We start from the raw sequence: 127,022 nt of genomic DNA, 5'->3' as shown, positions 1-127,022 counted from the left end.
CATCTCATTTAATTCCCTATATTTAAATCTTACATTTTTTTAAATAAAAAAAAAGATATACCAAAAAGATAAAACATTACAAAAAACAAGAGTTTAACCAAGTAGATAGGGTTGTAAATGATACTTGAAATTTCACAACTCAATCCAATTATCACATATTTGGATGATATATTTATGTAATCTCATTTGGATTTTGCAATCTGTGTTCGATTGATAATAAAAAAATAAAAATATATAAAAACAAAAAATAAAATATACATAAGATTTATAAAAAAATGAATGTGTTATTACTATCATTATCATCATATAGAATTGCCATGTGCTTGTGCACACTTACTAGTAATTAATAAAAGATTGGTCTCTAAATAAATGGCAATTTGCCAAACTTCTCATCTATAAGAAGTACCTAGCATTAATCCAACATCTAGACAACTAAGGCACATCTTCCCATGCATGGAAATTAGTCAACAATTAATGAGAAAAATAGTGGATTAAAATCAATTTATCCATGAAAGATAATAAGAATCAATCAAATTAAAACTAAAAAAATCGTAAATCAAGTGAAGAGGAAGATTAAATCAAGAAAATCTATAAATAGGATTTCCATCAAGAGGGAGGGGACCTTTGATTAGAAATTTAGTGAAATAATAAAGCTTTTAGAGAGATGAAGTACATTCACCATCTTTTTAGAAATGTTTACTATACTCTTGGAGTTTATGTAAAATCCTTCTTTTTTTATCAAACTAATAGAATGGCCTATGCAATGCACAAGGTATTGAACATTTGAAATGTTAAAGGTTGACCAACAAAACCTATAGATAAGCGCATGTTTGCAATGATTAAGGAGATTAAACATTGAGATTTTTTTGGCAAACTAAACATGGAGGTATGAAGTTTTAAATCATAAAAGTTGTAGAAAAGTTGCATGCATGTGAGGTGAAATGTATTTTCTAATACAAAAAAAAATAAAAATTTAAAAATTAAATAGAATTAAAATCAAGCTTTAATGTCCTTTCTAATCCAAATTAAAATGTCTGTGCAACATTGAAAGAATGACAATGATGGTAATGTTTGACTATAGTTCAAGTCTTCAAAAAATTATGCAATACAATGCAAAAAAAAAAAAAAAAAAACTAAGATTTGATTTTCATAACTTGAATATAATGGCACATGCAAATGCATTAGATTGGAACAATAATGTACCAAATCAATGATATGAACAACATTACCTATAGAGATGAATCACCCCAATGAAACAAAGAATTGATGGAGAGGGCACTCGTAACCAATCAACCACTCTTTTAGTAACATCTTCGATGACATAATGACTTAAACCATTAAAGCATTGGCTCTGATGCTATCTAAACTTACGACAACCATGTTATTCTGAGAAGCAATGAAATTGTAAAATCAAAACACAATAAATTAGACTATAAAATAAGAAACAAATATACAAGATTACACCGTTCAATTGAAAAGCCTACACTGACAACATTAACATGGAATCATGCAAACCAAAAAGTGGGTGTATAACTACTTCTTTCTCGTTGTCTCAAACCCCACAAAACCCAATTCTATAAAATAAAGAAAAGCTAAATAAATTAAAAGTTTATCTTGAATAAATTAACTAACGTGAAATTTAAGAGGTGAAGAGACAATAAATTTAACTTGTTCCAAACTGAATGTTTTTACCTTCATGAGCAGTCCCAGGTAGGTTAGTGTTGACAGATTTGCTAATGAACACATAGAGGAACAAAGATCTAAATCACATGCAAAATAAGAAAAATTATTATCCAATTAGCTTTGCTTAACTATAAAGAAATAAGAGGAAGAAGATGTCTATAAGACTTACAGAGAGGTAGCAACTAAAATAAAACAAAAAAACAAATCAAACCATAGCAACTAAAAGACAAAGTATAGTGTTAAGTCTTACCAATAGGAAATAGGAATAGTAGACAACTGAAGATATAACCCAAAATATACTTGAACCATAAGTAATATGTATAATTGTTAATTAGCTCCATATTTTAGTCACAAATAATTGGGTAGATATAATCCTTATTTTCATCTCACTTGTACAATTATACAGTATTGAGTATATTATTCATTGAAGATTCATAGTGATGTTTAACTAAATAGCTATACCATAAATTAGGTTAAGGCATGGATAAATTAAGAATAATAATGTTTGTCCCTTCAATTAATATAGAGGCTACTCAAATAAAGTTTGTTGGTATATTAAATTTTAAGAACATGAAACAATTTTTAATTGTTGCAAGAACTTGCAACTAAGTTTGATGAATTGCATAAGATAGGCAATGATGGTTATGTATTTTTCTCAAATATAATATTCACCTAACAAGTGTGCTGCCACCTTAGTCTAAAAAAGGGAAGAAAATGGAACTGAGGTATAAATTTTACCTAATAACATCGATAATTTTTATTCAAAAGATAATATCATAGCAATAAGCAATATTCACATTACAAGGGCGCCACTGATAAACATCACTAATATCCTCCCAAAGTAATTGCTTGACTTCCACAGGAGGATTGTTCCAAAAAATAGAATTATGATCCTCATAAGCTATACTAGCTAGATAGTCAGCACACCTATTAGCTTCTCGATAACAATGAGTTAAAAAAACATTTGGACATTGGCTTAACAGATTGATAGTGCTCTGGAATAGGATTTCATTCTTCCAATTTGGATATTTTGGAGATTGTAAGGCTGATATAGTGGACTTAGAATTTGACTCAATAATGAGGGGAAACCATCCTTTGTGCAAGGCAATTGAAACAACTATACTGCCCAAAGCTCAGTTGTTTTAATTCAAAATCGTAATAACTCCAATATTGATGCAAAATCCTCCATTTGATACTTCTCCAAATCCCTGAACAGTCTTACTGCAGTAGCCAATCATGTGCTTCTTTTGACTGAACCATAAGACTTGTGTTGGGAAAGGGTTCCATTTGATACTTCTCCAAATCTTGGAATCAATCGAAACAACTGGATTAGCGGCAAGGAAATATCTATATAATATATGGATAGCCAAATCGATTCAACAGTTGTATTTATTTGTTGGAAAATCTTTTCATTCCTAGATTTCCATATTATCCACAAAGTGTGACACGATAATGATAAGTTTCTTTTGTCTAGAATTTTTAACAAATGACTTACCCATTGTATGAAGTCCTGTTCAGCACTTGGATTAATATCCAAATATGTCCACAGACATCATAGTTTGTAAATAAATGCTTTAAATCCTCAAGTTCCTGATTACATATTTAACAAACAGGATTTTGATTGATATTTTTGTGATAAAGTTGAGCGGATGTTGAAAGTTTGCCTTGAATTAGCAACCACATAAAAAAATGTTCAATCCTATGAGAACAAGCTAGTTTCCAAATGTAACAGTTGATTTAACTGTTACATTTCCATCCTTAGTCGACCAGCCCCCAAACCCACTTGTCTTATTCTATGACACTTTCCTGATCTAGTTTCTTAAGAGGGATTGCTCTAATCATATGGACAATTCTAGTGGATATAGAAGAGATTCAACTTCAGTGAGATTTCATATTCCATTATCAATTCACTACATTATTGATTTATACGGCCCTATGGTTAGGAAATATTGAACAATTGACAAAAATTGTAAATTAAAATATAAAATTTTCTTAAATTCCCCCCCCCCAAAAAAAAAAAAGAAAAACACTACCTATCTCAAGTAAGATGCACCAAGGTTTAGTTGTGCCACAAGAGGGGGAAGCCACCCCCTCTCTAGAATTTAACGAAATATTAAAAGTGGATTTATCTTGAGAATTAATGATTAATCATGGGATTGAGGCGAACCTCTACTGTCATAACTGCTGGTTGGGGTTTGATTTCCATCTAGAGTATGGAGATGGTGATTTCAATGATGCCTGAATAGACAAATATAATTGTGGGTGTACCATCCATCATCAAGCGTTAATCCTCCACTTGGTAGTTGAATGAAATGAGGACCTGAATGTAAAACAAAGGTTAGCTATTACTATCGCCAAAAAAAAAAAAAAGCTTTCAGCATTGGTTTCTTGGGTTTACTAAACCAACAATCCCAAAAGGTGAAGAGTGAAAGGGGAACTTGCCAAACAAAAATACAACAGTCCTCCTCATCACCATTTCTAAGTTCCAATGCATCTATTTGGTTCTACATGTCTATTCTCTTTAAAAAAATAAAGCTGTAAAAATAACTTTTTTATATTATTAGCAAAAGGAAGAAAATAAATGATGGAGACCTTTTCTATGTGTATAGTCAGTAATGGCTTCTTGTGCTTATTGAACCAAATAGTTGAATGAGGCTGCAAAATAAGAACACTTGTGCACTTGCATTCATTTTGTAAAAACAGGTGTACAAAAGAAACTGACCCTTTTTTACTGTCATAGGTTGGAACAAAAAAAAATGAAGGGATATAATTGAAACTAAAAAGGAATAATTCTAATTTTTATATATGGTTAGTTAATTATTGATAGTAAGGATGATCATGGGCCAGGTCGAGCCAGGTTTCTATAGGGTATCAATAGTACTAAGGCCTGATGGGGCTGGGCCATATGAATTAAAATTAAAATTTTAATTGAACTTTATGTTCATAGTTACAAAAAAATATATTTAAAAAGTTAGTGAATATAATAATATTATATTATATATATATATAATTTTTGGGTCGGGTTAGGTCAACTAAGCCTAGGGATTGCTTAGCCCTGACTTGGGCCACATTGTATGTTGACTTGTTCATAGGCCGGGCTTGGGATTAGCTTTTGCCAAAATTTGAATGGAACCTGAACCCGTAAGTCAAGCCCAAAGTCCGGCCCATAAACAGGTCTAATTGCGTGCAAACTTGATACAGATTTAGGTCAGGTTGAGCTTGACAGAAACATGGTTACCCAGGCCTTAAAATTTGCAAGTAAGGCGGGATGATCATCCATAGTTGATAGAACCCATCCCTCTAAAGCTTATAAAAGAATAAAAAAAGTAAACAAAAAAATGAGTATCATGATATCGATGCACATTGAAAGCCAACTATGGGTGTGAAGTATGTTGATATTTTAATCATTGCCAATGGATAATTTGAGTTAATTACTTAAAGTGCCCATGAACTATCTAGCAATTACTTGAAGTTTGAAACCCTACTTAATAAAGTACCACTAAACTTTCGAAAATTCATTTTCCATGACGTTTTGTGTTAAATCATTTTTCCCTTCACCACTCTGAAATTTTCAAAATATGCCTCCATTTGCCACCCAACGGAAGATCCTCCCAAGCCAAGACCATGTAGTTTCCTTCATTTTGATCTCCTCATTTAATGGAAATGAAGGACACCTTTTTCCAAGCCAAGACCATGAAGTTTCCTTCATTTTGATCTCCTCATTTAATGGAAATGAAGGACACCTTGCCCTATATATCAAACCCTCCCACTCCTTTCAAAATTATAGAAAAATAAAGGGAAAATTGTCAAACCATCCCCAGAAGTTTTTGGTTGTTGCTGAAACCTCTCCTAAAGTTTGGTAATTACAATCATCCTGAACTTTCTAACACAATAGCAAATAAATCCCTTTTGTTAGAATCCTCTAAAAAGAGGCAATAAAATATCCAAAATACCCATGCGGTTGCATTTCTAGCCCAAACCCTTCCAACCTCTTTTTCTGAATTTGATTTATTTTTCAAATTTGCCTTTGAGATCAATTGCTCAAAGGTAAAGCTTCAAATTTAAATTCTCTGTTGTTTTTCAAATTTTCAAATTTAAATTGTTTTTCAAATATGCATGAATACAATCAATTGTTTTTCTGTAGAAACCAACCTCAATGGTAATTTCATGGGTATTTTGGACATTTTTATACCTCTTGTTAGAGGATTCTAACTAAAGAGGTCTACTTGTAACTGTGTTAGAAAGTTTAGGGGAGATGATTGCAATTACTATATCTTAGGAGAGGTTTTAGCAATGATCAGAGATTTCAGGGGAGGTTTCAGCAATTTACCCAAAAATAAAAGACAAAATCTCCTCTACTTATCCTTAATGCTATGTTTGGTTTGAAGGAAAAGGTAGGGAAAGGAAAGGAAAGGTTTCATGGCCTAAAACAACCCAAACACGGAGACACAAAAACAAAATTTCTAATTTACAACAAAAATCAAAGGAAAATTCTTCTCCTCCCTCTAACTTACATGCTGCACAGGCAATTTTAGAGAAATCCACCTTATTGCCCAAAAATACACCAATGGGTTTCTATGCTTCTATAGAAGTCGCGTTTGTCTTAAAAGAGGTTTCAGACAAAGAAAGAAAGGTGGTTACTTTTAGGAATGACAACAAGGCAGATTTGGGGCGGGGATCATATTCTCCGTCCCTGACCCCAATTCTGAAATTAATCCCCATCCCTGTCCCTGATCCCCACCAGGGATAAAAGTTGTTATCCATCCCTAATCCTCGATGGGAACGAATTCCCTATGGGGACTCGAATCCCCAAAATGTTTTTAGTTAACAGTATTTTTTGAAAAATAAATTACTTAAAATAAATAAAAATTTTAAAATATAAATATTGTTTTAAATATATTTTGATATATACAAATAATATAAATAATACCATATATATAATATATTTAATATAAATAATATTTAACATATATATAATCGGGGTCGGGGTAGGGCGGGGACCTCAATCACCACTCTGACCCCAACCCCAATCAGGATCCCTATTAATTCCCATTCTCGTTCTCGCCCCACCAAAACAATCCCCATCCAAGGGGTCGGGGCTTAGGGAAAATTGCCATCCCTATTCGTCGGATATTGCAGTCGAACCATTTCATTGTGACCTTTAAAATGGGTTTCTTGGGAAATTTTAGGGACAACCTTTTGCAATGGTAAAGTTGGTAAGGGCAAAATTGCGTTTTTTCAAAAATTAAAATTGTCACCTGATGTCACATGTAAATGTAATGTAGTAGATGACTAATGGAAGGGTGGTATATGTCATTTTTTTTATAGTTTAGGAGTGTCGTTTTGAATTTTAGGGGTACTTTAAGTAATTGTTAGATAGTACAAGGGCGCTTTGAATTCAGATAATCAAATGCTATTTAAAGGTTATTTGACACACATGTGAAAGTTTGAAGGGAGTAATCAATCGAGGGCTGGCTGTTGGTGTGTTAATCAGTTTGCTCCGTTGATGCGGAATGAATCCCCCAACCTGCATTTTGGGGGAAAAGGGGTAAGGGGGAAGTTATTAATAGTGCATGGCACCGAATACCAAAAAAAGAAGTTTGAAGAGAGTAATATTTCTTTTCAGAGGGTTGTAAAGTGAAACATTGATCATAGTTTAGGGGTTCTTTTAGAATTTACCCTCTTTTGTTAGATGCCTTTAATATTTTCAAGAATAAGAATGACAACAAAGTGGAGTTCACATCTCCGCCCCACAAGGTGCCACCTCACAACGCCCCACAGCACATCCCCACCATGTATTGGGAACATCTCCCAATAATAGTACTAGAACCAATGATGTCATCATCAGGAGATTTTCCCAATACATGGTGGGGATGTGCTGTGGGGCAGCCCCTTTTGGGCCGGATATGTAAATTCAACAAAGTGGGGCAGGGATGGGAACCATTCCCATCCCTATCCCTACCAATGGGGAGAGATTTATCCATCCTTTTTTATTTCTACTTCATTTCAAATTTTTAATAAAATAGTTACAATTTACAATCTTATCAAAATAGTTATTCAACTATATTTTTAAAGATACTAGTAAATGTGTATGTGCATTTGCACGTGGCAGTGCCTTCGATGAAAGCAAATTTGTTTTGTTTCATACTTTTATGCATTTTCTGTGCTTATTTGTCTTATCTATCTATTGATGATAAAATGTGGGGGCTATAGGTGTTATTTTTCTTTTTTATCCCCACGACACTCTTGTTGTAAAGACTCTTTAGTAGACCTTTTCTTATATGGTTATAAGTGGGTAGTTTCTGAAGTGAGAGTAAAGGACATATATGCCCTCTTTATGCCTGTTGTATGCTTAGACAAATGGGGTAGAAAACGTCTAGTGAAAATTCTAGAAAGAAGGGGCATTCGCTTTTTTATAAGTAGTATAGATTAACATGAATTCATTAACTAATTCAAAAAACACAAATACTCATTATATCCCAAGCTTTGGGTCACAAGACCTTAAACTGGTTTCTCTAGTGATGAGGGGAGATTCAGCCCTCCAGTGACATTGCGACACGTGGCACTTCCAAATCGTTGTATAAAACCTCGATGCCACATAGGCAATCACATGCCCTTATCAAGAATGTTGGGTTCACCTCGGGTGCACCTTGCGCACTTTAGGAGAGCACCCGACACCACCTCATCTAGGGCCGACCTGGTGCACCTCATTCTAGACTAGGCCAGAGACTTCGATATGAGGGGTGATCTCCCATTGAAGTCTTAGCGACCTAACTAAGGTCTAGGTAGTGACCTGTGTGCGTGCGACTTATCCTCTCTAATTCCTTCGGGATCACATCGCCTAAGTGAACTGACTTCCATACAGCCCGCTTTTGGGAAAAGCCTCATCGTTATCCATTAGAACCACCTCCAAGGATTGTGTGTTGGTAAGTCGCGTTCCCTCGGAGATCTCGAACGTGGTATGGGAGACCCTTGCCTATATAAGGGCACCTCCTTCAACCAAAAAGAGGTATGCACGATTTAGCTCTTAGACTCTCGAGCTCTCTCGCTTTCTTGCATTCTCAACACTCATCACTGACTTAAGCATCAGAGTGCCTACCCCAGGGACTCTGACTCTATTCTATTGCAGCTTGGCCATCCGACCTTGTCGTCGCAACGTCCGAGCTATCCTCCATCAGGGAGCACCAAATCGCGCATATAAGATGGGAGGTGAGAAGTCCTCTCACCATAGAGCTCACATATGCCTTTTCCTACTCTCCTTTCTTGTGCATGTGCATATTTATGAAATCATTAAAAATATAATAAGGCAAAATTAAAATCCTAATAGGTCTTTATTGTCTCTCATAAATTCCATATTTAAACTAATAATACCATTATTCTCTCTCTCTCTCTCTCTCTCACACACACACACACACACACACACGGTCGCACCTTAGTAGTCAATGTTTGTAGCATCTCCCCTCCCCATTAAATCCCTCTTTTTCTCTTAAATCTCTTTTAGTCCCTTTTCATTGTATCTAATAAAGTAAGAATGCTAATAAGATAAATTGGGTTAGGTTAAGGGCCAACCTAAATATGAACCCTAACTTTCCCCCAAACTAATATCAAAACCCAAAATTTTCCACTAATACATGGGGTGAACCAATATTCTTCTTATATAAAAGTCTAAAGAAACCATTTCTCCTTTCTATGAGTTATTAGGTTTTTCTCTATTCTTTTAGGGTCCGACTATGATATGGAAAATCATATGGTATCGAAAATCCCTCACAATGCCACGTTTACAGCTATTACTAGATTTACTATAATAACCGGTAACTAATTATTTTATATTGTAATTAAATTTTAAAATATCCAAAAAACCTAATAAGCTAGTTCCCGAGAACTGTGTCAAAGAAGAACATATCTTGTACAATAATAACTCGATGTCCCACTTCGATCACCATACTAAAAGGAGTAACCACACTAGAAATTTTGAGTAGTGCAACCATCATCTAAAGTTTGAACTGCCAAATTCCATATTTCATCTAAACAAGATACTAGATAAGTTGTGGATGAGGTGGCAGCGTCAAAGAAATTCAAAGCAATCTGCAAAAATGTAATAGTCTTGGTAAGGATTTCATCTACAAAAATGTCAATGGAAATGAAAGAAGAGGAAGGAGGCGGAAGAAAGAAAGAAAGAAAGAGAGCTTTACATTCAGGCCACTATATTTGGGGCAACCATTGCAGGCATTGCAAGTGACCCACAAGACATCACTTCCGATATCAATTTAAACATAGAATTCTTTTGGAGGAGTCCCCAATTTCACTGTTGTAAAATAGAGTTTGGTTCAAAGAAAAAAAATGTGTCAAAACCATTACAATAAATCTCCACCCTGTAGAGTTTTAAAGAGATCAAAAGCCAAAGAAGATAAACAAATAAAGAAAAGGAGCCAACATCTACGAAATCCCATCTATAAACTACATCGAAAGAGAAAGAACAGTATAGACCCACATAGTTGTCAATTTGCAAATTAAAGAACCTCAAAATATCAAGAATCATCACATCTAGAACCTATTAAACAAAGAAAAGGAAACAGTAAAAAAGCAAAGAATATCAAAAGCCCATCAATATAAATTATAAAATAACGAGTAGGTAAAAGAAGATAAACAAATTCCATCCAAGAACAGAAACTAATTCAAGAAACAAAACCCGAAAGCTAAACACCATCCTCAATTGAATCCAAAGCTTAAAATCAACCACGGACAAAAAAAAAAACAGGAAAAATTACCTGATGGTGTAAGGATTGTAGGAACCCTTGACAGGAAAATCGACGATCCCACCCTACAAGATTTGGTGGTGCCTTAACACTATCACGAGCTCTAAACTCACTCAGCTCAACTCTCTGGTTTATTGGAAAATCTCTTTCGAGCTTCGGCCTCTTCGCAAATCCACAAAACACCACTGTTGGCAAGAAGATGGCACCCAAAACCAAGATAAGAAACCCAACATTTTCGTTTTGATTTGCTTCTCACCCTCTCCCGACAACAACAAAAAAAAACAATGTGATCTTATATTATAAACCCATACAATTCAGAGGCGAAGATCGAGGTGTGTGTCTTTCTGTATCACTGAAAGCGCAAAAAGAGAAGAATAGAGTGTGCATGAGAGAGAAAGCAAGAAACAAACTAGAGACTACCCAAGGTCCTAAGTAGAGAGAATAAAAAGACGTTCCACGAGAGGAGACCTCAACAGCGGCCACCAATAGAGAGAGGAATGGGGGTTGGAATTTGGAGAGAAAGAGAGAAGGGGGGAGGATGACGTTTACATGGGATAACCAGTATTCATCGGCACAGACAAGTCGAATGTTGATTGGTCCATATCATCCTATATGATATGGAAAAGATACTTTTTCTATATCATAGATTTTCCCATTCTTTTATTAATTTAATGTAAATTTATTTCAAGAATTCTTCTAGTTCAATAATAAAAATCACTAACATGAATCTTATCTTCATCATTTCAATTTCTGAAATTGTTTTTTAAATTGGTTATTAATCTCATGTTAAACACATTTTTTTACTATATGAAAAGGAATAAATTTGAAGCTCAATAACCAAAAAAGAAAAAGAAAAATATTTTTCTGCTATTTGATATATAAAAAACTAGAAATATATAAAAACTTTAGTGAATCAATGTTACTTCATTTTTCCCTTAAAACTTTGATGCGCTTCTTATTGCAATATTACCAAATGCTGCCTTATTCATGTACCATAAGCATAAGGTCCAGAACTTCATGTTGCCAAAATAAGTTCGACAATCTATAGTTACCATCTGAAACGCCAAGAACCATGAAAAAAGAAAAAAAAAATTGTGGATAGTAATCAACAGAAGACTGGAGAAAGAAGATCCATAAAATTTGAAAAATAAAAAAGCAATCACCTAATAGTTGAACGATATGGCCAAAGAAATAAGCCAATAATTACGTTTTACACCAAAACCTCACTCTAGCCCTCTGTCCTCTCCACTTGGACTTTCTGAGATTCTGATGAAATCCTGTCTCCAAAGTAGTTGTCATAACAAGGATGATATCGGTAGATGTTTGGGCCACAAGGAGGCTAAAACAAAGAGAAAAACAAATGCATGGTAGTCACAGATTTGGATAATTCAGATCAAGATTTATTAACATTGAAAAAAGAATAAACCACTTGAATATCGCCAGAATAATAAAACTGGGATATTATACCAAAACTCGGCCTCTCTAAATTGAGATACATTATGTAATTCATATAATGTATATAAATTTCAACAATAATTTATCTAGATACATGTTAAGTGGTTTTTTTTTTTCTTTTTGAATTGTTTAACAGGGTCAGTTAATCCTCATGAAGAAATGTATGTTAAACAGGCATTCTCTTACCACAAAATATGAAGGACCGCACAGTTAATCCGCTTAAATGTACAAATTTACAGGCTGTGTCAAACAGGTATTATCGTTGTCACGTAAAGCTCCAAGCTCTTCAATCACCCCAATATGATTCGTTGGCACCATCAACATTTAGTTTGTTGTTGAATAATCAACATTTAATTGGATAGCAAGCAAGGCAACGCTCAACTTGTAACCATTACATCTGTCTCGCAGACTTGAGTCCAGGATCTTGTGCAACTTCTTCGCAAATGCCTGAACCCAGAGTCTAAAACAACTTCAATGCAAATGCTTCAACCATGTCTTGAAGGCCTTTTGCTATTCTGCAACATAATCTGATGGCACTAAAGCTTAAGAACCTTGCAGTTGTACCTTAACTCCTGGTTTGAAGATACTGGATAATTTTCCATGAAGATTTACTGGAGCCCCATCTGGTATTGTCTTCCAGGGTTGACGCTGCATGCCACGAGGTATTCAACTGCACCAAGCCTCTCTATAATCAAACCTAGGAGCTCAGTATGGAGCTAAGATGTTATAATCGACTGAGCAATTGGTTTGACAAAGCTGACTATTTTCTTTGATAAGCAAGGACAAGGAGAACCAAACAGCAGTTAATTACAATCACAAAGATACCTGGTGGCTCATCTTTCTTCTGCTTCTGTCGTCAATCTCTCAGTTCTCACATCTGTTTTCCTATTACTTTTGTTTGGGGTGAAGTTTGTTTCACCCCAGCCCCAGGGACTCCCAAATTTGTAGGACCAAAAAGCTGTGCACAGCTGGGGAAAAGTACATCTTCCTTATACCATTTGCAGCAACTTTATACTTCCACTAGAGTTAGCAGCAACTATCATGTTTGACTTCCCTCTCCAACAGACACTAGAGACAAATTGTCCATTGTCATCTCCAGTCTCTTGGCCGGAAATAGGATCAATGGAACCAAATTTGTGAGCAGTGATTGGCATAGGGAAAGATTTGTAATATGCATAAACCTGAAAGAAAAAAAAAAAAGCCAGAGTTAGAAAACTTTATCCTATTTCTACAAAAAAAAAAAAGAGAAACTACATTTCTTCCTATTCTTCTTTGGCCATCCAAAGGAATATGACATTAGATGTCATCTTAATCCAATCGATAACCGATCATCTAAAATATTTCCAGAGTAGGTTCCATGGCATCTGAATGGGATATGAAATTTGTAGTCTATGAAGATGTTGGGTTGAGGATGTCCTGATACTTGTCTATCAATGAAGCATTCTTTTCCTAGGCCACAGTACTTTGTTCTCTTCTTTTTTAGGTCTTTTTTGATTGTTAGCAGATTAGTGAGATTTTATAAAAAAGTACAGTATGTTATAGCTCACCCCATAAGAGTGAGCCATCTTGTTCATCCTCTCCAGAATACAAGTATGGTCACTTTGTCTATACATTGGATAGGCAAATCTCCAACAGTCCTATTTGCTCCTCTACATCAGCCACAGTTTTTGCAGATCCCCTGACCCATCTGAATGGGGTGGTCAGTCTTCTGGCTAGGATTTTTCCCTCATTAAGAGCATGTGTATACTTCTATGGAGACTCCCCCCCTCCTTTTCATCCACTCAACCATTGGCTGTGAATCCCCTGCCACCTCCAACCAAAGCTTTTCAAAGATAAATAACTACTACATGCAAATAGAATTCCTCTTTCCCATGGGCCTAGATTACACTCGTACTAGGGGCCATTTGTTAACAACTAAAGAAGCTGAACTGAACGACTTGTTGTTATGTCTTTTAGTGAATCTCCTTAATGATTGAAGGTTGATTACTTTACCTTTGAATATTTTATTATATAATTATCGTATCCAGTAAAAGACAAAGTGACAAAGTCATCATTTCAGCAACTTCAGCCATTATTAAACAGCTTTGAACAGTGCTTTGTGTTGTGATTATCATATAATACAATTGGTCCCTAATGGATATACATATCAAGTCACAAGACCATGATGCAAACTTTAAACCATCTGGATGACCTCGATAGTCTCTATCCTGTAGATTGTCAGAACTATTTCAACTATAAGCAAACTTGACTTGTCTGACACCATAAGCATCTTATCAAGTCTTAACATTGGAAGGTCTGGAAAAATATAAGCAGTCAGTACAGGATCAAGTCCTAGATGATTAATCCAAATGCCAGTTTGTATTCAAAGCAAGAGATTAACAACGCAGAACCAATCAAATGAGCTCCATTCTATAGTTCTGACATGCACAGTAAAAACTAAGCTCAATGTTGAAGTCCAAGTATACCTCATTGGTTTCTGAACCACAAGCTATATACCCATCAGAAACTGATAGACCAACAAAGTTCTGAAAAAGCAGAAAGCAAATAGTAAGCAGATAAGCAGCCACGTTTAAGGGTTCTGAAAGCAAGACATATCTAGAACAAAAGAGACCAACCTTCTCATTAGTGTGACCACCAAGGGTTAAGCTGCAAGCATTGGTGGACAACCCACTAAAACTGGTTTTGTTGAGATCCCAGAGCTTTAATGTATTGTCAGTGGATGCAGAAACAAGGGTCTCAGAATCTAGGAATTTTACATAGCTAACAGCTTTCCCATGCCCGGCCAATGTACACCAAGGGATTCTTGTATTCCGAAGATCATAGCAATAAGTCTTATAATCGGCAGAACCAAATGCCAACAAATGGGTGGAGTGAGCAGAGAACTGAACACAACATATGTTGGCCACATTCCTGATTGTGCTGATACTGTTTTTCTGTTCCAAAAACAAGCCTATTAACTTTATTGAACAAAAATGCCTACCAAACAAAAACTTGCACAGAAAAGAGAAGAATTCCTCAATAAATTTCCTGACATTGAAAGAAGCAGATAACGAACAATAGTCATCCATCCATAAATGTACCATGAGTGTGAGACAAACAGTTTGATTCCCCCAACCCCCACCCCCCCCCCCCCCAAAAAAAAAAGAAGACCAAAGAAAGATAATAAAAGGGATGTATCTGATGTCATAATTACAGAAAGCCAGACAGAGTTAATATGACAGCTAATCTTCTGATTTGTAGAACATTCACCATATCTAATCACTTCTTCGTAGACTGCAACAAGAACAGATGGCTTGGATTATTCAATAAGGATGCACCCCAAGTGCCCCCTCACCCACCCACACAGGGAGCATTTTTTGCTCGTTAAGTTGTCAGTGAGAGGGGGAAGTGGCTGCTGTTAAGCTGCTTCTAGTGCAAGTTTAGGCACTATAGCATTGAACTGTGAGGAAAGACCTGTTATGGCAAAACAGTGGCAGAAGTTGATAAACCTTTTCCAGGTATTCATGCATCTCCTTGGAGACCCCTCTTAGGGAAAGCAACATCTGTAGTGACTGAGCTAAGGATCCAGGATGCAATCTGAGCATTATTAATCTTCCAAGTCTGCAGCCCTTTTTTTTTTGACTTATCATAATACCCTTGTTACTGAATTCTCTCAAGCAAGCATGTGAAGATATTCTTGAAAATGGAAGTGCTTCAGGTAAGAGGATGATTGGAGTGGGGTAGGGGGAGCCTTTGTGAACTCCCAGAATCCTAGGGTTGAACATGGCGGACGAGAGAAGGTTCAGAGTAGTAGGAAGGTGGAGGTCTGAGGTGTCGATCGAAGCCAAGACTTTCAAGTTCGAAGAGGAAAGGATCAAAGGTGAGGATGCAATGAAAATCAGAGAGAATAACAGGGTGACTGTGTTGGTGTCAAAGGAGGTCATTGTCTGGATGAAAGGTTTCATAGATGGGGCTATCAACTCTGGCAAGGTGAATGGCTGGAAAAACTCAATGTCAGTTCTAGGTAAGAATTATGTAACTGAATTGAAAAGGAACAGAAAGGGTTGGTTTATCTCTGTGGTGGAGTTTTTTGGAACAAATGGAAAGCAAATGCTATGTGTGCCGGAAGGGAGATTACGGAAAGGGTGGATGGATTTTGTGAAGGTGCTACAGTCTTTCCTTGCAGCCTTAAAAGTTAAGAGAGTGGATGGGGTGAAGAGAACTGGTCAAAAATCCAAAGACCAGGGTCAAAAAGTTCAGGAGGGGGCAGTTTCGATTAGTTCCTCTGGGAGTGTAGAAGTGCAAGGCCTTCCGACTGAAATGGTGGTTGCTTGTGCTTCTATTCATCGTAGATTATTGGTAGGAGCAGGGAAGGATGAGTGGAAGAAAAGAAGGGTGCCAGTGGCTGATAAAGGAGTGACAGATTGGAGGAGGGTCCTGAGTACAGTTGCAGGGGAGATAGGTTTTGGGAGTGAAGCTATACTGTTCCCTTTTGCAGAGACGAAAGCCGTGCTTGATGTAGGCGACCAGGAACTAAGTTTTAAAGCAGTTGTGGTGGATGGAGGTCTGATACAGGTTCAGAACTGGAGCCCAATCTGCAATGAAGTCGAAGTCCAAGATGGGTGTGTCCGGTTGAAGCTTGTAGGCCTTCCATTTCACCTCTGGCGAGACTCTGTTCTTGAGCACATCGTGCAAAGTCTGGGAGGCATCTTGGTGAAAGCTGATAAACGAAATCTGGGTGCCGTGGAGTTACAGGTAGCTGGTGTAAGGCATGAGAACCTGCCGAGGTTCTTTGAAATCTGCTCGGATGAAGCCTGGTGCAAGGTGTGGGTGGCTTCCGAAGTTGAACGGTCGTGGTGGGAAGGTGCTCCTAAGGTAGAAGATGATGAGCTGGCTGGGTGGTGGACACGTGCAAGGCAGAGGTTGGGAGTTGAAAAGGTGGAGCAGATGAAAGATTTTTTTGGGGTTACTGAGCCGGTTGGGGAAAACCAAACGACAAGCAACCTAATTAAGGAAACTAATTCAAATGGGTTTGAATTAAACAAACTAATGGCGGGCTCTTCTTCATATGCTGATGTGGCGAAGAGGCAGAATGGGTTGGGGAGCCGAAAGGTTTGGTCCGAGCTGTTGAAGGTGGCGGGTGGGTCGGGCAGGGCGAAGGTTGAGCCAGGACAGCGTTGGAAGGGCCCACGTGACATCTTAAAAGGTCACACAGGCGGGTCGGGTGGGTGTAACACCGAAAGGAGGCTCCACTTGAAGGACCCACGTGATAACTTAAAATGTCACGTGGGTCGGGGTATGGGGACTCTTCTTGGGGCGCTGATAGACGATGCTAATGGTCTATCATCGTCCCAAGTCGCGAGAAAGGGGGGGGGGAATGCACGTAGCGGCGGAAAATGGAGAAAAAGCGGGATTTGCAGTAGGTTTCCCGACGAAGTCTGGAGGAGCTTAGCCCCCTGCAACGCTCCTTAGAGAGGCCGAATCCAAGATACGCTAGGGAAAGAACTGAAGAGAGGGAAGAGAAGGATGAAGGCTGGGTGCAGTGCAGTGAAGGAGATGAAGATTCGGTGGACTTTTCTGTTGTTGGTACTAGCGTGGGCAGTGTAAACGACGAAGGTAGTTGTGCTGGAGGTGACATGGATGGGTGGAATATTGCAAGCTTATTTCAGGATGAAGACTGCAATCGGGTTAACTCATTCCCAAGATTTCAGAGTGTGCAAGGATTATCATAAGGGGCAAACTGGGAGAACCGGAAGCAGAGCAAGAACACACCATCTAGGGGTGAACCAGGGGTAGAGTGGAAAGATCACCAGGATGACCAAAGGACAAAAGTACTTCCCAACCAACTCAGGGAGATAGAGGGTTACCACCCTCTGGAACAAGAGAGGGAGGCCGGGAGAAGTCCTTTTCTAGCTTGTCCATCAGTCCCAGGTAACCAAGTGATTTCGGTTTGTGCTACTAATGTGTCTCCTGTGTCTTTGGTTCCAGATTCAGTTTCTGTTCCATGTCCTGTAGCCCATGAATATGCAACTGAGCTAGCAGACAGGCTCTCCAAGGAGGGGAGAGGGGAAGGTGCGGGAAGGAAGGTATAGGAGTGAAAAAGTGTGGGAAATCATTGAAAGAGTGTTTAAGGAAGTGGAAGGAAGGTTGATCTGGAGGAGGGAAGGGGAGGAAGGAAGAGGGGAGGGGTTAGTGGAGAGGAGGGAAAGGAATGAGGGTAGTGATGGAGAGGTTTACGGGGAGAGAACAGGGAAGGAGGGAGGTAACAGGAGAGGGAGGATGGATGGAGAGGAAAGAACAGAGGTGGAACCAGAGGAGAGGAAGAAAGGACAAGTGGACAGAGATGGAGGGGATTCTGTAGGAAGGGTAGGGGTGGAAGACTCGGTGAGAGAAGACATGATAGCAGAATTTGTAGGGAAGTTGGGTTGTAGGTTGGAAGATTTGAATGTGTTGAAAGAAAGCTTACAGAAGAGGAAGAAGGAGATCAGAACAAAGAAGAGGAGATTGAGTGAAGTAGGAGATTGAAGAGAGATGTAGAAGGAGACAAGAAGCTCGGGGTAAAAGGAGATAGAAGGAAAGGGGGAAAGTAGTGGGTAGGTGGCAAAGGGTTTAAAAAATAAGCGGAATGAAGATTCTTAGTTGGAATGTGAGGGGAATTGGAGTGCAAGGAAGAGAGCGACAATAAAAGAGGTAATAAGACGGTATGACCCAAACATTGTGCTGTTGCAAGAGTCTAAGAGAATGGAGTTTAATAACAAATGGGCAAGGAGTGTATGGAAAGCCAAGGGGATTAGCTGGGTGGCTGCTCCCTCGTGGGGTGCTTCCGGGGGGGATTGTAACAATGTGGAAGAGGGATGTGGTTGAAGGTTTGGAGGAGTTGATCGGAAAGTCATCGGTTTCCATGAAGTTTAAGCAGCAAGAGGATGATTTTATGTGGGTGCTCACAAATGTTTACGGACCGAATGACTACAAGTAGAGGAAGGAGTTGTGGGAGGAATTGGCTGATGTTAGAGGGTTGTGGGATGGGCCCTAGTGCATGGGTGGGGATTTCAATGTGATCAGATTCTCGGAGGAATCCAATAAGGTTAATCAGAGGGTAACAAAAAGCATGAGGAAGTTTAATAGTTTTGTGGATGCCTTTGAGCTTAAAGAGATTCCCCTAGCCCATAAGACATTTACTTGGTCAAATCTCCAATCTAGACCCATTTGCTCTAATCTGGATAGATTCCTGTTCTCTTTGGATTGGGAAGAACATTGGGGAACCTTGGCTTCTAGAGCTCTCCCAAGGGTGACCTCGGATCACTGGCCCATAGTGTTATGTAAGGAGGAAAGAAGGTGTGGAGGTCCTACCCCCTTTAGATTTGAAAATATGTGGTTACTTCATCCAGGGTTTACTAACAAAGTGAGGGAGTGGTGGTATAAGTGTAACCCACTGGTGGAATGGGAGGGGATGAAATTCCATAAGAAATTACAATTCTTAAAAGCAAAAATCAAAGAGTGGAATTTGGTGGAGTTTGGGAGGGTAGAAGAAAGAAAGGGAGATCTGGTGGATAAGATTGAAAGCCTTGACTCTAAAGAAGAAAGGGGAGAATTTGGAGAGGAAGACAATGATCTCAGGAGAGATTTGAGAAGACAGTTAGAGGACTGCCTGCACAAGGAGGGAATTAGCTAGAGGCAAAAATCTCGGTGTAAATGGTTGCAAGAGGGAGACAGAAACACTAGGTATTTCCACTCTCTAGCAGATGGCAGGAGAAAGAAGAACTTTATATCCAAATTGGCAGTAGATGGAGTTGAGCTAGTACAACAAGAGGAGATTGTCGGGGCTTGTGTGGAGCACTTCAAATCTATTCTAAGAAGGCCTGTGAGTAGAAGGGTGTGGGTAGAAGGATTGGATTGGCCAGTTGTAGGGGTGGAGAACAGGAGAAGGTTGGAAAGAAGCTTCAATTCAGAAGAGATCAAGAAGGCTGTGTTTTTTATGGATAGAACAAAAGCTCCAGGGCCGGATGGGTTCACAATGGCTTTTTATCAGGACTGTTGGGATATCTTGAAAGATGATCTTTTGCGGGTGTTTGAGGAGTTTTTCAGGAGAGGAATTGTCAATCCGGGTGTGAACTCTACATTTATAGCCTTAATTCCAAAAAAGAAAGATGCATCCCACCCAAAGGATTTTAGGCCAATTAGCTTGGTTAATTGCTTGTATAAGATCATTGCAAAAGTGTTGTCTCTGAGGCTAAAGAAGGTATTGCCAGATATCATTGCACACTACCAAGGAGCTTTTGTGAGTGGAAGACAAATTACTGATCATATTTTAATTGCTAATGAGAGTGTGGAGAACTTTAAGAGGGATAAGAAGGGAGTGGTCTGTAAGTTGGACCTGAAAAAGGCTTATGACTTGGTGGACTGGGATTTCTTGAGGAAAGTTTTGACTAAATTTGGGTTTGGGGCTAGATGGTGTAAGTGGATCATGGGTTATGTTCGGAACTGTCATTACTCAGTGCTAGTGAATGGGACAGTCGTAGATTTCTTTCCAGCCAGTAGGGGCATAAGACAAGGATACCCCCTTTCTCCTTTCTTGTTCATTTTAATTGCGGAGGTTTTGGGGAAACTGATTCACAGAGCAGATTCTAGGGGGCTCATTAAAGGCTGGAGAGTTGGGAGGGTGGAAACCCCCCTCACTCACTTACAGTTTACTGATGACACGATTATGTTTTGTGAAGGCGGTAACGTGAGTTTTATTAGGAACTTGAAGTCGGTGATACAACTGTTTGAGCAAATGTCCAACTTGAAGGTTGACCTTGGGAAAAGCTGTGTAGTGGGGGTGAATTTGGAGGAGGGAGAGGTTAGGGAGAGTGTTGAAGTGCTGGGGTGCGAAGTCTCGGGGTGGCCTTTGAACTACTTAGGGTTGCCATTAGGTGATAATCCTATGAGAGAGAGCTTTTCGAACCCGGTGGTGGAAAGGTTTGAAAAAAGACTGGTTTCCTAGAAAAAGAACTCTCTCTCTCTTGGTGGGAGAATTACACTAATTAAAGCCACGCTTGCTAACTTGCCCATCTTTTTCCTGTCGGTGTTTAAAATCCCAGTAAAGGTTGCTAACAGACTAGAGAAGCTAATGAGAGATTCCCTATGGGAGCCGGGAGAGGAGAAGAGGGATCATAGAGTTAGCTGGGAGATAGTGTGTAGGAGTAAGACTTGTGGTGGTTTGGGGCTTGGGAGTATTAGGAGAAGGAATATGACTCTGTTGGGAAAGTGGTTGTGGAGGTTCCCTATAGAGAAGGAGAAGCTATGGGCTAGAATAGTGGCAAGTATACATGGGCTGGAGCACAATGGATGGGACGCTGGAATCAGAGCTACGACCACAAGCAATTCTCCTTGGAAAGCCATTCATGACCTGCTACCAGTTTTCTCCCCTAATATCAGGTATGATTTGAATTCCGGTAATTCCATAAAATTTTGGGAACAAACCTGGGTGGGGAGTGCCCCTCTAAAGGATTAGTTTCCTTCTTTATATGCTCTTTCTGATTTGAAAAATGAGCCAATCTCGTCTTTCACCACCCCGTCCTATTCCACTTCTGGGATTGGGTGGAAATTGGGTCTAAGAAGGGATTTGAGGGACTCAAACTTCGATAGTATTTCGAGCCTTATTGCACTTCTTGATAATGTTGTCTTAAACCCCACTAGGGCGGATTCTAGAATTTGGACACCTAACCCCAATGGCATCTTTTCTTGTGCTTCCTTCTTCAAGTCTTAAGACAGTCCACCAGTCCTACTTTCCCCCCTTTCCCTGTTGATGAGGTTTGGTGCAGAGCAATACCTCCTAGGGTTGGTAGTTTTTGTTGGGAAGCCTATCTGGAAAGAATCAACACTGGTGATCTACTCCAAAAGAAGAGACCCAATACTTGCTTGTCACCTCAGCGGTGTGTTCTTTGTAAAGCGGATGGGGAGACTGGTTTTCACCTACTGGTGTCTTGCCATTTTGTGAGGTCAATTTGCGATTGGGCTTTCTCCCTATTTGGATGTAGCTAGAATCCTCCATCAGACTTGTAGGGCCTTTTTTCCCCTTCTTTTTTCAGGTGGCGGACAAAAAGGAGAAGGACTATGTGGAGAGGACTAAGGGCTGCAGTATGTTGGACACTTTGGGAAGAAAGAAACTCCAGGATATTCTCAGAAGCTGAGAGAGGAGCAGCAGATCTGAGGGCTTTCATACTTATTAGGGCGGTACAGTGGCTGAAATCTTTGGAGCTATTCACAAATTACACTGTGGATGACATGTTGAGAAAGTGGGGTGAAATTGCAAATTGCACACAGACCAAGTCAGTAATGTGTGTGGCTTGGACCCCTCCACCTGGTGGATTCTTGAAATTAAACTTTGATGGGTGTAGTAGGGGAAATCCGGGACAATCGGAGACTGGGGGTGTTTTTAGGGATGAAAATGGGGTCATTTCTGCCATTTTCTCAGGCCCAATTGGAGTGGGTGACTCCCTTAGAACTGAGATCTTTGCAGTTATGGAAAGAGTCCGGAAAGTTAAGGAGTTCAACATCAGGAAACTCATAATTGAAGGTGATTCAGAGGTGATGATAGGGTGGCTAAGTAAAGATCACAATGGCTTATGGAAGTACAACAATGAGAGGAGGAAATTCAAGTGGCTGGTGCGGGAGATGGAAGTCAAGACATGTTGGGTTAAAAGATCGGCTAATTCCCTAGTTGACGGTTTAGCTAAACAAGGGGCAGAAAGGGATTCACTGTTTTGGGCTAAGCTGTAACTTTAGTGTTTTTTTCTTTTTTTCCTTTTCTTGAGGTTCTTTGTTGCTCTTGGAAGATAAGTGTGTTTGTCTTCCTCTTGTAAATCTTCTATTGATGATTTAATGAAAGTGTCATTGATAAAAAAAAAAAAAAAAGTTGTTAGTGAGAGGCAAACAAAAGATCAAAAGTGTATTTGAGTTCCTTTACACACCTCTTCTCATGGGAAAAAAATAAGCCCTAAAGAAACTGCCACATGTGCAAAGCATGGTGAATCTTTGAACGGCTAATATAAGTTGTGAGAACCACCAAAACAGGGTCAGATGCATGACTAATGTAGAGTTTGTAAATAAAAATGTGGCCAATCTAGTGAGACCCCTATCTAAAGGACAGCTGGAGTTGGCCACATTCATGTAGGAAAGCTCCCTACTTGACCCAATCAGTGTACCTTTAAACACACATAAGTGCGCTCGTGTTAATGACATTTTTTGCAAATATCAAAGAACTCTCTTGGTTCTGAAATGATCCTCTTGGATGGATCTGCCAGTTATGCCATAATGTGAACTTCCCTAGACAACCAAGGAATGCATGGCAACTTGTTTTTGGAGACCAAAGGAACCCACAAGGATCCTTTACTTGTGGGATGAATTTCAGGCAAAAACTGTCACATACAAAATAAGACCTTCTTTGTAACTGAAAGGTCGACCGGTAATGTAATTTCGGAAAAACATCAGCACAAGTTGGCTGTGCACGCACACACACACACAGCACAAGTTGGGTGTGATTGAGATGGAATACCAATACACACACATAGGGGGGGGAGGGGGGGTATAAGGTCTGTCTATCCCCGAAACCCAACTTAAAAAGGCATATTGAGTAAAGCCAAAAAAGACAAGGTTGGAAATGAAGTCATACGAAGGAACCCAGGAGTAGCTCCAATAGGTTATAAAATGAGAGGAAGTGGATTGATGTGGTTTGGTTATGTGCATAGAAGACCATATACAACACCTGTTAGAAAAAGTCATCTTTGACAAGATGAAAGAGCAAGATGAGCTAGGGGCAGACCAAAAAGAACTTGGGTGGAAGTAATACGGAATGATTTAAGTGTCCATAATTTAACAATGAATATGGCACTGAACAGAATGGAATGGTGAAACAGGGTTCATGTGGCTGGCCCCATCATTAAATTATGGGTGCTTAAATCATTCTGATTACTTCCACATAATCATTCTGATTATGTAAAATAATATGTTGGATCTTTTTGATGATTTTAAGCAACCTAGGAATTTTCCACATGGCAATTTCTTCTGGGGTCCAAACTCCCCAACCTTTTTTTATAAAAAAAAAACAAGCTCCTTTCTTTATGATATATTTTTTACATTAAAATTCTGAAGGTTGGCTGAAAGAGTGGGTGCAGAATTGATTTGGACTGAGAAGTATGGTTTAAAATATCCATATACTTTGTAATGTTTCCATGACATTTTTCCATTTCCATGGGCACCGTCATGAAGTATTATTGGAATTAGCTTATTCCCTAGTGAAAACTACCAGCACTACGTGGAGTACAAGAGATGGTATTATAACACAAGTTGGCGACAATAATGTAGGCATGTCATATGTGGAGTTGCAGTGTTATTACCCGCCTAATAGAAATGATAACCACTTTAAGGCACCTCAATTTTTTCTAGACATTAAGTTAAATCTTAGTTTTTGATTGTATATTAGATTGTATGGTTATCTATTAGAATCATTTGCACTTTCTATGAGTTTAAATTTTGCTCGAACACACTCTATTATGTTGATTTTGACTCTTAAAGTTTACAAGACAACTTCCCAATGTATTATTTTGTCTATTAACCTTAGTTTATTAGCTTTCTTTGATTTTTGGAACAAGATAATAATTTAAAAAAGGAGTGCTTATGCTTTTTTTATCATTTCATAAAATATTATTCAATATTTTTGCATATTTCACAGTATTTTTATCATGTCTATAATTTTTAAAATATTTCCATACGGAATTTCTGATATGTTTCCTATATTTGGATGACTGATATTTCCAATCTGGACCCCTTTCCAAACAGTCCCCTAGCAATCAGCAGTTAATTCATCCTTGGATTCCTCCAAATAGCAGAAATAGGTGGGGTCATCTAGAGCTTTGGCAAGGAGAAAATTGGCAAGGATTGGGGAAATTTGGCATCTAGAGCTCTCCCTAGGGTAACCTCTGATCATTGGCCCACAGTAATTGGCAAGGAGGAAAGGAGTGGAGGCCCTGTCCCGTTTAGATTTGAAAATATGTGGCTACTTCATCCTGGGTTTACCAAGAGAGTTAGGGAGTGGTGGTATGAATGTAACCCAATGGTGGAATGGGAGGGGATGAAATTCTATAAGAAATTACAATTTTTGAAAGCAAAGATTAAGGAGTGGAATCTTTTAGAGTTTGGGAGGCTAGAAGAAAGTAAGAGAGTTTTGATGGACCAAATCGAGAGCTTGGACTCTAGAGAAGAAGGGGGAGAACTTGGAGAGAGAGACATTGAACTTAGAAGGGACTTGAGAAAGCAGTTAGAGGACTGCCTACATAAAGAGGAAATTTGCTGGAGGCAAAAGTCTAGGTGTAAATGTTTGCAAGAGGGAGATAGGAACACCAGGTATTTCCATTCTTTGGCAGATGGAAGGAGGAGGAATTTTATATCCAAATTGGTAGTAGATGGAGTGGAGCTAACACAACAAGAGGAGATTGCCGGGGCATGTGTTGAACATTTCAAATCCATTCTAAGAAGGCCTATAAGTGGTGGGGTGTGGGTAGAAGGGTTGGATTGGCCAGATGTAGGGATGGACAATAGGAGAAGGCTGGAAAGAAGATTTGAGCTGGAAGAAATCAAGGAGGCTGTGTTTTCTATGGATAGAACAAAAGCCCCAGGGCCGGATGGATTCACAATGGCTTTTTATCAGGATTGCTAGGATATTTTGAAAGATGACCTTTTGCTGGTGTTCGAGGAGTTTCATAGGAGAGTCATTGTTAACCCATGAGTGAACTCCACCTTCATAGCTTTGATTCCCAAAAAGAAAGAGGCCTCCCACCCAAAGGATTTCAGACCAATCAGTTTGGTTAATAGCCTACATAAGATTATTGCAAAGGTGTTATCTTTAAGACTGAAGGAGGTATTACCAGACATCATTGCACAAAATCAAGGAGCCTTTGTGAGTGGAAGACAGATTACAGACCAAATCCTCATTGCTAATGAGAGTGTGGAGAGTTTTAAGAAGGATAAAAAGAAGGGGATGGTGTGTAAGTTGGACTTGGAAAAGGCTTATGACTTGGTGGACTGGGAGTTTTTGAGGAAGGTTATGACTAAATTTGGGTCGGGGCTAGATGGTGTAAATGGATCATGGGTCGTATTTGGAACTGCCATTATTCAGTGCTAGTGAATGGGACAGTGGTAGATTTCTTTCCATCCATTAGAGGTATAAGACAAGGAGACCCCCTTTCTCCCTTCTTGTTGATTTTGATTGCTAATGTTTTGGGGAAGTTGATACACAGGGCAGATTCTAGGGGTCTTATTAGAGGATGGAGGGTTGGAAGGGAGGAAACACCCCTCACCCATCAGTTTGCTGATGACACAATCCTATTCTGTGAAGGAGGTAATGTAGGTTTTATCAGGAACATGAAGTTAGTGATACAACTTTTTGAGCAAATGTCAAATTTGAAAGTGAACTTTGGGAAAAGTTGTGTAGTGGGTGTGAATTTGGAAGAGGGAGAGATTAGAGAGTGTGCGGAACTGCTTGGGTGTGAAGTTTTGGAATGGCCTTTAAATTACCTTGGGTTGCCTCTAGATGATAACCCTAAGAGAGAGAGCTTTTGGAATCCGGTGGTGGAAAGATTTGAAAAGAGACTTGCATCCTAGAAAAAGAATTACCTCTCCCTTGGTGGAAGGATTACATTGATTAAGGCCACGCTAGTAAACTTACCCATCTACTTCATGTCAGTATTTAAAGTCCCATTGAAGGTGTCTAGCAGGTTGGAGAGGGTGATGAGAGACTTCCTTTGGGAGCCGGGAGAGGAGAAGAGGGATCATAGAGTTAGATGGGAGGTGGTGATCAGGAGTAAAAGCTGTGGTGGGTTGGGGCTCGAGAACATTAGAAAAAGAAATATGGCTCTTTTGGGGAAGTGGCTGTGGAGATTTCCTTTGGAGCAGGAGAAGTTGTGGGCTAGGACAGTGGCAAGCATACATGGGTTGGAGCAAAATGGATGGGATGCCAGAATCAGAGCTAGGACCACAAGTTCCTCTCCTTGGAAAGCAATTCATGATCTACTACCAGTTTTCTCCCCTTACATCAGGTATGACTTGAATTCAGGTATGACTTTAAAAGATCAGTTTCCTTCTTTGTATGTTCTTTCGGACCTTAAGAATGAGCCAGTTTCTTCTTTCATCACCCCTTCCTCTTCCAATTCTGGGCCTGGGTGGAACATGGGTCTGAGAAGGGCTGTGAGGGACTCAGACCTAGACAGTAAGTATCTCAAGCCTCCTTGATCTCCTTGATAATGTCTTCTAGACCCCTCAAACATGGACTCTAGAATTTGGACCCCTACCCCAACTGGATTTTTTTCTTGTTACCCCCCCTTTCCTGGTTAAGGAGGTTTGGTGCAGATCAATTCCTCCCATGGGTTGGTAGTTTTTGTTGGGAAGCCTATCTAGAAAGAATTAATACTGGTGATTTGCTCCAAAAAAAGAGACCCAATACTTGCTTGCCTCCTCATTGGTGTGTTCTCTGCAAAGCAGAAGGGGAAACTGGTTTCCACTTACTGGTATCTTGCCAATATGCAAATCTGTTTGGGAGTGGGCCTTTTCTTTCTTTGGGTGTAGTTGGAATCCCCCATCAAACATGCAGAGTCTATTCTCCCCTTCTTTTTTCAGGTGGACAGCGAAAAGAGGAAAGATTATGTGGAAAGGACTAAGGGTTGCAGTATGTTGGTCACTATGGGAAGAAAGAAACTCCAGGATCTTCTCAGAAGTCGAGAGGGGGGTTGATGAACTGAGGGCCATAATTCACATTAGGGCCGTACAGTGGCTGAAATCCTTAGCGCTATTTACAAATTACATAGTGGATGATATGCCGAGGAAGTGGGGAGAAATTGCAAACAGTTCACAGAGCAAATCAGCAATGAGTGTGCCTTGGACCCCCCCCCCACCTGCTGGATTCTTAAAACTGAATTTTGATGGCAGTAGTAGAGGGTACCTTGGACCGTCAGGGATTGGAGGTGTTTTCAGGGATGAGAATGGGGTTATTTCTGCATTATACTCGGGTCCAATTGGAGTGGGGGACTCCCTTAGAGCTGAGATTTATGCAGTTATGGAAGGGATACAGAAAGCTAAGGAGATGAATATCAGAAAAATCATAATTGAAGGGGATTCGGAGGTGGTAATAGGGTGGCTGAATAAAGATAACAGTAGCCTATGGAATTACAATAATGAGAGGAAAAGGTTTAAGTGGCTGGTGAGGGAGATGGAAGTGAAGATGAGGTGGGTTCAAAGATCGGCTAATTTCTTGGCTGATGGATTAGCTAAACAAGGGGTAGAAAGGGACTCAATGTTTTGGGCCAATTTGTAAACCACTGTTTCCATTTCCTCTTCTTTTCTTAAGTTCTCTAGCTGTGTGTGGAAGACAAGTGTGTTTATCTTCTTCTTTGTAATCATCTTTATCCTGAACTAATGAAATTGCTAAGCATTATTGATAAAAAAAAAGGTGGGGTCATCTACCAAGATTGCCAACTTGATCCTAATTCTTTTTAATCCTAGCAAGATTTAGCAAAGATGTATATGTCTGTCTGTGTGTTAGTGTTATGTGTGTGTACGAGAGAGAGATTTATGTGAAATAGCATAAGGGAGATAGTAGATATATGTAAGAAACATGCCTCATTAATGCTCCATAACTTCACTGAACAATCATCACCTCCGCTAGCCAACTTTGTGGGGTCTAATTGAGAGAAGTCAACAGACCAAGCCCTTCTTTGGTGCTCTGTATATTGAGAAAACCCTTGACCAGTGCTTGCATCCCATAGCTGCATGCCATCCAAATAAATGAGGATTAGGAGCCATGCAGGACAAGTGAATAAATAGCAAGAAACAATAATAATAATTAGTCTAATACAACACAGTAAGATTAAGAAATTCATGTGATGGTAAAATCCCTAGCTGATGAGTTTCTTTTTATCAATTGTGGCTGATGAGTTTTAGTGTGGGCATGTTTGATGTTGTAAGAAATGATTTGAGACAATGGGTGACATTGAACTGAGCAGAATGGTGGAACAAGATTCATGAAACCAACCCTATATAGTTGGGGAAAGGCTTTGCTGAGTTGAATTGACAAGAATGGAGGATATTTTCTGGTTCTGCCAACAGTATATAAGCAAGAATGGAGGATATTTCTCAAGAGATGTATAAATCCATATTGTATACCAGTGATTTAAAAGGCGCGCCTGAGGCACACAGGCGAGGCGCATTTATTGCAATAAAATATCTTCTTAAAAGGCAATGGAAGTTGTAAAATCATTATTTTCTATGTGAGAAATAAGAATTTCAGACCCTAACATAGATTTGTTCGGGCTTGCCTCGAGGAGCGTGCTACAAAGGTGACACAGAATCAAGAATGCAATATGTTTTACATCACATTAACTACTTGAAGAAATGCAATTAAGGAAAAAAAAAGAGATTATAGGTTTTACATGCTTGAAAATGCTTTATATGTTTGCTTTTATTTTTGAATGTTCATTTGAATACACTTTACATGTTATGTTTATGTATTTTAATTTTAGATAATAGGTTTTTTAAATAATTTATTTTAAAATTTAAGTTTATATTTTTACTAACATTTTGTTTAATATTTTTTTAATTTTTTGCATTTAAAAAAAAAATTGGCACTTTTTTTGGAATTTTCTGACCTTTTTTATTTTTTAGCTTTTTTTTTGTAATTTTGTACCTTTCTTAAAAAGGCGCATGCCTTACCACCTTGCACCTCAGGCGCAAATTGGCCCTTGTGCTTTTTTTGCGCCTTGCACTTTTAAAACACTGTTGTATACAATATAGAATACTTTAGATGCATGTTTCAATAAGTGCATATGCACGTGGTTGTCCATATATAATAAAGCTGTTCATAAAAAAGAGAACCACATATGCAAATTCTAAAACAAGAGGTATACTTGATCCAATATGTTCTTAAATCTCTAATCACCACCCAGTTGTCATTGGACTTCAACACACCTATAGATTGCTAAAGAACAACAAAACGGGGATTTGAACTAGTTTGATTCTGGCCTAGCATGTATTCCTCATATATAACATAGCTGGATTTAATAGGGTTTGGATACGAGGACATCCTAGACAAGGCATTTCTTTTCCCTAAAGAACTCTTACCACACAAGATATACAAACCTGAACAACACCATCATAATCAGTTGAAGCCAAGTAATTCTTGATATAGTTGTTCCAGCTAACACAACTGAGCTTAGATTTGTTTGACATCTCAATCACTGGGTAATGGATGTCAACAGAGTCACTCAAGAGGGCACTGAATTCAAATATCTTAATTTTCTTTGCAACCCCCGCAGCAGCAAAGTAATCCTCATCCCGATCAAAACTCAAAGAGCAAATCACATTTGCAGAATTAAGAAGATCACCATTTCTTAATGTTCCACGTACTTCAAACTTACTATAGCGAGCATATTTGCATAAACCATCAAAAAAGGTTCCAACACGATCAGTAGGCACCTGGTTCAGTTCATCATTACCATTTTGTTCTGAAAACCATCTATCTCGGTTCTTTAGTAGATCTTTATCAGAGCGTGCAGAGGCATCTGCTTCTGGAGACTGAATTTGGGATCTCATAGCGAAGTAAGCACTTTCAAGCTGGTCAATATTCTTCATCAACCTTGCCTCATTCCTATTTGATACAGGAGGTACTCTGCTATGTGTTTCTGAGCCTTCTTTAAGAAGGAATCCAAATTCCCTCGAACTAGAGAAACTTTTATGCATCTGAAAAGGAATATCAGTTGTTCTTAATAAGTTCCTTTTCTCAACCTCTTCAATATCCGCCTCTAAGCATCCGATATCTTCAAATAACTTGGAGGTCTGCTTCTGCTTTTCTTCCTTCAAAGATAAGAGAAAATGTAGTAACAATTCTGACTCAGCATAATCTTCATCAGTAGTTAATGACACTTCACTTCCAGATGATAAATCTTGAGATTCACAAATCATATCAGATTGTAGAATTTCCCTGTCACATATAGAACAAAATAGAGAGTTAGTACATCTTCCTTAGAATAATTGATCTTGCAATTCAAAATTTTTTACAGCTAGGAAGGTCTCTCATATCACAATTCAGACACTAAAATGATTAAAGCAAACAACTTTTACCTTCCCCTCTTTCCCCCTTTCTTTACAGTGTAGAAGAATGTAATGGATCATATATGTGTGTTCATTAGATTCGCTCTTTTCCTTCAACCTAGAAGTTCTTCTAATTGACCTACCAAATAACAGGTCTTAGATCTTTCTATGCCATGTTCCTTAATCCCTCAATCACAGTTCCATTTTCGTTGATGAACTTTGGGTTATATTTTTTACTTGTCAAAGAACAATATGAAGAGATGAAACATTCTTGTAAAAGAGCAGGAAAAAAAATACTTGTAGCCTTTGGGAGGGCTCTCTCCTCAAAAGTTGTATTTAACTATTCTGGAGAGATCGCATCTCGTGCCTCTCCTTGGGATGCTTGTACTCCTTATCTTTGGTGATTAATAAAATTCATTCAAATCAATTATCAAAAAAAAAAAAGGAAATGCTCTACTAAAAGAAGAAAAACATAGTGCCTATCCTTCATGTGTGCATCCTCTATTTTAATAGTGGAAGAGTATAAATTGTATTCTCTTGCCATTTTGCATCTCAGGAATTGAACTATTTTGTCTCTCTTTGAGGTATCTTAAATGCTACCATCAAATGCTTGTGAGCTGTATTCTTCACAGAGTTTCTTTGTCATGCATGGAGGCAGCAAATGATATGGCATTGTACTAGAGTTGCAATTTTGTTGATCCTAGGGGTAAAAGGAAAGCATGAAGTTTTGAAGGAAAAAAAAGGAAATAATGTAGACTACAGAACTAAAGGCAGCTGTATATTTTGGGGTCCAAAAGGCATGGGAGATAGGGATCAGGAAGTTGTTGGTTGAAGGAGACTCAAAGGTGATCATTAGCTGGCTGAAATATAACGATAAAGTTCCATGGTATTTCAGAAATGAAGTTAAGAAATTTAAAAGATTTTCAAAAGATATGCAGGTGAATGTGCAATGGGTACCTAGATCAGTAATCAACTTAGCTGATTATTTTGCTTAGGGGTCAATATAAGGAATTGTTTTTGGGCTCATCTCTAACTATAAGAATATGGTATTGCTATTGTCCTAAGAGTTTGGGGTAGCCAAGGCTACTCATATTATTGTAATTTTTTTCCTGAATTAATATAAGATTTTTTCTGTTGCTGATAAAAAAATAATGTACACTACATGATAGATTTTATCATGATGGGAGTCATCCATTAGGTGTTGACTAATCAAGACTTTAAGAGAATGACCAGGGATGATTTAATGCAAAACCAGGAAGCAATTGTGTGGAATACTCTCTTAGAAGAAAGCAAAGATTTACAGGATGAATGGATCTGGAACAAGTTAGAAGTAAGGTTTTGATGGAAGCAATTAAGGCAACTCAGTTGCTTCAGGCATTAGAGGAGTGGCTAGAGATGAGTGATGACCGTGCAACCATTCTACTTAATTTTCTAGGGCCAGTTGGAGATGGAAATTCTTTGGAAGCAAAACTTTTGGCTTTTTACAAGGGTTAAAATTAGCTTCAAGAGCTGGCTGAACAGAATTACAAGTAGAAGGGGACTGCAAAGTGATGTCGTGATGATAAATTGGATCGTATCCGGGCAAGATGTGCCATATGTACTAAAGTTTCTTGCTAACAAATGAGAGCTTTAACCTTGTGTAGGGCATTCTGGGATAAAGAGGATAACAAGTTACCGTTTCCAATCAAAAAAAACAAAAACAAAAAAAAGTGCCATATGTAGTAAAGTTTCTTGCTAACAAATGAGAGCTTTAACCTTGTGTAGGGCATTCTGGGATAAAGAAGATAACTGTAACAAAAACATTGTGAGGAAATCAGTGTGGTTGGCAATATTTTGTTCTCTAAGGATCCTCGTACTCATTTCAGTAACTTCATTTTTTATTGGTAACCATTAAAATTGTATTAATTATGGAGTAAAAAAAATAAGCTGATCATGCCAACCATTCCTCAACTTTAGACTATGTTAGAGAATAAAAACCTATTAGAGCCTGTTTGATCAAGTGGTCTAATGTTCCATCCTCATTGCCCCCATTATAATTAATTAAATTCCAGCACAAGGTATGGGAGGGCCTTGCTTGTGCACAATTCAAGCCCAATAGGCTTTCAGGTAAGGCCATAAGGGGCACGTTAGAGAATAAAAACCTATTCAGGGACCTCACCTAATAGCCTAAGCTTAGGTTGAACAATTTCTTGAGAGACTAGTTTCAGCTACCTAACCCCTTGTGGCCTTCACTTACTCATTATGTTCATTTTTCAGACAATTGACCCCAAAACATATGAACCTTGTTTACCCCTTGTTTGGCCATTGCATTGGATACACTGTTTGTTGATCATTTAACTTGGGAGAAAGTGACTCCCAGTTCCCTCACTAAATATCTCATCTCCCTCATAAATCATTGTGTCAGTGTTCCAACTGCCCCTGCCTATTTACGTTTAACCAACCCACTACCACCCTAGAATCCCATTCCACTAATATGTTTCCATAATTTAGTTATCTGTGCATCCTCAGTCCCTGTAATGCCTCAAGTAATTAAGCTCTTGAAGTCTCCCTAGACTATTGGTCTGGCCTCTAGAGTACATGGTTAAGATAATCCCATAACAATCTATGACCAATGTTTTAAAAGTGCAAGGGCGCAAGGGCCAATTTGCGCTCGAGGTGCCTTTTTGAAGCAAGGCGCAAAAATACAAAAAAAAATGCTAAAAAAATCAAAAAAGAAGTCAGAAAATTCAAAAAAAAACCAAAGAATTCAAAAAAAGCAAAAATATCAAAAATATTAAACATAATATTAATAAGAAATTTAAACTTAATTTTTAAAATTAATGGTTTTAAAAAACCTATTATCTAAAAGTAAAATACATAAACATAACATGTAAAGCATATTCAAATGAAAATTAAAAACGAAATTAAACATATAAAACATTTTCAAGCATGTAAAGCCCACAATCTCTTTTTTTTTCTTTAATTGCATTACTTCAAGTAGCTAATGTGATGTAAAACATGTTACATTCCTAATTCTATGAGTCGCCTTTGTGCCATACCCCTCGAGGCAAGCCCAAATAAGTCCATGTTAGGGTCCTAAATTCTTAGTTCTCACACAAAAAATAATGATTTTATAATTTTAATTGCTTTTTAAGAAGATATTTTAGTAGGATGAATGAATGAACAATATTACCAAATAGGGGTTCTTGAAGCTTCGGTGAGCGAGCAAACCGGTCTAGGGGCGGAGCCCCCGGCCTAGCCATTAGGGTGAAAAAAAAGCAAAAAGTGCATGCCTAGGCGCACCAGGCGTGTGCCTTTTGAAAGGGCTGCGCCTAGGACCTGGGCAAAGTGCCTACCCTAAAATGTGCCTCACTTATGCGCCTAGGCGAGCCTGAGGCATGGCTTTTAAATCACTGTCTATGACTCCCCTCTTATGCCTCAAAATCCAGGTTTACCCAGGCTGTTTCACCCATCAAATTTTAATTTGATTTGGTTGGCAACCAGAAAAAAAAGAGTAGCATGGGAAAGGTGATTTCATTATTTTTTTTTCTTCTGGTCAAATCAAAGAAAGAGGTTAATCCTTTTGTCTAAAAAAGTTGAGGTACATGCTTTGCACGAGACTGTCAGCATAAACAGAAAATTAACTAGGAAATTTCACATTGATAAAAGATCCCCACCTACCTCAGAACTGCTTACTTGGAACATCTAAAAAGGAAGCAAAAAACAAGGTCATTCAACCCTAAAAACATCAAATTAACATAGAAGTAACTTCTGGGATCAAACTCTCATATTATACACCTGTAAGTCAGATGCAGAAGTTAGACACTCACTCAGTGTTTTAAAAGCAAAAGACGCAAAAAAGGTGCAAGGCGAGGTGCACAATTTAAAAAAAAAAGGCTAAAAATTAAAAAAAAAAGTCAAAAAAATCCAAAAAATGCAAAAAAATGCAAAAAATTATAAAACATAATATTAATAAAAATATAAACTTAAATTTTAAAATAAATGTTTTAAAAAACCTATTATCTAAAATTAAAATACATAAACATAATATGTAAAGCATATTCAAATGAGAATTTAAAAATGAAATCAAACATATAAAACATTTTCAAGCATATAAAACCCACAATCTCTTTTTTTCTCAATTACATCAAGTAGCTAATGTGACATATTACATGCACACGCCTGGGCTAAGGCGCAAGGCACACTAGGCGTGTGCCTTTTGAATGGGCTGCGCCTAAGACCTGGGCGAGGCGCCTACCCTAAAATGCGCCTCGCCTGTGCACCTAGGCACGCCTTTTAAATCACTACACTCACTGGTGTTTCTATTGACTCAGGATCTGCATATACCCTTCCCCTGCTTTTCTTGGAGGTTACCCAATAAAAACCTAACAACTGTCCTAACCTTGTCCGACATTCCTCCAGCATATGGCCATTCTCACATGCAATATTCTTTTTTTTTTTTATGATATCTGTTTGAAGGGCTACACAACAGCAGGTGGGGGCGGGATTCGATCCCAAGTCTCCGCTACGACCAGCAAGAGACCTTACCAGTTGGCACCTTGCATTATCACATGCAATATTCTCATTTTTCCTGATATTGACTTCCCTGTCATAACCAATTGCCATCACACAAACCACCCATGTCATCAACACCAATGTCAAATTGCCAGCACCTTCTTTTCAAATGTCAGCATCAAAGAATCTTTAATGAAAAAAGCAAATCAAAGGAGGAAGTGATTGAAGCTATAAAAATCAGTTCTGCAAATTGGTTTAAAACCATGGAACTCTTCAGGAATGTCCCTATAAATGGCATTCTAAGAAACTGGACTGAAGTGGTACAAACAGATTTACATAGAGAAAGTGTGAGAATGGATTGGAAACCACCTGCACCAAATAAACTAAAATGATGGGCGTTCTTTGGGTAATCCAGGAAGAGCACGTATGGGGGAGTGTTTGGAAATCATCAAGGAGAAGTTGTGGCACTATTCTCAGGACCAAGCATTGGTGACTCAATTCAGGCTGAAACTTTGGCTCTCCTACAAGGCTTGAAACTGGCTGAAAAGATTGGAGCAACAGAACTGGAAATTGAAGGAGATTCACTCCTGCCATATCTTGGGCAAAGCAAATCAGCTCAGCACCTTGGAAGTTCAGATTTGTCTTCAGAGAAATTGACCCACTTGCAAGGTTTAATTCTAGTTTTGGATGGGTAAAAAGGAAAGCAAATGGATTGGTGGATGTCCTAGCCAAACAAGGAGCAACAGACCGACTTTATTCCAGACTAATTTATAATCTGTTGTAAGCAGGGTCACTACATTAACGAAACCATAGTTGTCAAGGCGTCGCCTAGGCGACAAAAATAACAAGGCGGGCGCCTTTTATAATATCATTTATATTGCTGTATCTTATTAATTTATGTGTTAATACAATTTATTATATGCTATATATATCAATTATACTTTGTTTTAATGTTTTACTATTGAAATTTAAAAGATCAAAGGGTTTTGAGAAGAGAAAAAGAAAGAAAGAAAGAAAGAAAAGAAAGAGGAAAGAAAGAATAGAATAATAAAATTATTTTTTCTATTCTCTCTCTCTCTCTAATTAAATAAAACAGAAACTCCATCATTGTTTTTTTTTCTATTTTACTTTCCATCTTGAATATTTATCATATAAAGTTGATAACCATCTTTAGCTGCTAATTAATATAAAATTTCTCTATTAAATACTTATTATAGTAGTATTATTTTTGAAAATAATGAAATTAATATATGCAAAAGATTTGTATCTTTTAGATGTGATGATTCGCCACATTTTTAGAGGAAATTTAATGTTCTTAATAAAGAGAAATGCTATTTTTTCAATTAACATACATGCTGAATGGTATATAAAACTAGGAAACTAGCCAAAAGTCAGATTTTTATATTATAAAATTTTTATCGCCTAGGCAACTAGGTGACTAGGCGCCCCAGTGTCGCCCAGAATCGCCTAAACGCCTTGAAAACTATGGCTGAAACTTTAAAACTCATGTACTTTAATCAGTAATTAATGAATTAATAAATGTTTTATTTTCTGATAAAAAATAAATGCAAGAGATTGAGCTTCATCACCTAAATGCTCTTTGAACTCATAAGTTGCAGATTCAGGCAAGTAAATGCAGTCTATTATTGCACACTTTTTAGTTGCCATGTTATCTGAAGTCTGGGTAGATGATAGAATAGCATTTCTGATGACATAAAGACTGGTCTCATTGTAATGGTCGTAGCATGGAAGGACTAACTCCTTCTTTAGTCCATTCTTGAAGGATGACATCTAATTTCCACCCCAAACTACATTCCATGCCATGGCCTTTTTTTTAACATGTAGTTTGGGGTGGAAATTGGATGTTGTCCTTCACTTTTAATAATGGACTAAAGGAGTTCCAGATCTGTGGTTACCTTTAAAACATCAAAAAACCTCAGAGGGAGAAGAAGCTTTTAATGGGGATTGTATCAGCCATAGCAACCTCCTTTCAGAAAATCAAAGTCTCCTTTTAATGGGGATCATAGTTTTCCTCTTCTTCTTGATTTCCAGCAGCACCCACAGGTTTTTTCTTCTTGTCATCTTCTTCTATGCTTTTTTTAGAAAAGGTAACGGACGTTTCATTACAATAAAGAAGAGAAAATGAGAAAATGTACATAAAGGGAAGAGAGAGAGAGAGAGACAGACAGACAGACACAGATTACAAAGGAAGAATGCTATCACTATACAAAAATTCCCTGTGGATCCCAGATTTAGTTAAACCATCAGCAACTACATTCAGCTCCTAGGAACCCAAACCATACTTGCAATCATGTTATTTATAATGTCTCTTGTTTCAGAAATGTAATGCACCAATCTCCAAGTACCTTCAGCTCTTCCTTCTATCCACCTAATTGTGTTTGTTGAATCACCTTCAATTGTTAAGTTTGTGATTCCCAAATCTATAGCAGTCCTGATTCCAGTGAGACCCGCTAAGACTTCAGTCTTTTGTGTCAGTTTTCAGCACCAACAAAGTTTTGGGAGAGATGAAAAGATGACCAATATGAAGAAGGAATGTCAGACGAGGTTGGGAGACTTGTTAGGTTTTGATTGGTAACCTGCAAGAGAAGTAGTTGTAGTGGTAGGGAAACAGAAGATCTGAACAAAACCTAAATCTCTTACTCCATCTGTTATTTGCTAGAAGTTTCTGATTACCTAGTTTTAATGTGGTTCCCGCTATTAAGAGACCATCATACATTCTTTTGTTAAAGTAACCTCTTTTTTTTTTCTTTTTTGCTTCATTAGGGCTACATGATGGGGGTAGTCCATCCTCTAGGCCCATACCCCCCCCCAACGGCCCAACCCTAGTGGCTACGAAATTGACCCCAAATCTCCACTACAACTAACCAGAGAACTTCAAACATATATTCACAAAATATTTGGTTAATAGTAACTCCAACATTATTAAACAGTAATGTCTTGACATGCCAGGCACTTTTACAACACTGTTCTAGACTCTACATAGATCACAGTAGTTGCAGAAGAACATAGTAACATAAAGGCAACACACGATACCTTGTTGTTGGCCGGGATGAAGGTTCAGGATGAAGAAGCCAAAGACAGAATCCAGCCTCCTTGGGATATTCTGACAGGAAGATTGGAGGAAGAATCCGGTGGCGAAGATCCAACATTGCTTTTGCATGCACTTCCCGTGATTCAAAATAGCTAAATAACTGATTGTAATGGCCCAAAATTAGTTCCAAAGTTCATACTTTCTACTCAAATTCTAGGAAGAAAAAATTTGATAAATTAGAAACTGACCCGGAGGCTGAACAATTTTTCCCTCCAGGTCGCGGGTCACTGGTTCAGCCGGTGACACATGTACATGTATATGTGTGTGTACAGCATACATAATTATATAAAATATACATAATAATATTAATTATATGCATATATTTAAAATATATAATTATATTCTGCATACAACATATACACTTTTTATTTTAGTTTTAATTTTTATCCTAAAAATTAAGATTTGAGGCCAAAAAAGGCATTTTTGGAAAAAAAATAGTGGGGCAAGGCACCTTCAAATGCATATCGCAAAAGGTTACCCAAAATAAAAACAAAAAAATACCCAAAATGGACAAGTGAATGCAAAGTTATGGCCTCCAGAAGTTAAAAAAAAAAAAATTGAATAAAAACCATCGATTTTATGAAATCAAGATCAGTTCACTGATTCCCTACTTAGAACAGATGGCTGGCCAGTTATGACCGGTTTTTAGAGCCTAACCAAACTGGCTGATGAACTAGTTCACGGTTTTACTGGTCAGATCAGTTGGTCTGGTCCAGTTCTCTAAGCATGGGAAAAAGATAATTTCTACCAAAAAAGCAGAAAAGATCATTAAGTTACAAACTAAAACTGACACCAAAAGTCTATTGAACACGACAGTAAACCTTATCAGTTTTCTTCTGAAAGGGATAACAAACAGGACAGAAGGGTGGAAAGAGCTCACATTGACTGTTATGGAGATCAAAGATATCCCACGACAGCAAATCTTATTGGTTTTCTTCTGACAGGAATGCTTAATACAGGACAAAAAGGAATGAGAAAGTTCAGGTTGCCTCTTGCCTGTCCTTCAGGGACACTCAAATGGCACAAATGTATAAAGAGATTTGCATAAACATATGTAGTAAAGATTTATTTTCCAGGTTTGTTTTAAAAGCAAGAGCCACGACAAAACAACAAGGGATGCATAGATACTGAGACGCAAGGCAAGGCATGTGCACCTGAATGAAGTGAAACACCACTTTTGAGAAAGAAACTCAAAAGATAATATACAGGTATACACAAGTCTAAATTCTGAAAGAGTAAATATTTTAAAAAGCCAAATATGGCAAATAAGGAAGCACAATGATCCAAAAAAAAAGGAAGCACACCCTAAAAAATGAGTGTTGCCTATGAGCCTAGGCACATCTTTTAAAACATGGTTCTGAGTACAGCTATGAATACACAAATTTCAATTTTCTTCTTCTTTTTCCTAAATTTGGCTAAGTAACGCATAGTTTCATCACAATTTTTATGAGTTTATTTTTGTATAATAATATATTAGTTTGCATGACACCAACATAAATTACATGCAATGAAAACCAATAAGTAGAAAATTAACAGCAGAGAAAGGTAATGAGAAATAAACTTCACATGAGACATAAATGCACAGTGAGGTTTGAGAAGACCATATTCACACCTCAAATAGAAGAACTCCAAGGCTGTAGATGTTGGAAGAGAACGTGCACCCCCTGTTACTCTGCTCCTCTGGACTAGTATACCACTTCTCTTCCAACTGAACATTTACAGAAAGTAGCTGCTGTCTAGTTGTAATTGATACACTTGGGCTTCCAGGCATGTTTAGAGTCTTCTGGTCTGTATTTGGGTTATGCCATCGAATGAAATCATACCCAGATTCCTGCATGCATATATTATTCACATCAAGCCCATTTACTGCTTCATGCTTGGAGCCAGATCTAATCGGGAGCCGGTGATGTTGCTGAGCAAATGCCATGTTCTCATCCAACCTTTGATGCTTTATATTTAAACCATTGTATGCATGTAAATCCTGATCCAAGGATCTCTTCCTACAGGAAGGATGTTCTGGATAGGGAATATCTTGATCCTTAACACTCTCTAATGGTTCTTTCTGAACCAGCGAACCAACATACTTGATCCGATTTGGAGACAATAATTTGAAACAAGATGGCCGTATATCTTGCAAGGCAATTCCTTGGGAGTGCAAGTGATCCACCAGCTCCAAAATTTGCCTAAATATATAGAGACTCTCAACTTTATTTATTTTACAGGACCCAGGTTTCAGCCACTCTCTTAAACTTGTTTCATCATGAAACGAATCAAGGCCAGCCCCAGCAGCAATACGTGGGGGTGGATCTCTGGTTTTTGCACTTGAATGATGTGATGGATCAGAAGCTACCCTAGTAACGTAAGCAGCCTTCTCATTAAATTGGCCCATGGCAGCAACACCATCACGAGTTTCTGGACAATTAAATACAACTCCCTTTCCCTTTAAGGTATTCTTGACAAAATATTGAGAAAAGCCAGATGCAGATAGAACCTTTGTCCGAATGCCTCCTGGAAGTAGTCCATCATTCAAGACAGCATTGTCATTACCATTTTGTTTAGAGATCTCATTGCCTTCCTGATTGGATTGCTTATAGGGCAGGTGCTTCTGAGACCAAAATTCTGGGAGAAACATACTACCAAAATCCTCTTCTCCACTTGACATGACTGGTTCCTTGTCTTTGGACACCGTATGTCCATGTGAACTCTCACTTCCCAACCCACCTGCTAACTGATACAGGATTTGCCACTTGCCCTGCCTAACCACTGTTCCTTCCCGATTGTTTGAGCTATCATGTACAGATAAATTTGGGTTCTTGTAATTATTCAATGTTAATTCTTCAACCATTACTCCAGCATCATTAATAGAATGAGGGCTAGCACACATAGGTTCTGATCCAGCTAAAGAGCTTACACATCTGTTTAAGCTCCGACTATGTAAAGCATCTGTAAATCCTTGGGGTGAGCTCTCGGCCCAACCACTCCCCAGAGATATAAACATGGTGGATGGATCCAACATATTGTGGTTGCTTGGTTTCAGAGCATGATCGTTTTCTTTCCTTCTGAGGTGTACACCTTCCACGGCATCATTTGCAGTCACTTCTTCACCTGTTCCTTCCATCCCATACAAAGAGACTTCATTCAATTGCATGTACTATGTTCTCTGCAAAACGGAGAGGTTTAGTCAGAAATTAAAAGAACCATGGACAGGGAAACGTGGGAATAATTGCATCATCTGAAAAGAGAATAAGCAAAAAGGTTAGAAATGGATAACCGTCTGAACGCCACTTCCTCAAAAACTATCTTCAACAAATCAATTAAAATAAATAAATAAGAAAAAATTAATCCTAGACAAAAAAAAGAAGAAAAAAACAACCACACATACAACTTGAAATAAACCCAAATCTTAAAGCAATGTCCAATAAACATAAGAAAATTTTGATTATAATACAATATAAAAGGAAAAGTGCAAGCCCTAAAACTCTCTTCAATAGATGAAATACAAAGCAAGAAAAACGATGATCAATTTTTTTTTATAGTCAAAATTAGTAATAAAAAGAATGACATAAACTAAGTTTCGAGACGCAGAGAAAGGAACATACAAGCTGCAGATCATAACTTGAATTATCAATGAAAAATTGAGTTTTAAGAAAGCCTAATCGTAGCAATTCAAACCTGATTTGAACAAATGATTACTGCTAATCCGTGAACTCAACCCTAAAAAAAAAGAATAGACGAGAACAAAAAAATCCATAAAATAACGCCAAAAACATTCAAACCGAAAACCACGTTAAAGCAAATCTACAACAGCACGAAGGCTCAATTCCCAGCAGAGAGAACCCAAAAGAGCTAGAAAAAAAATAGAACAAATAAAAACCCTAGAAATCCTAAACATGTAAGTAAGGAAAGGGCGAAGAGGCACAAAACTTGCCTGAAATGGAAAATATCTCCTCTTCTCTGTCATTAAGCAAGCTTTCCAGAATCAGAAGCAAAAGCAGAGCGGAGGAAGAATCGAATAAAATAGGACGTCCTATCAGGTCTAGGATTTTAAAAGAAGAAAAACAGAAACTAAGATGACTGGATTTTCTTTTTTCTTTGAAAGGATTTTCTTAAATTTTGCAGATAGAACAATTGCGCCATTTTTTTATTTACATCTACGAAATCCATATATATCATTCACTTCATTTATATTTTATTTTTCTTTTCCTTTTTTTTTTATTTTTACTGCCTTGATTTACTCAGGACCTCAGGCTCTCAGCCAAGCATCCCTCCGCCCACGAGATCATTGAAACCCTGAAGCCTAAAGTTCGGTAAAGAGGAAATTAAAAAAAAACAGATATTTTTATTAAAATTAAATTAAATTTTCCTAATAGCAGCTTTCTATCAAAATTACTGAGTGGGGCGGGAATTAGGAAAGATATACTAATCCAACGGATAATGTACAGGGAGTACGCTCTCATCTCATCACATCCCAGAGTGGAGTCCGGGTGGTGTCGCCACGTAGTCCCCTCGCAATCCAACAGCCACAAATTGAACGTGAAAAAAAAAAATCGACCCATTCGACCGGTTGACGACATCACTCCCTCTCCCTCCCTCCATGATTAGCCGTAGCCGTTGTTGTTCGAGAAATTTGTGTGCTAATCGAAGGTTCCGACCACTCAATGACCCGCCAGTCAAAAGAATGAAATCAAATGATCAAGTGGCCAAGAACCAAAAGATCAAATTCTAATCTGACTGAGGTCGTGGCATAGTGGGCACCTGGGGGAACGTGGGTGTGCGTGTGGACCATACGGTGGGTGGTCGCCACATGTCATCATTGGTTTGAACTTTGACGGATGAGCCCAGAGGGAGAGAGAGGGCACCTGACCGAGACGCTCTCCTCCCCAAAATTCCAAATAACGAAACCCAATCTCAATCTGCACGGTAAAGCTATACGGAGACGGAGAGCTTAACTCAAGGCAATTGCTACGGTAAAAGTGGGAATTGTATTATTTTCCGTACCACCCCCCTCTCTCTCTCTCTAAGTGGAGTGGAACCACGTCGTTGTTGGCGCCTGCAGCGATGCTGGTGATAGGAAGACAGGGATCGCGTGGCCGCATACGTTGCACGCCGGTGCAGGCTCCAGCGTGGCGATTCAAACACGTTACGAAGGATGTGGTCGTGATCATAGCGTGTCCCTTCACGGGGCCACAACCCCTCTCCTTTACAACATCTGGTGCTGGTTCCGCCACATCACCACTATCTTGACCCTACCTGCCCCGCTCTTCTTTTTTTTGAACGTAGGAAGATTGAGTTTTTCACCCTTCCATGTTCCATCATCCCTTTCCCTCTTCTCCCTCGTATTAAGAAAACTGAAATTTATGGGATGTTATGAGTCGGTTTAAGGGAGTTTAGATCATGAATGGTTACAATGGGTTGAAAATCCGTTCTAATAATTCCAACAGATTGGGTTAGAGGAGAATTTGGATTTTGTCCTTCTAAAGTCCAAATTCACTGTCCTCATAGCATTTATAGCCATGTATTGAGAATATTTCCCGTGAATGAAAAAAAATCATACAAGTATAAAGATGTTCCTAGCTAATGCATGGTTGCAAATGACCGGAGGACAGATTTTGTGAGATGAAATCTGTATTCCTTATGAGGACAGTTTGAAAGGAGTACGATGAGGGGTGATTTAGCCCGACCTATTAAATAGCAGACACATGGATGTGATCGGACTATGACTCAGTGTTTCCTGCCACTTCGGGTGTCTCAAGCACCTTGGCAAGGACCGAGGTCCGAGTAGCTCGGGGAGGTCCAACCTACCGAGATGACATGTAGCTCGACTTCTAGAAGCATGCCAGCTGTTTCTAAGCTCTTTGGAATCATGCCGCACGATTGTAGGCCTTATCCTCATCCAGCCTGGATCGGACGAACCCGATAAGCCTTATCGGCTAGCACGATATCCACCTCCCGGCGCTGAACAGACTCCTATCAGCGCAGGGCGAGGATCTCGAGGGTATTTCGTGAGACTCTGGCACCAGCCCTTGTGACCTAGGTATTCTCGATTTACTGCTTACTAGTTCTCATACTCTGAAGCTTTCAGCTCGCACACAATCAATTACTAACTTAAGCATCCAACCGACCACGCTGGATTAATCACCCCAGATTCCCTGATCCTTATGTCTTACAGTTTGACCAACCAACTAAGCAACTATCATCTGAATTACCATCCAATTGGGAGCAACCGGATCGCACACTATCAAAGTATAAATGCAAATTTATAGAGTGCAAAACCTTATGTTTTATATTATTTTGTATGTATTTACTATGTAGATATTTACATTTGGACTCTTTTCAATTCGAGCCTTAGACTGCTGTGTTCGAAAGTGGTGTAAATATTAGAAGCATCGTGGAGTATTGCACCGATTGGTTTAAAAAGGTGATATGAACCGGTGAGGATTATTAACATGTGGGTCATTCAACCTGCATACGTAGATCTCACCTTAGAACTTGCATCGCGTTATGGGCTATTTTTCGGCTTTCTCCCTTTTTCTTGTCTTTTAATGAAAGAAATGATGGGAACTCTATATACTTAAATGGTTGTGGTAAAATAAAGGACCAATAAAGAGATGGATTTTATATGTGGACCCCTCATCACACTTCTAACTCATTAACAAGTGTGTAAAGCTCAATTCTAGATAAACTATGCCTCTACTGTATCTGAACGACGAGAAGTTTTATGAAAACAAAACACGAGGATATAGTGCTCTATAGACCACCTTCACTAACACCATTCCAACAATCCATTACAGTCACACATTGAGAATATCTCTTTACCATTATTGCTCATGGAGAAATTTCATTATGTGCAGCTGTAATGCCCTGTTGGAAGACTTATTGGAAGCATTTAGTAGGCTAAGTTTGGAAGAAACATGATAAGGGGTGATTCGGCCTGAGCTAGTAAACAGTGGACACATGGATGCAACCTGATAGTGACTCAGTATTTCCGATCACCTCAGAAGGCCAGACCCACCTCGGGTGTCTCGGTCACCTCGGCCAGGACCAAGGTCTAAGTAGCTCAGGACGGCCAATCCTATTGAGGTGATACATAGCAAATTTCTAGAAGCATACCAGCTATCTCTGAGCTCTTCGGGATCATGTCGCATGATTGTAGGTCTTATCCTCATTCTGTTCGGATCGGACAAACACGATAAGCCTTATCGGCTAGCATGATATCCATCTCCCAGTGTGGAACAGACTCCTAACAGCGTGGGCCAAGGATCTTGGAGGTGTTTCGTGATACCCACGACAACTCACCTATATAAGGGCACCTACCTCAACGGTACAAGGTACATGCGATTTACTACTTACTAGCACTCTTGCACTTGAGATTACTAGCTCACACAACCAGATACTGACTTAAACATTAGAGCGACCATACTGGGTGAACTACTCTAGGTTCTCTGAGCTTTTCTATCTTATAGTTCTACCGACTAACTAAGCGCCTAACGTCCGAACTACTATCCAACTAGAAGCAACCAGATCGTACACCATTAGAGCATAAATATAAAATACAAGGTTTTGCACTCAACATATTTGTATTTATATTCCTTCCAAACTGAGCATTAATAACAAATCTGATTAGTGCTGACTGAAGTTGTTGATAAAGTCTTTGGCTGGTTGTAGAGAAACATGGGATCGAATTGTATCAGCAGGGTGGGGCGATTATGGGTTTAGGAGACTGGATACCCCATTTGTGTAGGTGTAGCCCATGAATAATAAAGCATGTTTGGCCGCACATGGCTGTGGGGGCCGGTTTAACATGTACTGTTGTATTATTAATAAACAAAGAAGGAAAGAAGAAAAGAGGATTAAGCCAACTAATGGTAGACGTCATTGTTTTTCTTCTTTTGGTGGAGGAAACATCCAAAGGAGCCATGGCTGTTCGTACAAATACTGGTCTACTGACAATGGTGGGTCACCCATCTGGCTGAAAAAGCATAGCGATTACCATACGTGAAGAGACTCCAAACACTGTTTCCCCACAGAGACGGCCGGCCCACTTCAATTTTTAGTCGTTCGAATTTCAGTGATGTAGGTTGTGAGGTCAAGAGCTCTGCCAGCCACGAATTATTGCAACTGCAACGATGGATGTAGGCCCGGTTTGGTCATTCAATCACACATTCTTTACAAAAACGTTGTAGTTTGTGGATTTTTTTTTTCTTTTTTTCTTTGTTTGGTCTCATAACAGTAAATAATGAAGCGAGTTTGTAGATTTGTGGATTGTATTGATGCCACGTAGAACCAAAATTTTATATTTTACTTGAGGCAGCATTTTGAGACAGTACTATTCCATGAGATGTTAGAATTCTTTGGTTTTTATAGGGTATGCAGAAACATTAAGTTGAGTATTTGGCTTCAATTTATTTCAGTCAAAATTTCAAAAAATAAAAGATAAACAATTTTGCTTATATCAGAATAGTTTTGAATAGTTTCTTACTTAAAGGCCCAGTTCCTTTGTCATTATTGGGGTGAGTTCGTCAACCAGTAAATTGACTATGATCTCTACGTTTATTAGCCGTTATATTTGGGTCTCAGTTCACGGGCTGGGCTTTTGGTCAGAAATTTTAGCAAAAAATCCAAGCTTTAGCTTGGCTCATCAAAAAATCCAAGCTTTAGCTTGACTCATCAACAGATCTATTCAATAGGGATGTAAATGGATTGGATTAGATTTGAACTAGGATATATTTAAATTTGATCCGATATTGTTTTTGTCGGATTCGATCCAATCGAATTTGATAAGATTTTATTTGAATTTAAATCTTATTCGTAAGTCAGATCTTCGGATCTGATCTGACTTGTTTTTTTTTTAATTAATAAATTATTAAAAGAAAAATAAAATATACTAATTTAAATAAAGTAAAAAACAAAAAATACAAGTATTTTTTAGTTATTTTCATCATATATATATATATGTTTTTTTATAAAAGATAAATAATATAACAAATTTATAAAAAATATATTTATAAATAAATAAATAAATAATATATATATATATATGTATTATATATATTTATAAATATATAATATATATCGGATTGGATCTTCTTGAATCGGATAGGGGTGATCCGAATCCGATCCATTTTCTGGTTGGATCCTATCATCCAACCCGATCTGAAGATCCAAATAGGAGTGATTTGAATTCGACCAAATAGGACCGGATCTTAAATCAGATCAGATCACGATCCGATCCATTTGCACCCCTAGGTCTCACGGTAATTAAAGATACTGGAAAGCATCAATTATACCCTCCAGCAAAGTGGGTAATTAAGCAATTTACCCACACGTTAATAACATTCTCTCCTTCCAACCTCTTTACTTGGGAAACTTGTATCTTATAAGAACACTGAAACCTCACTTACTTAAAGCCAAGTTTTACCTAGAAAACAGTTGCTCGATTAACCATATTTACCTAGATAGTAAAAATAAACGGGACCAAAATGTTACAAAATGATTAATTGTACTAGACTACATGAATGGGTTTTGTTTTCTAAAACAGAGAAACATCTGCCATGTTGTGGCAGTTGGTTTTGTTTTATAAAACAAAATAATTCACACTCACATCGAACACCCCAGTCCCCACTAAAATTTCAGTTGACAATTTTTAGATTCTAGTGATATTTATTTCAAATACTAAGGCCATGTTTGGTTGCTACTGATGCGTGCAAATGATTTGAGTGTAAATTTTTAATTATTTTTGTTTCAATTTTTAGTTTATTTTGTTTGATTTCAATACAAATGGAGTAAATTAAGACAAGAAGCAAAATAAAGTAAAATCCAAAACAAATTACATTTTTTATACGTGCACTCCCATGCATTTATAGTAGTGCAAATAAATTAGCTCTGCAACCAAGTACAGCCTAAATAAATCGTTACAAAGAGACACTACCAATTCTTTGTTTTTTTAATAGTAAACAGAGCCACTATATCAATTCAAGTCTGGTTTTTCCCAAATGTCTTCAACAGTAAATAGTCTGTAAAGCAGATAGGCCAGATCCAATGCACAAAGCTCCCTGTATCTAGACTCTCTATAATCCGTATCCACAATTTGTACAATTGATGCGAAGATCAAGGATGCTCATTCCATTATCCTCTTTATTAATTTCCTCTTAACACGAGATGGTTCTATTACAGACCTTTTTCATTTGTTCATCGGCAAGAATTCTTTCTCTTTCATCTCTTCAGAATCTCGCTACTGCAACAATAAAGCGTTCATGTTGAAGAACATGTTTTTTTGTTATAGTTTTTTTAGAAACAAAAAACAAATATGTGACCAAGAATAGATCTTCTGTGTTTTTGTTTAAGAAACAACTGCTTTCAAATCAAATAGTTTTGATTTATTTTTTGGAACTTAAAACAATTCACATGGGAGAACGCCCCCTAATTAAATCACAAACTTTCCTTTTTCTTTTTGATACAAAAGCATTTACATGACAAGCTATTTGATCAAGATAGGGTGGAGAGTACACAATGGTGGAGAAAGGTAAAGCAATTGGATCTCTCTTACTTCTTTCCCAATTGAGCTACAGACCATAGTTCGGCAGGAGTTGTCATTGTAGATGTCGTTTTCGAAAAAAAAAGCTAGGAACATGTAGGAAATGGACAATAGGAAAGAGATAAGAAAAGCAAGGAAAAGAAGAATTCTAATTTTTTGGTAAAAAGGGTTTTGCCTATTTTGTTCGGAATTTTTAACTTAAAATAAATGGTAAATTGCTGAAACCTCCCCTGCAGTTTAATTATTGTAATTATCTCCCTAAATTTTCTAACACAGTTGAAAGTAGACCCCCTCTGATAGAATCTTTTAAAATAGGGCATGAAAGTGTCCAAAATACCCATGCAATTATTATGGAGGCTGGTTTCTACCAAAAAATAATACAAGCTTTATGAACAATAAAAACAAAGAGAATTTAAAGTTGCAGCCCTTTGAATGATTGATATGGTGGGAAATTTGAAAACAAATCAATTTCAGGAAAGATATTGGAAGGGTTTGGGGTAGTGATTCATATGAAGAAAAAAATTTAGAAAATAAACATTTTTGTCAAAAGCAATTGCATGGGTATTTTTGACATTTTTATGCCTATTTTTAGAAGATTCTACCAAGGGGGTATACTTGCAATTGTCAAAAAGTTCAGGGGAGGTTTTAGCAATAACTAGAAACTTTAGGGGAGGTTTCAACAATTTACCCTAAAATAAATATAGTAATAAATTTTTAAGTTAAATTAGGGTAAATTACAAAGACCCCTTGTATTATAGGGTCAATGACAATTACCCCTTGAACTTTCACTTTGCGACAAATACCCCCTAGCCATTAAATCAGACGGAATGTGTTAAATTGCCAAAATACCCACCTAAACTTTTTTTTTATTTTCTTTTTCTTTTCCTCATCATTTTCTCTTAAACTCTAATTGATCCAACAATACCTACAATTTCTCTAAACAAGTCAGCTGAGATAACAAGAATTATTTCATTGACATAGAAAAACATGTTTCTTTAAATTCTTGTTTCATTCCACTAATATCAATGTCTCTGTTGATCTTAAAATAAACCTCTACCATTTCATTCCACTAATCAAGAAAAACCAAACGAAACCTTAAACTTATATCTATTAGAAATAAACCGCTACCATTTCATTTGAACATTGAAGCCAATAAGAAATCTACAAGGATTTATTAACGCAACTGAGAGAATTTCAATATTATATATAGAAACTTAATGGAAGCATAAATCATTCAAATAAATAGGAAAAGGGTAGTTTGGGAATTTAACAAAATGTAAACATCTAAATGAGAATCTTATTTTAAGTGACAAAACTCTAATGAAGGGGCATATTTGTCAGTTGTCACAAAGTGAAAGTTAGGATTCTTTGTTACAAATGAAAGTTAATGGGGTAATTGTCACTGATCCCATAGTAGAGATTGTTGCAAATGAAAGTTTAGGGGGATAATTGTCACTGACCTCGTAGTATGAGGGGTCTTTGTAATTTACCCTTAGGCCTCGTTCATTTGCATCTTCGTAACTTACTCGGGTAAGTGTGCTTACACAAGTAAATGTTTCTTGAGTAACATTCATTTGGGTAAGTGCATTTACCCATGTCCTTTTGATTTTCAGGATTCCCAAGTAAATAACAAATGACATTTTTACCCATAAAAAGCTAATATAAAAAAATTAAAATGGGCAAAGTTGTCCCATTATGGTTTATAAAATTTTCCCTAGATGGGAAAGTTATTTACCCATCTCAAGTTTTACCCAAGAAAGTGGAATTTCTTTTACTATGGAGCCTATTAGTAAATGCAAAAAGAACATTGTAAAGTTGGTCAATGGGAAAAAGATACCCATTGACCAACTTTCCCAAGCTTATTTACTGGTAAACGTATGGGGCCTAAAATTAAGGTTCAGTTTGGAAAGAGTGTAAATACAAATAGGGAAAATTCCCGATAGGTACCCCGTACTTTAAATCGCGACAATCTAGTACCTGAACTTTCAATTTTGCAACAATTTGGTACCCGAAGTTAGATTTCCGTCGGTTAGAAGACTCACATGCGGGTTAAAATTTTCAAAATACCAAAATTACCCTTTATCCTTCTTATTTCCCTAATCCCCTGTTGTCTTCGTTCTGGGTTGAACGAAGGAAAGAAGAGAACCCCTGTTGTCTTCATTCTGGGTTGAACGAACGAAAGAGGAGAAACCCCTGTTGTCTTCATTTTGGGTTGAAGAGGAGAAGAGAGGCTGGCGAACGAAAGAGGAGAACCCCTATTGTCTTCCTTCCTAGCACTTCCATTCCACAAAAGCAATCGCACGTAGCTCGGTTATGGACTGCATCGGTTCATAATACCTCTTCATCATGGGCATATCAGCTCCAATCCTCGGCACAACAAACGACGCTCGAGCAACAACCTTCCTCGGCTCACCCTGGCCAAATGGACTGGACCCTGATCCCGACCCCGACCTAGGCTCATTACCCAACTCACCACCCACCATCATTTCATCTCCAACCCCACCTTACACTAGCACATCCTTCCTCTATCGCTTCACCGGTGCAACCTTCCTATCTTTCAACCTCCTATGACAAAACCACATCTGCAACTGCCGATCCGTCAGCCCCAACTTCGTTGATAGCTCCGCTCGCCTCCAATGGATATGTCTCCACTGGTTCACATGCAAACCCAATATATCAAAACCCTAAAAAATCAGAAAACGCAAACATACCAAACTAAAAAGAACCAGAAAAATTCAAAATTTTAACAGACCAACATAGGTCTTCTCAAGAAGTTCCAACTTAGAAGCAATCTTCATTTTGCGCTTCACCTTCTATACTCCCCCGCCTCCGCTACCTCCTCCTTCAAGAGGCTTTTTCTTCTCCCCTTCTGAATCGGCCTCCATTGAATAACAAGATCAACCTTGGTTGTCTCTTTGGTGCCGGCAACAAGTCGTCTTCTCTGGCAACGACTGAGTAAATAGTGGGTGTTCCAACGATGGGCAACAAAAGTCGTCCTCCGAAAATGGCATTGGTTCTCGGATTCTCGGCGGCACAATAATTTTTCGGCGTCGTGTACGTCAAAATCAACTTTCCCAACGGCGCATTCACTTGACACCACCGGCGCGAGGGAGCTAGTTCTCAGATTCTCTATAAATGCAAGTATGAACAGTGGTTCCTACTTGCATTGCTCGATGGGCTATTTTAGCAATTTTAATCAGTCGAAATAGCACTGGGGGGTATTTAAGACTTTTTATCTTCTAACCTACGGAAATCTAACACCGGGTACCAAATTGTCGCAAATTAAAAGTTCGGGTACCACATTGTCGCGATTTCAAGTACGAGTACTAAATTGGCACTCGACTACAGGATACCTATCGGAAATCTTCCCATACAAATATATACAACAAAACCTTGTATTTTATATTTCTAAACCTACATTTGCACTGTACATAATTGTATTTGTACTCTTCCCAAATTGGAAGGAGTATAAATATGAATATATAGGATGCAAATATATACAAAATAATAAAAAATACAACGCTTTACACTCTACATATTTGTTGTAGTTGTACTCTTCCTAGACTGAGCCTGAAGGGTAAATAGACTAATGGAGGACATTTTGGTCCCATCCACGAGTATAGCTTCCATTCGGTTCACAGGGGGTGGTTCTTGTCTTTAAAATATTGTGGACAGAGGCCGTCAAAAGGCAAAATATCAGCTATACATATTTATTACTATCCACCAATAGATCCAAAATATGCTTGTGATATTGTGCATCGCAAACCCTCAAATGTTCTTTTTTACTATAGAGAAAGGTGCAAGGGAATTTCTTCCTCCACCCCGCCCCACCTTGGTCATTCCTATTTATATACTTATAATTTTGTTTTTTGAAACCTACCTATAACTATTTTATATTATCTAATATAATGTATTATAATATAACATAACATATATTAATAGTTTTATATAATATATATGTATGCATGTATGTATGTATATTATGTTATATAATATAGTTGGGGCAAGTAGACAAATATCATCCCCACTCCGTCCTTGATCCCCAAAGTTTTGGGTTTCCCTTAACTCACCCCAAACCTTGATCAGTGGTTACAAAACCTCCCAAACCGGGGCAGGGCGGGACTCCATGGGGATGGGTCAAATTGCCATCTCTAATAACCAATAAGCTCTTAGCCAATGTTGGCCACCACTTGTCGGTAGGGATGGTAATTTTCCCTATCCCCGCCAAGTACCTAATCTCTCCCACCCAATGGGGTCAGGGATGGGGATTGTTTTGGTGGGGCAGAGATGGGGATGGGGATTGTTTGTTGGGGCGGGGATGGGGATGGGGATTAATAAGAATCCCCAACCCTGATTATATATTAAATATACATTATTATATATGATATCATTTATATTTTGTATATATATAAATATGTTTAAAATCTTATTTATATTTTAAAATTTTCTTTTATTTAAGTAAATTTATTTTTCAAAAGTTCTATTAATTAAAAATTCCATGGATTCGGGTCCCCACGAGGAACCCACTTCCGACGAGGTCAAGGATGGGGAATATGATCCCCACCCCGTTGCCATTCCTACTTGTTAGGTTTCTCTATCGAAACGGGTATGTATTTCTTCCATGGTTTAAAAAAAATGACCCGGAACCGGAACTGTTCTGACCACCGGTTTTTGGGTTGATAGTTCGAACTGACGATCCATTTTGACAACAAAAATTAAAAGTAAAAATGGCAAAAAACCGTTGAACAGGTTGATGGTTCAACAACCTGGACAATGGGTTGTTAACCGATTCAATGGTTTTTGGCCATGAACCGGGTTTGGGGTAAAAACAGAACCGATTTCCTGGATGATTCCCAGGCCGAACGGTCCAACCGTTTGAATCAACAACGGTTCAAAAACCATGATTTCTCCCAACTTCTTCCTCTTGCAATTTTTTTCTCTGATTTTGGGATTCCTTACCATATTAAGTCTTTTGTTTTTTTCATCCACAGCTAGTCTCTTCCGCCCTCCGTCGCAAACCACCACTTAGCCACCCATATCCTCAGCCTTTAACACCACCACCATCAGTGTTCCCCTCTCCCATTATCTTACAAATATTCAGTTATTAGTTTATATATTTATTTTGGGATTTTTAGCTATTCTCTTCAAATGGTGTTAACTCTTATTGTTTAGAATCGTAGAATGCTTAAAATATTTTTGAGTTGAAGACCAAATCGTTGATTACTCATTCATATATAAAATTTTGAAAAAGTATTGGTGAAAAACTTTTCGGTTATAGATATCCTGTTAACATGTTTGAAGAATGTATAATAAACGTTCGGTGAAAATTTTTCATTGAGAAATGTTGGAAAAAAGGTTCGAATAAATATTTGGTGACATAGACCTATCAAATGTTGGAGAAAAAAGGGATAATACAAATTCGGTGATAAGAATATTAAGGTATAAAATTTGGGGAGAAATATACTATAAAAGGTTAGAAAAAAAATATAAGATAATATTGGTGATGGATATCATAAGAAAGGTAGTAAAAAATTAGAATATGAAGGTATAAATATAAATGTTGGAAAAATTTTAATATAAGATTAAGGGATGATTATAACAACAAAATTAGAATATAGGTTTGGTGATATCAAATCAATGACAAAAAAAAAAAGCATACATCATATATATGAAATGTTAGAAAAGAAGATATAATCATTCATAACAAAGAAAAAAATCACATCTTACATCCCAAAAAAATGGTGGGAAAAATAAAACCACATATTATATCCTATGGTATGTTTGGATGAAAGAATTTAAATTCAGTGAAATAAATCCAAAATTAATAGCTTGGATTTGCTTGGTGGGATTGAGATGCATGGAATCAAAAGGTGTGGTGTAGACTGATTCACACAATTTGTCCATAATTTAGAACAGATGTAAATTGTGGTATAGTGTGAGTTAGTCCATGTCACAATGGTGTGGTATGGGCTAAGTCTACACCCACCAATTTCTCATCAACATTATAGAACACTCCTAAGTAGGGGTGTAAATGGATCGAATTTGAATCCGATTAGAAAATTCAATATTCAAATTTGATTTAATATCTGATGGATATTGAAAACTAATATTCGAATTCGATTCCAATTAAATATTCGAATATTTGATTCGATTCAAATTCAAATAATTAATTATTTTAGGTAATTAATAAATATATAAAATAAATATTTTATTTATATAAAGTATATAAAGTATATAAATATATAAATTATTTATATAATTTAATTATCATATATAAATTATATAAAATATTAAAAAACTTTATATATTATATATAAGAATTAAATAATCGGTTAAAATCGGATATTTATCGAATAGAATTAGGTCATATCTGAATTCAAATCCGATTAGCTATTCAGTATGAATAAGATATCCAAATTCGACCGATTAGAAATTCAAATTATCCGAATTATATTCGATTATGTCTAATCTCAAATTTGAAATCGGATTTTCAAATACCGTTAGCACCCCTACTCCTAAGTTGTTTTTTTCACACAAAGTGAAAATGTTTTTTTTTTTCTTTTTTTTTGCACAGAAAGTGAAAACCATGGATATGATCTCATGTCTAGTGTTATGTATAGCAAGTTATGTGCAGCAGATCCAGATTCTAAAAAGGAAACTTCCTTCTTGTAACAGCTCAACTTGATCTATTCCATTTTCCAAGAAGGCAATAGTTCTCTTCAAGGTTCAAAATATCGATACTCCCGATACGCCGAGTATCGGGCGTTTCGATACTTGTTTTTTTACTTTTTTTTTTTCAAAACTGGTTCAGGGGAGCCGGTCTAGGACCCCTCCATCCCCAGAACCGGTCAGACCCCGATACACCCACTGTAGGGACGTATCAGAAGGATCCTGTAATGATATGTATCGGCCGATACGTAACGATACTTTGAACCTAGGTCCTCTTTTTGGTATTTGGAAAAAAAAAGGTTCTAACAAAGGATAGCACATCCCCACAGATCTGAAGATCACTGATGCATAAGATTCCAAGGAAAATCATAAGTAAAACTCTCCTATATCACCAAACTTTGCTAATCAATCTGCTGCTCTACACGTGTGCAAATTGGATCTCCCATTATCGCGCTAGGCTTTGAATTCTCCAATTACATTGTTGAGGTTGTCGATCATCAGCTTTTGAGTAATGTATCCGTTCAATCCAAATCTCAAGCTCCAAGGAGGCAATCATTCAAGGCAAATATTTCTTGATGGATGATTCTAAAAACTGCCTAGACCTGAACACGCGTGACAGAAGTAACACCAAACCTCCATGCGTTGCAAAATAAATGTTCACCTATGAAAATTAATCTAATAGGCGATCCCTTATAGAAATTGAGCCTAGCAAACAAGGTTTTTTTTTTTTCCATTTTGACAATTACCTAGAAAACAAGAAATTAAGACTATTTAAATAGAAAAAATGACTGACAAATGCACTTTTACACCTTGTTGCAGCAGAAGATTTACCAGAGAGAGAGAGAGAGAGAGAAGGGCGGAACCGGGGTGTAAAGATCCCCCTTCTCAGAAGCTCAGAGGAGGAAAGGGGTAAAAAGTCAGAGCCACCAAGGGGAGCAAAACGCCCAGGAACAACAAGATGCTGCAGCCATGGAGGAGCAAAACGCCCAGAAGCAGAGAACGCCCACCTGAAGCGGCCTCCAAGTTCCCCCAATCAAACCCCATCGGATGTGGTGGCAGTGAAAGAGAACGCCCATTTGAATCGGCCTCCAAGTTCCCCCAATCAAACCCCATCGGATGTGGTGGCAGTGAAGGAGAACGCCCATCTGGATTTGCTCCAATGCCACCGATAGACACCACCTGCTGTTAGGAGAGGAGGGAGAGAGAGAGAGAGCGAGTGAGAGAGAAGAAGAAGAAGAAGAAGAAGAAGAAAGAAGGAGAAGAGAGATAGAGAGCGAGCAAGCGAGAGAGAAGGAGAAGAAGAAAAAGATCAGAGTGAAAAAAAGAACGTTGAAAGAATCAAGACCAAATAAGAAAAATGAGAAGTCAGCTTCGCTCCCTGAGTAACTCCAATACAAAATAATAAATACCTTCAACTTCAAGGTATTTGTTGTGGGTCCAGGTCCAATTTGCATGCAAGCAATTCTCGTAATAAAATAGGACCCTTTGGTTACCCATTTCATATGAGATCCACAGCAGTACATCACTAACATGAATTAGACCGGGGAAGTCTTGCCCTACCAATAACAAAAGCAACAATAACAAGGGAGAAGATGCAGGTAAGTGACCTAAGACAGGCAAGTTTTGGGACTTTAAAGGAGTCTATGGATGATTGGATTCTTTGTGTCACGGTCACCCTATATTCATGGAACAAATTTCATCTTGGACCACCTTGTCACAGGTTATAATGATTAAGAAAACACTTTGTTTATTGATAACTTTTAATTTACAATAAAAAAATGGAAAACATGGACAGATATTATAAAGTACGGATACAAAGGTCGACATGGATTAAAAACATATAGCTGATGCAAAAGGGTCCTCATTGAATCAAGAACTAGAGCAACATGGGGGCATAAAATATGCCTCCTGCCAATTGTGGCCCCCTTCATTCAAGGAATTTCCAACTTCAGCTGATGATAGGAAAAACAAACCAAGAGCATACTAATGAAACATCCAAAGAGGCCCTTGTGACTGTTAGCATGGGCGTATCAACTGTAGATAGATGATTTTTTTTCCCTTTAGCTGTCAAACTACCTCATCATCATATCTTCGGCATCATCTACAATGCAACCTAGACGGTGCAAGTGTGCAACAGTATCGCCCACTAGGACCAACTTGGCAAGTTATCGTATTAGAGAAATGTACCTCTATCTCAATTGCTGTGCACATTAAGAAAGAACTCAAAGAAGCGCATTACACATTTGCATCAGTGAACAGGACAGAAGAATTTACATAGTCTATTCTGCTGTATACTAGACGCCGGAATGCCGGGAGAAAAATTTTAGGTGTCATCTGAAAGTGAAACAAAACAAAACACCATCCTCTCAGACATTCGGGCATTGTGGTCTGACCTACTCTTCTCTTTGATCAAGATTCAGTTAGTCCTATTGGCAAGAAATAAGGGATCCTCCTTGTTCCGGTAAATATTGAATAACTGTGCGGAGTGGTTAATAGCCAGTTTTTTGCATTCCTCAAGCCCTCTAGGATCATACTTTTCCAATTCCTCAACAGACTTCTTTAGATCTCCTTGTGGGTCCCCATCAGTAAGAAACTCAGCCAATATAGTGCCCCTAGAAAGAAATGTCAAGACTGGAAATATTAATACGTATACAGTTAAAAAAAAGCAAATTAAGGGTGTTCGGCAACGTTATAATTTTGTTTTTCAAAACAAAAACAATTGCCACATCAGTAAAATCAGCTTGCTTTTTGCTGATGTAGCAGTTGTTTTTTGAAAAATAAAATCATATATGTTGGCAAAAACCACTTAAGTCAATAATAAATGTTTTGACTTCTCATCTCCTGGTTGAACTGTAGGTGGTGGTGCATATGAGATTGTTGTGATGGGATCCATCTCAAGACAGTTTATAAAAATTGACTGGTTTCATACCTCAATCCAAAGCCTATTACCATTGTTCTACCAAAATACAACAGATCACTCAATTATGTAACTAATAATGGACCATCCCCCATTGATTTACCTGAAACTTGGTACGTTTTGTTCTCTTTTTATGAAAAAACAAAAGAAAATAAAAATAACTACAAAAGCACATAGCCAATAAAATACGCACTTTGAAGTTCAAAACTTCCGCTGCAAAACTTTTACTGTCAATGAAAGATGTCAAAGGATCCAAGAAATGCCTCATCTCTTTAGACAATTTGGGTTCAAATTTTTTCAAGCATTTCTTACTTATGGAACATTATCTTTTCCCATTTTCCAACAATGTTCTGATTCTTTATGTTTTTCGAAAAAACTTGTGTACACATTCCCTTTAGAGTTTTTTCCATTCTGATTCAAAATGAACGTTTAAAATCTCTGCAATAAATAACTATTTATTTATATACTTTTTTGGGGTCAGGTGGGGTAGTTGATTTGCATTCTTCTTCACATCTTTTTTCAGAGTATCATCTTATTGCTCCTTATCAAAGCCAGTGTTTGAAAAGTGCAAGGCGCACAATTTAAAAAAAAAAGCTAAAAAATTAAAAAAAAACAAAAATTATAAAACATAATATTAATAAAAATATAAACTTAAGTTTTAAAATAGATGTTTAAAAAAACCTATTATCTAAAATTAAAATACATAAATATAATATGTAAAGCATATTCAAATGAGAATTTAAAAATGAAATCAAACATATAAAACATTTTCAAGCATATAAAACCCACAATCTCTTTTTTTTCTCAATTGCATCAAGTAGCTAATGTGACATATTACATTCCTAATTCTACGAGTCGCCTTTGTGCCATGCCCCTTGAGGCAAGCCCAAACAAGTCCATGTTAGGGTCTTAAATTCTTAGTTTTCACACAAAAAATAATAATTTTATAGTTTTAATTGCTTTTAAGAAGATATTTTATTAGGATTAATGAATGGACAACCGGAGCTTCGAGAATCCCCTATTTGGTAATGTTGTCCATTCATTCATCCTAATAAAATATCTTCTTAAAAGCAATTAAAACTATAAAATTGTTATTTTTTTGTGTGAAAATTAAGAATTTAAGACCCTAACACGGACTTGTTTGGGCTGGCCTCGAGGGGCGTGGCATGGGGGCCGGGGGTGCCAACTACCAGACTCAAAAAAAAAAAAAGAAAAAAAGGTAAATTTTCAAAAGGCGCACGCCTGGGCTAAGGCGCAAGGCGCACCAGGCGTGTGCCTTTTGAATGGGCTGCGCCTAGAACCTGGGATAAAAAATGACCTATAGTTCAAAATGCTAAATAGCCACTAAAAAGAACCATGCAATTCAAAACTTACTGGTTACCATAAAGAGGTCATACAATAGCAAATTCCAAACTAGTTAGGATTTGGTTGGTTATCTATCAACTAAAGTTTTTGTTCCCCATATAAATATAAGAGAAATACAAAACAGGGAAAAAATAGAATGCAATGGTCCATACCCAAGGCTATTGATAACCAGATACCTGTACAAGGGTGTCATATCATGTCAGTTCAATTTTTTTTTTTGGATAAGTTAATTGATTTATTACATGAAAGAAAAATACAGATACAATCTCATTTATAATCAAATACAATAAAATAAATTTTTGCAGTTAAAAAAAATACAGATAACCATCCCATGGAGAGGCATGAGCTGCATCCTCTCCCCCCCCCCACCCCCCCCCCCCCCCCCCCAAAAAAAAAAAAAACATAACAGAATCAAGCTGCAAATGAGCCCAAAAAGAACTGTTCCCTATTTGCCCCTTGCTTGGCTAGACAATACAAACAAATTCCTTGTTAGCCACTTGAATTTTTTAACTTCATTCTTAAAATACCACACTACAGACTCTGGATTCTGTAGCCAACCCACTACCACCTTGGAGTCACCTTCAATTTTTTTTTGATAAGTAACAATAAAAATTTATTAAAAAGAAAAACTTGATACAATCCTAAAGGCAGGTGTTAAGACAACACCCCCAAGCCCAACATCTCCTATTACTCTCCTACATCAACACAACAGAATAAAAAACAGAAAGAGAAGCCACAAATGCACAACCACTGCATCATCACACAACAAATACTATTAGGCATAGATTGATCTTCCACCCCACCAAATTCTTCTACATCACCCTCATCCCAAATTTCTCCCCCTAAGGCTTCAGAACCTTTCTCATATTCTCCTCCTTTCTCTTTCTTTTGAGCTGCTCAAAAGCTCTCCTGGCAAAGCTTTCTCCTCCTAGGAAAAACAGGCCCAAAGCCTTGCCGACTTCCACCTGCCTATCAACTAGAGTCTTCAAGTCCACACTTCCTTTCTTCATTTCCTTTTGCTCCGGCAACATTTTACCAGAGGCCTCATCTACATCAGTTCTATCCCTGCATGTAGTCCCTGAACAGTCAGTCTTTTTTTACTTCTCCCATTGAGGCCACAGCCACCGAAGTAATCATCTTACCAGCCCCTCCAGAAGACGGAGGACATTCCAGACTAGGATTCACAAGATTCTGTATTTTAAATTTTATTCCCCTTCTTTTATAAAATCTTTTATACTTGTTCCACACCTAACTGAACTGTAAACTGTACACCTTGAAGGGCAGGCTAGTAATTCCGCCCTAGTAGAGTTCCCAACTCCTAGAGGTCCCGAGTAAAAGAGAACCACATTACCAGTCTCATTCCTTAGAACCCCTCCCATCCCAAAGGGGCCTGGATTATGTTGACTACTTCCATCAAAATTCAGCTTCATGAAACGAAACCTTCAAGAGGGAGTGCCCAGCTTATACTCATCCTCACCTTTAATAGAGGAGCAACTTGCCACTATGACCAATTCCTCCATATATCATTGAAGGGAATTACTGGAATAAGTCCAGGATTTCAACCACCAAATAACCCTATTTAGAATACACTCATTCAACTCTTGTTGATTTTTTTTTTTTTTTTGAAAAGCGAAGAAGTGTACTACACACAACGGGGGGTAGTACGTCCCCAAAAATCTGCAAAACAAATAAGAAGAAGGGAAGGGGGAAGGGAGTTGATACAAAAATCTAAGGAAGGGGTAGAAGAAGAAAGAGCTTCATGAGCAAGCCTATCCGCTGCCTGGTTAGCTTCTCTGAAAATATGCTGGTACCGAAGACCTCCCTCGAACAAAACTCTCCTCCTCAAGCAGCAAGAGATGATACCTTTCAAATTCCAAGGAACTTCCACCTTTTTGTTGAGGCACGAGATGACCAATAATGAATCACCCTCAATTATAATAGGATGCTCCCTATAGTTTGTCACTTGAATATGTGCTTCCCAAGCAGCCCATGCTTCCGCTTGGTTGATGGTACAAGTGTCAAGTTTATATGCTTTAACCGCTAGCACCCGACCAAGATGGTCACGAACAATACTAGCCACAAAACATTTTCCATCACTGTTACAAGAGGCATCAAAATTTATTTTAATAGTGCCAAATTTTGGAGCACTCGAAAAAATTGGTTTCCACACTGTCCATTCGGGCAATGTCTTTATCTTTGCTCCCATCAAGAAACTCCGAAAACATATCAAGAGCTCGTTCCAAAATAATTGGAATGGGAGTTGAAACATTATTGAAAGTTTTCTAGTTCCTATTTTTCCAGACAGCCCAAAGAACAAAAGCTAGTTTTTCCTTTACTAAAAGAATCTTGTTTTCCTTTTTATTGCCGACCCTTGTCCACCAATCACTTAAATTTTCATTCTCATTTGGTCCTTCCAGGGGAGTGTTTAAGGTAAGCCACATTTGCTTTGTGTGGGCACAATTTTTAAAAATATGATCAGTATCCTCCTCATCCCCACAAAAAGCTACAAGAGCCATCAATGTTATATCCACTTTTCCATAGATGGCTTTTAGTAGGAAGCCTATTGTTGAGAAGGAAAAAGAGAAAAGTCTTTATCTTTGGCGGCATTTGATGTTCCAAATATTAGCAAGCCAATTAAAGGTACTGTTTGGGTTAAGAATAGAAGAGTACTTCAACAAATAAGCTATCTTTATAGAGAAAATCCCCTTAGGGTTGCACCCCCTAATAATTTTCTCCTCCATAGAGTTAGGATCAATAAAAATTGTTTTAATATCTTGCCAAATTTGGTCAGATACCTCCGCCTTTATTTTGTCTTCATTCCAACATTCTCTTCCAAAATCAATCATGTCCGAGACTTTAATGTTATGGTTTGTCATAACCTCACGGTTAATGGTTTCAGATAGAGGTCTGTCATAAACCCAATTATCATGCCAAAAGCTAATAGACCTACCATTTCCTACTTGCCAACGAGTGCCTTTCTTAATGAGATATCTGGCCAGGAGAATACCCCTCCAAGCCCAAAAGATACCATTTCCTTCCTCAAATATTTGCTTTTGATAACTTTCACCCATAGGTTGTCCTCATTTATGATCCTCCAACCTAACTTTGTTGGGCTGGCCTCATTAACCCAGTGGAGCTTTCTTATTCCCATGCCACCCCACCTTTTAGGGGTGCATGCTTTTTCCCAATTCAGCAAATGAAGAGATTTCTTCCCATTTGAATTGTCCCATAGAAAATCCCTTTGAATCTTGTCCAATTCGTCTATAGAATTTTTTGGGATTCTAAAAGAACTCATTATATATTGTGGCATCATGTTAGTTGAAGAATTTATGAGGGTTAATCTACCCGCAATTGATAGGGAATGTTTTTTTTCCAATTTGCCAATTTTTGAACCATTTTCTCTTTGATTTTTCCAGAGGTACTCTTTGTAATTCTTCCAATGATTAGGGGAGCCCCAAGATAGGATTTAGAGTTAGTTTCCAATGGGATTCTAAGCATTTTGGATAGCATCTTTTGAAACCTATGGGGCGTGGTTTTTGGGAAAAGCACCGAAGATTTATTGAAATTTGGGCATTGGCCCGAGGCCTTTGCATAGTTTGATAAGATTTCCTTGATTTTCAAGCAGCCTGGGATAGAAGTATTTGCAAATATAAAACAGTCATCCGCAAATTGTAGGATGGGGATCTTTGGTCCCCCTCTCAAAATTTTACAGCCAATCTGCTTTTCACTATCCATTGCTTCTTTTTCCAATTTCTTGGACAAAGCTTCTGCACAAAGAACAAAAATATAGGGAGATAGAGGATCTCCTCCTTGTCTAATGCCTTTACTTGGTTTAAATTCATTTGTTGGACTCCAATTGATTAAAATTTTATAGGAAGCAGTTCTGATACATTCCATGACCCAAGAAATCCATTTTTCATGAAAACCAAACTTTTTCAAAGCTTTATCGATAAAGTCCCATTCCAACATATCATAAGCCTTCTCCGTATCAATTTTACACGCCATTATCCCTGTGCTTCCTTTTTTCTTCTTCATGGTGTGAATCATCTCATGTGCAATTAGGATATTATCGTTTATCTGCCGATTGGGCACAAAGGCACTCTGATATGGGGACATGATATTATCTAGGAGATGTTTAATCCTATTTACAAGGATTTTAGTAATGATTTTATAAATGACATTACACAGAGTAATTGGCTTGTAATCATTCACAGTTTCTGGGTTCTTCTGTTTTGGGATGAGGGTGATAAAAGTTTGGTTTAAAACCCCACACAACTTTCCACTGTGAAAGAAGGCTTTAACCACATTCCACATTGAATTTCCTATAATATTCCAATTTTTTTTTTTTAAATAAAACATTAAGGCCATTCGGGCCAGGAGCCTTGAGATCCTTCATAGACTCAAGAGCTTCTCGAATCTCATCAATTGTAACATCTCTGAATATTTGAACATTTTTCTCCTCAGTAATGCATTGATCAACCTCATTTATAAAGTTTTCAACTCCATAAGTGCCTCCAGATTTAAACCTCTGCTTCAATTTTTCTATGAGCTGGTTTGCAATACTTGATTGGTTGGTGATCCATTCCCCCATATCATTTTTAACTTTTACAGTTATATTTCTGTATTTCCTAATGGTAGCCATTGTATGGAATAACTTATTGCTTCTATCTCCCAAATTGATCCAATCAATTCGCGCTCTTTACGCCCAGTAGGCCTCTTCTCTTTCCAACAGCTTATCAAGTTGTTTTTGGAGCACATTTTCTAGATTTTTAAGGGTAATATTACTTGGGTCATCTGAAATGTTTTTTTTGAACTTGATTTAATCTATTTATTAGATTTTTCTTTTTTTCAAAGGTGTCTCCAAATTGGGATTTGCTCCATTTCCTTAGCTCTTTGGCAAGGTTGTTTCTCTTTTTAACAAATTTGATCGCTCTAGAACCATCAACTTCAATGTTCCAACCTTTACTTACAACCTCAGCAATATTTGGGTCCATACACCACATCATAGTTTTCAAGGCATCTAGGCGATTCTGGGCGACACTGGAGCGCCTAGGTGATAAAAATTTTATAATATGAAAAACTGACTTTTGGCTAGTTTCCTAGTTTTATATACCATTCAGCATGTATGTTAATTGAAAAATAGCAATTCTCTTTATTAAGAACATTAAAATTCCTCTAAAAATGTGGCAAATCATCACATCTAAAAGATAAAAACCTTTTACATATATTAATTTCATTATTTTCAAAAATAATACTACTATAATAAGTATTTAATAGAGCAAATTCATATTAATTAGCAGCTAAAGAAGGTTTTAACTTTATATGATAAATATTCAAGATGGAAAGTAAAATAGAAAAAAAAACAAGGATTGAGTTTCTGTTTTATTTAATTAGAGAGAGAATAGAAAAAAAAGAACTTTATTATTCTATTGTTACTTTCCCCTTTCTTTTCTTTCTTTTCTTTCTTTCTTTCTTTTTCTCTTCTCAAAACCCTTTGATCTTTTAAATTTCAATAGTAAAACATTAAAACAAAATATAATTGATATATATAGCATATAATAAAATGTATTAACACATACATTAATAAGATACATCAATATAAATGATATTATAAAAGGCACCCACCTTGTCATTTTTGTCGCCTAGGTGGGCGCCTAGTTGCTAAAAGTCAAGGCGTTTGGGTGGGGAGTGGTCTGAAGCAGCGAAAGGTAAGTTTGAGAGAAGAGCATTTGGAAATAATCCTCTCCAAGCTTGGTTTACAAAGACCCAATCAATTCTTTCTAAAATATTTTTGTTTTTCTAAGTAAACTGATTTCCTTTCATTTCCAATTTCATAAGATTGCAATCATTCAAAAATTCATTAAAATTCCGAATTTGACTAGGTTGAGGATCTCTTCCACCTAATTTATTTTCAATTGATTTAAATTTGTTAAAATCCTCAATTAAACACCATGGACCCATGGTATTTACAGCAATGTCCTTGACCCAATTCCATACAACTCTTTGCTCACTCTTATTTGGCGAGGCATAAATAAAGGTGCACCACCATGATTTGTTTGTATCAATTTCATTAACAAGGAAGTGAGTCATTCTATCATTAGAGAAGGTAAGTTGAAGGGTGCAATGAATCCGGTCCCAAAGAATCCAAAGACCCCCAGAAAAACCGATTGGATCAACGAGGACATAATCATCAAAATTAAAATTTTTAACAATTTTTTTTGCATGGTCTGGATTAACTCTAGTTTCCATAAAAAAACAAATAGCAGGCCTATGAGGCTTAATTAAATTAACATGTCTTTGCAAACGTGACCTACCAGCCCCCTTACATTCCAACTAATAATATTCATTTGCAAACTAAAGAATTTTCAGGACCCATATTGTCCAAATCTTCTATCATTTTTTTTCTTGCAGCTGCTGTCATGGGTTTCTTTGATAACAATTTCTTCAGCATTCAATATCTCAACATTGGCTTGAACATTTTCTTCCCACTCTTCATCTATTAGATCATCATCAGCATCTTCATCAGCTTCATTTCCTTCTCCTTCAAAGTCTTCATCTTTATCATTCAGATCCCCATCTTGGAATTCATAGTTTTTGAGATCGTCCTCATTTACAACTTTATTGAATTTGTAACTTTGCAGGAGATCTGGGGTTTTGAAAACCATTGTTGGTGTAGTTTGTTCTTTTACCTTTTTTTTGGGACCCAACGCTGAATTGGTTGAAAGCTATTCCGAGGTTCAATCGTAGCTGTACCATGATTAGAAAATCTTGTTTTGGAATGGTTTCTAGCACGAACAGCCCTTTGAAATTTTGCTTGGTTCCAATTATTCTGCTTGCCGATCCAGTTGCTTGATTTTGAGCGTTCAAAACCTGAAAATTTTTTATCTTGGGGGGGAGGGTTTCTTGAGAGCTTTTGAAATTTACGCTGTTTAACCAAGACCCAACCTTCATCTTGATTAGTTCTCGAGATTTTGGGCATTCAAATGCCTTGTGCCCTCTCCATCCACAATTGATACAAAGGTCAAAAATGTTTTCATAAAATACTCTAATAGTATTTTTCATCCCCCTCACCTGTAGGAGGAATATCAAGGACAAAAGGTCTATTGAGATTGACCTTAACACAAACCCTTGGAAAAACAGTCTGGGACATACTTTTTGTGTCAATATCTAGTTTAATCACATCCCCAACATCTCTCAGAATAACTTCAAGATCTTCCCACACTGTCCAAATCAGCGCTGCTCTTGCACACCTCCACATAACCCTTCCTCTTCTTTGATGCCAAGCGAAGGTAAAAGGACCGAAAAGCATGCTTACTTAGAGTGATGGGAGGAGGATAATCCCCAAGCTGATTGGGAAGGAATCAAATTTCATAGGGAGCTCCAGGACATGAAAGGAAGAACCAGTGGAATATTAATAATTTTGGGAGAGTTGAAGAGAGGAAATTAAGGTTGATTATCCGGATTAAAGAAATTGATAGAAAAGAAGAGCAGGGACAAATGGAAGTAAGAGATAAGGACGAGAGGGTAAATTTGAAAAAAGAATAAGAATCCACCATAATGAGAGAGGAAATGACTTGGAAACAAAAGTCAAGAGAAAGGTGGATCAAAGAGGGGGATGGAAATACACATTTCTTTCATATGGTTGCAAATGGAAGGAGAAGGAAGAACTTCATATCTCTGTTGGAATTGGAAGATGATACAATTACATAATAGGAAGAAATCACAAAGGTCTTGGTTGATCATTTTAAATCAATCTATAGAAGGACAGGATTAACAAGATGGAAGATGGAGGGTGTAGAGTGGCCTTCTCTAGATGGCATAACGGGTAGGGATCTGGAGAGAAATTTTGAAATAGAAGAGGTCAAGGAGCCAATATTTTCTATGGATTGTTCTAAAGTACCTGGACCTGATGGTTTCACCATGGCTTTCTATCAAGACTATTGGGAGTGGATAAAAGGGAACTTAATGAAAGTCTTTGAGGAATTTTATGATAGAGGAATCATTGGTAGGGGAGTTAATTCCACTTTCATAATCCTAATCCCTAAAAAATCGATGCCCACCATGCAAAGGACCTTAAACCAATCAATTTGGTAACAAGTCAATACAAGATTTTAGCCAAGGTCCTCTCACTTTGATTGAAAAAGGTTATCCCGTTGATTATCTCTTAGTTTTAAGGGGCTTTCATTCATGAGAGACAAATCTCAGATCAATTGCTTAACACTAATGGATGTGTGGAGGAGTTCAAGAAATCTGGAAGGAAGGGTATTGTTTGCAAGTTGGATTTGGAGAAAGCCTATGACTCTGTGAACTGAGAGTTCCTAATTGATGCTTTAAGGTGTGGTTTTGGTGCTAGATGGTGCAAATGGATTAGAGGGTGTTTGCAATCTTGCCATTTCTCAAACTTGGTAAATGGGGTGGTAAAGGACTTCCTTGGTGCTTCTATAGGCATGAGACAAAGGGATCCCCTTCCCCCTTTCTCCTTACTATCATAGTGGAGGTGTTCAGTTTATTGCTTCTAAAAGCTGATGAAGTGGGACTAATAAGGGGGTGGAGAGTAGGAAGAGATAGAGTCCTGGTATCCCACCTTCAATTCGCAGATGACATCATTATATTGTATGAGAGTGAAGGTGTGGGAGGGGCTAGGAAGCTAAGATTACTAGTGAGTTTGTTTGAGAAAGTATCAAACTTAAAGGTCAATCTTAATAATAAGAGCATGGTGGCAGGGATAAACATAGAGCAAGAAGAGTTAATTGGGTGGGTGGGGGAGTTAGATTGTTTGCCAAGCGAGTGGCCATTGAAATATTTAGGACTCCCTCTTGGAGCAAACCCTAGATACTTAGCTTTTTGGAATCTGGTAGTGAAGAGGTTTAAAAATAAGTTGGCAGTGTGGAAGAGAAACTATACTTCCTTAGGGGGTAGGATAACCCTTGTTAATTCGACCTTAGCAAACCTCCCAATCTATTATTTTTTTTGAAGATAAATAAAAATAAAATTTATTAAGGAAACTGATTAAAAAGGATACATCAGGGTGATAAGAAATTACCCAACAAAGGAAAGACCAAGACTTTCAACTTAACCCCTTGGGCCTCAGATAATCAACCTTGGAAACACCAATGACATCCTGAAATACCGCACTCCAATCACAAATACAATGAACCCAAATCAAATATCACAAAAAAACCTTCTTCCACAGAACACATAAATAAGCAATCCCACCCAACCCTCCCAGCCCCTACCTTAACACAATAAAAGCACCATAAACCCAAAAACCCAATTCCATCGAGAAGCGAACATCAAGCCTTACCCACTTCCTCAGAGCATCACATGTCTAAAAAAGAACTCTCACTTCTTATCTAAAAGGCTTTCTTTATCTCCTTGCCCTTCTTCTTTGGCCCCACCCTAAATACTTCCAACTTTAATCTGGCAAATACTTCTGACACTTGCACTATTTGATTAGTTTTTTGTCTTCTAAATCTTCTTGTTGCATTAGGAATTTTCTCCATCATCAAAGAAGAATCCCTAGCATTGATCCTTTCTCATTCAAATATCGCATTCTTTTTGAAAAATTGAACTGCACCAAAATCTTCTCTTAGAATTGCCCTCCCCTATGTCTTCATCAACCTTCAAACTCACATTGACCTCAGTTATCCGAGAACCAGAAACAGCCACCCTGCCTGAGATGAATGTCTCCTTCTCCTTCTCCTTCAACAGTTCTCTAGAATTTTCTTCCACCTCCCTAAAAGCTTCTTTTGCAAAATCCTCCCCCACCCCAGGAAAAATAGCCGAAGGTTTTACTAACCTCCACTTCTTTGTTCAACACCATTTCCATATCCACTGCCCTCTCAATTTCGTAAGTCCCATCAATAATTATTTCTTCCTCTTCTAAAGTCAAAGCTGCACCACCATCGTCACCAAAATATTCATCATCTTGCAAAGGTCTAGTTCTAAATTTTTGTTTCCTTCTATAAACTCTTGACAAGGACTTTTCTACTTTTTTCACCCTTTTCAACATTCTTCTCTACTGTTTCACTAACGTTCCTGAAATCAGCGTCCTCCAACTCAGACCCTATTTAAATGTTGTTCCCCTCTCCCCCTCCTCTAGGTATCTCCTTCCCCAAAGTGTCCTTCCTTCCTTCCCCTTCTCTTTCTTCCACCATCATATCCATCTTTTTAAGATCATCTTCTCTTGCCCTGTCGTTTTCTTTTGGATATTCGTATGCTAACTCTTACTATTACTCTTGTATTTCCTCCTAAACATGATCTACTACACTGCCTTCCTTATTGATGTTTCCACTTGCACAACTAATACGAGTGCTTGTTCTTACATCCCCTTCCTTTTCTTTTGATCTCTCCTCCTCTTTCACATTAATGAATCTGTAATACACTACATGAACCCATCTTTATCCGGTTGAGAAAACTCAACAACCTTGGATAAAGCCCTCCCTTCTCTGAGTTCTCCTATTGAAGCTCCTCTATCTCCAGGCTTGACCATGTTTGAGGAAAACGAAGAATGAGTGGATAATGAGTTGGATAAGGCCCAATAACTAAAGTCATGAAGTTGTGGACCAATAGACTCTCAATGAAAGTCTCTAAAGTTGGGGAGCCAATAACTAGACGAAAGATGAGTGACCAATAGACCCTCTGAATCCTACTTGGTTCAGAGCATCCACCCCTATTGACCAACCCATTTTCTTTACTTGTTTTATCGAATAGCCTAATTGGGCCTGACATGGTACCCGATTTTAATACCGTAGCAAACGCTCGTTTCTTGAGATTACTCCCCCTATTCAAAACCATTTAAAATTTCTTTCCTTTCCAAGGAATAATTATTATTTCTCTTTCCCTCCACCCATTCTTCTTCCATAACAAGCGCATCTATTAGCTTCTCTTCACATAGCATTCACCCTTCCATTCCTTTGCTACCATGTGGCCTCCGACATCATCTTCATCTTCAACCTCTTGACCTTCCCCCAGAGTAATGCTTTATGTTCTGACACAATCCAAACCTTCATCCAAACATCATTTTAGAAGACATCAAGAGATCGAGGAAACTTCTCTGGCTTCACTCTGACAATTTCAACCATTGCAGATTTGATACTAGAGATGTCACAAGATATGAAGATACCTCCAATCACCATTGCTACCTTCTCTAGAGATGACTTCCAAAGATTGAATGGGAGTTTGAACAATCTAACAGCAAAGGCCCCATTATGTGGCTCCTTACTATTACAGGAGACTGTCCAATTCCATACGAATATAATGCCCAATTCATTTTCAAAGTTGTCAAAATCCACTATTTTGTCTTCAACAATCAAGAGAGCTTGCCCTTCATCAATGGGGAAGACCATAACTCCTGAACCAGATGATTCCCAAATCCGTAGCCTCCCTGTCTGCTTTCAAAACTAGAATTCTTTCCCACCCTTCTTTGCTTCCTTCCAGAATTAGTTTTTGTACTTTGTTAATGTATCTTCTTTCTCTTCTTGCGCTCTTTCCATTGTAATTTCTTTGGTAGTTCCTGGCAAGGTTCTAAACCGGTGCTTTTTTTGTGTTTTATTTTTTTTTCAAAACCGGTTCAGAGGGGTCGATTTAAGTCTCGGCTACCCTCTGAACCATGGTCTGGCCCAATACACCCCCTGTAGGGGCGTATCGGGAAGGCCCCAATACGATACATATCGGCTGATACAGGCCGATACATAACAATATTTTGAACCTTGGTTCCTGGTTCAAAGGATTTAACAGGTGACATCATTTGATCAATTCTAGGATCTTTATAGTTCGATCCGTGTAGGTTGAGTGCACCTAGTTCCTTCTTTAATAGGAACAAATGCAACATCCCCCCCCATTAGTTTCCATCTGCTGCCCTTCTTTCCTTTTGCGAAACACACCAGTTGTTTCTTGTTATACCCAAAAAACTCTGAGACTGCCACGAACCATCCCCTCTGATTTTTTCTTAACTCAGCCTTTTATTTCCTTCTTTGTAGTTCCAGTGAGCTTTTCCAACCCACCTTCTTTACTGAAAAAAAAAAGCTCCATCGATGAATCCCTTCAGCCATTGTGTTGCTTCACCAATTAAAATTATTGTAGATTTTACTTCTCTAACTCTCAAGGTGATTTGTCCTCTACTTCTTCCTTCCAACAAATGTTCCATGGTTGAATGCACCTTCCAATCTATTATCTATCAGCATTCTACGTGTTAGATAGTGTATGTGTATGCCCTTAGCTGCAATCAGATTGATGTAATTGATGTACATAAAACATTATTAGTGAATGAATAAAGTACATTGTTGTTTCATGTTCTAATCGGTATGTTTTCTGTGAAATACCCCTTAAATTGGACACTTACGAAACTCGTGTTAGTTTAGAATGTTCTCAACCATTGGATAGACTTGGGGAGTTTATCCTGACAAGGTTGACACTGGTTTGCTGCTGAACTGGTGAAGCAGCTTGTCTTAGCTGCTAGGGTTAGACCCCAAGCACATCCAGTGGGTGTTTAGAAGAAACACTGAACCCAGACTAATTTCTAGTTATGCCTTGGACCTTGGAGATAGATGGGCAAAACCGGAAAGTTGCACTTAACCCCAAACTTGATTATGATACTACACTAGGTATTGGACTGAGTTGTTTTTGATGTGCCAACTAATGAAATCCATCAAGGGTCAAGTACTTGGGCATGTTGGGGTGGTTTGGGAAATTACTTGGGTGGGTGATCGTAGTGATAGGATCAATCCCTTTGTTAGACAAAGTGAATATCAGGCTTTACACTCTCTCTGATGGAAACCTAAACTGCCGGTAGTGGATTTCAACAGTATTTGAAATCTGATTTGCAAAATGTATTTATATGTTATATTACTATTTTATGAAAAAGGTTTGAAAAAGGTTTGCAAAAGGTTTTAATCCTGGGATCCATCCGGGCAAAGAGTGTGACACTTTGTTTTGCAATCAGGGAAGAAATCCTTCCCTGTAGGCAGTTGTTCTGATGATTATGGGCCAAGGGGTTAGGTGTAAGAGACCATTACCGGGCTGATTACCTGATAGGATTTATCTTACATAAGTCCATAATCCTTGAGTCTTCATAGGGTGGCTGAATCCAATGATCATTTAGGTGTAAATGTTGGGCCCAAACTGAGCCCAAGCTAATTGGGTTAGGGGTTCACTGCCCTGAGTAGTGAATTCGGCCTAACCTCTTCCAGAGGTGGGGCCAAACCCTTATAGACTTTTGTGAGACCTTTGTGGGTCCTACGCCATACAATATTCAAGCCCAAAGTGGCCATGCAACACCTTGAGACGTGAACTATTAGAAAAAATTAAGGCTCATTACTGATATGATTAGTTAAGTGATCACATGACTTGGGTTGAAAATGGGCATGGATCTAGGTATGGAGCACCTATCTTCTTAGGAAGATAATGCTTATCGATTAAAGATAGAGTCCTTATCCAAATTTGATTTGGATCAACTCCTAATTAGATTAGGAGAGTGCTCTATATAAAGGAGAAAGAGGGGAGAGTCCAATTCAGCTAATTATCTCCACTCTCTTGTTCTCTCCTCTTCTCCCTTGCCTCCCAGAAACCCTAATTCAACCTAGCATTGTTAGGGAATGATTTCTATCAGTCCCCTACTGTGTTTTTACAAGAAAAACATCAGGGTACATCAGGTTCACATACCCACTTTGATCCAAGCAAATTGGAGACTGGTTTTTGCCGGAACGGTGTTGTTGAATCGGCTTCATATACACACTGCTCCATCTTCAGTTGGAGGCCGATTTTGGGACTGATATTGGGCGTGAATTACCACTCTGGGAACTATGTTTTGTGGCCTCCGTATCAGGTATGCTCAATTTTAATTTGGGTTTCAAATCTGGTCTGGTTCAGTGCAAGATTGATCCAGAAATTTCAGATTTCAAAATTATCAGGAAATTGGTTCCCGGGTTGGGTTAGAAAATTTTTGTAAATTTGGCCAGCCACCAAACCTGGTCCGGCCATGTCAAACCTGATTTCTAACCCTTCCAACATTGCGTGCCTCAAGCTACAGTGAAAAAATTAGAAAAAGTTGAATGAGATTTTTTTGTGGGAACCAGACGAAGCAAAGAAAGATCACATGACTAGGTGGGAAATAGTGAGTCAAAGGAAGGATCTTGGTGAGTTAGGTCTAGGATGATTGAAAGAAAAGAATGTGGCATTGTTACGTAAGTGGTTGTGGAGATTTCCCAAGGAACCGGATAGATTGTGACACAAGGCGGTGGCTAGCATTCATGGGCTCTCATAGATTGGCTGGGATGTTGGAATCTCTAGCAAGGCTTCTAGTGCTTCACCATGGAAGGCAATTCAGAATGTTCTTCCCCTATTCCTAAGTTATACCAGGCATAATCCGAACTCTAATAACAAAGTAAAATTTTGGGAAGATGTGTGGGTGGGAAGAAACTCCTTTAGGATATGTTTGGTTTGAAGGAAAAGGTAGGAAAAGGAAGGGAAAGGTATGAAAACCTATACAAGGTTTGTAAAGGTTTCCCTACCTTTCCCTACTTTTTCCTTCAAACCAAACACATCCTTAAAGGATATATACCTGTCTCTGTTTGCCCTTTCTTCCTTCAAAGGCAAGTCAGTGTCAGTCCCAAACTTCTTAATCAATCTCTATCTCTATCGGAGTTCAGTGGAACTTGGGGCTCCGCAGGAATGTGAGGAATTCAGAATTGGGCCTTGTGTCTAGCCTTGTACAAGTCCTAGATGGAGTTATTCTTGATACTAGTAAACAAGATAGTAGACTTTGAACTCTTCATCCTTTCAGGGATTTCACTTGTGCCTCTTTTTCTAAGGCCTTATCTTCCTCTAACTCACCTATTATGCCTTTCCTAGTTAAAGAATTTTGGTGTTGGCCTATTCCCCCCAAAGTGGGAGCTTTTTGTTGGGAAGTTTCCCATGGTGCAATTAATACTTGTGACATGTTGCAAAGGAAGAAAAGGATCACTTTGGAAAAAAAGGTTAGCAAGTGTCTCTTATCAAGGTGATTCTACCTTCCAATTTCTTTTCAAACCTTTCTACAACTAGGCACCAAAAAAATACTCTCCCTAGGGTTTGCCCCTAATGGAAGCCCTAGATAGCTCATGGGCCAAGAAGAAATGGAACGCTCTAAACACCTTGCAATAGCCTCCACTTGTCTAATCTCCAAATTGACACCTGCTACATAACTCTTTCCAAGATTGATTCTCAAATTGGAATCCTCTCAAAGCTTTTAACCAGCTCCTTTAGATTCCTCACCTTTTCAAGATCACCCCCATCACAGAAAATTAGTATGTTATCTACAAATTGAAAATGGGTAACTAGAATGCCATCTCTGCCTATTCTCCACCCACTTACTACATCGTCCCTAGCAGCCTTTTTTTTTTTTTTTGCTTCAAGGGGCTACACAACGGGGGTAGCCCATCCTCCAACCCAGGTGCAGGCGGGATTCGACCCCAAGTCTCCACTACAACTAGTAGGAGACCTTACCAACTAGCTGGTTGGCACCTTGCCTCCCTAGCAGCCTTTGAGATCACTCTACTAAACACATCAGCTATTAAGGTGAATAGGAACGGTGAGAGAGGATTCCCCTTGCCTATTACAAGTTGAGAATAAATCTTTCACAACTCCGTCAACCAAGATAGAGTAATGATAGGAACTAATACAACCAAATACCCCAAACCCACAATTTCTCAAGACTTGAAGAAGGAATTGCCAATCCACCAGATCATAAGCCTTTTTCAAATCCAACTTACAGACAAAGTCTTTTCTTTTAAATCTTTTCATATCCTCTACACATTCATTAGCAATCACAACCTGGTATATTATTTGTCTCCCTTGTACAAAAACCCCTTGGGCTTGGCTGATTAAGGGAAAACTTCTTTAAGCCTCAGAGACAACCATATCTAAAATTTTGTACATACTACTCACCAAACTAATTGGCCTAAAATCCTTAGGGTGATGAGCATCAGACTTCTTAGAGACTAAGGCCAAAAAAAGTGGCATTGACTCTTGGACTCCTTAGGGTGATTAGCATCATACTTTAATTTTCAGTATAAGTTTTGTATCCAACACCTTGTCCAGCACTTCAAATGTGCCCTTTATTTTTGGTTATGTAGTCCTAAGGAAGCAAAATAAAAGGCTAAGGACGAAATTCCTCACCTAATAACCAGTTAGAAATTCCCTTCAATGGGCAAGGGAAGGTTTGGACTAAATTTTGGGTCTTTAATGATTTTTTCTGGCTAAATTGCCACAGGGTAGGTTTTTGGGAGGTCTAACAAAAAGATAAGCTACTCTATAGTGATGTTTTTATTGAAAGAATATTAGCCCAATACCCTGTATGCAATGTTTTAAGAACAGGATATAACCCAATAGTTGAACCATTAAATTTTCGGGGTCAACCTTAAAAATAATTGACTGGGACCAGAAACTGTTCATTCTAACTATTAAACTATCAAACCATTCAATCCACTCAAAATTTGTAAAAAAAAACTAACATTTTTTAACTTATGAAACGCCAACACTCATTCCCTAATACACTATTGTTAGGACACTTTGCCCTGCTTTTAAGCAAGTATGTCAACATAAACAAAATGAAAATGACTTCTGCATATCAAACCAACAAAACAGCTAGAGAAGGAGATGATGAAAACGACTTTGAAAGACTAGAGACAAACAACAAAACAAATGAGAAAAAAGCATATGGAAATGAAGAAAGAGGAAAGAAGAAACTAAGGAGAGAAGACCTGATTTGATGGATGATGGGGAGGACGTTTTTCACCCATGCTTTGGGTGCTGTTTTACAAGGGTTATTTGGGGGTTCTTCTTCAGACTTTTTGGCTTAGAGATTTGGTCTTCAAGATCTTCCATAGAATTTTTTTTTCTTGTTGGCCTGTTTTACATGAGAACAAGAAAGCAAAATTAGTATGGTCTTGCATCCCATTTGCAGTTTGTTGGGAGGTTTGGAAAGAAAGAAATGGAAGAATGTTTGATGGCAAATCAAAGAGCAAGGAAGAACTTTGTTCAATCATTGGGAACGGGATGTTGGATTAGACAATGATTCTACCATATTTTCGAAGGCTTCAAAGGAATCTTTTGGTCAGATTTTTAGTCTTTTTAAGAACTGGAAAGGAGGATTACATTTTCTGAATTGTTATCTTGCTTTTTATTTCCCTTTTCTCTCTCTTGTGTATTTTCTTTTATTTTGGGTGATCGCCCATCACTTGTACTTTTTGTTCAATATTAATGACTTTTCTTTTTTATTTACTACCGAAAAAATAAGAAACATGGATGAGAGGAATGGCGTACAAGGGATTTGGGGTAATCCCATCTCTTGTAGAGCTGAAGTTTTTGCTTAGCTAATGGCTTTGGATAGTATTTTAACATTGGATCAACTGAAAAGAAGGAATTCTCATTTTCCAAATATGTGTGTAATGTGCAAAAGGGGAGAGGAAGGTTTTATCCGCTTATTCGGAAAGTGCTCATCTGTAGAATTTCTTTGGGAGATCTTCATAACATTTAAGAAGCAAAGCATATTTCCTTCACGTCGAGAGGAAATATTTTCAGTCTGGCCCAAAGAAAGTAGAGCCTGTGGAGGTAAAAAGTTGAATATTTAAGGGAGTTTATCCCTTCTGCTGTATGCTGAGGGGTTTGGAATGAGAGGAACATAAGATTCTTTGAAGACAGACATAGAACAAAAAGATAATCAGTGGCTGATATTTGTACAATGGCAGCAGAATGGGTATTGTATTTTTTGACATCTGGAATTCAAAGACATTAACAGAAGGGATAAAAATATGTACCGTATTAGTCTTGAGTCCAGAAAGGCATGATGAGGGTTCTGGGGTTTGTATTTTTTATCTCAGCCTGACAGTTATGTGAGGTTGAGTTGTAGACAAGGTCTGTTTGATGTTGGTAAAATCTCTTCACCAGGAGTTAAAATTTCTTTTTATCAACAAAACATTTCTTCTCCTTTACTATAAAAAAATTGGATCCTCTTAGATAACTCTAATAAATTCTCCTCCTAAAGTTGCAATTAACCTTCATGAGTCGTCCCTTTAAATCATCGGCCAACCTAACTACCAAGGACTATCCATCCTATATCAGAGCTCATAGTGAAGTCATAATCACATTGGCACAAGGAGTGCCCTGAAAAGTTATAAAACAGAAAGGGTACAATATGTTATTTTACAATAATATATTATGGTACATATGCATATTGAAGGTGAAGGGGTTCACTAAAAAATTACTGATTTCTGAAAAAAATGCATATTTAGTTTGTATTGTTAACAGGTGAAAGAAAAATAAGTTCTCCTAAAGATAAGGGTAAGAGCAAGGATGATTTAGTTTTAGCAAGGTACCAATATAAATTTAGAGTTTTAAACGAGACAATATGTTGTTAACATTTTATAATTGAGTTAGAAACTTTCAAATATAGTTATGGGAAAATATTCATAATGCATACCTGAGTTTTAGCAAGGTACCAACATTTTATAATTATTTTTTCTGTCAATGGAAAAAATAATAAAGTAATATTCATAATGCATACCTGAGTGCATCAAGCTTATTAAACCCTTGGCTGTTAGAACATAATGAACCTTTAATTGATTTTTCCTTGGATGCTTGCTGCCGATAAAGAGCACAAACAGCCTTCATACAGAGTTTAGGATCCTTGTCAAATGACGAAATCATGTCTGCCACATACTCCCATTCTAATTTATCACGTTTGCTTCTTTGGGTCCTTGATGCTATATGTTCATAGGCTTCACTCTCCACTACACAATCTGAATCACTAGATGCACTTTTACAATTCGAATCACCAAAGCCATTAACAATATATCCACCCAAGCTCTCACCCTCACCTTCTGAACCAGTTTCTTCCATCTCATCCTCTTCAGCATGCTTAACAGTTTTATTTAATGGATTCTGATATTTAGATGCACTATTCCCCAATTGACTCATAGAGAACTTTTCTGTTTCACCCATTTTTTCTTCACACTTTCTTAATGTGATGAGATGCTGTCTTGCAGCCATTGATTCTTCAGCATTGTCACCCTGAGAAAATACAATAGGAGCTACAGAATGAGTCATGGGAGAACAAAAGGGTTTGCGACCTAACTCTTGATGTTTCTTTGTCATATATTTACTAATTGAAACTTTATCTTCATCATCATCACCCTCACTCTCAATGCTGATAATTCGCTTCCTTTTGGATGTTGAAGTGAATGGAAAATTCTCCTCACAGTTTCTATCATTTCCTCCTCTCTGATCTGAATGTCTCCACTTTAAACACTTCAGCTCCTCAACCAAAGTAGAAGTTTCTCCAGCATTCCCAATGTTAGTAGAAGGAACAGTAGTAGTACACGTTTCATCATCACTATCACTGATGTCAATGACACCTCCAAATGCAGGTCTAGCATTAGTGACCGTGGATGGATTGATCTTTTTGTTCTCTTCACTTTTGAACACTTTGGTTCCATACTCCATAGGAGCCCTTTTGTTCTCTTCCTGGGCATTAACAAAAATAGAAGGTGGACCTGCAGCTTTGCAAAATAGGAGTAAAGGCAGTGAGACTAGTGCAAGTGTTTTCCATCATTAGCCACATCTGTAACAATTTAGGTGTTTATTTTGTAGCGAAGTGATTGAAACAGTAAATATATATAATTCAGATCTTCAAGAACCAAAAAGGTTATGGTAATCTTTTCCATAGGGGGAATTATGGACTTCAGTTCCAGTATTTCACTTGGCACAATGGTAAACTCTTGGGATGACAATCATGAGAATGTATGTTCAAGTCTGAGTATCCACCTCATGTTACAAATTCCAGAGGTTAGGTCTATATCTAGTACACTCCTCCCAAGAACTCAGATTGCCAGGACCAACATTGGGTAACACCCTTTTTTTAGTTACAATATTACACTTGAAATACTATAGCGTATCTATCATGATCATGGTACAATCTAGAAGATTTTCCAGCCAAAATTCAATCCAGTTGTATGACTCACTAGATTAAATGGACTCTACACAAACTGCTATTCTAGTTGGCTTTCTGCTGGCCAATTCAATTTGGTAATTATATTGGCATATTTGAATATCTAGTTATTTAACACGGTTGGTTCTTTGGTTCTGTAATTGCAATTGGCCTTTTGATGGCTAATTTCAGTTCTTTGGCATGGTATTTGGTTCTATGCTTTGTTTATGGGTTGGCTTTCTGATAACCAACTGCTGATTTGTTATGCAATGAGCTTACTGATACATTGTGTTTTTCCCAAACTATGAATAAGACATAGTTGGCTCTATTGACTAGCTTCCGTTTGGAGATTATTGGATCATGAATTGGCTTTACTCAGGCTTTCCGGCACAAGCTCATATCATGTTGTGTTACCTTGTTCAGCTGTTATATAGTCAACTTTGGTTTCTACTCCCTAGGCCTCTTCCGGCTGGTGGTTTCCTTTAGCACTTTGACTTTTATGGAGGCTGCTTAAACATCCTTCCTTGCAAACTCAAGCTGGTTTCCCCACCTCAAGTTTGAAGAAGGATGTAGAGAGATATTGTATTTGGGTTTTCTTTCAAGTGTTGGAGGAATGTTTTCTGAAGGTAAATGAAAAAAAAAATGATCGGCAACTCAAGAAATTTTATTAAGATTAAGGAACAAAAAAATACAGCAAGAAGTTGTTAGGCCAAAGACCCATTACAGCAAAGAACCCCCCACACATTTAACATTGATCCCAAAACAAATGCTGTCCATGAGTTCCTTGCTTAGCCAACCCATTTGCAAACCTCCTAACCCATCTTACATGGATTTGCATATCTCTTGATATCATCTTGAATCTTATGAGTTCATTTCTGAATTGCCATAGAACCCCATCTCCTTTTTCCAACCAGCCAACAACTATTTTGGAGTCCCCTTCGAGAATCAGTCTAGTAATTCCCATATCCTTAGTTTTTTGCACCCCAACAATAGCAGCCAAGAATTAAGCTCTCACTGAGTCACCTTGATCAATAGGACCTGAATACAAGCCACATATATTTCCATTCTCATCTTTGAACACTCCACCAATACCGGAAGGCCCTAGATTGAAGGTAAATGAAAATTTTATTAAAAGAAAAGAGAGAGAGAGAGAGAGAGAGAGAGAGAATTACAAGAAAGATGACCAGGGGTCACCAGAGAGGACAAAAAAGAATAAAAACTTCCCACCCAACATATCCTCCTCCTGAATAACAAATAACCCAAGACTCAAACAACCAAGGTTACTGACCCAATGAAGATTGCAGAAATTTTCCCTGCAGCCCAACTCAACAACTTATAATCAAACAAATTCAATGAAACAACTTCTTTCCACACAATTAAAATATATCACTAGACCCCAACAGCAAAACTACAAGGACCCACTATCATGAGAAAAACTAGTTTCCAAAACAAAATTGCATTAATCCTCTACCCAGTTACTTTGCATCACCTACTAGTTTCTTGGAAATCCCTTCTCTTATGTACTCTCTTCATTTTCTTCACCCTCTTATTAGGCCCAACCCTGAAAAGACCTCCTTTCAATATAGTGAAAACTTTTGAAACCTGCATTACTTTCTGCTTTTTTTGGCTTCAAAAGCATCTTACTGCGTTGGTGAATTTCTTGAGCTCCATATGATCCTTATGAGCAGTGTTAATCCTCTCTATTGAAGACCGCATTCTTCTCAAAGGTCTGGACTGCTTCCACCTCTTGATCCTCTTTGCTTTCAATTCTTACAACTTTAGATGATCTCCCAGTGTCTGAAAGAATCAATATCAGTTCTTTGAAAACAACTGTTTTCTCTTTCCTTTCTTTATTCTCTTGACCCTTTTCTTCCAATTCTTTAAAAGCCTTCCTCGCAAACTCTTCCCCTCCCCCCCGGAGAAACAATCCCAATGTTTTACTAACCCCCATCTCTGCCCTCACAACGCATAATTGTAATGTTGATAAACTTTTGGGGACTTCTATAATTCTGATAATATTGGGTATTTTGCTTATTTAAGCCACTGGTTGTGTTGGATTAGGCTTGAGTGAGAGTGGATATTTTTTCATGAGACTATAGAGAGATGGCTATGTACTACCTTTAGGTTTTGGGTTAATCCAATAACTAGTATTAACTTTAGGTTTGAATTGAATCCAATTTAATTAGTTTAGTGGACATTATACATCTAAACCAATTTAATTGGATTGGATATCGATTGGCTTGGAGCAACATTAATACATTGACAGCCCTATTTAGCACCAAGTTGGTTGTGCAATTATTACCAGAAAGGAATACCACTAAAATATAGACGCCTATTAGGCCCCATTGGTTTGCACATAATAGGGAATTGTCTAAAATGGCATATAGGTCCATGTCCACATCTATAGTAATTTTTGATCCCACCAGTAACCCACATCAGCTAGACAATTAATCTAAGAACTCAAAGCACATTTCATTCTATACCATCCCTGCATAACCAACACATCTCAGAGCCCATCCAAACAGGCTGTTTGTCATAGAGACCAACATCTTAGCTTATCTGAGTAGGTACTCAAGGGACCAAGGACCTTACCAATTTGCTAACATCTGCCTAATCACAATTTGGAAGTGATCTTCAATATCGTATCAAAGAGTGTTATTGTTAGAAATGAAATCCCAGATATATAACATCTCCTCTCTAGGATGAGAAAGGACCTGAAGTTACCCAAAGAGACCAACCAAGTTACCTTGATACTCCATCCTAATCGGTAGGCGAGCTGAAAACTTAAAAGGAATAACTCGAGGAGATGGAGTGCATCTTTATGACAATTTATAGGAAAAATCTAAGACAGGCAATTTGAACCAATAAAAAAATATGTGCAACTTGACCTATAAAGGTTTCTAGGTCAGATTCAACAACCTGTTGTTTTCTTCACAGATTGATCAAATTTGTGATAACCAAGAAAGTGGGACTAAAAATGGAATCTTTCTATATTTTCTATTTAGACTTAGAACAGGAAGAGTTTGGTGCAAATGTGTTCTGAGAAGGTTGAGAACAAAAAGATAAAATTCCTTCTTCAGTTCCTGTGTATTTGCTTCTTATGATTTTCTTTCTATTATTAATAGTGTTAGAGAATATCAACCTATTCAAGGACCTCTCCTAACAGCTTAAGCTTTTAGGTTGAATGGTTCTTTGAGATGGTATCAGAGCCACTTTGACCAAGTGGTCTAGTGTTCGATCCTCATTACCCCCATTATAATTAATTAAGTTTCAGCACAAGGTATGGGTGGGCCTTTGCTTGTTCACACTTCAAGCCCAATGGACTTTCGTGTGAGGGGGCGTGTTAGAGAATATCAACCTATTCAAGGACCTCTCCTAACAGCTTAAGCTTTTAGGTTGAATGGTTCTTTGAGAAATAGAATTCTAATTTTTGTTTACATAATCATTCATTGGTTTACTTAAATGGCACTGTAGCCTCTTGGTTCTTTACATTTAGGCACAGTATTATACTTTGGTTGCATCTTTTTTTTTTTGATAAATGAGAGTAGTTTTATTAATTCAAATAACGAAAGTACAGTCAGCCTAGGAGGAGGCACGAGGTGTTACCTCCCCCAAGGACTGAACCATATACACTAAACATACACAAGCCTGAAACACAATTACAAAGTAGCCCAAAACAGATCTCCCCTTGGCACCCCTTGCTTGGCCAGAGAATCAGCCATTACATTTGCTGATCTGCTGACCCACTGAAACCTGACAGTCATATTTCTTGTCATCCATTTAACTTTCTTTAACAGATCCCTGACAGTCATATACTTTGGTTGCATCTTTGTCAAATGAAACAGTAAAATGATGACATTCAATTATTAGTTTGCACTCATTATCTTTAAACTTACATTCTTTCTGTCTATCCCATGGATCTAATGGGTTTCTTGCTAGTATATCACAGGTAGGATAATATGGCAAGTAACTCCTCATATATGGTGCACAGGAGAAATCAGCAAACAGATTAAACTTTTCATCTAACAAAAGAACTTAAACAAATACAAATCTGACTAAAACTAAATGAGTTCTTCAGTACCTTGGACTTGGACCTGCACAGGTTTACTTCCTTTAATTGGAGAAAGGCAAGTAGACCCTACATTGGCACAACAATTAATTTTTCCATCAGCATTCAGCAATTTCTCTTTGTTTTGCTGATCGACCAAGCCGGGACTGCTAATTCCACGATTTACATCATTTTGAATTTTGCTCGTAGTTCTTACTTCGTTCTTGTCTTTGTCATTGCAAGGAACTGTCTCCGGTAAATCTCCTTCCTGCGTAGCTCTCAAAGCTATATCCTTTTCTTCCAACCTTATCACTCGCAAATTCAGTTCCCCCAACTCCTTCTTCCAAACCTTAATCTCACTCTTGGACTTCCTTTTAACACGCTCTAATAACCTATTCTCCCTCTTGAGTTGGAAGTACATCTCTTCTGCATCTTCCTTTATCTTCTTGATCTCCTCTGACAAATTAGTATTTCTTTCTTCTGCATTTTTCTCTCTTTCACAGATTACCTTGTGATCTTCTTCCAAACGAGTAAACCGCTGCTTGAGCTCATCATACGAACTCTTATACTCCTTGAGTTTGTCTTCAATATCGAGTTTGCTACCCTTAAGAGTTTCATACTCTTTCTTCCTCTTCTCCAGTTCCATTGACAAAACCGTACAGTCATTTTGAGCCTTCATGTTCTTTTCTTCCAACTCTCTACACCTGGTTCGGTAAACTTCCAACTCCTTTTCTAATTCAACACAGCGTCTTTCCGTGCCCTTTACTTTCAACTCTTCTGAACTTCTCTTTACCTCGACTTGCAAACCTTTTATCTGAATTCTCATTTTTTCTTCTCTCGATGTCAATATCCTTTCCACCTTCTGGAAATCTGCCGGCTTGTAAGCCGACTGAAGGAAAGAAATTAGTTTCGAAATACTGCAGTTTTCGTTGTCCTTGGCATCGACTTCAGTAATCACGATGGGACTTCCAAGTTCAGAAACCCTAAATTCGTCCATTTCATCGAAACCAATGACGATTTTAATGAAAATGAAGAACAAAGTAGGGGGAGACAAGGTAACCCTATTCCCGCAACAAGACTGGACGAAGATGATCAGTCGCTATTACAGAGAAGTCGGAAGGGAATTAGAGAATTGTCAATTGAAGTAGACGCTCGGTCTTGGCGGGTAAAAGACAATCACTATTCTCATAACAACGCTACCTACACTATCTTATGCTTTGTTTGGTACCAACCCTACCCTCAGTATCTTAGGTAGTGTTTGCTACCATTGCTTACGAATTGGCTTGATCAAAATAAATCGGTATGCCAATTTGACGTGGACGGTGGACGCTCGGTCTTCAGCTAAAATGAGACCGGCTTCACACCGTTCAAACAACCTCTTGCAACCTTTCATCTGTTTGAACGGTCATGCTCTGACCGAAGCCGAACTTTCAGTCCAGGCAGCTTCGGTCAGGGCAAAGATTGCGCAAAAGCCACGCGTCCTCTACTTAATTTAAAATGTTTGAAGCATGCGAGGTGTTTAACTTTTGTTTAACGCCGTTAGCTTGTAAATAATGACACAAATCCATTTTTTCCAGTCCGCTCCCATGTTCTCTTCCTACGCCGAGCTGGAGTCCACCACCGGAGGTTTCTCCCCGGCTTCATTTCTTGGTAAAGGTAGCCATGGCAGTGTCTACATAGCTGTTCATGGTAAGCTCGTTGTTGCTGTTAAGAAGACAATGACGTGGGCTGGAGCCACGCTTCAAGGTGGGCTAAGCGAATCCGGTTCGCCTTGCAGACCACGAAGGCGGTCGAGACTCTGCATTCTTCGAACCCGCCGGTCATTCACAGGGACATTAAGTCGTCAAACGTGCTCGTCGACAGAAACTGGAATGCCAGGCTGGGGAATTTCGGGTTGGCCTTGAGGGGACACGTTGAGGACGTAAAGATTTACGCCTCCCGCCGGCACTTTGGGCTACCTCGACCCCGGCTACGTTTTGCCAGAGAATCTCAGTACCAAGAGCGATGTCTTCAGTTTTGGGATTCTGTTGTTGGAGATCATCAGTAGCCGAAACGCCATTGATGTGAACTACAGCCCACCCTCGGTAGTTGATTGGGCCTTGCCACTTACCAAGCAGTTTGAATTTTCTCTGTTGTTCGATCCCCGGATCGGACCGCCCGGGGACTCGTCTGTAATGAGACAATTGGCGGTTCTGGCGGCACAATGTGTCGGGTCGACGGCCGAAAAAGATGCCATCTATGGTGGAGGTGGTTGAGTGTCTACAATGTGTCGGGTCGACAGCAAGAAAGTGCCTTCGACAGTTTGGAACAATCTCAGGAAGTGGGTAAAGAAGACATTTCCAGCAATTGACCGAACGGTGTTTGATGATGGGAAAGAAGAGGCTGTCGTCAAGACCTCCAAATCTGGGAATAGAGCTTCGTCGTTGAGGAATACAAAAGTATCTAGTGTTCCGCCCTCTATGGATTCGGTGAAAGAAGCAATGGGTTCGATTGGAGTTGTTGCTGAGGAAATCGGGCAATAAGCAGTTAGTTCGGTTAGTGTTGCAAGTGAGAATTTCGGGCGAGAAGCAATTAGCTCCGTCGGTGCTGTTCCTATTGGTGACGGTGAGTATTCAGGGCGAGAAGCAGCAAATCCTTCAAATGGTGCTGTTAGTGAGGATTTTGGGCGAAAAGCAAGTACTTGGATTGCTGCTGGTGGTAGTTGCATGCAACCTAAATCAACTGGTCCAGTTGATACAAGGAAAATGGGCTCTTCTAGTTATCAGGTTGCGCTGGTCCGAAGGAAATCAAGTTTGGCTCTGAGTATGCCTCATGCCATGAGATTGTTGAACAAGTCGAGGTTGTTGCAAACCGAAGGATTAGTACGGGGTGGGGAAAGAAGGTTGGTGTTTCAGCTGGTGAAAAATCCTCAGTTTAGGGGGCTGGGTCACCTGGGTGTGTCGAGATTGGTAGTACGCGTGCAGAAAGGTTCCCAGAAGAAGATACTCGATAAGAAGCGATCGGTACAGGTCTCGATTGGAAATTTGAAGTATAGTTAATTGAAGAATGACTGCTTCATCTGTATGATATACTTCCAAACGGGCACATTGATTGGGTAATTCAGTTTCCTGTAAATTTAATCCTTTTATGTATTTGCGTGTAGGAGATCGTAAAGAGATCCATTCTCCATAAACTCAACGACGAGAAGCTTCTTCTCTTTTGCATCAACACTGAATCCCAGCATATTCACCAGACGATGGCTTCGAATTCTGGAAAGGACTTCGATCTCGTTGTCCACGGGATGATTGTTCATGTTGTTGAAGTCCCCACCTTGAAGCGTGGCTCCAGCCCACGTCATCGTCTTCTTAACAACAGCAACGGGCTTACCATCGTCAAGAACAGCTCTGTAGACACTGCCATCGTCAACAACAGCAACGAGCTTACCATCGTCTTCTTAACAACAGCAACAGCACCTTTACCAAGAAATGAAGCCGGGGAGAAACCTCCGGTGTGGCGGACTCCAGCTCGGTGTAGGAGAAGAAAACATGCGACAATCGAGCGAGAGAGAAGAGCGGGCTCGAAAAGGTGGATTTTGTTTCATTATTTACAAGCTAACGGCGTTAACCACCCCGCATGCTTCAAACATTTTAAATTAAGTGGAGGTGGCGCGTCTCCTTTTGCGCGAACTATGCCCTGACCAAAGTTTGCCTGGACTCAAGCCGAACTCATTTAATGTATTAATGTATGCCGCTGCAGTGTTCCTATGGGGTAGGGTACTATTCTACCACTAGAGTTCTTATTGGGTATCATATAGGGATTCGAATCTAATTAAATATTCGAATATTTGATTCGATTCAAATTTAATTAATTAATTATTTTAGATAATTAATAAATATTTTATTGATATAAATTATATAAATCATATAAAATATTTTATATATTATATATAAATTAAATAATCGATTGAATTCGGATATTTATCAAATCGAATTAGAATATCTGAATTCGAATTCGATTAATTATTCAATAAGAATAGGATATCTAAATTCGATCAATTATATATTTAAATTATCCGAATTTGATTCGATTATGTTCAATACCGATTTCAAAATCGAATTTTTGAATATGGTTGACACCCCTACGTCTAAGCTCCTCAGGGTACATTCTCTGACCAAAAAGGATTAGAGTAATTCCAATTCTTGTAGGCATTACATAATATGGATTATAAGTGTCTATAACATAAAACAGCATATATATACTAAAATAGAGCTTGTCATGTCAGTTCACTTTTTATTACCCAAAAAGCTCATAGAGTTGCCATTGGCATGGCAATCTCCCCTGTTTTGCCCACTAATTTAGGAAGAAAGCCCACTAAATTAGAAAGACAATTTATCACGATTCTGAATTGTGATAACACATCTCCTAATGCATCCATGTTCTTTTTCTTCCAAGTGAAACACCGGCCTCTTGTCTTCTGTAAGTTCAGTAGAGAGGACCCATCTTAAAGGTAAGGCGAGAATTTTCTTCGTTTTTCTCCTTCTATGCAGCGAAACAGGGGCTCCGCCCCGTTGTTTTTCTAACTTTTCGTATTCTCATATTATAGTTCATCCATAAACAGATTTAAAGGTAGACCAGCTGCTGTACAAAGTCCACCCGATTGTGCTCTGAAATATTTCCACAAGCAAGCAAATTTTTTCACTAAAACAGGGGCATCGGCTTTCTCCTTATAAGCAACAAAACCCGCCCCTCTGTATTGCTAAAGTATTATTTTCTTATCTTGTAGTTCAACGGTCCGATTAATTTGAAGTGCCAGCATACCTACACCCCATTGTTCTCTAAGCAATTTCGGAGTACTACACTTGGAAATCACAACTAGCATACCTCTACTGGTTTGAAAGCTCCATCTCAGATGAATCATTCATATATTCTCCAGCATACTTCCACCGCACTTTGTTAGGTGGAAATCATTCATTTCCTGGTCACCTGGAAATCACTAGGAAATGAAAATCATCATCAGGTCCATGCATCGCACTGTTTTAGACCAACTTCACTTGCCCATTTGAGCGAACATTGTAGATGTAATGCGGGTAACACTGATGATTAAAGTGGATCAGATCTTTGCTATGTCCATCTCATATCCGACCCATTTATGTTATTTACTATTTATATTATTTGTTTTGTTTTACAATTTTGTTGAAATTAAAAATTAGTTTACCATAATTACAATAAACTATTTACTTGAAATTTTTGTTTAAATAAAATGTTTATTTACCATAATTATAGTAAACTATTTAATTATAAAAACTATTTATTTATTGAAAATAATTACATTACATTTATTGAGAATAACTATTTTCAGCAATAAATTTTTCTTCAGAAAACTGTGGCATCTCTTTTGTCAGCAAATGCGCGGACCACTCAGAATTTGAAAATGAGAAATTTCTATACATAAGGTTAAGATAGACGACCACATCTGGGTTAACGGGTCGAGTCATCTCACCTACACGAAATGTTTCATTAATATCATATTGCATTGGTTAAGTTTTGACAGTCGTTAAGTCACAATGATTTTTTCAAACCTATTAAACTATTAAATCACACTGATTAGTTGTTTAGTTGTAATTAAATTAACATTGATCAACGTTAAATGGTGACAGATTTGATGTTAAGCTATGATAATTGATTAATACTGTGTCAATGTAATTATTACACATTAACTACATGAATGTAATTAAATCACATTATAATTAATTATCGCTAAAAGGTAAAATAATTAATTAGGATAATACAAATAATATGTTAATTTAATTTTATTTATTATTACCAAATTATAGTTAGATTAAATGTACTTAGACCCGGTTAATTAAATTTCTATATCAATTTAGTTTATAATATTTAATAATTTAATTAGCTATAAAATTAATTGGTTATGTTAATTTAGATAATATATTAATCTCTAACCAGTTATTAAGTGATTTAGTATCTCAGCCATTGATTTGTTAGCTTTATATTTTCATTAATTATAATTGTAGGAATGACAATTTTTCCTGTAAAATTGGGGTCCTACCCCACTCCGCCCTGAACAAGGCAAGTTTTCCCTGATCTTAAATGGGAATGGGGCAAGGAGGGGGTAGGGATGGGGAAAACATTTTTGCCCCAAATCAGGGATGGAGCGGGGACATGGTTTGCATGTAATTCCTCAGACCCGATGGTAAAGTAGTAAAATATCCCTAAATTTAATATCAATTTTTAAAATATTTCTAAGTTTTTCTTAAGTTCTTATAATCTTAGGATCCTATAATTCCATTTATTAAGTACCCCAAATTGTTATAATCAAATTCTTAAAATACCCCCAAATTCCCATAATCCTATTTGTAAAATAACCACAAATTAGATTATTTTTAGGTGATTGCCCCGGGACGAAGAAAATTCAAGGATTTTCCGTCCCTAACAAGGAGTGGGTGCCTTGCCCTGAACCCATCCCTAGCAGAGTGATGGGGAGTAGGTGCCTTGCCCTGAACCCACTCAACATCGGGGACAAGGTAGGGAAAACTCAAAGGATTCCTTGTCCTTGACGGGGAGGGGGTTCCTTGCCATAAACCTACTTAACATTGGGGACAGGGTGAGGAAAAATTCAAGGATTCCCCGTCCCTGATGGGGAGTGGATGCCTTGGCCTAAACCCACCCAACACCAGAGACTGAGTGGGATGGGGTTGGGTGTCTTGACTACGGAATGGGTGCCCCACCCTAAACCTACGCCATTGCCATTCCTATATAATTTTTAATTATTAGTGAAATTAATAAAAATGTTAATTTTGTAATTATTTTTATTTATTTAAAGTCAAACAAAAAGTTAGTTAAAAATAATAAAAATAATAACAGTTATTAAAATTATGACAAACAATTAAAAAATAAACTTATTAAAAATATTTATTCATATTAAATTAATAATAATTATTTTATACAAATCAACATTAAATAAAAACATGCAATTATCAAATTTTTAAATATTAACTATAACTTTGAATATTTTTAGTTAATTAACAACAAATTTTCATTATTAATTTGTCAATTAATTAATAGTAAATAAAATTATTCAATCTTTCGGATTTTCCCGTGCATCACACGAGTCCCCACTAGTGTATGTGTGTATGTGTGTGTGTGTGTGTGTATGTATGTATGTATGCATGTATAAATTATTTATAAATATAACATTATATAAATATGCACCATCAAGCTTGAAGTATTGGGGGTAGGCCCGACCTTAAAATTTTTATTGGTTTGTACAATTGGAACAGTGACAAATGGGGATTCTATCAAAATTCAAGGAGAGGAGGGGTAGTGAATGATAGTTAGAGGTGTTGGTAAATAAAATAAAAAACCAATAAAAACTTCTGAGGTGGAGTTGTCGACACAAATTTCTATACATGCAAATATAAGAAAAATGAAGACAAATTCAAATAAATTGTTTTTATATGTCTATTTGAAGTAATGGGATACAAACTCTTTGTATTTGAATTCTCTTACAAAAGAGATAGAACCTCTAATTCTCTCTTGGTTGAATATTTTTTCAACTCAAGGATTTGTATTGGAGTTGAAGTCGAGGGTCGGATGATGTGATTCTGTACTTCAAAAAAATGATAAAGATTGCTTCATTTAATTGGGCTTTGAAAGCTTGATTCAAAGAAAGCTTCTACAAGACTTCAAAAGTGTTGTGATTTTTCCCTTTAAAAGATGGTGTGTGCTTCCTTCTCTAAGAGCCTTCTTCTTTCACTTTGTTTATTTTTTATCAAAGGTCCCCTTTCTCTTGATGGGAATCCCTATTTATATATTTCTTGGTCTAATCTCTTAATCCCCTTGATTAAGGATTTGATTAGTTCTTCTTTCCCTTTTTAGAGAGTGAAATATTGTAAATATTGTCATTCTTGAAGTGAATAATTTATTGTCCATTATTCTCTCTTCAATCATTAACTAATTTTTATGTATGGAAAGATGTGCCTTAATTAACTAGAGATTTGATTAGCTCTAGTTACCTTTCCTAAAGAAGAAATTTGGTAATTTACCATTTATGGAGATAATGATTTTCAATCAATTATTCTCTCTGTTCAATCATTGACTAGATTTCCATCATCAAAGCTTGAGATCATCTTTAGTTGCATTATTTCCATAAACCACTAAGATTTATAATTCAGATTTGAATTTAAGTTTGACTTAAAGGTGAGTCCCACATGGACTCTTCCATTATGCTGATGGATTTACAAAGGCAAAGGCCAAATGTTAAGGCCCATGTACATATTTGAGAGTATGGCGTTGGAGCCCAAATAGAAGGACCCACAATAAAAGCCCATAGGCAAATTTGAGTTTATGGGGAGTAGGCCCATTTGGGGGCCCATGAAAAATTCAATGTCTACAAGACTAAACCATAAATTTCCCAATTTTAAAATTGGACAAATCAGGTTTAAAATGATCACCCCCATTTGTAATCTATATATAAGAGTTTTACATCCAACCTTAGTTTAGTCGATGATTAAGTTTTATAGTATATATAACACCCCTTTTATTTGGACAATTTCCCATCTTATCCATATTTATTTACTAACTTTATATATGTACATGTGGAGACTCTGGTAGTTTGGTCAATGTTCGAATTTTATATACCTATGACAACTCTTGCACAATTCCTCATCTTATCCATATTAGTTCATTAATTTCATATCTATACAGGTGGAGTATTTGGTTCCATGTGCCATCACCTCAAATTGAGAGCTTTGGTCAATATCGAAAAAAAAAAAACAATAGTCCTTTTGTCCTTTTCCCCTACATGGAGTTCAAATGAATGTGGATACCCTTGACATTTTTTTTTTCAATTTTCCATTCTATCTTTTTTTTTTTTTTGGCAACCAAAGAGAATGTCTTGACAAAAAAGTCCATCAAGGCTAGCTCCCAGATCCACTCCGAGCAAACTTGAAAATACAACCCTGCTTCACTAAGGCCCTTAACAGCAACTACAGTGGACCATAATATTGGTTGACCAATTTACAAAAGAAACTTTGATATTTCTAACTTTAATTTCATTGACTATATCCTAAACTAAGGAAAACACATCCCTGGCCACTAATAACTTCCCTTGGTTTATAACATCAATAAGGTTTAAATAGTCACTTTCCAGCAAAAAAAATTAAAGCTTGCAACGAGACAACAAACTTTAACCCTTGTAAGACTGCAATAGCTCCAGCCTGAATGGGGGATCAAACCTTCAAATTCCCAAAATGAGTTGTAACCACTTTTCTACAGTGATCCCTCAAAATGACACCACATAGCCTTTGCTTGTCCCCATTGTTTTAAAAGGCTCTTGAGGGGAGGCCAAAGGCCTAAACCTCAAGGTGAAGATAGGAAAAAAGGGCTCGCCTCAATAGCCTCAAACCCCACCAACAATGCTTAGGCCATAACTTGTTTGAGGCTTACGCCTTTGGGCCTTTGGCCTCAAAACGTCCAAGGCTTAGGCCTCAACTATTCGGCATGCTAATGTGGAATATGAAGATTTACATAGGGTCAAACATAGATTTAAGACAAAAAAAGCCTTGTTTTGTATATATTGGTGTAATGAGCAAATAAATAAACATACAAATAACAAAAAAACTGCATATAAAATGTGTAAGAAAATAACTTGCTTTATTGTGCACGCTTTATTCTTACTCATTTGTCCATCTATCTCATACTTGATAATCTATTTGACTATTTTTAAAGCACATGCATCATATAGATGGGCACTCTTTGCTAATGCATACTAGTGCAAGAAAGGAAATAGGAATGCTTTCAATGTTGGTTAAATTGAAAAGTTTGACTTCTATAATTTTGTTTTTCTAGGGAAAAAAACTACTTTGGTAAGATTCTAACCCAAATTGTAATGTCTATTTGGGGTACCGATACCCCTTTTTATGGTATTTTTAAAAAACTCTTTTTAATAGTTAAATAATATAAAACTAGCCTTGTAAAATTTAAAAAAAAAATGAAAAAAAGGAATGCATGCTTCGAAGTATCGATACTCAATACATCCCTTTCAGCATATTGGGGTGTATGGGTACTTTGAACCATGAATCCAAGTCTAATATATCATAGAAGTCAATTCATATAAGATCATAATTTTATGTTTTCATGTCTTTATTATTTATGAATTATATTTTTTTCTTTTATTTTTCTCAAGGCTTACGCCTCAAAACGCGTTTGAGGCGTACACCTTGCCCTTATTAGACACAACCAACTCGCCTCGGCCTTTAGTCTTTCGAAACCTTGCTTGTCCCAAAAAGCTACCATCTAGGTTAACTTTGATAACACCTAGACCAAGGCTTGCCAAAAAAGAAGACCTTCTTAAAAGTCAACTGCAAGGAGGAAGGTTGCCATCCTTATCGAAAAATCAAGTTCCTCTTTTTATCATCCTGTCAACACACACCAAAGTAGTATTCAGATTTAAAGCAATATTTTAAAAAATATAAGCATTCATACTTCTCCAAATGGCCCATAGGAGTAAAATAGATAGACATAGAACCTCTTTTTTCTATCACCTTGATCTTTGCATTTATCAATCCACCAACTAAATTAGCAATCACAGGAAGGAAATGAAGCAAAAATATCTCTCCTAATTTTAAGATTACTAACAAATCAATTGCTTTTGCATGTTCATAATGTAACAATGCATGAGATATTGGTTAAACTTCTCGGTTGCATATAGGGCACACATCAAATCCCCCAATCCCTCTTTTTTTGATATTTTCCTTAATTGCTATTGCATTTCAGAAACATTTCCAAAAGGAAATTTTTAATTTTTGGATCAATATTAAGTACCCACAGGGACTTCAAATGATGTTTTTTCATGGCCGAAGCTCCCCTTCTTGTTCTTCCTTGCAACTCTAAATTATTAATGCTTAGAGATTTTGCTGCAAAATAAGCAGATTTAACTGGAAAGATACCATTCTCACTTAAGGTCCAGACAAGTTTATCTTGCCAATCACCAGAGGATAAAGGGGTATTAAGGATAATTTCTACAAATACCTCACTAAAAGTATTCCTAATAACCTCCTCATTCCATCTCTAACCCGAAGCCACCATGGCACCATCAAGTCTTTCATTTCATTTAAATTAGCATTCTAAGGGTTTGGACCTTGGATTTTGAATCATGGAATCCTAGGCAACCACGGATCTTCCCAAATCTTAATGTTCTCACCCTTGTTAACCGCCCAACAAGCACCACATTTGATGACTTCCTTAGCTGCAAGCAAACTCTATCATTCCCATGAGCCCCTCTCTAGAGATTAGTTGATAGGAAACTCCTCCCCTTCAGGTATTTAGTATTAATTATTTTGGCCCATCTAGTTTATTTTAGCTAGCATTCATCCATCTAACCCATTGGATTTTTTTTTTTTTTAAATCCCCCACAATTCCACCAAAAATTCATTTGGAATTTAAGCAACATGTCACATATTGTTCTTGGGAGGAAAAAACAAGACATAGAATGAGCAGGAATTGTTGCAACAACTGATTTTAAAAGCACTTCTTTCCCCATTTGGGATAGCAAAAGCTCTTGCTAGTTCTTTGTCTTGCATTCAGTTCTTTTAACAAGGTGACTAAAGAGGGCTTTTTTTTAGATCTCCCAAAAGTTGTAGGGAGACCCAAATATATAGAGGGGTTATCCGCCCTCGTCATTTATAGAGTTATTGTCATTAGTCTTTGAGGCCTATTATGCAAACTTTAGCAGGAAAAAAAAATCAGATTTGGCTAGATTTACCTGTTAACTTGAAGCTTGCTCATAGTTGGAATCCAAGCAATCTCTAATAAACAAATAGCTATCATCTGCAAAAAAATAAGTCTGAGATCACCAAGCAATCTCTATTCATTTTAATGCCTAACAATTGATTGGAATCCACCAGTTTATATAAATTTGCATATAAAACTTTGGAGACACTAGAAAAAAGATATGGGGATAAGGGATCCCCTTGTCTTAGATCTCTCTCTAGTCTCAGAGTTTCACTTGGAGCTTAATTAACAAGAATTTTATATGAGACTATAGTTACACACTCCATTATCCAATTGATCCAAGTCTCCCTAGACCCTAACATTTGCAATGCCCTAAGAAATCCCCATTTCACCCTATTATAGGCCTTATTCTTAACAAGCTTCAAGGTCATCCATTTTTTCTTCCCCTAGTCTTTTTCATAAAGTTAGTTACTTCATGAGCTATAAGAATGTTGTCTTTAATTAGCTTGCCCGGAATAAAAGCACTTTGACTTGCAATAATAATTTTACTTATAAGAGGTTTAACCCTACAAGCAAGAATTTTTGCAATAATTTTATAAATAGTACTACACATGCTAATAGGTCGAAAATGGTTCAGGGATAACTTTAAATATTATTTAAAAAAATAGATTAAATAATAAAATTATGTAATAACCTCAAAAAATAGTAAAAACACAAAAATAATTATAATAGATTTAATAAATTTTGATATTAAGAATATAAAATACAAATAATTAAAAAAATAAATATTATTTAAATAATTCTATTAATATTATTTAAAAAATTAAATATTATTCAAATAATAACTTTATAAATAGCACTAGAACTAGTGCACTATTATGTGTCAAGTGTGAATCTATTTAAAGTTTGTAGCTTGATTCTAGAAGTCCTTCACATGTTTAAGGCAAGGAATTGCACAATACTTAAGTGAGTCTATGGCATTGGGTATGTCTATGCCTTTACATGTGTGATATTAGGTATTTATTATTTTATTTTATAATTTCAGTATTCCCCTCAAATGGTCAAAAACAAAATAGGGTAAAATATAGGGAATTACCCTGTACCTTGGAGGTAGTGACACTTACGTTCTCAAACATTCATTAGAGATAGAAAGCTACCTTGTTTTTTTTGGTATAAAAAAAACCTTGTATTTTTAGATTCCAACACTCTACTCCCATCATTACCATTTTGCTAACTTTGAACTTTTATGAGACCATTTTGTCCTCTCCTTTATTGTATTTTTAAAATCCAAGTTTGAGGTAAGACCACAACCCCCCTAGCGGGCAATAACAATTGGTCTTTAACCACTAAGCCAACATTTATTTCATGTTAATAAATGAAATACGTTAACTGTTATTACTTAATATCTACATAAAATCTCAATAACCAATGTACACTTTATCTTCAACAACTCCAATTACAAATTAAAAGGAATAGTATTTTAAATTATTATTTTACAAACCAATATAATAAATATTCTACCAAATCCACATTTATATCAAAATGTTGATTTTTAATTTAAAGAAATTTTAAAATATTAATAATAGAATAATTATTTTAATAATTAAAATTTATTAATTTGCACATGATATATATCTCAAATTTTTTATAGATTATTAATTAATATTTTAATTTGCACTAAATAATTATGTATTTATCATTTAAAAAAATAAAAATATTATTTATAAAATACTTAAAAATATATATAAATTGAATCTATCAAATCCACTAATCTATTAATAATGAAATAATTATTGTAGTAATTAAAATTTGTGAATTTTCATATAATATATCCTTGAAATTTAAATAGATTTGATATATTTTAAGTTAGGATTATATATTTTTATAAATTATCAATTAATATTATATAATAACATATTTATTATTTACAAAAATGAAAATATTGTTTACCAAAATTTTTAGAATTAATTTTAGTAACATTTTTGTTAATGTTAAAAATTATAAGTAGTAAAATAGAAAAATGATATAATAATGAAATATAATAGTTGCATAGATTTTGTGCCTTGGACTTTAATATAAAATAAGATAATAATGGCTTTGTGCATGTATTAATTTATAAAATTCTATATAATATGTTTCTTGGAATCTTGATTGATGCATATCAATAAAATTGTATGATATCTATGCATTATGCTATATTAATTGTAATATATTTCTTTATATATCGTCGAAATATACTATTCTTATGTATTTATACATTATTTGTAGCTATTTTGACATTAAACCTATTGTTAGTAATATATTTATGGAATTAATATTCATTTTCCTAGCGTATCCAAGTGTTTTCATGTTTTTCATTCGTATCCATGCGTTTTCAAAATGTATTCGTATCCGTATCCGAATTATCCAATACGATACCTAATACCGATACTTTAATCCTTGGATGGAACTCTCTCTCTCTCTCTCTCTCTCTCTAGATACAAGATAATTACAAACACTCAAGTTGGGACATCCAGCCAAAGGGCCCTCACAAGCCAACAGGGGGACATGGCTTCCCATTCCCATGTATCTTGAAAAGCTAACATCTCCTCAGCAACAAATTGAATCGCACCATTAGTTGATTTAAAGATGGCGGAAAACAAACTTATTTGAATTTTTCTTCCAAGTCGTTGATATCTTTAATGATAGAAACAATTAAAGACATTTTAAAGCTTAAAGATTTCTAATAGCTTGGATGAGCTCTAAGGCATCCAACTCAATCATGATCCTCTATGATCCATGCACAACAAATTATGCCATACCTAGCCTAATTGCTAGGGCTTCCACAACCATTAAAGAAGGACAACCTACTTTGTGCCCTCTAGCCTTGATGAGGTTCCCATTGGCCCCTTGAATCACAAAGCCATAAGTGGCATTGCTCAAACTCGTGCAAAAAGACATGTCTGTGTTCACCTTGATCCACTCTTGCTTAGGCCACTTATATCTATCCTCCTGGATAGCCGCTTTCATATGCTATCATTCAAACGCATATGCTAAGTTCAAATTACACCTAAGCCAGTTCTCTAGGTCAATTTGGGTAAGATAAAGCACCAAACCCTACACAAGAACTAATTAGACCAAGGGTTAGTTTTCATGATCAGTTTCAATCAATTCTTAGTAGAACTGGCCCATTTTCTCCACCTAAATTCGACCCTTCAAAAATCATCTAATTTCTTGCTTGTCAATCACCCAACAAGCTATATCTTTTAAAGCATTCCTCTCTGCCCTCGCTCATGCCTCCAAACTTAAGTCTTAAAACCATGATGCAATCCACAATCTCACCTCACAAACATCAACCTCATCCAATTTCATCGATCCAGCTAGGGTGAAACAAACTACCCTAACTAGTAAAGGGGCACTAAAGGAGTAAATATTTCAATGTTTCCAATTACCCCTTACAACAAGGACAACAACTACCAACTTAGATATGGTACCACTGAAGAGATGCTTGAATTGACACTGCATTATGAGCACTACCAAGGTCATATCCATAGGTTTTCAATTGCATCACTGAAGCTTATTGGAGAATGAACTTGCATTTGGGGGTCCATTTTCAAGGGCTAAGTGATAAGAATACTTCACATAGAATTTTCCATGTTTAGGTTTGCCTACACCACCTTACCTTATGAACATTTTGGCGAATGAGATCAAACACCTTGACTACTTCCATATTTTGTAACTTGGTTGATTGGAACTTGTATTTTGGTAGTCTAGGCACCCATGGCTTTCCATAATATGATAACCCTTGCCAATTCACTAAATAATGTCCCTACTCAATAGATCCTTATCTAGACTTCAATAATAAACTTTTCCATGGATAGGAGACATTCAACATCACTTTAGCTTGTCACAAAGAGTAGTTAGGAAAAGACTTTTTCGTTAAGAGTTGAGCCCATTGGGCATTTAGCACAAGTGATATTTCACTTTTCTCACAAAGTTGAAACTCTTTTTAGCTCATAATCTCTTATTCTTATTTTCCTATCTTGCAATAGCACTATTTTTCACTCTGAACACTCGTGCACAATTCACATCCTTTTCTCCTTAATCCATTCTTAATATCATGTTTATATAGCAAGAATCAATCATAGAGAGTTTGTGATCGTTATAAAGCTGTTGGGAAAGGATTAAACCACTCTAAGAAACACTAAAGGTTTGTTCTCGGTGATGTTGAAATCTTACCAAAAGAGGAAAGATCTATTAAACTTTCAAATGGTTAAAAATCAGATTTTTTTTCGTTGAATTAGTTGATTATCATGACCAAGTAGCCAACCACTTCATCCTATCAAAAATAGGTAGTCGACTATCAAGACCAAATAGTCGACTACTACTCACAGGAGAGAATCTTTTTTCTTTGGCAGTTAACTACTACCTCTTGGTAGTGAATTACTACTTGTAACTCAGTCTCGATTGTCACACATAGTTGACTATTGGTAAAAACCAGTGTGACGCCATAGTCAATTGTTCTAGGTAGCTGACTACTAGGTGACACTAATTTCGATTGTCACAAGTAGTCAACTACTACCTTATGGGTAGTTGACTAGTTGACTAATGATTAAGTCTTAACCTTAGGACCACTGAATAGGCAACTCCTATGGTCGGAGAATCGACTCCTTAGGCTTCCAAACTTGTTATTTTCGTAATTAAGTCTAGTAATTGAGCCTAATGCATGCATGCATACAAACATACATACATACATACATACATACATACACACATATATATATATATATATATAATATAATTTTTATTATATTTATAATAATAAATATTTTTTAATTCTTATTTTTATATGTAAAATAAAAATAATTTATATATGTATATATGTATACACTTTTTATTTTTCATATGTATAATAATAAATATTATATATAATATTTTTATTTTTTATATGTATGCTTTACAATTCTTAATTTTTTGTATGCAAAATAAAAAAAAATAACTTTTATATGTATAATTTTTTTATAGGAAGGTTGACTTGCAATTGAGCTCGAGTTGAGCTGAGCTTGAACTTACGAGCTTTGAATCGAGTTGAATTTGAGCTTAAGTCTCTAGGTTAAGCCTAACACTATTTTAGCAAACCGGTCTCGAATAGCTAGATATTGAGTTTGGCTTAGCTCGAATCCACCCTTAGAAAGAGATAAGGTGATAGTGGATCACCTTGACACAAACTTCTAGTAGGCATAATATGTTCCATGAGAGTACCATTGATAAACACCACATAGGTCACTAATGAAGTACACACCATAATCACATTTACCCATTTATGATAATACCCAAATAACTGCAGAAGCTTTAATAGAAAATCTCCTCCCTCTCTTATTCCTTTCAAGAAAGTGAAGCATCTTATGCGCTATATGATAATTGTCAAAAATGGAGTGGCTGAGAAAAAGGCACTCTTAAATTTGTTTGCTAAGACTTTTGAAAATATCAAGTATAACATTACATAAAGATATGGAGCAATAATAACTCACCACACAAGGCTGGCTAGATTTTGGGATCAAGACAATGTGTATGTTGGTTTATTTTGGTGGGGATTTCAGCATTTTCAAACATACCTTGTTAGAGATGGGCCTCATCCTGCCCCACAATATGCCAATATTTTTTGGAAGAAGAGCGGATTGAATATGATCTCATCTGAATGACCACCTCATGAACTTTGTCTTCCTAATTGGGCCTACACATTTTAAAATCATGCTCAAGAAAATAAGAGGAGTCCTCTCACAGATCTTTGAGTGATAGACTGTTATGCTAAGTACTTTCTTTCTTTAGCCTTCCCCTTAAATAAATGAAAACAAAATAATAATAATAATAATAATAATAATAATAATAATAATAAAATTCAAAACTTGGATTTTGGAGACGCAGAAACAAGTAAAATGGTTCATAAAACTAACAAGGTTGGAATCCAAAAGTACAAGATTATTTCCTCATTCTTTTGCAAGCATTTTGGGATTTGGTGCTATGCACCATTAATAACTAACTTCCCCTGTTCCCCAATCCCTTTCCCCCCAAAGTGCTGGTTTTAGAATTTGATTCCGCATCAACGTTGGAACAAACCAGCTAATACACCAATGAGCCAGTCCTCGGTTGGTTACTCTATACACACTATGATAGCACAAATATCAGTCAGTCACACGCTGGAAGCATCTCCCTAGATTTAACATACATGAGACATTCATATTGTTCAATTGGATTGTGCATAAAGTTTTTACTTGTATATAGGAGGACTCTGGATCTCCTACCCACAAGAACTTTGCCCATGCCACAATACATTACTCCCCATGAATTGGGAACATCTCTCCCTGCATAATACTATATAGAGGATGAGATGTTCTCCATGTGTGACTGCGATAAATGTGGACAGAGTTCTTGTGAATAGGAGATCCAGGAAATCTGGGTTTAGGAAATATGTTTGAAATGAGATTACATATGCACCCCACATGTACAACTCAATGTGCACTGGAAAAAAATCTCCTGAAGTTGTGAGTGGGAGATAATCCCAATACATGGTTGGGATATACTGTGGGGTGTTTGAAATATGTTTGAGATGTGCATGTTGGAAGTGAATTAAAACATATAATGTTGGAAGCAAATCCAACCAACTTTAGGGACGCGTCATTACCGCAGAGTAGATTTCTGACTCTCTGTGTTGCCTCTCGAGAGCACTGACCTCACAGCCACATCTCATCTCACTTGTATTGGAATCATACACGTGTATCACAAAATTTGGTCTAACCTAAACTGAATAGAGACAAACCAATACCATACCAAAAGGGCTGGGAAATCAGAATCTATGAATCGTCCCAACATTTCTGAAATCCGAATCTCTAGAAACCCTAACGTAGCCGTAGATGGAGTTATCAGTTATGGGAAAATCAGAATTTATGAATCCCTTGTGATGCCAATTCCTTTTTATGTTCTAATCTGAGTTCCATGTTTTTGTTTTAAAATGCTTTGTTTGATTAGTTTACAAAATATCAGTATTAGGGAACATGACTTCATAATCATGGTTTAGAAGTACTTTATCATGAAAATTCATTTATTTTCTTGTATGATATTATTATTTCCTCCCCATTTATTCTTGAATTTCTTTGACTATCCTATTTATTAGGGCCCATACCTGAAGTCTCCATAAATACCCCAAACCCATCTCAACTTTCATCACAAGTAGCCTCGAGAAAACCCGCCTGAGAAAACAAATTAAACAGAAAGAACTCTTTCGAAGCTCATTCTCATGGTTCTTTTGCTTCTTGCCTTGTCTCCACTCTGTTTCTTTCAGAAAAGCAATGGCGGTTACCTCTACCCGCAGTTCTATGACCACTTGTGCCCAAGAGCTCAGGAGTTCGTTAAGTATGTTGTTGCAAATAGGGGTGTCAATTGGATTAGATTTGGTATAACTCGATCCAGTTTAGTGTGAGTCTATTACAAATAGACCTGGTCCAATCTTATCCAATAAATATTTTAGATCATTTTGGACCGGTCCAAAGACTGTCCAATCTGTTTAATTTTATGTTAATTTAGATTGGTTCCAACTCAAACCTGGTCTATTGACATCTATGTTCTTATCTTCTATTAATGGACCATGTCATATTGACTCAATTCAATATAAATCCACTATGAACGAACCAGATTCAATCCAATATATCATATATGGTCCGTCCAATCTATCCAAATTTAATATGTCTTATTGGTTCATCCAATCCATCCAAATTAATTTTGATTTGGACGAAATCCAACCTAAAACCAGTCCATTGACACCCCTAATAACAAAAGCAGTGACTAAGAAGCCTCGAATGGTTGCTTCATTGTTGAGGCTCCATTTCCATTTCCAATGACTGCTTTGTTAAGGTTAAGTATAGTGTCCAACTACTCTCTACTCTCTACGTATGGCCTGGACTTTCTGTTCTTCCTTTTAATTCATCGGTATTGAATTTTCGACTTCCATTAATTACAGGGCTGTGATGCATCCCTTTTGTTGGACAGCAGCGGGACCATAATCAGCGAGAAGCACTGGAACTCGGCTCAAGGTTTCGAAGTCATCGATGAGATAAAATCTGCATTGAAGAAGGAATGCCCACAAACTGTCTCTTGTGCCGATATCCTGACTCTTGCTGCTCGAGATTTTACAGTTCTGGTAATGAATCCATATGAACAGTAAAAGGGTAAAATAGGTATTTGAATCGATTTAATATTTTCCATCTCAATTATAGACGGAAGGGAGGTTTTATCGAATTTTTAAAAAATAGAAGGGAGATTTTTATTAAAGTAAAATTATAAAAAAGATTTTTATGATTGTCAGGAACTTTAAGGACGTTTTTGTATTTTACCCTTTTCTTTAAACCATATTATAATCTTATATATTAATATCAATATCAATATATTACGCCAAATTGTGTATGTAAGAAGGCTTGAGGACTAGGGAAATAGAATCTAACATTATTTTTTGCCTTTTTTTCATAGAAATTATAAGAATGTCACTTTCTACCAATTCTCTCTTTTTTTTCTTTCAAATTACAAGAATGCGACTCTCTTTCCTACCAACTCTCTCTCTCTCTCTCTCTCCTTATAGATTACAAGAATGCTACTCTCTCTCCAACTGAGGGAGACCTCAGCTCGGCATCTTGGCTGCTAGGGGACCTGTAATCAAAGGTAGTCGAGTTCGAGCGGAGCCGAGCTCGAACTTCTAAGCTCAAGCTCAAGTCTCTAATTCGAATTGAGCTCGAACTAGACTACACCTCGACCACTGAGGGAGACCTCGGCTCGGTACCTCGGTCACTGAGGGAGATCTCAACTCAGCACCTCAACAACTGAGGGAGACCTCAGCTCGACACCTTGTTAACTAAGGGAGACCTTAGCTTGACACCTCGCCTGCTAGGGAAACCTCAGCTTGACACTTCAACAGCTGAGGGAGACCTCGGTTTGGCACCTCAACAATTGAGGGAGACTTTGGCTCGGAACCTCGACTGCTTGAGAGACCTGTAATCAAAGATAGCCAAGCTCGAACTTCTGAGCTTTTGACTCGATCCAAGCTTGAGCTCGAGTTCAAGTCTCTAATTTGAATCGAGCTTGAGCCTGATAGTTTATGAGTGAGCCCTTGCAACTCAGGGCCCCCTTCGCTAGTAAATACATTAAGTTGGAATGTATAGGCAAATAATGGAATCTAACAGTAAATTTTGCTTTTTTCAAATTACAAGAATGCCACTCTCTACCAATTTTCTCTCTTTTGCTTTTTTTTTTCTTTCAAATTACAAGAATGCCACTCTCTCCTACCAACTCTCTCTCTTGCTTTTTTTCTTTCAAATTACAATATTACCACTCTCTCTCCTACCAACTCCCTCACTATTTTTCTTACAAATTACAATAATGCCACTCTTTCTTTTGATTTTTTCCTTACAAATTACAAGAGTGCCACTATCTCCTATCAACTCTCTCTCCTTATAAATTGCAAGAATGCCATTCTCTCTCTTGACATCTCTCTCTCCTTATAAATTACAAGAATGCCACTCTCTCTCCAATTGAGGGAGACCTTAGCTCGGCATCTCGGCTGCTAGGGGACCTGCAATCAAAGGTAGTTGAGCTCAAGCCAAGCCAAGCTTGAACTTCTGAGTCTGAGCTTGAGCTCAAGTTTCTAATTCAAATCGAGCTCGAGCTAGACGACACCTCGACCATTAAGGGAGACCTCAGCTCAACACCTCGACAATTGAGGGAGACCTAGCTTGACACCTCGCCTGCTAGGGAAACCTTAACTTGACACTTCAACAGGTAAGGGAGACCTCGACTATTGAGGGAGACCTTGGCTCGGCACCTCGGCTGCTAGGGAGACCTGCAATCAAAGGTCTCAAGAGCCTAATCGAGAGTGTACATAGGGTGTCACCTTGGCTTGACACCTTGGTCATTAAGGGAGATCTCGGCTCAGCACCTCGACAACTGAGGGAGACCTCAGCTCGACACCTCACATGCTAGGGAAACCTCAACTCAACACTTTAGCAGTTGAGGGAGACCTCGGTTTGGCACCTCGACAATTGAGGGAGACCTCAGCTCGGCACTTTGACTGCTTAAGAGACCTGCAATCAAAGGTAGTTGAGCTCGAACTTCCGAGCTTTTGACTCGAGTTTAAGCTTAAGTCTCTAATTTGAATCGAGCTCGAGCCTGATAGTTTATGAGGGAAAGGGAAAGGGGTGGTCTCCCCTTTTGCCAAATGGCAGTATTTCCCTTATATATATAAAAGACTTCATTGAAACATAAGGTTCGAACGTTCGCTTCAAATGGATGACCCATTTTGACAACAAAATTTATAAGTAAAAAATTACGAAATCATTTTGGCCATCGATTTTCGGGATCGACTATCTGGTTTGAACGGACGACTCGTTCTGACAACAAAAATTATAGACAAAAAATTGAGTATGTGAGGTCCATTAAGCAATATCATACGCGTAATGTCATTCGAGCGTGTGACTCATACAACCTAAAAACAGAACCATTTTGGCCACCAGTTTTCTTGTCGCCGGTTCGACTGTTCGGTTCAAATGGATGACCCGTTCTAACAACAGAAATTACAAGCAAAAAATTACGAAACCATTATAGCCACGGTTTTCAAGTTGAAGGTTCGACTAGACTGCCCATTCTGACAACAAAAATTACAAGCAAAAAATTGAGTGTGAGAGGTCCATTAAGTAGTATCATACATGTTATGTCATTCGAGCGTGTGACTCATACGACCGAACCGTTCTGGCCACTAGTTTTCGAGCCAATGGTTCGATCGTCCAATTCAAATGGATGGCCTGTTCTGACAACAATAATTAAAATAATAATAATAATAATAAATGGCCAAAGACCATTGAACAGGTCAATGGGTCGATGGTTGGACCGGTCGGGTTAATGGGTTGTTGACCGATTCAATGGTTTTTGGCCAGGGACCGGGATTGGGGTAAAACAGAACTGGCTGCCTGGACGGTTCCCAATTAAAAAATAAAAAATGGCGGTTCAACCATATGATTTGAACAGACGACCGTTTTGACAACAAAAAAAAAAATATAGGCAAAAAATCGAGTGTGTGAGGTCCACTAAGGAGTATCGTACGTGTTGTGTCATTCGAGCATGTGGCTCATATAACCCGAAAATGGAACCGTTCTGGCCACTGGTTTTTTGGGTCAACGGTTTGACCATTTGGTTCAAACGAACGACCCATTCTGACAATAAAAATAAAAAAAAAATAAAAATAAACCAAAAACCATTGAATGGGTCAATGGATCGACGGTTTGACTTCCCGGGTCAATGGGTCGTTGACCAATTCAACGGTTTTTGGCTAGGGACCGGGATTGGCATAAAACGAAATCGGTTGCCTAGACGGTTCCCAATTAAAAATAAATAAAAAATGGCCAAAAACCATAGAATGGGTTAATGGGTTGATGGTTTGACTGCTACGTCAATGGGTTGTTGACCAATTCAACGGTTTTTGGCCAAGGACCAGAATTGGGGTAAAATGGAACCGGTTGCCTAGATAGTTCCCGGGCCAAAATGTTCGTTTGTCCGAGTCAATGGCGGTTTGAAAACCATGGCTTTTATGCTTTTGGATTTTCACTATTCAAAGGTTTCTTCTACTGTGGGCTTTTATCCAAGCATGTGTGGTGGTGTGTTCCTTTTTTTTTTCATTTTCTACTTTTGGTTTTTGTTTTTTTTTTTTTTTTTTGTGTTTGGCCTTCTTCTTCAAGATCCTCCAAAACGGTCTAGGGTTTAGCACCGCTTTATTTCTTCCCTTTTGTTTTTTCTTTGGGTTTTCTTGTGCAATATTTTATTTATTTATTTATTTTTCTTACAAAATAATCTGATTTGTCTCTTCTTTGATTGCATGTATGTTTATCTCCATCTCAAAGTAAAACTTTGGACTCGATTTTTTAAATTTTTTCCCTTGGTTTTTCCAGTTTGGTGGATTTACTGCCATTTTTTTTTCTATGTTTAAGGTCACTTTGGATTTGTCTTTCAAGGTTTTGGAATCCCTTGCAATGTCCACCCTTCCCATGACCATGACTACAAAGTTATTTCATCTAATTATTGACATCTATAAAAAAATGACTTGAAAACAAAATCGTTTTGGCCACCGGTTTCCAAGTCGACGGTTTGACTGTCCGGTTCGAACAGATGGCCCATTCTGACAACAAATATTAAAAAATAAAAAAAAAATTAAAAATAAAAAATGGCCAAAAACTATTGAACGGGTCGACTGTTTAACCGCCTGGGTCAATGGGTCGTTGACTGATTCAACGATTTTTGGCTAGGGACCGGGTTTGGGGTAAAACAAAACCGGTTGCCTAGACGGTTCTTGGGCTGAATGGTCCCACTGTCCTTGTCAACTGGGAGTTCTCGATATGAAACAAAGGACAACTATGAAGTAGAACTCAGAACTATCACTATATGATCATGCTCTTTTATATGAGATGCTTTGCTGAAACAATATTTAAAAAACAAGCACATGATGATTATGGGTGATCATTTCAGCCCGGCCTGGTCCCACCCGCACAAGCCCAACCTGGAAATTTCGAGCTTGGGCCTGGGTTTTGTGTTCAGGCCCGACCCGAGCTCAGGCCCACATCAAGCCTACAAATTTTAGGGTCGGGCTTGGGCTTAATACTTTAAGTCTAACCTGGGCCCAACCCCAACCCGTTCCGCATATATTTAAACTTGTACATCTTGTGTATAATGTATACATATGTATACATGTTATTTTACATTATATTATATATTTTATATATAAATATATAACATGACATATATAATTTATATTATATAATGTATAAAATAAGTTTATATGCATGTTATGTCATTTAATATATATATATATATATATATATATATATATATATAATGTTTTATATATGAGTGACGTTGGCCTGGAATCAAATTTGCCCCGGCCCGAGCCCATATAGACCTGGGCTAGGGCTTATATTTCAGGCCCAGAACCTCAGGCCCGGCCCGGGCCTAAGCTATAACCCTTATCATAGGTGCAAAGCCTGGCCCAAGCCCAACCCAGAATGATGATCTAAGTCTTTATATAAATTTCAAGAGTTGAATACTTATAATTACAAATATTTTATTAAAAAACCATTATTATTTTTAATGTAGCAAATAGCAAATTTCTTTTTATTGGCAAAATTGCAAGTTATAATATCTAAATTAATAGACTTTAAAATGTCGACAAATCCACCGAACAAAATAGATATTTCGATCCGACCTGTGCTACTTCCTTGTTTTCCGATACCCACTTGAAACCAACAATTTTAACCAACCCCAATTGTCCACAGCCCAAAATCTCCACCTATAAATAAACAAATTCGCGTCAAATTTCTCGTTTACCCTTTAGACTCTGAGATCTCGAAGGTGTTCCGCCGTTCTTATGCCTTGTCAAAATTAAGTTCTACTTCATTTTTAGATTTGAGGTGCAGTCCAAGTTTTACTATTTTCTGGCTGTACACATTTAGCAGTCATAGAGGGTCGAGAATCGTCTGGGAGAGGACTCCTCTTATTTGATTCATCTTATAATGACCACGATGGTTTTAGTTTGATGGTATCATTTCAAATGGATAAGATCGATGGAGAGGTGCGACTTGTTCTTCTTTTTATCAGTCTTCTGGTTTCTTGATAACTCAAGAAAAGTTGAGTATTGTTTACGAGAAGTGGTGTTTGTTTGTATACCTGCCCTGTTTTTCTGACCATGATTTAGTATGGAAGAAAGAAAAAAGAAGTGAACCCTTTTCCTTTCAATCGTAGGCTAAAGGCTGCTGAGTGAACACGAACCTCATAAGCCTGTTCTTCTTGGCCGTTCACAGAATCACAATTTTATTTGCTTCGGTTTTCTTTTTCTGGTTGTAAAGTTGATTTCGATATTTTTCTTTTAATTTCTGGTTATTTCAAATATTTATTCTTTATTTCACTTTTATCTTACGTTTCCCCCCAAGTGTGTTTAAGAGCACTGTCTCATGGAACGAATAGATAAAAGACATATTTAACACAATTTCTTTCTCTTTTTTTTTTCTCATAAACATCTTGTGCTGTTATAGTTATTAACGCTTGTATTATTTTGAATAATGTTGAAAAGATGCCGGAATCAATTAAAGACACAAATCAGGATGATGAAGAGGAAGAAGAAAATGGTGATAGTAATTCTCTTCGGTTGTCACAAGCATCGCTTCTCCCAGAGCTAAACCTGCTTATGCTTCTTTATGTTTCCTCTTTAGCGTGGGATGAATGTTTGGATTCCAGTGAGAAAACTAAGAAGGGAAGTGTGAAAGACGATGAAGCTAAACGTTCTCTATCAAAGGCACATACTCTAAGGCGAGAAACAAATAACTGTACATTTGTGACTCAAAGGAGGCCAAAGTTTCTGACAAAGATAAGGGACTCAAGGTAGGTTTACTAACCTTTATGTACACCTTTTCAATTTAACAACTGAATGCATTAATTAGTTACTTGGTTCTTTTGTTTTTCAAATTTTCCTTATTTGGGCTGTTGGAGTTAATCAGATTAAAGTTTACGAATTGTATCAGACTAACATATATTACTATTATTTGAGTAAACCAAATTTAGAAGCGTAATCCTAACGAATCAGGTTCTCCTAAAAACTGTGAATTGCAAACTATGAACCCAGATTTGAACTGAAATTCAAATTTTTCTTAAGATGGTATTAGAGCCTGTTTGACCAAGTGGTCTAGTGTTCCATCCTCATCACCTCCATTATAATCAATTAAATTTCAGCACAAGGTACGAGTAGGTCTGTGCTTGTCCACGTTTCAAGCCCAATGGGCTTTTATGTGAGGGGGCGTGTTAGAGAACAAAAACCTATTCATGGACCTCACCTAACAGCATCAAGATGAATGGGATTTCTGCTGCCAGTAAAAGAGTTTAGAAAAAAATGGGGAATTACAAGGATTAAACAGAGGGATTTGGATATTTTAGAACCCAGTTGAGACAAACTTGGAAGTTGTCTTACTACTAGTTTATTTATCTCCATTTCTGTAAAGATGAAGGATAATTCTTTGCTATATTGACAGGATAGAAACGATTTCAGAGACAGAAGAGGAAGTTTGGCTGATCTTGTAAAATTTTCTAGTTTAACTTTTCTCCCAATTAATTGTCGGTTTATGGTGACTGACTTCAACTAGTTATGGTTTCTGATGAAAAATCAGGAACATGTTATTGGCTTCTACTTTGCCAAATTTCTATAGCTCCATCAGTGCTGCAACTAGGGGTGGTCATGACCCGAGCTTCTAATGAGCTATTCGAGCTCGGCTTGGCTCTGTTTAAACCGAGTTTCAAGCCGAGCTCGAGCCTGATACATAGGCTTGTTTTCTAACCGAGCCGAGCTCGAGCCCAGTGAAGCTCGGCTTGTGAGGCTCGCAAGTCTAGTATAATAAATAAAATAATTTTTTATTATATACATGCATGCATACATACATATACATATACATTTAAATATATAAATATATTTTTTATAATTCTTAATTTCTTATTTTTTTGTATGTAAAATAAAAACAATTTTTATATGTATATTTTTTATTTTTATATATAATAATAAATAATTTTATAATTCTTATTTTGTTGTATGTAAAATAAAAAATATTTTTATATGTATAATTTTTATTTTTTAGAAAAAACTTGGCTTGTAGTCGAGCTCGAGCCAAGCCGAGCTCAAACTTGCGAGCTTTGAACCGAGCCGAGCTCGAGCTCGAGCTCAAGTCTCTACCTCAAGCTCGAGCCCAAGACTATTTCAGCAAGCCGAGCTTGAATAGCCAAGTATTCGGCTTGGCTTGGCTTGAATCCACCCCTAGCTGCAAGGCCTTTTGATCTGATAAGGAAGACAATACAAACTTGGCCAAAGAATAAGTTTGGAAAATGGGGATGGGAGAATTTAAAACAATCTGGATGGAGACTGGTGTATGTTGATTAGCTTCAACAGATTGATTACATAGAGATGCAACAAGGTTTGGGGACTCACTTACCTGAAAGAGTCTTATTTTTTCAACTCTCAAAAGAAATCTCTTAGATTCACAAGCAAAGGTAAAATCTGGATGCCTCATGCTTGAGGTTACGCATAGAAAAAATATAGTTGTTGGAGCATTTAAAGCTGAAGCAAAACTAGTTGTTAACCCACTAACAAACTATCTGCTGGCTAAAATAAATCTGCCAAAGGCTCATTTATAAATAGAGGTGTAACTCAGGTGGGCTGGATTGGGTTGAAGTTCATCCTAGGCCCAACCCTAAAGGTGCAAACCTCATCGGGAGCCCAGCCCGAGGTTAGGCCCAAGTTTATCAACCTAGGCCTAACCTGAGCTTATTCCAGTACAATTCGGGTTGGGTGAGTTGGTCAGGTTTGAAAGAATTTATGAATAATTATTTATATGGTCATTTTTATTGGGCTTTATGGCCCAATTTAAGAGTATAATTAATTGAAAGTATCGACAAATTTCATTTACTAATGTGCATATACATATTTTATACATATATGCATGTATATATTATTAGAAAAAAAGATGGTTTTATATAAATATAATGCATGTATATGCATTTGTTCAGGTGGGCTCAGGTTGGGTTGGGCCAAGCTAGGGTTGGGCTTGGGCTACCTGAGGCCTCAACCCAAGTCCTATCCAAATTTAGGCCAGGCCTGAGTTTTTTGGCCCACCCCAACCCACAGCCTGAAATGCAGGCCCAGCCTGTGCAAAAACTCTGGTTGGGCTCAGGTCAGGCCCGCCCTAGTTGCACACGTACCAATAAACTAGTTGTTAGAAACTCACTAACACACTAGCTATTAGAATATGATCCGGTGCTTCATTGATTATGATTATAGGCTGCATTAGAAAATACCAGAGCTTGTACCCACTTAAAAGGTAATGTTTTCAACCTGTGGTTGAACTGGCCAACTTGTCACCCGTCCAGGTTTCCGGGTCCATTTCACCCTTGAGCCATTTATTTGCAAAACAACATTGACTTTACCTATGACCCAGTTACCTGTCCATTCAAACTGCTGAACTGTTTGACTTGGTTAGTTGGTCATGGGTCAAGCATTATTTTTTCTATTTTATTTGTATGTTTAGCCCATTTTCATTATTAATAGCAACGATGCTCATTTATCACACGCCAATATGATGAGTATATAATATTAGAGACCTACCCAACCTTTTTCTGCAATTTTTTTGTAGTTTTCTTTTCTTACTCTACATTTTTATTCACTTTATATGGTCATTGCTGATTTATGAATTCACAGGTGACTCATTTGGCCCAGATGGTTGAACTGTTGACTCATGACCTGGAGGGAAAATGATTCTGTTTCTAGGTTGTTGTTTAAAACAGTCTAAAGGACAAGTCATTTATTCTTCTATAGAATGACTTTATTCAATCAAAATTAAAACCACTTAGAAGAAATGAAATTGGACAAAATCCACCTACAAGGGAAGAAGTAAAAGAATGCAGAGCAGTTCCAGAAAATGATGAGGGGTAATTCAACTGACAGTCAGGATTTTCCCTTACAACAGTATTTCTGGCATCAGACAGCTAAACCTAAACATTGGCTACAAACTTTTAACAGTTAAATAACTTAGACAGGGAATGAGGCATCTTTCCTAAAGCCTAATCCATTTGCAGTCCTCAATGTGAAATGTATCACCTTTACACTTCATCAGTTCCAATATTTAGAATAAAGCAAGTGAATAAGATCATCAACCTGGAAACTCTCGTTACAGCATAAGAAGGTGAATTATGGATATTTCCTCAATAAGCTGACCAAAAGTGATTTAGCACTTTTGAAAAAAAAAGTAATTACAAGTTTTAGAAAAATTAAGAAATAGAATTGGAATGACAACTTTGTATATTGTTTCATCAAGAATCAAATAATTTCTTTGCTTACTTTGCAGTTTCCATCTTCTTTTACTGTTATTTTAATTTGAAATACTGTATTCAGTTCCTAATCCTTAACCATGTTACTTTCTCTTTCAGTCCCTCTACCAGAAGTATTCATCCAGGCTAGCTGCTTCTTCCTTTATTAAGACCTTATTGCAAAACCCATCATGGGTTTATCCTCCTTTATTTTGATCTTCTCTGACTGCGTAATAGAATCAACTTCCTTCAGCACTTTGTTTTCAGTTTTGTCTCCTTTGAATTAGCTCTAACCACTTTACAAGCCAAGCTCCGTTGATACCATATCGTTAGTCATATCATGTTCCTCCTTTTCTTTGTTCCATGTATTATGTTCCTTCTTTTTCTTTGTTCCATTATCAAATTTGTCCTTTACAGGGCTACTTGAAAGGTAGATTTTATGCTTTATTTTTACCTTTCTTGCTCTAGGGAGCAGCAACCACTCTGTGTAATACAAAATGACAATAATGAGGAAGAAAAGCAAAACAATGGCTCTACTCCAATTATTATTACAGTGCCATCTTGGTGGTTCTCATCAACCAATCCAGACATGGGTAACTTGTAGAGAACACATTCACCTAAGGAAATTGTTCCCTTTAGCCCCTTGGACTTATTTTCATTGGAGCAAATGGGACTATGCACATAAAGGAAGAAGTAACAGTTTGCTGATAGATATGCCCCCAAAAGAAGCCCTAATATCCTTCTAATAGGTGGAACTGTTGATGCTAAGAAGTTGCTTCCCACATGTTTTGACAGACCCATGACGATCAAAAGTGCTGTATAGCAATGGGAAAACATTAGGCTAAAGCAGCTGGTTTTTCAAAAATCAATGCACAATAAATCCAATGATATTGCATTGGTCGTGTCTGTATGTTTGAAAAATGATCAGGTCTGAGATTCATGGTAGTTAATCCTGTGATATTGCATTGTAAAACTTTTGGCTTCAATAAACAGATTCAATTGTTCCATTATACTTTAGCCATGAAGGAAAACTGTGAGGTGAATTAATGATTCTAACCTCTTCCTTCCACTTCAGTCATTCCTGAACAAGCCTGAACTTGATAGATTGGCAGTATTTAACATGATGTTGCCGCCAAAAAAAACATGATATTGCCAGGTGAACTAAGATTTGAGTTGCAGCCAGCTGTGATGCAACAACTCTGTTGCAGGCAATGCTGTCAGACTTGGACCAGATAGAATTAATTATTTTGGTGACTTGGTCATGGGTTGAATGGTTCAACTCATCCAAATAAAAAATGCAAAAAAAAAAAAGAAAAATGAAATTGTTTCTAATGATATTTTAAAAGTTAGTTTACATGAAAATAAGATGAAAAAATAAATACTAGAGGGTATAAAAACTACTAATACATGTAATTGGGGTATATTTGACCAAGTCAACATTCCCCAGAACCAGGCAACCAAAAACCCATTTTGGCTGCTGTTTCCCAGTTTTGACAGTCCAACCGTCCAGTCTGGCTGCACCTGGGAATGAAAACAATGGAGAATATTGAATCATTGTTGGCACAATGCCTTTGGTTACTGATCAACTCTTTTCCAATGGCCATTGCTGCTCTACCTTGTAAGGGAGAATGGTTCAGATAGATAAATGGAGATGATAATAGCTCATACCTGAGAGATATGTAGAGTTTGAATTGTATTTGAAATAGAACTCATATGTTGGATTGAGTTCTTTATTCAATTTTATTTCATAAGTTTTTGAGACAATGGGGGCATTTTATCCAGAAAAAAAAATGTAGAATATTGAAGTTCTAAAATTAAGTCTCAGTTTGGAAAGAGTACAAATATAAATATGTACAATATAAATACATACAAAACAATACAAAATACAAGATTTTGCACTCTACATATTTGTATTTGTACTCCTTCCAAACTGAGCCTAAGGAAAAAATAATTCTAAGACACTGTTACCCTTAGTGTTTTACATTGCTCACATTGCAGAATTATAATTAGTAAGGGTAACATTGCCAAGAAAGATCTAGGAAAATAAGGAAACAGGGAATAAAAAAAGAAACTTAGTGGGTTGGTACTTGGATACACTTTTGGATTTTCATTTCATAAGATTCAAAGAACCAAGGTACATTTTCTATCATGCTAGATTCTTTCTTATAGACTTTAATCAAGGAAAGGAACTAAGAAATCTGATTGTAGTGCAATAGCTTTATGATGAGAAATATAAAACTTTGTATCTAGTCAAAATAACTGAAAATATTTGTTTCATGCAGCACTCACTATTCATGTTGTTCTTGTCTCTTCATTTCTCTTTCTTTTCAGGCATTGCAGAAGAATGTGAAGAAATAAACAACTATAAGTGATAAAGGAGAAAGAAGCCGAAGATAAGAGAAAGTATTGGAAATTATTATCAATTATAGTGTTCTCAAGCACCTCACAAAAGCATGAGGATGAAAAGAAAAGCAGCAGTAGAGTAAGTGTGTAAAATAATTCTTAATTTGATTTTTCACTGTGTCATGGAGTTTTGAACAACAACGAAACTCGATGAAGCTGAAGTTTGTGTATAGATGTAATAAATTTATTAAACATGCCTTTCCATGTGTTTTCTTACCTTACATATTCCTCTTTGTCTTGTATATTTCCCTTGAGCATTGAAAACTAAAATGTTTTTTTGTTAGAGAGGAGCTCTCAGACTTAAACCCGCATACTTATGTTTGTCAGTATTAGAGTTTGCCATTGCACCACTAAGCAAAGGCATTGATGATGGAAGCAATTGCAATATAATATAAATACTATCAGAGGTTTGCACGTACATGTAAGTTTGAATAGTTAATTAATTTTTGGATAATTATTTGTGTATCCTGTGATTAAATTTTGTTTGAAATGTTGAGTTCCTTGGATTAGACAAGAACGATGATGGGCTGTTTCTCAGTCTGACTCGGCCAGTGAGGTTGTCGTCCGAGTCTTAGACACCGGGGTGTAGTCCAGTAGCTTGAGCTTTGGCAAGGGGCTTGCCGGCTTTGGCCCAACTGATCCAAATTGTTCGTTAGGCTGTTTTGATTGCAATGCGAATAAATTTATACTGATACAAAACCATGACAGTGCAAATGATTTGAGTGTAAATTCTGACCTATTTTTATTTCAAATTTTAGCTTATTTTCTTTGCTTGCAGTACAAACTTAAACAAGAACTTGCATTTTTTACATTTGCACTCTCATGCATTTGTACGACACAGCCATAGGCTCAGTTGGGATTCTTGGGAAGGAGTGCAAATACAAATATGCACAGTATAAATACATATAAAATAATACAAAATGTAAGGTTTTGCACTCTACATATTTGTATGTGTACTCTTTCCAAACTAAGCCTAACAGAATAAACATCCTCTCCCCAACTCTGTGGAAACTTTAGGGCAGGTTTGTTTTTTGGGTTTTGAGAGGGGATTTTCATTGATCAAGATATTATGTTCTTTTTCGAGATTTATGTGGATTTCTCACCTAGGGGAAAGTTGATTACATTTGGATGGAACAAAATTTCTCACCAGTATATATGTATATATATACTGGTTGCCTTTGCTTAGTGGTGCAATGGCAAACTCTAATACCGACAAACATGAGTATGCGGGTTTAAGTCTGAGAGCTCCTCTCTAACAAAAAGACATTTTAGTTTTCAATGCTCAAGGGGAAATATACAAGACAAAGAGGAATATGTAAGGTAAGAAAACACATGCAAAGGCATGTTTAATAAATTTATTACATCTATACACAAACTTCAGCTTCATCGAGTTTCGTTGTTGTTCAAAACTCCATGACACAGTGAGCAAAGGTCAAAGTTGACAACATTTGAATTTACTTAGGAATAAATGCACTTACTTGGGTAAGTAGGGGTGTTTATAAAAAACCAAAAAATCGAATCGCAAAATGCGGTTAATCGAACCGATCGGTATATATATATGTATATTTTATTAATATTTTTAATATATGTCACATATTTTCTATGTATTATATATAAATATATAATTATATTATATTTATAATGATCTATTTATAAATATATTATATATTTATAATATAATATTATACATATATTTATATAATATATATTATAAATATAAAAAATAAAAAAACCAAAGAACGGAATCGGTCAAAAACCGAAACTGATGGTCCGGTTAATTGGTGGTATTGGTTCAGTTTCAGTTTGACAAAATGAAAAAACTGGTACCATCGGTTTGGTTTACAAAAAAGGGCCATAGTTTGGCTAATCGAACCATGGACACCCCTATGGGTAAGTATTTCCCAAGAAACACTTGTATGGGTAAGTAACTTCCCAAAAAAGCAAACAAGGCCTAAGATGTGCCTTTTGGGATTGCATTCTATTGGTGTAGTGTTAAAAGAAAGACAAATCCAATATGCGCGAGATCTGTGAATCCACTGTCTTGTGGATGATAGTAGAAACGTTGATCAAATCCCGATCAATCTATACAAGGGTAGAACCTCTTCACTTTTCTGACGTCGACTAGACAACCAATATGCAGCTTGATTTTTCTCTTTGTGAATGTGCTTGTAGTTCATATTTAGGTTGAACTCTTGAACCAGCTTCCTATGCTTTGACATTGTTTCGCATCTCCTTGGAGTTCACATCTACCCCCCACAAGGGGGTGCCCCACAATGCCCCACAGTACATCTCGACCATGTATTGGGGACATCTTCTGATGATAATACGGAAAATGATAAGACATTATTGGGAGATGTTCTCAATACAATGTCGAGATGTGCTACAAGGGGGCGCCGCCCCCTTGTGGGGTGCAGATGTGAACTCATCTCCTTGATGGTTTGATCTTCACTTGCAACACTCCTATGGTGATAAAAGAAACTCCTTCAATTGTGATTGCAACATCTCTAACTTGTAAAGCAAGTTTATGGGCTGCTAATGCAGCCTACATTATTGCCACTATAATAGAAGAGTTACCAGTTGAACCCATTTTTGTTGTGATGACCCACCAGATGTGCTGTGGCTGCTAATGCAGCCCTCACACTGACCTCATAGGCATATCCTACCATGTATTGGGAACATCTCCCATATTTATGTGTTATTATTCATTATGCATGAATAGATCTGTTCATGGGCCGGGCGGGGCTTTGCCTCTTTATCAACAAAAAATGTGCAGGCCCAAGTTGGAGCCTAGCCCAACCACCGGGCCTAGATCTTGAGCTTGAGCCCGAAGCCCGATCTATACACGAAATGTCTTATTTTTAGTGTATTTTTATAAACTAATATTATATTAATTTAGTAATAATTTAATAAATTAATAAACTAAATTGTATTTCCAAATAGTAAATTAGTATTTATTAATAATTTAAGAAACCAATATATATATATAACATAAGTACTTTTTTATTATATGCAAGTATGGGTAGGGCTTGGGCCCGGGCCGGGCCTATTTGAGAAAGCTTGAGCTTGGCCCAAAAAATGATCGGGGTTGGTATTAAGTATTTAAAGCCCAAACCTAAGCCAACAAGTCTGAAATTTTGTCCAAGCCCAAAAAATAATGAATCGGGCCGTCGGACTACTCGACCCATCAACAGGTCTATCCATGAGCATCCCCCTACTAAGTATGGGCTAGTATTCTGATATATTTTTTATTCATGTATGTTGATCATTTTTGTTCAACACCAATTTTTTATTACGTCGTCACTTAAATGTAGTAAAGTGCAACTACAGAATGATCAAAGATTTACTCAGGTGATTCCTTGAACGACGCCCCAAGAACTTTCATCAAAGTCAATGTTGATGGGGCAGTGGGCCCTCTATGTTCTTGAATTGGTATTATTGTTCGAACCCATTTGAGTCAGTTGGTTTGTGGAAGGTCTGTTTGTGCTCCAATATCTAATTTTGAGATGGCTGAAGCATTGGCTTTCAGAGATGGTTTACAATTGGCTCAAGATTTATCTCTCACACACATTGTTCTTGAAGGGGATGCATAGAAGATTACTAATATCTTGTTAGATCGTTAGTCTGAGGTCCCATTGCAGCTTCATACAGTCATAGCCGATTGCAGGAGTCTTTTGCAAGGTTTTCATCAAGCTCATATATCCTTCATCCCTCATACAAGCAATAATTCTGCTCACACTTTGGCAAAATTTGGTTGTACTTTGTCGAGGACCCAAACTTGGTCCATCTCTCTAGATTTTCTTTTGCCTGTACTAAGAGCTGATTCAGTGCAATGAATGATTTAGCCTACGGGCTTTTTACAAAAAAAAAAACACCAATTTTTTATTATTTAATTTAAGAGATTAAATTAAGTTTTACTTTTATAGAGAAGAGAAATGATTATATAATTGTTTTTTTATTTAACTACCCACACTTTTGAAAGAGTGGTTTGACATGTGGCTAAGCTTGAAGACTCCTAATTGAAAATGGAGTTAACCACTCTCATTTTTTTAAGTGATGTGAATTCTATTTGAAAATGGGAGCAAATCACTTTTGAAATGCTATTTGCTGAAAAAATAGGAACCCACGTATCTTAGTAGGGGCTTTAGAAATAGGAAACTTTGATATCCAATATGATGATAAAAGAGATTAAAATAAATGCAATCATTGTTTCAAGAAGAAAAGAAATTATCAAAAGTTCATTAAATCCATAATTTTTTTGTTAAACTTATACTATATATAAAAGTGTGAATGTAGTGTGGAAGTTTTTTTGGACTAAAATTACCCTCTATTTCTTTGCTTAGGAAAGGGTGTAAAAATCCTTTTATTATAGTTTTAATGTCAGCTTTTATAGTTACTAAAATGCCCATATTTGTGTATTTAATCCATCTCTAATTGTAAGGGTTGAAAATGTAAGTTCAATTATTACTTTTCATCTCATTTAATCTCCTCTAATTAAATCTTATACTTAACGTATTAAATTTCATTTTCTCTTATTAAATCCTATATTTTAAAGTTATTTTCCACTAATAATTGCTACTAATTAGATCTATATCAATATTTTTAATAGTATAAATCCATATATTTTAAAATTGACTCAAAAACAAAACCATTTTTTATCCAAGTGGTGGTTAAACAATTCAACCATCCAAATTGATCAATCTACCAAGTCATAGTTAGGTAATAAAAATTTTAAAATAGAAATAAATATGAAAAATTACAAAAATTGTAGAAAAAGTAGACACATTTATGTAATCAAATTAAAAAATAAGTATAAGAAACAAAAATTATTTTTATTGATAATGAAAATGAAATACATAATTTAAAACTAGCTAAAAATGAAATATAAAAATTAATAATAAATAGTTCACCTTTTGGGTTAAATGTATTAAACTTTAACATCATAAATAAATAATAAAAATTAATAAAATAAAAAATACAAAAATAAAAAGTGCATACATCTTGCAAAAAAGTATTCAGACACATGTATAATATCATATATTTGTCTTATTAAACAAAAAGTAAGTGTAAAATATCATAATTAGTTTTACACACAAAAGTACAAAAAAACTATAGTAAAAATTGAGCACAATTATAATTCTATATTTATACTACTATTAAAAATATGAATAAGATTGTGGAATTTTCTTTTGACTAAAATACTCATTTTTGAATTTAGTCAATATTTAATTGTGATGTTCAAATTATAAATTGAATTACAACTTTTCACCACATTCAATTCATTCTATTTAAATCTTACATTTTTTTTGATAAATGAACAAAAAAAAAAGATACACAAAAAAAATAAAATATTAAAAAATGAAGAATTTAGCCAAGCAATAAGGGTGCAAATGGATCATATCATGATCCAATTCGATCCTTTTTGTTGAATTCGAATATCCCAGTCTAGATCTTCGATGTGGATTGGGTCGGATAATATGATCCAATCAGAAACTGGATTGAATTCGAATCACTTCCTATCTGATCCGATATATATATTGCATTTTGTAAATTTGTTATATTATTTTTTTATAAAAGATGTATATTTATGATGAAAATAGTTGAAAATATACTTGTATTTTTTGTTTTTCTTTTTTTTAATTGTTATATTTTAATTTTCTTTTAATATTTTATTATTTTTAGATTAAATTGGAATGAATCAGAACCAATATTTGACTTCCTCATCGGATTCATATTCAAATCCATGTTTATGAGATGCGATTAGATCTTCTACTAATAGTATTGGTTCAGATTCAGATATACCCTAATTTGAATTCAATCCAATCAGTTTGCATCCCTACCAAGCAGGTAGGTTGGCAATGATACCTAAAATTTCACAACTCAATTCAATTATCTCATATTTGGATGGGGTGTTTATATAATCATATTTGGATTTTGTAATCTACATTCGATTAATAATAAAAAATATAAAATATAAAAACAAAAAAATACATAAAAGTTTATAGAAAATTTTGGATATATTACCTATCATTATCATTATCTAGAATTACCACATGAAAAGCACTTGCATGCTTACTAGTTTTTTAGTGAAATTATAGATTTATGGTTTATTTTACTACGAATTAAATTTTTTGTTAATTAATAGAATTTTAGTTCATGGTCAATTAAAATGTATTGTTGAAAAGCTTAAATGCTAATTAACAATGAATTGAAATTTTGATAAATTTACTGTTAAATGTATGGTTAAAAAATGGTTAACCTCTCTTTTGTTAATTAAATTACTCAACTTGTTGACCTAGGACCAAACCTGTCGCCTAGAAGCTCCCCTCTTCTTAACTCATTTAGGACCAAACCTCTCTCTCTCTCTCTCCCCCCTTCTTCTTGTTCTGTATCATCCTTAAAGATACATCAATGTTTTAAAAACCAATATGGAGGCTGAACTGTTGTTGCATTCATATCGTGGGTCACTTTGTTTACCCAAATCAAATAGGTTAGAACATGATACATCAGCAAAATCTATATATACATACATACATACATATATTGGCAGGTTGCAAACATTGAGGCACAAGTCTCTCTCTCTCTCTATCTCTCTCTCTCTATCTATTTATCTACCTATCTATTTATCTATATATATATATATATTAATGAACTTGTAATTATTTCAATTTTATTCACAAATGTGTAACTATAACATTGAATTCCTAAATGGTGAAACATTAATTACTTAAATACTAATAGTTTATTTACATTAATTATATTACTATTAATCAATCAAAATTTTAGTTTGTTTAATTTATCAAAGTTGTATCTTTAATTATAATTAGCATTAATTAAATGATTAATTGATATTACAAATAGTATTATAGTTTTAATTTATTAACTAATTACTTTTTTATTTTCGTTTGCAGTAAATGGAACTATAACGTTTTTTTTTGTTTTATGTCAATAATAATTAATTTGGATGCTAATAAGCTTTAAGTTTTATTAATAAAATTTATTAAGTAATAATGCTAAATGTCTAGAAGTTTAAATCTTTTAACTTAACAATAGTTAATAAAATTCTATGTTAACGTAATTACTTGTATTTCATTTAAATTACTGAATACTGATAATGTAATTTTATTTGCATTTTCTATATTTATTATTTAAATGGAATCTACATTATTTTTAATTTCGTAGAATTAACCAGTCAAGTTGGGCCACGATTCAGTCAATTAAAAACTGAGCTCACTTTAATCAATTATAGATGGGTTACTTTTGCTGGTCAAATTGATCCTTGAACCCATGATTCATCTGGTTAAAATACCTGATTTACTCATCTTCTTCGCCCGTATTGGCCAGAACAGGCATGATTTAGAGGATTCTTCTAAATCCGAGAAAACAATGGCATACAGGAGGACATCAAGGTTTATTTATTTATTTATTTATAGAAACCGAAATGTGTTACATAAGCCGAAGGTAGTATGTCTCCACGAGTCTACAAAACAAATGAGTAGGGGTGAGCAAACGGTTTATTTGATTAAAAATCGAGTTGAATAAATTGAAAATTTTTATTCGGTTTTTAGTCATTTTGGTTAAAATCGAATTTCAACATTATATATATTGTAGTGCATATAATAAATTATATATTTTAATACATAATATAATACAATATAATATATTTTATACATATTATATGTGTATTATATAAATATATATTATAGATAATAAAATTCAGCTAGTTCCATTTTTTCGATTAATCGAATTTCTAAACCTGAAAAATGAAATTTTACAAAATTGAAATAACCAAAAATAAAAAAAAAACGAACCAGAATAACTAAAACCGAAATTTTCAAACAAATTAGAAGAAAAATTAGAGGGGTCAAGAGAGAGAGTCCCCCGAGTAATCTAGCGCTAAGTAAGATAAAAGATCCGTCGATTAATCTGCCTCCCGGAGGACATGGTGGCAAGCAATCACTTACTGCTCAAGTTCCTATTGTTTGAAGACTTCCTATGATAGAAAGGTTGAATGTACTTGTGAGATTGGTGTGAGGTGCGCTCAGCGCTTTGTTACGAGCAGATCCCAATTCCTTATTAGGCAGTTACATGCACAACTCCCATTGTGCTTAGTTCAAAATTAAATTAATTTTGAACATCAAGAATAGTGGTCAGACCCACCGAATTCATTTTATCATATTGGGTTCTCCTCTTTTTTGTTATCCATTGTTACGTAGGCCATTTTGGATTTTGTATGATATTGAGATATTCTTTGTACAGTTTGGGCCTTGGGCTCGAGCATAGCCTCTATTTTTAAAAATCTTCTCATTCTGTTATTCCACAATAATCGGATTAAGAAGCTTATTTTTAAAGGTGCAAAGATCAAATCATGATGCGAGATCGGATCCTATTTGGTTGAATTCAGGTCACCCTCTATATGATCCGATGTATATTATATATTTTTAAATATATATATATATATAATTTATTTATAAATATATTGTTATATTATTTTTTTATAAATTTGTTATATTATTTTTTTATAAAAGCAAGTATATATATGATGAAAATAATTAAAACATATTTGTATTTTTTATTTTTATTTTATTTAAATTAGTATATTTTATTTTTTATTAATTTATTAATTTTTAAAGAAAATAAGTCGGATCGGATCAGATCCGAAGATCCGACTTACCGATAGGATTCAAATTCAAATTGAGTCCTATCAGATCTCATCAGATCTTCAGGTCAGATTGGATCTGACATGAACAATGTTGGATCGGATTCGAATATACCTTGATTTGAATCTGATTTGATCCATTTGCATCCCTACTTATTTTTTCCATGAAAGTCGGATATTTAGTGTTCATTTTCTCCCTTATCATTGTAGTCCACATCATTCAGTGAGGTTATGATTGCGGTCCATTCTAGGACCTTGAATTGTAATTAAGTGAAATTAATTAATTAATTGACTTCAAGCAATGTAAATTTTTAAAAGAATACTAATTAAAAAGGGTAAATCACTAAAACCTCTCTTGAAGTTTTTGATTATTTCTGAAATCTCCCCTAAAGTTTGGTAATTGTAATCACCTCCCCTAAACTTTATAACAGCTGTGTGTAGATCTCATTTCATAGAATCTTCTAAAAAGAGGCATGAAAATGTCCAAAATACCCATGCAATGACTTTTGATCCAAATGTTTATTTTCTAAATTTTCTCCTCATATGAATCACTACAAATTGATTTGTTTTCCATATTTGCTCTTCATATCAATCATTCAAAGCAAAGTTGCAACTTTAAATTCTCTATATTTTGTTGCATATAAAATTTGTATTTTTTGTAGAAACCAGCTTCAATAGTAATCTCATGGGTATTTTGGACGTTTTTGTGCCTCTTTTTAGAAAATTCTAACAAAGGGGGTCTACTTGCAACTGTATCAAAAAGTTTAGGGGAGGTGATTGCAATTATCAAACTTTAGGGTAGATTTCAATAATCTACCCATTAAAAGACTAAATTAAAGTTATGTAATTACAAGGCTTATTATATTAATTAATGTAATTAATAATTTGTTATATTCATTAATAATTTTTTTATGTATAGTTTCTATTAAGCATTATTAATTTTATTAGTAAATTCATTTTTATTAATGCTTTTCATTTAAATAAAATATATTGGATAGTCTATACATTCCATAATGATTAGTTTCAATTTTCTGTGTATCCTATTTCAACTATAATATTGGAATAAACACGCATTTCATAAATAATAATTTCAATCTAAACAGAAAAATAATTTATTCACTGTATTCAATTATAATCTAAAACATATAAAATTGAAGTAAATATGAAATGCACAAATATTAATTTCAAATTAAACAACAAAAAATTAATGTAGGGCTAAAACAACTTATAAAGATGCTCATGGGCTTGTACTTAGACTTAGCTTTTGCCAAAATTTAAATGGCAAGCCTAGAGCCCGACCCATGAACAAGTGTAATAACTCATTTCTTTGAAGTAGCAAATGATGTAGTCTATAAAATGAAAATAACCTATACAAAAGTTAAAAAAAAAAGCCATTGCTCAATTTCACAATTTGGTCCCAACTATTTGGGGTTTTGGGAGGGGTAGATTGGATACTATCCTAACCTTTAGTAATTATTTTATGCAAAATGGCCACTCTTGACTCAAACCTACACTTATGTTTGTTAGCCTCAGGTTTTACCATTACACCAAGTAATGACCCTTGATGCGGCTAGGTGACTAGGACCAATGAGTGTCACATGAACCACATTAGAGAGTAAAATGAAAAACTCACCAACGAGGTGGTTATAATGTGGAGACTCCATAATGGTCGATTGTTATGAGTGGGTTGACCAACCATATTAATGGTGGAAGAGAGACCGAGCAATGTGGGTTAATATGCCATTGTGGGTGGGGAATGTGAACTAACCAAGTGAGCCGTTGTTACATGCGCTTAATGACCCTTCTTTTATAAATGAGAGACACATTCCAATGACACTACACATACTTCCATTTTCTAGTCTTGCTCTCTAGTCAGTTCATCTTACATTGTATTCTTAGGTAGGGGTGAGCACTAATCGGTTAAAATTGAAAAACCGAATTGAAAATTTCGGTTTCTGTTTGTTCGGCTCGATCTTTTCATTTTTTAGTTAAATTGATTTGATTAATTTGGTTTTGGACTAATTTGGTTTTTGGTTTCAGTTTTTAGAATTAGAAATTCAGTTAACCGAATTAACTGAACTTTCTATTATTATATGTAATATATATAATATGTAAGAGAGAGTATATAATATGTAACATATAATATAATATAATAAAATTTGATTTTAATTGAAAATTTTGGTTTCGGTTTTAATTTTTTTAGTTCGGCATTTAAAGTTTTAGTTTATTTGGTTTAGTTTT

At 36.7% G+C, this 127,022-nt stretch overlaps 3 protein-coding genes and 1 pseudogene across 20 annotated transcripts; 2 read left to right on the top strand and 2 right to left on the bottom strand.

Annotated features, from left to right (window-relative positions):
- Positions 1–11,434: 11,434 nt before the first annotated feature.
- Positions 11,435–42,869, bottom strand: LOC104603953 (protein SPA1-RELATED 2-like). 9 transcript variants are annotated; one of them, XR_016083974.1, is made up of 9 exons: positions 42,524–42,869; positions 40,208–41,755; positions 38,538–38,695; positions 30,039–30,879; positions 28,523–28,669; positions 14,510–14,827; positions 14,360–14,419; positions 11,603–11,778; positions 11,435–11,494 (listed from the first exon to the last, which is right to left on the bottom strand). XR_016083974.1 is itself a non-coding variant. In XM_010268140.3 (8 exons), the coding sequence occupies exons 2-8, from the start codon at positions 41,741–41,743 to the stop codon at positions 11,668–11,670; spliced, it is 3,171 nt and encodes a 1,056-aa protein (XP_010266442.1). In that variant the 5' UTR covers positions 41,744–41,755; positions 42,524–42,869; the 3' UTR covers positions 11,435–11,667. The 9 variants fall into 9 exon arrangements, 5 of the variants coding, with proteins under 5 accessions (XP_010266442.1, XP_010266441.1, XP_019054417.1 ...); XR_002023051.2 differs by lacking the exons at positions 11,435–11,494; positions 11,603–11,778 and adding exons at positions 11,876–12,564; positions 12,720–13,075 and having other exon boundaries at positions 42,524–42,867; XR_016083972.1 differs by adding an exon at positions 12,081–13,075 and having other exon boundaries at positions 11,435–11,778; positions 14,360–14,827.
- Positions 42,870–56,462: 13,593 nt separating this feature from the next.
- LOC104603956 (uncharacterized) lies at positions 56,463–85,352 on the bottom strand. 5 transcript variants are annotated; one of them, XM_010268141.3, is made up of 4 exons: positions 84,125–85,352; positions 78,622–79,615; positions 57,208–58,410; positions 56,463–56,980 (listed from the first exon to the last, which is right to left on the bottom strand). In XM_010268141.3, exons 1-3 carry the CDS (start codon positions 85,086–85,088, stop codon positions 58,215–58,217), a joined length of 2,154 nt encoding a protein of 717 aa, XP_010266443.1. In that variant the 5' UTR covers positions 85,089–85,352; the 3' UTR covers positions 56,463–56,980; positions 57,208–58,214. The 5 variants fall into 5 exon arrangements, with proteins under 5 accessions (XP_010266443.1, XP_088757934.1, XP_010266444.1 ...); XM_088901808.1 differs by having other exon boundaries at positions 56,463–56,977; XM_010268142.3 differs by having other exon boundaries at positions 78,622–79,609.
- Positions 85,353–85,433: 81 nt separating this feature from the next.
- LOC109115169 (serine/threonine-protein kinase-like protein At1g28390) lies at positions 85,434–87,874 on the top strand (annotated as a pseudogene).
- A 21,213-nt stretch (positions 87,875–109,087) lies between these two features.
- On the top strand, positions 109,088–119,686 carry LOC104603957 (uncharacterized). Of its 6 annotated transcripts, none has more exons than XR_736298.3 (4): positions 109,101–109,509; positions 109,953–110,260; positions 116,054–116,204; positions 119,474–119,686. XR_736298.3 is itself a non-coding variant. In XM_088899694.1 (3 exons), the coding sequence occupies exons 1-3, from the start codon at positions 109,447–109,449 to the stop codon at positions 113,871–113,873; spliced, it is 402 nt and encodes a 133-aa protein (XP_088755820.1). In that variant the 5' UTR covers positions 109,088–109,446; the 3' UTR covers positions 113,874–116,047. The 6 variants fall into 6 exon arrangements, 4 of the variants coding, with proteins under 4 accessions (XP_088755820.1, XP_088755822.1, XP_010266447.1 ...); XR_016083487.1 differs by having other exon boundaries at positions 119,437–119,686; XM_088899694.1 differs by lacking the exons at positions 116,054–116,204; positions 119,474–119,686 and adding an exon at positions 113,843–116,047 and having other exon boundaries at positions 109,088–109,509.
- The last annotated feature ends 7,336 nt before the right edge of the window (positions 119,687–127,022 follow it).

This window comes from Nelumbo nucifera, chromosome 3 (genome assembly GCF_055504915.1).
Source record: "Nelumbo nucifera cultivar China Antique chromosome 3, China Antique-T2T, whole genome shotgun sequence".
In the NCBI taxonomy this organism is placed as follows: domain Eukaryota; kingdom Viridiplantae; phylum Streptophyta; class Magnoliopsida; order Proteales; family Nelumbonaceae; genus Nelumbo; species Nelumbo nucifera.
This window is presented reverse-complemented; position numbering and strand designations above follow the sequence as displayed.

Excerpts from the sequence above, each read along its gene's own strand:
- LOC104603953 (XM_088900912.1), bottom strand. The coding sequence starts at position 41,743 with ATGCAATTGAATGAAGTCTCTTTGTATGGGATGGAAGGAACAGGTGAA. Across the intron at positions 38,696-40,207 it reads TTGGAGTTCTTCTATTTGAG|TTATTTAGCTATTTTGAATC; the intron begins GTGTGAATATGG and ends CATTACAATCAG. Across the intron at positions 30,880-38,537 it reads TCATCCCGGCCAACAACAAG|GGAAATTCTACAATCTGATA; the intron begins GTATCGTGTGTT and ends TATATGTGACAG.
- LOC104603956 (XM_010268141.3), bottom strand. The coding sequence starts at position 85,088 with ATGGACGAATTTAGGGTTTCTGAACTTGGAAGTCCCATCGTGATTACT. Across the intron at positions 79,616-84,124 it reads TGTGCAGGTCCAAGTCCAAG|CTGCAGGTCCACCTTCTATT; the intron begins GTACTGAAGAAC and ends TATTTTGCAAAG. Across the intron at positions 58,411-78,621 it reads AATAAGCTTGATGCACTCAG|GGGCACTATATTGGCTGAGT; the intron begins GTATGCATTATG and ends ATTTCTTTCTAG.
- LOC104603957 (XM_088899694.1), top strand. The coding sequence starts at position 109,447 with ATGGAGAGGTGCGACTTGTTCTTCTTTTTATCAGTCTTCTGGTTTCTT. Across the intron at positions 109,510-109,952 it reads TTCTTGATAACTCAAGAAAA|ATGCCGGAATCAATTAAAGA; the intron begins GTTGAGTATTGT and ends AATGTTGAAAAG. Across the intron at positions 110,261-113,842 it reads ACAAAGATAAGGGACTCAAG|TCCCTCTACCAGAAGTATTC; the intron begins GTAGGTTTACTA and ends TTTCTCTTTCAG.